The 121,896-nt window shown below is 37.6% G+C and overlaps 7 protein-coding genes across 10 annotated transcripts; 5 read left to right on the top strand and 2 right to left on the bottom strand.

The window, feature by feature from the left end:
* Window positions 1–571: 571 nt before the first annotated feature.
* Window positions 572–31,628, top strand: zfyve26 (zinc finger, FYVE domain containing 26). Of its 2 annotated transcripts, none has more exons than XM_054614624.1 (43): window positions 572–671; window positions 1,632–1,919; window positions 2,112–2,187; window positions 2,458–2,544; window positions 2,713–2,862; window positions 3,257–3,596; window positions 5,119–5,243; window positions 5,455–5,619; window positions 5,705–5,793; window positions 5,889–6,040; window positions 6,151–6,339; window positions 7,292–7,876; window positions 8,088–8,252; window positions 8,618–8,763; window positions 8,918–9,161; window positions 9,959–10,222; window positions 10,379–10,498; window positions 10,712–10,885; window positions 11,084–11,317; window positions 11,688–11,793; window positions 12,458–13,311; window positions 14,124–14,323; window positions 14,663–14,767; window positions 14,922–15,044; window positions 15,282–15,458; window positions 17,005–17,254; window positions 17,603–17,701; window positions 17,979–18,166; window positions 18,328–18,467; window positions 18,841–18,869; window positions 19,121–19,260; window positions 19,523–19,743; window positions 21,489–21,636; window positions 21,858–22,067; window positions 22,946–23,161; window positions 23,443–23,640; window positions 24,173–24,253; window positions 24,373–24,500; window positions 24,688–24,862; window positions 25,321–25,380; window positions 27,969–28,151; window positions 28,322–28,372; window positions 29,649–31,628. In XM_054614624.1, the coding sequence occupies exons 2-43, from the start codon at window positions 1,717–1,719 to the stop codon at window positions 29,859–29,861; spliced, it is 7,803 nt and encodes a 2,600-aa protein (XP_054470599.1). In that variant the 5' UTR covers window positions 572–671; window positions 1,632–1,716; the 3' UTR covers window positions 29,862–31,628. The 2 variants fall into 2 exon arrangements, with proteins under 2 accessions (XP_054470599.1, XP_054470598.1); XM_054614623.1 differs by having other exon boundaries at window positions 6,148–6,339.
* A 362-nt stretch (window positions 31,629–31,990) lies between these two features.
* On the bottom strand, window positions 31,991–39,562 carry rdh12 (retinol dehydrogenase 12). Its single transcript, XM_054614625.1, has 7 exons — window positions 39,426–39,562; window positions 38,754–38,872; window positions 37,234–37,389; window positions 37,035–37,139; window positions 36,162–36,371; window positions 34,959–35,148; window positions 31,991–32,977 (listed from the first exon to the last, which is right to left on the bottom strand). The coding sequence occupies exons 1-7, from the start codon at window positions 39,497–39,499 to the stop codon at window positions 32,863–32,865; spliced, it is 969 nt and encodes a 322-aa protein (XP_054470600.1). The 5' UTR covers window positions 39,500–39,562; the 3' UTR covers window positions 31,991–32,862.
* Window positions 39,563–40,561: 999 nt separating this feature from the next.
* On the top strand, window positions 40,562–46,080 carry vti1b (vesicle transport through interaction with t-SNAREs 1B). The gene is made up of 6 exons (XM_054614162.1): window positions 40,562–40,783; window positions 40,866–40,924; window positions 42,915–43,112; window positions 43,538–43,711; window positions 43,866–43,927; window positions 44,515–46,080. The coding sequence occupies exons 1-6, from the start codon at window positions 40,687–40,689 to the stop codon at window positions 44,606–44,608; spliced, it is 684 nt and encodes a 227-aa protein (XP_054470137.1). The 5' UTR covers window positions 40,562–40,686; the 3' UTR covers window positions 44,609–46,080.
* An 857-nt stretch (window positions 46,081–46,937) lies between these two features.
* On the bottom strand, window positions 46,938–53,860 carry arg2 (arginase 2). Its single transcript, XM_054613920.1, has 8 exons — window positions 53,575–53,860; window positions 53,369–53,441; window positions 49,626–49,800; window positions 49,263–49,422; window positions 48,519–48,613; window positions 48,304–48,408; window positions 48,022–48,158; window positions 46,938–47,902 (listed from the first exon to the last, which is right to left on the bottom strand). Exons 1-8 carry the CDS (start codon window positions 53,686–53,688, stop codon window positions 47,712–47,714), a joined length of 1,050 nt encoding a protein of 349 aa, XP_054469895.1. The 5' UTR covers window positions 53,689–53,860; the 3' UTR covers window positions 46,938–47,711.
* Window positions 53,861–60,225: 6,365 nt separating this feature from the next.
* Window positions 60,226–72,311, top strand: rbm25a (RNA binding motif protein 25a). Of its 3 annotated transcripts, none has more exons than XM_054613741.1 (18): window positions 60,226–60,387; window positions 60,684–60,807; window positions 61,708–61,757; window positions 62,036–62,203; window positions 62,603–62,660; window positions 62,951–63,111; window positions 63,214–63,408; window positions 63,512–63,595; window positions 66,914–67,188; window positions 67,695–67,806; window positions 67,949–68,038; window positions 68,176–68,249; window positions 68,336–68,486; window positions 69,188–69,596; window positions 69,682–69,986; window positions 70,203–70,301; window positions 70,545–70,592; window positions 71,844–72,311. In XM_054613741.1, the coding sequence occupies exons 2-18, from the start codon at window positions 60,702–60,704 to the stop codon at window positions 71,934–71,936; spliced, it is 2,478 nt and encodes an 825-aa protein (XP_054469716.1). In that variant the 5' UTR covers window positions 60,226–60,387; window positions 60,684–60,701; the 3' UTR covers window positions 71,937–72,311. The 3 variants fall into 3 exon arrangements, with proteins under 3 accessions (XP_054469716.1, XP_054469715.1, XP_054469714.1); XM_054613740.1 differs by having other exon boundaries at window positions 60,226–60,575; window positions 63,515–63,595; XM_054613739.1 differs by having other exon boundaries at window positions 60,226–60,575.
* Window positions 72,312–74,382: 2,071 nt separating this feature from the next.
* slc39a9 (solute carrier family 39 member 9) lies at window positions 74,383–78,974 on the top strand. The gene is made up of 7 exons (XM_054613821.1): window positions 74,383–74,901; window positions 75,096–75,204; window positions 76,550–76,759; window positions 77,159–77,233; window positions 77,552–77,637; window positions 78,021–78,155; window positions 78,443–78,974. The coding sequence occupies exons 1-7, from the start codon at window positions 74,806–74,808 to the stop codon at window positions 78,674–78,676; spliced, it is 945 nt and encodes a 314-aa protein (XP_054469796.1). The 5' UTR covers window positions 74,383–74,805; the 3' UTR covers window positions 78,677–78,974.
* A 3,439-nt stretch (window positions 78,975–82,413) lies between these two features.
* Window positions 82,414–98,534, top strand: plekhd1 (pleckstrin homology domain containing, family D (with coiled-coil domains) member 1). The gene is made up of 13 exons (XM_054614450.1): window positions 82,414–82,568; window positions 84,161–84,254; window positions 84,456–84,545; window positions 84,904–84,980; window positions 86,094–86,185; window positions 86,271–86,323; window positions 87,684–87,778; window positions 87,866–87,959; window positions 89,362–89,564; window positions 91,387–91,519; window positions 93,419–93,563; window positions 94,722–94,877; window positions 97,672–98,534. Exons 1-13 carry the CDS (start codon window positions 82,414–82,416, stop codon window positions 97,827–97,829), a joined length of 1,545 nt encoding a protein of 514 aa, XP_054470425.1. The 3' UTR covers window positions 97,830–98,534.
* Window positions 98,535–121,896: the final 23,362 nt, after the last annotated feature.

The following is a 121,896-nucleotide window of genomic DNA, read 5'->3' as shown; positions in this document are numbered from 1 at the left end:
GACTGGTACTGTATATATATATATAAAAAATAAAAGAATATTTAAAATAAAAATAAAAATAAAGAAAAACCATTGAATGAGAAGGTGTGTCCAAACTTTTGACTGGTACTGTATATATATATATATAAAATAAAAGAATATTTAAAATAAAAATAAAAATAAAGAAAAACCATTGAATGAGAAGGTGTGTCCAAACTTTTGACTGGTACTGTATATATATATATATATATATATATAAAATAAAAAAAATAAAAAAAAATATAAAAATAAAAAGAAAAATAAAGAAAAAACATTGAATGAGAAGGTATGTCCAAACTTTTGACTGGTACTGTGTATATGTATATAAAATAAAAAAATATATAAAATAAAAATATATATAAAATAAAAATAAAAATAAAGAAAAACCATTGAATGAGAAGGTGTGTCCAAACTTTTGACTGTAAACTACTGTTTTTTAATCGCGGTATTTCCGACAGCACCTGAATGCACCGGTAAAAGGGAACGCCCACCTCGTCCCAACCTTTGACCAACCAGCGTGTGAGAATCAGCTGATTTTGTCACATGACCACCGTTCACATGCAGCTAGCCTCCTCGCATAACAGGTCGAGAAACAACAGGAGCTAGGAGTGTAAATAGTCCCCAGTTTCGGGGGAAACACCACAAAGAAATGAGTAAGTCACTTTATTAAATACTTGCTAACTTGTTTTTGATTTATATGAGTGCCTGTCAGCTGCTACGGAAGTTAGCTGACTTAATGTTTCAGCTAAAGCCAGTCAGCAAGATTTGTAGCTAATGCTAATGCTAGCTAACTGGAGACATTTTTGGCAACATAGCTGTCAAATCGGTCTGTCAGAGAAAAGATGGACACTTTTTTTATTTTAAAGGCTTATTTAAAGGCTAATTTAAATCTTGCATTGTTTGTTTGAAGAGATGATTAAAGGTTATACTTGCTAAATAAGATACAAGTTGTGTAACCTTAACTGTAAAACATCTCATATTTATGATTCAGGTCTTGCATGTGAGTGGTGTGATGTGTCCTTGAAAACATATGTATTGATTAAAGACTGTTAGCAAGCAAGTTCAGTTCACTGTTTTTGGAAATAGTTCAAATTTACAAAACAAACAAACAATTGATCATGAAATTAAAAGTGTCTGAAATCAATTTTAGGGAGTGATTACATAAAAAAAATGATGCTGTAAACCATGTAGCTTTTGTCAATGCAAAGAAAAAGAAATAGCCATACTATAAATATTAAAATAAGCTTCATACACTATATTGTTCATTTATACTGCCATACATGACTTACTGTGTTGAAACAAATGCAAATCAAATTTTTAGACTTCAAAAAGAAGCTTTAAGAATTATAAACAAAGCCGCTTATCCAGAACCAACAAACCCATTGTTTAATAAATGAAACGCTCTAACACTAATCATATGTAAAGTAAACAACGAATTACCAACTGCATGTATTCAAAAGTTGTTTAAAGTGAATGTATGGTTATTTGCAGATATAATTATATTTGTTTAAACAAGTATCCAATTGTATATATTGACTTTACAATCACATAATATTTGCTTTTCTTTGTTTTGTCAAACTTTAAACTCAGACAGCGTTTGCTTTTTGTTTCAGGTGAGGAAAGCTCAAGTGTCCTCCTCGTCTATATGAAAGTTAAGTTGCTTGTCCAGTTGTGACAGCTGAGTAGAGGAGCATCACAATGAAACCGGCCATGCATCCCTTCGGTCGTGAGGCTGAGACCTCTCTTCAGGACCTGTTTGAGTACTTCAAGAGGTGCCTGCAGCACGGAGAGTGGGAGTTGGCCAATGCCTGTGTGCCACAGCTGGTTAACTCAACGGGAGGACTTTCAGAAAATCTACGAGACATAATCAAAGCTATTGTCTGCCACCCTTACAATTTAAAGTGAGTCACGCAGCTGCATGCTCACAAGACATTTTTTTTCTTCCTTGTGTGTAAAAATGTGAATTCTTACATAAATCAAATGTAAGGCAGTATTATTATTAAGTCTGCCAAAGGTTCCAAAACCGAACCCTCATAGTAGGGTTATTTTGTGCTGTGGATTTAATCACTACTCACACTCTGTTTACTTTGCAGATGGGAGTCTGTGGGCAGTCCACACAAACTGGCCTGGTTTTGGCTTCAGGTTTTGGAGAAATGGACAGAAGAGCAGGTAACACTATGAAGAATCCAGTTTTGCAGCTCGCTCTGTTGTGCTTCTTTGACTTACTCTTAAACAGCATGTTTACTCACGTCATCCTCCAGCTGTATGTTGGTATTTGAGAGCATCTCTGTTTGTGTTAACTTAAAACATATTTTTTTTTAGTCAAATCTTTAGTTGGGACCACATAGACAATTTCAAAAATGTCACTGTGCTATTTCATAAAGCAGACAACGTTGTATATGACAAGGTAACTCTACTCTTGTTTACTGTCCGCTTCAGGTGCCTCTCGATGTAAGAAGAGAACTGGAGTTCCTGCTCCTCCTGGAGGAGTTGGGCTCAGAGAGCATACCAGACACCGTTCTCAAGGTTATTATCATTTCATCTGATTTAACTTCCGTCTCCTGTTGATAATGAAGATGTAAAAACTAGATAGGAAAGTGTTCAGATTGAGAAAAAAACTTGTACTAAGATTAACTTGATGTGTTCTGTTTTACATGTTGTGACTATAGACTGAGATATATTATCTTTCAGCAGGAGTTGCACCAGGCCTTCTTGGACACACAGTCTGAGAAAAAAGCAGCAGAGCATTCAAGGACAACAGATGCTGCTGTTGAGACTTGCCTGCAAACCTTATTAGAGAAAAAGAAGCCCAGACTCGCCCAGACTTTAACACATTTCTTACAGGTAGAGTCAAACATAGTATTACTACAAAGCAGTATTATTAAAATCTCTAAAAATCACGAGACACAAATGTTAAAGTAGAATTAAAATCTCTTTTATGTACATGTGTCCATTGAATTTATAAAACTGATGGCTGATTACTGATTGTCAGAAGAGACAGAAAAATGACTAATATACTTTATTCTGTGTGTCTTGAATACAAAATGATCATCTGAAATGGTTTAAACATAGTAAGTGGGTCTGTATATAATCTATATACTATTGTTTTCTGTTTATAAAGTATGGTAAAATTATTTTTCACAGCATTTATCTTCAAACCCTCAAAGCACAGAGAGAGTTAAAATAAAGCTTTTGATTCTACGGTTAGATTTTGCTCATTTTTCTCCTTCTCCTGCAGGACAAGTCGTGCCCAGAGGACCGTACTCTGCAGCACACGTTCATCCAACACCTGATGAAGGAACTGGGAAAGCCGGAGAGAAGGCCGGAGAAGGTGGAGGAGTGGGTGGAGGAGATCTACGCCGTGTTGTCTGTGATGCCGTGGAGCTCCGGTGGAAGCGGCGTGCAGCTGGAGGCGCTGTGCGAGGCGCTGTGGGCGTCCAGAGACAAGCCGCTGAAGGAGGAGAGGATCCTGAGCTCGTTGCTTCGCCCTCGCCGCGATGCCCTCGTCTCCGTTTACTGCTCCGCCGCTTTGAGACTTCAGAGGGATCTTCTGCTGAGGAGCGCGCCCGATACACAAGGTAGTCTTGAGTGTGTTCAGCTCTGACAACGAGAAGCCCATTGAAGAAGTTTAGCTCAGTCTGATATTAACAGGTTGTGGTGCAACATAAACTTCTCACCCTCAACTCTACAATTCATCATTTAAAGTTCAGCATTATTTGATGTAAACATGGTTTTGGGATCCTCAAGATTAGTTTTTTACTTTAACTAAAAATACATTTCAGTATGAACTTGTGATGTGGCCCTTTTAAGTAATTATTTTGTTGACTAGTTTGACCAGTCTGCTTTGTGAAATAGCCTTTTATGTTCCAACTTCCTTTAATCAGTTCCTCCTCTGAGCTGTTTTAGCAGTCAGTTTTTTGTTTTTTTTATCTTCTAGTAACGGATATAACATATTTATATAAGTTTTTTCTTCTGTTCCTTCTTTTTCAAAGAGCAAACGTTAGCATTACCTCTTTTCCTCTTTTAATCACGCTTCTTCTTCTGTGGTTGCGAACACTTGGCAGATTTTACTGAGTGTCTGAAAAACCTTACACGTGACTTTCTTGCTCCTCTGCAGTTTTGTTAGCGTCTACATAGTTTTTCTTTCATTTTCTAAAGGTGTTTATAATGTGGCATTAAACCAATAGTGGAGATTGATGGGTGGTTTATGGTTTAGCTTATATGTAATGATGACATATATTCTTATTCAATTTGTATTTTACTAATGACACAAACTAAGCTTATATCAAGGAAAATGAAGATACAATGAAATGTTGAACAATGGTTTACCCTTAAATGCATCCCATAATATGTTATTTACCAAGTCTTTAGTGTTTCCACGAGCCCTACCTCCTTGTGTCTTTGATATAATTATCTGGCTATCGTGTACATTTTGGAAGCGAGCTTTAAACACAGATGTTAGCAGGATGATGGTGATGAGCTTATGGATCTGTTAGTGGCTATGTTAGATTAATAACTGTAATATGACGATGGAGAAACAAAGTAAGCTTTGTTTTGTTGAATGACCACCGTTGACTCTTGTTTTTGCCCATGCTCCTATCACTTTCCCTTTTTAGTTTTGTATGCCTCAGCGTCGGCTACAGTCACGGTCTTAGACGCTTTGTTTTGGGTTTATTTGTATGTCCATACCTCCTTACATCCCATTTTCATGAACGCGATATTTCAGGAATGCCGAGATGGAATTTCTTCAAATTTGGCACAAAGATCCACTTGGACTCAAGGATGAACTGATTAGAATTTGGTGGTCAATTGGTCAAAGGTCAAGGTCACTGTGACATTTGATGACATGGATGTAGACTGCAACTTGAACGCAAGGGGGTTATTAAAGTTTTTGTTCTGTAGTCAAATTTTCTTTATCTCTTTGCTGATCCTGCCAGAATAACTGCATAGAAATTGCAAATCTTCTTGCTGATGGTCTCGTTTGCTCATGTTGGTCATAACCAGTTGGAACCCCCTTGTAGTAACTTTAACTTTAATTAATAGCCTGTTATGGATCGTAATACTCAGATTGTTTCCACTATTCTCATATCGCCCTCTTAGTGGACCTTCCTGAAGCAGAGAAACTGGCCCTCAGTTTATGTTGCCACAAGGACCGTCCAACCATCTGGAAGACCATTTATTTTGAGTGCCTTAGTAGTGGAAAGCACTTCCTTGAGCAGGTCCTGGTAAGTAAACCACTGTAAAAAATAGTAAAAATGTTTTTATTTATATTCAAATTCCCACAGGAAGTAATAGAGTGTACACAGTCTTCTTTCAGCAGTGTCATGACTCTGTATTTTTCATAATTAGAACTGGATCCTGATAGTCAAGTGAAGCTGGTTAGCAATCACATGTGATGAAATGCAATAATGTAATAAGATTGGTTCCTTCCTGTAGGTTACTGCACTTGACCTGATTAAACACGAGGAGTTTTCTCAGCTGAAGGACTTACTGAAGTTGGAGTTCCAGCCTTTATCTCGTCTGCTGTTGCTCCTCGGATGGACTCAGTGTCGCAGTCTGAGCTCGGCTCAAACGCTGCTCAGCATCCTTCACCGAGAGCAGGTCAGACATCCGCTTAGACCTCCGCCTCTACAGTTCTTTTACAGCTATTTAATGTCATTTGCTGAAACAATCGTTTTCTTTTTAGGCACCAGCCAACGACTCTGTTCTGCAGGAGTTTTCTGATCTTCTGTCCTCTCAGCTTGGAATACTTGATTGGTGTAAAAACAACAATCCGTAAGCATTTGTTTGTTTGTTTTTCCAAAGTTTGACTGCATGTAAATCAGTATTTATTTTTAATATTTACGTCTTTTTTAATTGTGTCTTTGCAGAGGGATTTCCACGGAGGCCTTGCTGGCACAGCTGCACACTCTGGACAACCACTCTGCTCTCTATATTCTGCATTCTCTGACTCCTTTGGCTCAGTTTGAGGAGCGCAAGATTCTGGATCTGCTGCAGCAACTGCCAAATTCACCAGGAACAGGTCAGCATCTTCATTGGTCTCTCTTTTAATGTTTGTCTATCACAGTCAGACATTCATTTGTTGGGGTAAATTGCCAAAAGAATAATGTCATTTTCTTTTCCCTGCAGAAGACACTGAGGTCGTCAGTAATCTCAGGTCTGGTGCGCAGAGGAACATGGTTTTGTTCCAGGGCTTCTGTGCCATGAAGTATGCCATCTATGCTCTCTGTGTAAATGCACATAAATACTCAAATTCGATGCAGCAACACCAGCAATCTGAAGCAGAAATGGATCAAACCAAAACCCCAACGTCCTCAGAAGGTACGAACGCTGTCTTTAGTTTCTGCGTGAATTTTCAGTTTCATGACAGATGATAGAAAGGTTTCCTGTCTGATCGTTTTCGCTGATTATAATCTTGCTTACTAAAAAAGTAGACTTTGGTATCGTCATGGTTAACCCATTTATATATACAGTATTTGTAGTTAATTTTGGTATTTGCTGTGTTCAGCCTCTAAAATATGGAATTTCCTCGTTTTCTCTGTTATATTTTATGTCAAGCTGATTATCTCTGCATTTTGAACTGACAAAATAAGACTTTTAAAAACAATGCATTAGTACAAAGGCGTTGTAGGGCCATTGTGGGTAAAATAAAATAAAGAATATGGAGCTGGGTGAGGGGGGTAACATTCAGAGAAAAACTCAGAACTTCCAAGATTCCAAGTTGTGAATTTACAAGAAAAAACTCACAAATTTACAACAATATAATAACAAACATATCCTGAGATTATAAAGTCATAAATTTGCAAAACTTGGAAAAATTGTGGGATTTTTTTTGTCAACCTCATCACACCACAGATTGCACCGGCATTGAATTCCATGACCTAATAAGGGGTTGCAAAAGTATGAAACATGGTGATATCCTTTGATGCACAAAAGCAATCCGCTCATCCACATCATTCATTTGTTTTCGTCTGATCACTGCAAAGTCTGGATGCTTATGATAGCATGGTTCCAATCCAATTGCAAAGTATAATGTTATTAGTTCATACACTGCAGGAATAATACACAGCAAGCGTCACCGTCTGTATTGTGATGAAGTTGATCCAACCCTTGACAAAAAAAATACTTAAATCTTAAAGAATATCCAAGTTTTTTCCTCCTCCTGGGGGAGGGGGTAATATTCCAGCTTCAACTTCTCGATTGTGCTTTAAAACATCAAGAATAATCTTGTCGAACCCCGACGTTGTTCTTCTCTGTTTGTTGTGATCTCCAGGTTGCCATTTGCTGTTCCAGCACTACCTGTCAGAGTGTCAGCTCTATCTGGAGGCCGTTCCTGCCATGTTCCGCCTGGAGCTCCTGGAGAACATCTTCTCCCTTCTCTTCCTGTGCACCGCTGACTTTGCCCAGCAGATCCAAAAAGACACAAATTTGAGCCAGAACACAGGGAATGCCACTCAGTCAGAACTTTTATCAAACGCAAAAAACACAAACCCAGATGAGACTGAGTACAGCCCAATAAAGAACCAGAAGCTGCGTTCAAGTTCACCGTCGGCAGCCCGCCGTAGTCACCTGGAGCTGGGACACTTCATCCAGGGCTGCAGGGGGTTTCTGTCCGACGGGACGGCCATGACGGGTTTCCTGAAGCTGCTCAAAGAAGGGTTGGAGGGCATGTGTATGCTGGGCCAGGAGGGACAGGAGGCGGGGGGAGCACTTCTTCGAGAGGCCGAGGCGGCGGAGAACCTCGGCTGCTCGGTGACGGGTGAGACGTTCGGGGCTCGTCTGCAGAGGTTGACCAAACGCACTGCAGAGGCTCAGTGGAGGCTGCAGATCATCACCAGCAATCAGGGCAGCGGAAGTGGTGAGATGGACAAGATGTGTCTTCAGCTTTCAGTTTTTTGACTTACCTCTCTGCATGCAAAGACATAGCAAAGGAAACAACTCAAATTCACAAACATTTGATTGGTGTCTCATCTTAATGTGTGTGGTCATTCTTATTCTTATCTATTATGAGTTCAAATAGAATTGTTGCATTAATTCTCTCTAAATCTTGATGGTAAATTCACTTCCAGGTTCAGAAAGTCCTCTCCAGATGTCAGCGGTCAGCTCTCCCGTCACTCCTCTGGGACAAAGCAAGAGCTCGAGCCTGAGGAGAAGGAGGAGGCCAGGGAGACCCGCTGCAGAGAGACAAACCTCAGTGGAGAAACACAATAGAGAAGTTAGCCCGAGTCCCTCAGGTAACACGTAAACAACAGCCTGTCCTTTATTAGGTTGATTGATTTGGTCTGTTTCAAATCACAATGATTCAGATCAAATTTTTTGTTTTCCACCATTAAAATGTTGTTTTTCAGAATAAACCGGAGTTCATAAATCATATTATTGTGAAGTGAAAATTGCAGTTTGAGTATGTTGGGTTTGCTTTCTTCCTTGAGAAAAGATGTGTTTTTAGTCGCAGTGAATTAAGCTTTTAAATAAAGTCTTTGCTTCATTCAGATTACTTGGATCCAGGATTTTTTTCCTTCAGGGGAATTCAGAGCTTTTGTTTTTTAAGTCTTTTGCTGTTTGTGTAGATTTATGAACTGTTTATTTATCCTTTTGTCAGATGGTGGAGGAGGGACAGGTTTTGTGGAGTTGGAGGTTTGCCCCTGTGGAGGTCCACACAGCTGGCTGGTCCCCGCCATGTTGTCCCCTCCAGAGTCTCTGCTCATGTCCTGCATCCGCCGAGGAAACTTCATGGAGGCTCATCAGGTCTGTGTGGCGAGCTGGACTTGTTTTTGTGTGTATTTGCAAAACCTATAATATTACTACCAGTAATAACACTTTCCACAACTCTTATACTTACTACCAAATTATGATTCAGGTAAACTTTTATATAACAGTGTATTTCTTGGCTTTTCTGCAGGTGTCTCTGGTGTTTGATCTGGAGGCGTCTGCCTGCTGTGGTGAGCTGGTGTTCATGGAGCGCTACAAAGAGGTGCTTGTGGAGCTGGGACGGGTGGAGCAGAAGATGGAGACCCAGTCTATGTCTTCATCCTCGTCCTCCTCAGAGGGTTTGGGGACAGCGGCTGTGTCAGTGGGAGGAAGGTGTCGGCTGGGCAGCAGTGGGCTGTCAACGCTGCAGGCCATCGGAAGTGCTGCTGCTGCAGGTTTGACAACATTTTTTTCCTACTTAGGTTTTTATTTTGCTCTTAATTCAAGAAATAAAATGCATTTTGAATCACCTGCTTCAGCTCAATCCAAAGATAGCTTTCTAATATTTGTTAGAGCCTTTGTTTTATTGATTGCTGTCAAGAGAATTTAACAAATATAACCAAAAAGGTCTAGAAATATATTACCGACCCTTGCTTTAATCTGTTTTTATAGTCATTAAAGCAAAAATGTCTTTGAATATTTTTAAGAGAATAGATGTGAAGCTGCTGTAACATAGGTGGGAGAGTGAGAGCAAGTTGACCTCCTTTCATACATTTTGATTTATTATAAGAATATGTCCCTCTTTTTCAGTGTTGATGTTGAAGGTTTTACTTCTTTACTGGAAGTCTCTTAGCTGGAAATATCATATATATAGACTTTGAATACATTTAGCTACAAAATAATATATAAATAATGTATAAAATGCAATGTTTTACTTACATTCATATGTATTTTGTGCTTTAATAATAATTAAGCCTTTATTAGTCCCACAATGGGGAAATTATTTCTCTGCATTTAACCCATCCCGGAGGAGCAGTGGGCTGCAATGAAGCGCCCGGGGAGCAATGGGGTTAGGTTTCGGCATGTTGCCGGTAGAGGGGTTTGAACCACCAACCTTGTGGTTACGGGACAAGCGCTCTACCTCATGTGCCACAGCCGCATGTTTACACATGTTTACATTTTCTATGGTTTTATTGCCACTTATTATATATGCATCATGCACAGTAGATAACTCAGAATCTTTTTCCCACAGGTGTTGCTTTCTACTCCATCTCAGACATAGCAGACCGTCTCCTCAGCACCCCCGCTCACCCGATGCCCTCACTGGAGGACGGCTACTGGCTGAGCCGCTGCACCTCAGACCCCTCTGGCCTCCTTTACACGCTGCTGGAGGAGCTCAGCCCGGCGGCCATGGCTGCCTTCGACCTGGCCTGCTGCCACTGTCAGCTCTGGAAGACGTCACGACAACTGCTGGACACCGCAGAGCGCAGACTCAGCAGCAGCCTGGAGGCCCGAGGTATGCAGTTTTTGAGAGCATTAGGGTCTTTCTTGGAAGAGTTTTAAGCATTCTTGATGATTTATATAGATGATGCAGGTTGCAGAGCTGCTACAGTGTCGTGTTTATTTGCAGCTTTACACATGTAGTCATTTTAATCCCCGTCTGCCTCCACAGGAGTACGAATTGACCCTAAAATTCCCCATTCTGAGGGGATTTGTGGATTTCCTATGGTATTACAGCAGATCAACAAGATCCTGAATCATTCTGGCACTAATAAGAGCTCTGTCAAAACCGGTAAATACAAATACTCAAACATTTTCATGATGGGAATAAGAACATTGTAGTTACATGGATATTTACACGCCATTTAGCTGCTCATATAATGTGAACAAACACTCTTACAATGACTTGCAGACAAAATAACTTTCTTGACCAGAGATTAAATATAAAAAATGAAGGAAATGTTACAGAATATTTTCTTTTCTATGGGTCCTCTCTTGTTCATAGAAGCTGTTGTGGACGACCAAGTGTTCAACTGGTACCCGTTTGGTTGCTGCATCCAGGAAGCGCTCCTGTGTTGCTACCCGGCCCTGAGTGAAGAGTGCATCGCTGCTCGGCTCGCTCTATCTCAGCGTCTGGAGACCACCCTGCACATCCTGAGCACTGCTACAGATGGCACAGGTCGGCTCAGTAACCATGGACATAAAGATGCTGTTTTGGTCGTCAAATGTTGAACTGTACATGTCAAACAAATTAATATCTTACACTTGGATCTGTTGCATGTTTCCGTATGGATTTGAGAGGACTGTTTGTCACGTCTTCTGTAATTGTCAAATACAATTTAGATATCTGTATGATTTTACCCTCTCGTTTGAACAGAGGGCAGTGTGGGCAGCGCTCTGCTGGCACAGTTGGTTGAACAGGCCAGTCTGAAGCAGTCGGAGCTGGACGCCCACCCCGTGCGCTCCAGCATGAAGCAGCTGCTTCGTTCTCTGGATCAGCTTTGCCCCTTCGAGCCAGACGGAGATCTCGCCAGACCAGATTACGTGCGCAGTTTCCTCGACTACGTCAACACACTGGCATCTGTGTTAGTGCGCAGCCTTGGTTCAGAAGGTAAAGTAACTTGTCATTGAGGAAACGATATGCTTTACGTGTCTGTTTTGGAAAGATGCTGATCTTAAAACAGAATTACATATATGTAAGATTATTTTTCTGCCAAAAACAACCTCTAACAAAAGTTTAAATAGTTTACAGGCATAGTGCTCGGACCTCATTATCTCGGTCTCATAACACTCACTCATCCCAACTACATTAACCCAGTTAGTACTGGGAATAAAATAAGCAGGCGCTAAGTAATACGCTCACTTTTATACCAAACTACAGCAGTTCTAACCTAAATAGTGATACCAGGTGACAGCAGTGACTCTTCTTCTTGTTACATCAGTTTTTATTCTGGTTTTCCTCTTCTTACTGTTCCTCTTAGATCAGAGCAGTGAAGTGAAGCTCGGGAATCCCCTGCTGGTGTTGCTTCAAGCCCCGTTCCAGCTCCTCTCCCACCTGCTGTTTGACAGACAGGTGTCTCCTGACAGGTACGCACAATCAACCTGAACAAGAATACCTAAAGGTGCAGTTTGCATGCTTGTGTTATTCCTCACCTTGTTATACATTTTACCTGAACTGCAGCTAACATGTGAGCCTCACAGCTGGTGTGCTGTAGAAATGGTCTGACACGGTGCAATTATAGTTTACCTGAATTATAATGAAATCAATATAGTTTTACATTTATTTTTATGCTTTACTGTGCTAGTTGACAATAACAGTGACACTCATCTTACTTGTTCATCCTATGACATTTAACGCTGCAAATTGCTTAATACCAAAAACATCTGTTTGGTTGTTTTTAACATCTGTGTTGAATCTTTTTACTGTTTTATATTTTTATTATATATTTTATTTTAATGATATTTTATTCTTGTAAAGCACCTTGTAAACTGTTTTCTATGAAAAGTGCTTAACAAAATAAACGCAAAATTATTATAAGAATGATTGTAGAAGCTGTGACACAATAGAGGCTTTTTTTATGTTTGAGAGCTGCAAAATGAGGAAAAATTATTAAATATTCCTCTTGGATCGCTGCTAAACCATCCACTAATGATGGTGTGATAGAGAATATCTACAACAAAGGTGAAATGAGATCAAACGGAGTGATGTGAACAGCTTACCCAACTATTTCATGTCCTGTATTATCTCCAGAGTGCTGTCACTGCTGCAGCAGGAAGGTCTACGACTGAGCGTCCAGCAGGTGATCGTCCAGCGATGCTGTGAGACTCTGCCTGTGTGGATCTCCTGTCCAGGTGATGACGGAGACTCCAACCAGGCCAAGAAAGACGACGGCGTGTTCGGTGTGGCCAGTTTGTCCGTCCTGCTCCAACAGCATGCTCAGGAGCACATGTCAACCCTGGGAATCACAGAGCCTCAGTCTGATGGGAGCTCGGAGTCTGAGGACTCAGTGGACGACCACTCCCATACTCCCACCAACCTCTCCACCTCGCCGCCATCTCATTCATCCTCCTCCTCCACCTCCTCCCCCTCTTCCTCTAGCTCATTCCTCCTCACACCATCGGCCCTGTCCTTCCTCAAGTCTCGCTCTCCTTTACTGGCCACACTGGCGTGTCTGAGTGCCTGCAAAGGAGAAACCGCCCGGACACAATCCTCTGGATGGTCTGGCTATTTCCGTAGCAGCCGTAAAGAGATTGCACTAGATGGAGAGCAGATTTCTCGTGAAGCAGATAACCTCCTGAAGGAGTTCCCTATTCTCCGGGCCTACCTTCACACCATGGCTGAGCCGTTGCTGGGCGCCCTGTCAAATGAGGGCGAGGAGGGTTCTGCAGGGTTTGGGGCGGTCGTTTGTGGGAAACCCCTCGTCAGTCTCCTGCTGTCTGGGCCTCAAGATGAAGTCGCCCAGGCCGTGGCTGCTGAGGCCTTCCAGAAGGCTTTGTCCGACAGAGACCTCAGCCGGGCCCTCAGTCTGCTGGAGCTGTACGGGCAAGGCTGCAGCCAGGAGGGGGCGCTAAGAGACCGGCTGCTTGCTTGTGCTGCCTTAGAAGGTGAGAAATTATGAGATATTATGGATTTTAACAGAGGGCAGCATATTGAAGTTTATCAGATGCTTTAGTGACACTTTAAGTGCTTTTTAGTATCAGGTTCAACCTAAAAAAATACTGAGGTGACTTTATTTTTTGTAGGAAACAAGCACATTATTGTTGCCAAGCTACATGTATATGCAGCACGTACATGTAGTTGTTTTATGTTGATCAACAGTACATTTTTTAACTGACAACAATTTGTTATAAACAATAAACATAATTTATTAAGCAAAAATGACAAACGTTCACTGGTTCCATATGTTCAGATTTACTCCTTTTTCTGTGTTTTCTATCACTGTAAATAAATATATACAGTAAATTGATATTGGGTTTTGAACAAAACAAAATAATTTGAGACGTAACCTTGTGTTCTGTGAATGCATTTTTCACAATTTTGTGACATTTTATAGACTGAACAGACACTCAATCATATTAAAGATAAGATTAATTGATATTGACAATAAAGAGAATAAAAATGTGAGAAAGTTGCACTATGATTGAAACATGTTGCAGTCCAGATGCCAGTCCAAGCCCTTTTTCTGTGTTCCTCATACTATAAAATGCATGTTTATGAACTTCTTGAGCAGATTACATTTAAAAAATAAATTAACAGCACCTCTCTTCCTCGTCTTCTTGTTATCACTGATCATTTCAGAAGCTTTCTTCCAATTTTGTGTATTCCTTAATACAACATATGATGAATGCAGCAGTTCCTTAAAATTGTAATAAATGTAACTTAAATGTTTGTTGTTCTTCTTCCTGTTTATCTTCAGATGGAGATGAAGGCATCGGTCAGCTGTTCCGCGTTCAGGATGCCGACCTTCGAGCCCGTGTTGCCCTCCAGGCTCTGGAGCGTTGGCCTCTGTCTCCCTGCCTGGAGCTGCTCGAGTTCTGCCTCAATGACCCGAGCACAGACACGTCGCTGAGGACGGACTTAGAGCTCAAGAAGAAAGAACTGGACATCTATCACCAGGTAATTTATAAAGCTGAGACTGAGTTACTTAAAATCTACAGAGAAATGTATACAGCAAAGTGGTCATGCAAGGATTCAAACCAAGTAGATGAATGTAGAAGCTGTCAAAACAGCAGAAAGGAGAGTTATTGTTGATATCAAAACTGTGAAATAAACACCTGTCCTTGTAATGTGGTAACTTTTGTCTGACTTCAGTTCTCTTTTTGCACCTGGGTTGCCTTTTTATCAAAGTTTGGCATTCACTAGATATTTTTCTTGTCTGGTGTTGACATACTTTGTCACGATTAGACTGTCATGTTGAATATTTGACTTTGTTTTATTTTTTTCCTCTTGTTGCAGATGTTGAGTTTACAGCCTCCGTTCCCATGGGCTACTTGGCAGGAGCTTAGGACGGAGTCCAAGACAAACTCTGAGTCCATGTTATCTATGATGGTGGAGGCAAAAGTAAGTACAACACACCTGCAGCAGTTTACTTAGTAATTTGTCACTCATAGCTTCTGGGATGTCAAACAAAAACGTAACGCCTTAATCTCTAAAACACATGTTTGTTTTTTCTCATTATCAATTCTAAGTAATCTCTATTTCCCTTTTTTTGCAGGAGTTTGCTCTTTGTGCACAGTGGGTTGAACTGTATCCTGTATCCGCCCAGCTGATGCTGAAGCTACAGACTGAACAATTGCTTCATCTGCTGGAGAAGGGTCAGACAGATGAGGCTTTCCAGGTCAAGTCCGCTTAACGTCCCTTTATCTTTAGACTGAAATACATTTTAGGCTTTAAAATAACACAAGTAAATTTGAAATATACTTTCATCCTTTTAAATTCATTCAGCTTTATGTTGAATAGAGAAATCCTTATAAGTGTTTCTAAGGTCTTTAAGTGTTAAGATCATATTTAGTTACTGCTGTAATAATTTCTCTCTTTTTATTAATGTGCTTCGTCTCTTCCCTATTTTCTTTAGTTACTGGAGGGTCTCTCAGATTTTGTGGTCGGACTAGACGTTTGTGAGCGCGCTCTGGACCGCCGCCCCGGATTGGCTGCCTGTCACTTCCTGGCTGACTACCTCACTCTGCACTTCCAGACGCAGGTGTCTCCGGCACGTCGACGTCACATCCACGCCCTCCACCTGGGCTCTAAGGTTTGTGAGTGCTGCACCTAAAGTATTAAGTGGTGATATCTGCATCAGTGTATGTGCTGTTACATAAATGTAAACAAGGCATCTTATAAACAGCTGGTAGACTTTAGAAATATCATATTTCATGAATAGTTATCCATTAACAATTAATACACATTTTTAATCTATCTGATTTGAATTCTTTGGAAAATGTTGTTTTCTTTTGAATTTTTTACTTTATTTACTTTTAATTATAATATCCTCACAGTTCACTCAAAGAACAGAACATTTAATTCATGCTGTCCGTCGCAGACAGCAGTTTTCCTTCGAGTGGTCAAAAAAATCCTAAATTACACGCCTAATATTTGCCTATCACATTTGCTTGTCTCTGATTTTGTGCAGCTTATTGCGTCTTTTAACTTAATCAATCTGTCAACGAGCCCACTCATGTAATTCATACACTCGACCTCGTTTTCTCACTTGGCTTGACCTTAAACAATCTTAAGACAACAGATATGTGTGTTGCAATTATATTTGATGCTCCGCCAATTCCTTCTACTTCGAAGCCATCTTCTCCCTCCTGCCAAATTCTCTGAGGCTTTTTTGGCAACTCAGTGATAAATCTGTCCCGACGTGACACTGATGACTAGGCACTCATTCTAACCCACCTGTTTGGCAGTACTTGCAACTTACATGGCTCCTGTCAAAAATCTTGAGCTCTTCCGTGGTAATTGCGTGCAACGAGAATGTAGAAAAGCTGAGTGTAACTAGGAGGCAAATAAATTACGGATCCTCCATGATATCTAAAAAGATTGAATGCTCACAAATTAGAAAATGGTAAAGAATGCAAGAGATGTCTCTTTCTCAGACCATATATCAAAGAACTATGAAGATGACTATATTGCTGACCTTTTTAAATATTTATGAGCCGGAACACAGCCTTAAATCCTCTCTTTTGGTTGATCCACCTGTCAGGTTTAAGATAAAGGTAACTGCTCTTTTCTCTATTTGAGTGTCTGTAGTTTGGAAAGGACTTCCTGAGGAGATTAGGCTCGCCATATCAGTTTCATCTTTTAAATCCCTTCTAGAAACACACTTTTATAAACAGGCTTTCATGTGAATCACAATTATTTTTTTTATCTTTTTACCTTTATATATCATCTTTTATTTCTGTTTTTATTGTTGTTGCTTTTGGGTTTATTATAAAGCTCTTTGTAAATATTGGTTTTTTGAAAAGTGCTATATATAAAGGTTCTCATTATTTTTATAATTGTATGTCTTTGAACCCTGGCTTGCTGGTTGCGACTTTTCAATTCTGAAAATTGTATAATTCTGCAGAAAAGGATGAGCTCTTCTATTTCACCTGCTGGGAAATGTTTTATTATTGAGTATTATCGTTTGCAATTTTAAAATCCTGTACTCTAAAATCTTCTGGTATTCGGCAAATTACAAGATGAGTCCTAGTCAAACATCTTGGTTTTATACTATTAAACTGTGTTTTCCAACAGCTGCTGAATTACTCCATATCTTCAGCTTGTGTTAATATAAGCGGATGTGGTTTTTCCTCCAGGTGTTGCTCACTCTGCCTCCAGCGGCCAGGCAGGAGTATTTCCCCCTGCTGTCGGAGCCCCTGCTGATGCTCGAGCAGCTGTTGATGAACCTGAAGGTGGACTGGGCAGACGTGGCGGTGCGAACCCTGCGGAGCCTCCTGGTTGGTCAGGAGGCCGGCTTCGGCTCCGAGGACATCGATAAGCTTCTGGCAGACTACGCCTGCAAGGCCCTCGACTTCTCCTGCGCCCCGAGAGAGAGGTCTCGATCTGGTCAGTGCTGAGTGAGCTTTGTATGGTGACACATGCAGATACAAACAGTGGGTACAACTGGCCCAGTGTGTTGTGTGTGTAACATATACATACCTGACACATAACTGAGACAAACTCAAATAAACACACACTGACGAGGCCTTTGTTGCCCTCAGGTGCCGTTTTGGTACCTGAGAGCTTCTAGGAAAGTGATTTTTAATAAATTGTTGTCCTTGAATCAAAATTTAGAACACAAAATGTGCTTGTGCTCCAAAAAATATTATTTTTGTAAAGTTTTCAAGCTCATGTTTTAGCACAGCCAGTTACCACAGCAACTGGTGTCAACATTTTTTACTGCTTGTCTTTCAGACTCTGTAATCAGCCTCCAGGATGCGCTGATGCAATGTCCTGCTCAAGACAGCTCCTCCGTATCTTCCATTCGAATCGAATCTCCAACAACCTCTGCAAGTGAGACATTTGCATTTGTTCAAAAGTTCAAATATGATACACATATTGATCCTCCACAGAGAATTTCCCTGCATAAAGAATCACTGTTGGAGATTATATGTTCTCTCCCCAAGAAATAAATATAGATTTTGAGAAATGCAAATGAAGTTATTTGTTGGATGCAGCTTCTGTTGTGAATAATGTTAAGTGTTAAACTATTGTTTGAAGTTCCTGGTTTGCAACATGTGTTCTTCTTGATTATTTTTGAAAATGATTCCTTTCTTGTGTTTAATTTCAGGCAGCACCCCGACACACACCTCCTCCTCAAACAGCACGGACAGGGAGAAGGATCGAAGCTCTGCAGGGAGAAAGCGGCGCTCATCTGCTAAGTTTCAGCCTCCAGACCAACCCCCAGCCCGCAAAGACTGGATCCCTGACACCAAGCAGGACTCGTGCATGGTCTGCCGGCGTGAGAGGTTCACCATGGTGAGTGGGGAAAAACACTGTTAGACTCACTGATGTTGTCATATATTAAAAATAAATACTTGAGAACATGTAAAATATATACCTACCTTACGTCACATTAAATAACCTCAAGTCTGTACTTTAATATTTCACAACCAAATGATTGTTTCTTGCTTTTTCAGTTCAACAGGCGGCATCATTGTCGGAGATGTGGCCGTCTGGTTTGTCACTCGTGTTCAGAACATAAGATGGCTGTCGAGGGCGGCCCAGGAGAGGAAGAAGTCAGAGTCTGTGACCAGTGTTACGCATACTTTCACCCAGAGTAAGACTGGTGCAAAAACCTCAAATACAATCTGTTTTAGGTTCTGTACTTATGATATTCTTTACAAACCAAGGGGTTTCCTGTTTTCATGGACAGCGTTGAACATCCGAGTGGTATTATCTAGAAATAACACAAAAGTTAGGAACTTTACAGCATGATTTCCAAAGAATACATCTGGTTTTATTACACAACTTGTTGTGTACATTCACAGCGTTGTAGAGGTCCGTTACTGTCTATTGACACTTACCTACAATAAATCCAACTATATTGGAAACTGGTATGTTCACAACATTTCAGCTCAAGTGTCTGACCTGAAAAACATGTGACTTTGTTTTGAATTCATTTATGTATTTTTTCTCTTTCCCATGTTCAGTTCTGACGATGAGCTGGAGCCAGCTGAAGGTAAATTAAATAAAATCAGAAATTGCATGTGAACCATTTCCTCTTTGCTGTTTCAGAGTGAAAAAAAAATGTTTTGTCTATTAGAAAAAAGCAGGATAAAGGATTGACCTTGTATAAAATCCTGATACACGCACTCTGAAGAAGCACAGCTGCCACCTGTAATATCCAAAATGCAGCTGCTCTCAGTTCAGTGATGATTCATGATGATGATTTCAACCAGTCCCTCTCTCTGCTCTTTTTTCTTTGTGCAGTAGCCGGAGGAAGCCCCGTGGTCACAGAGGAAGCTCTCGATGGGATGCTGCATCTGCCTGAAGTGGTCCAACGACAGATCCAACTCAGCACAAACCCTGCAGAGAACCAGCTGCTGCGAAGCGAGTTCTACTACGAACAGGTCAGACATTTTCAACTCATTGCAGGCGACTTGCATTAAGTGCACCAACACTGTAACAATCTCATATTCCTTGAATTCTACTCTACTTAAAATTATGGATTATTTTATGTAGAATTTCTGATTGAGTGCAGTATAACAAGCCTAAAGTTTAGTTTATTTCTAGCATTTTACATAGTAGACAGACCACAATACTGATATTAAGTTGTCTTATAGTAGAATTCACCCACTAAGACTAATTATTGTCTTTTCCTAAAACTCCAAGGCTCCCAGTGCGTACCTCTGCGTGGCCATCTTGTCCCTGCACAATGACCAGACTGCATGTGGTCATCAGCTCATCAGCCAATGCCGCTCTCTGTCTCGTAAGCTGACCAACCCAGAGGTGGACGCCTGCCTCCTTACCGACATCATGCGGCAGCTGCTCTTCAGCGCCAAGCTGATGTTTGTTAAAGTCGGCCGCAGCCAGGATCTCGCCTTATGTGACAGGTAAGATTTAACCCTATGCTCCCCGGGCGCTTCATTGCAGCCCACTGCTCCTCCGGGATGGGTTAAATGCAGAGAAAAAATGTTTTCCCCATTGTGGGACTAATAAAGGATTGATTATTATTTTATTATTATTATTATGTCATTATGATGTAAACATGCCTTTTCTGTTGTTAATAATCACAGTGTGCAATGATTTAGATGGTGGGAAAGTGAGCGAGAGAAAGTTAAAAGGAGGTGCACTTATGATGGATATGTGATGTTATCTCTGGCTGTGGAGGAAAGGTGATGTTTAAGAGCCTGGGAGGTAAACACTTAACTATTTCCTGGCATTTTCTTAAAGGCCCTGCAGAGCCACACAGGTGTTCTCATTGACTCTGCTCTCCTCAAACTGGATCGGGCTGGAATTGTCTGCAGCTGTTCTAGGCATGTACAGCATGCGTGATTCCACTAAACCCTGAACTAATAAGTCAGGTTTAGCCGGAAAGACGGAGTGGGCTGTCAATGAAGTGCACTCTGTACGTGCACTGACAGCCTCAGAGGAGGTAACATGTCGTAAAAGGGTAACATAAGTGAAAACACCTGTGTGGTTGTACAACGAGTATATACGTCACTTTCAGGCCTTTTTCCACAGAAGGTATTTTGACATGTGACAGTAGGCAAATCACAGTTGTTAATAATGAAACTTGAAATTAGTTTGTTTCTTTATTTGAACAGGGACGATGAACAAAGAAAATTAAGCTTATGCAAAACAAGGGGAGTTGTAATGTACTGGGTTTCAACAAATTGCTATTTTCCGGTGTCCCTGGGCAGGTAGGAGAAATAATAAAATAGTTAGATTAGACATTAAATGAGCACAAAATAAAGCCCCAACTCTTAACACACACAAGATTAAAAACAAGAATTAATCTTTCTGCAATTGGGACAACATTTTGGCATCTAAAGTGTTCTTGTTTCTGTTTGTAGTCTGAATGGTTGGGGTTTAAAATTAGCTCTAGCTTCTTCTCTCAACTCCAGCTCCAGTTTCTCATCTCAAGTTTCTAACTGTAAACAATGAGCAGCACATGGAAAAGGACATTTCGGCCCAGATATCTGCTGGTTTCACGAGACCACATGAATCATAGCCCCTTTACCCCAGAGGCTAATCCTTCATCAGACTGATAGCCGATGGGTTCAGAGATTGACAAAGTTGTTAAAGCTAACACGTTAGCAAACAACTCTGTTCTTACATATCCAGCGGACACAGAGCAGCATTATCATCACATATGAATTTTTGGCCACGTGACGAAAATTGATGTTCAACTTAAAAACCTCTGGCCGTAAAAGCAAATCAATGAGCCTAAGGAGGCTTAGAAAGCTCAGTAGAGCTGCAGAGGTGGATGATCTTTCGATATGGCTTCATTGACTATGTGCCTTTGTGAAAAGAGTTCCTTGTGGCGATGATTCGTTGTCTAAGCATATTGAAAAATGAGGCTTTATTTGTTTGGTCTTAACTCACCAGATGAATCGGGTTCACCAAATTAGGACAGTTGAAGAAATGACCAGTGACTTATGCTGAAATAACTTCTTAAGACTCTAAACATAATGATACTAAAATCATTTTTGGATGTGTCACTTTTTGAATAGTGATCTCATGCGTTGTATCAGCTATGGAAGCAGGACTCTGTTTGTCTGAGTGTCTTCCTCTTCTCTATCTCACGCACAATGGATTTTTTTTTCTTATTTCATTTTGGTCTCTGTTTCCACAGTTACATCAGCAAAGTCGACGTGCTCAAGATTCTAGTGACGGCAAATTACAAATACATCCCGTCTCTGGATGACATTCTGGAGACTTCCGCTGTCACGCGTCTCCGTAACCAGCTGTTGGAAGCAGAGCACTACCAGCTAGCAGTGGAGGTGAGGCAGTTGGTGGTTTATTTGTTTAATTTTTTATTTCACAGTCATCGTCACGCTTCAATCATACACCCAACTCTCTATAGCAAAATATTGGGTTAGTTAAGCATCTTATTAACCCACAAAACCAATTTATTGATTAATTTAGATAAATGCATTACTCCCAGAAACTTTAATTCAATGGCTGGTCATACTGACACTTTTATTTTTGGCTTTAATGCCAGGTGTCTACCAAGAGTGGCCTGGACCCTGGCGGCGTGTGGCAGGCCTGGGGGATGGCATCTCTCAAGGCAGGTAACCTTGCAGGTGCGAGGGAGAAGTTTACCCGCTGCCTGAAGGCTCCGGTGGATCGAAACCAGCTCAACCTGGGTCCCTTACTGCTGCAGGAGGTCGTCCAGCACCTGGAGACTACGGTGCAACCCGGTCTGGCCACGGTAGGAAGACACGTCATGGTGGCAGTCTGTGTCTTTATTCAAGCACGACTCTGCTGCCTGCAGTGGTAGGCATGTCAGAGGTCTCCATTATAACACATACATATATACTGGGCTGTATCATGCGTGAGTGCTACACTCTAAACAAGGTAGACATTTCTAAACTTGCATCTATTTGGCAAGACACACACCATCATTCTCAAATACTAATATTTAAACAAATTAACGTATTCTTTTGCAAAGAAAGCTTTACAAATACTTCCTTCTTCAAAAATATTCCTTGTCTTGTAGTAGTGGGGCAAGAGTGGAATAGTAGGTGGGGATTTTTACAATGACACCAGGTGCTAATATAGAATCAGCAGCTCATACTAAAGTGTGTCTTACATTTTAAAACAATTTAGAATGTAACAGTGAAGCACAAATACATAACAGCAACTATAAAATGTTCAGAAATCTTTGGTAAATCTGTCTAATAAAAAGATTATGTTTGTATAAAATGAATAAATATGTACAGGGACTTATCTTTCATGCACAGCAATAGGAAATTCACATCTTTCTTAAAAAATAAATATTTTATAATTTCTCCCTTAGTGTATATTGCTCCATTATATTTTGTAATAACACAGTAGAAGTGAGGTGGAGTCACTCCTCTGTGTGCAAACTCTTGAGTCATAAAGAAAGACAAAGACAGGATTACAAAAGAGTTCCAAGTGATCAAGCCTTGTTAACAGCATATCTGTAATCTTCAAAAACTACGGTTAGTTATTAAACTAGAATGAATTACATGTGATATATATATATTTTTTTTTATTACTTGCTTATATGCACATAAGTCCTTGACCTTTTGTGTGACGTTTGTGTTGTCTGTGTGTCTCCATCAGTCTCTTGGTGAGGACATCTTGGCGTCCCTGCGGGAGCTGGAGGACGCCCTGTGCGAAGCCGGCCCTGTGGATCGACCAGAGGGTCAGACGCAGAGAGGAAACCTCCACCAGGAGTGTCTCTTCTACCTGAACACATACGGCACCCACATGGCACTCATCAGCTTCTACATGCGTCATGACTGCATGACGGAGGCTCTGACATACCTGCTCAACAAGGTGAGGCGTAGTTGTTGTTAAGAGCATTCAGGCATGCTTTGAAGTTCAGGTTACCCAAACAGTGTCCAGTTAACATGCATGCAGTAAAATGACACTTAAGTACCCTGTTTGCACCATAGTAACTAGCTGACAATACAAAGGTTGAACAATCAGCAGTTTACCAAGTGTGTCACTAGATTACAGATATTGAGTAAACTGAGCACAGAGTATGACGGCATCTTCTTTTTGTAAAAAATATAACATAAGTTTGAGGCGTGTATTCTGGCTTTCTCGTGACTCAGGAGTGCCCAGACGAGGTTTTTCTAGAGGGTGTGTTGCAGCCCAGTCTGGAGCGGGGGCGTCTGGGCATGCTGCAGGGCATACTGGAAAAACTTGACCCTGGCCTGGAAACATGGAGCCGTTACCTCATCGCCTCCTGCCAGTTCCTGCAGCGGCGACGATACTTCAACACTCTCTACCAGCTCCAGCAGTTCATGATGGTTAGAGTCTTTAATGTGTTTTTATCTCTTGAGTTTTTATACGCTTTTTAGATTTTAGAAAAGAAGAAGAAAGAGCGTTCATTTTCCTGCTGGAAAGGTCCACGCTCTGTATCTTAGCACCAGACAGGTCTTTAAATTACAGTATGAATGTCCCAAAAGGGACTGTTGGCCTAAGAATAGTTCCATATAATTATGATTATAGTTTAAACCAGCAGTTCCCAACTTTTTTTTTCTTCTTGTGATCACTTCATACCAAGCAATGTTTGAGTTCTAATGTGTTAAAACTACAATTTCTTCCAGTGACAAGTAAAGATGAGAGAAAAGTTTGATAAATATACAGTTTTGTGAGATTATTCTTGTGATCCCTCTTAACCGTCCATCTATTAAAGGTCAAAAATGCCAAAAAAAAAAGAATTTATATTTCATTTAAGTTTAGAATTGTACATTGGAAAATGATGTTGTGTTGATGTTAGATTTATTACCAATAATTAAATAATACTTTTTGTAATATGTGAAATGTTTACCTGAACAGGATCAAGTGCGGGCGGCCATGACCTGTATCAGATTCTTCACTCATGGAGCCAGTTCATACCTACAACTGGGAGAACAGCAGGTACATATATTTTTATGTCTGTTAATTTGAAGTTTGAAAAACCTTTTTAAAAGTGTCCCTGCTCCCATGAGAAAGTCGACCCTGCCCTTGACCTTAAACGTATCCTTGAACTTGTACAGCGCTGGTTGGTCAGAGCCAAAGAGCACCTGAGGACGTACCTGCAGGAGCAGCAGGGTCGGGGAGCTGGAAGGAGAAAATCTCAGGTCAACTCATTCAGGAAGATGATGTCGGCCAGTGATGTGTCCAGGTTATTCAATACATCTTTATTTCAATTTTCTTGATGCAAATATATCAACACGTTTGCCTCTTTTTTATTTTATATAAGTTTAAATTGTAATGTTATTATTACCACTTTTGATTCACACATGTTTGCTATCTGTCAAATATACTTTTTTTTAAAAGTATGGACCTCTCCTTCCTTATTTTTATGTCAGGCATATGAACACAATTGAGCTTCAGCTGGAGGTGACTCGTTTCCTCCACCGCTGTGAGACCGCGGCCTCCTCGAAGGCTCCAAAGACCAGCACACCTTCCCCCAAGTCCCCTGGATCCAGCTCACCACCTACACTGTTTGGAGGAAGCCCCATGAAAGTTGAGGTTGCCTGCAAGGTGAGGTTCCAGTTGTGATTATCCCAGAAAGTTTAAGTATGTTAAAATGGCACAATACCTTACTGCTGACTTTGTTCATGCGTTAAAACCCTGGATCAGAGATCTGGGTTATGTGAAAAGAAAAAATACATATATCAAGTCACTATTAGATATTTGTTTAAACGGTGTCAACTCCCAGTTTTGGATGATATTTAGCTCTTGTGCACAAAGTCTTTGAATAAACTTATTTTCAGTCTCTTTGAACAAAAGCATTTGCAAAATGAATGGAAGGATGGTTTATATAAACATACACATTGTTAAATATGTTTAAGTTGAACTCATTTAGAAAAAGTGTAAATAATTTCAAATATTGAAGGCCTGATTGTTTTCTGTGTTTCATGTACATTATAGATATAAGAACACTCTGTCAAGCATTCATCATAAAATCAGTAATATATCTTTCATTTGTGTCATTGCAGGTGATGCTTGGAGGAAAAAACATAGAAGAGGGTTTTGGCATTGCATATAGAGTCATACAGGTATGTTATGTGTGAGGGGATCTTTTCCAAGTATTTGCTCTCATTTAAAGTTTAAGAAAAAGCTCTGCCAACATGTCAAGTTTGTGTCATATGTCCTTTATACTGTAGTTGTACTGGTGACAAATGTTCCCACAACTGTTTGCTAAAATCATTCAGAACATTTGACCAACAAACAAAAAAACATCAAAAACGTATCCCCTTGCCCATCAGTAATGGCAGATTAAATTAATTTATTTTATAATCTTGGTTTCGGACATTAAGATAAGATAAAATAAAATAATCCTTTATTAGTCCCGCAGCGGGGAAATTTGCAGGCTTACAGCAGCATAGAGTTAAAGTGCACACAAGAGACATAGTAAAGAAAGACAAGATAAAAATAAAAAATGAAAAATAAAAAATAAAAATAAAAAAACAAGTATTATAAATAAGCAATAAAAACAGTAGAAAAACACAATAACTGAAATATAATATTTACAGACAGAAAAAAACTATTTTAACTATTATTGCACAGTGTTTTTATTGTCATGTGGTCTGCTGGGAGCAGAGCTGGTTGTGCAGCCTGACAGCAGCAGGAAGGAAGGACCTGCGGTACCTCTCCTTCACACACCGGGGTGAAGCAGCCGGTGGCTGGAGGAGCTGCACAGAGCTGCCAGGGTGTCCTGCATGGGGTGAGAGGTGTTGTTCATCAGGGATGACAGCTTGGCCATCACCCTCCTGTCTCCCACCACCTCCACCGTATCCAGTGGACACCCCAGCACACTGCTGGCCTTCCTGACAAGCTTGTTCAGTCTCTTCTTGTCGGCTGCTGAGATGCTGCTGCTCCAGCAGACCACTGCATAAAAAATGGCTGATGCCACCACAGAGTTGAAAAAGGTCCTCAGGAGTGCTCCCTGCACTCCAAAGGACCTCAGTCTCCTCAGCAGATAGAGTCTGCTCTGACCCTTTTTATACAGTGCATTTGAGTGATTAGTCCAGTCCAGTTTATTGTTCAAGTGAACACCCAGGTACTTATAAGATTGCACAATCTCAATGTCCTGTCCCTGGATGTTCACTGGTTCTGGAGGACAGTGTTTACCCCGGCGGAAGTCCACCACCAGCTCTTTGGTTTTACCAGAGTTGATCTGGAGGCGGTTCCGCCGGCACCATCCTATGAAGTCCTGGTTCAGTTCTCTGTATTCCCTCTCATCGCCGGCGGAGATGAGGCCGACGATTGCAGAGTCATCAGAGAACTTTTGCAGGTGGCAGGTAGCAGAGTTATATTTGAAGTCCGATGTGTAGATGGAGAAGAGGAATGGAGCCAGAACGGTTCCTTGTGGGGCCCCCGTGCTGCAGGACACCCGATCTGACTCACACTCCCTTAACCTCACATACTGTGGACGGTTGGTGAGGTAGTCCAGTATCCACGCAGTGAGGTGGTGGTCCACCCGGTCTGCTCCAGCTTGTCCCTCAGAAGCAAAGGCTGGATGGTGTTGAAGGCACTGGAGAAGTCGAAGAACATGACTCTCACAGTGCTTCCAGCCTTTTCCAGGTGAGAAAGGCATCTTTGTAGCAGGTAGATGACAGCGTCATCCACCCCGATGCCAGATTGGTAGGCGAACTGAAGAGGGTCCAAAGATGAGATCACCAGGGGCGGAGGTGCACAAGGACCAGCCGCTCCAGGGTCTTCATCAGGTGGGATGTTAAAGCCACCGGCCTGAAGCTGCTGAAGTCCTTGGCCCCCGGGTCTTTGGGACTGGTACCACGCAGGACGTCTTCCATAGCTGTGGTACCCTCCCCAGCTTCAAGCTCAAGTTAAAGATGTGCTCCACTATCCTGCACAGCTGGTCTGCGCAGGATCTGAGGAGCCTTGAGCTGATGCCGTCCGGACCCGTGGCTTTTCTCACCTTTATTCTCTTCAGTTCTTTTCTCACCTGGTTAATTGAGAGGGACAAGTTGGGGGAAGGGGGCTGTGTGCTGTAGGTTGTTGGAGTGGGAGTGGGGGTGGGGGTGGGGTGTTGGAGGTGTGCAGTGTTTGAGGAGTGTGGAGGGGAGCCGAGTGTTGTGGAAAAGGGGGTGGAGGAGGAGGAAGAAGAGGGGGTAATCCACAGGGGGTGCAGACGATGGGGGCTGCAGCGGCAGGGAGGTCTGGGTGGGGGGAGGGGTGGTTGGCTGATCAAATCTGTTAAAGAATGAGTTCAGATCATTCACCCACTGTTGGTCCCCCACAGGCTGTTGGTTGGGCCCCTTGTGGCCAGACATGGCCTTGAGGCTCTTCCAGACTCCGCTGATGTTGTTCTGCTGCAGCTGATCCTCCATCTTCGTCCTGTAGACATTTTTCCCTTCCCTTATCTTCCTCCTCAGCTCCCTCTGCACAGTCCTCAGCTCCTCCTTGTTTCCTGATCTAAAGACCCTCTTCTTCTCCTTGAGGAGGGTCTTTATCTCAGGATTGATCCATTAAGAGTCAGCTTTCATTAACTGATTGTCTCAGAAACTAACAAAGGAAAAAGAAAATTCGGACACAAGATTTAACATGAACATATGTTTACTGGTGAGTGATTTTCTATTTAAATGTTGTTTGAAAAGTGTTCATCCTCTCTTTCTCGCCTCAGGACTTCCAGCTGGAGGCCCAGGCGGTCTACGTGCGGGCCGGCCAACGGCTCGTCCGCCAGAGGCAGTACGGAGCCGTACGGCAGCTGCTCAAATGTGTCGGTGAATCGGGCACCGCCACCAAAAACGACTGCGACGCCCTCATCCTCAACTGTGTCTCCATCGCAGATAAGGGACCAGCTGATGTGAGTTCAGAAAAAGATGAGACACTGAGTCTACTATGATAACTAATCGTGACCGTGACTTGGCTCCATGATGTCTGCTTTGTGTGTTTATTTCCTAAGTGCTAAGTGCTTGCAGGCGTTTTCCAGCACATTGGTCATGAAGACTTTCGCTGTCATTTGTCTGATTTTAGGCCAAGGAGCTGGAAAGTCTCATTCTGGAGACTAAGAGCACAGAGACCAAGGTACTGTATAACATGTTATTACTCTCTGTTTGACACTGTCTTTGTTTTTCTTGCCTGAGCCTGTTTTTTTAAATAAATATAGAAATCACATGAGTCACTTTGGTAGTCTTGTGAAAGTCTTTCCTCCTTATTTCCCATAAACTTATTAATTCAATTCAATTCAGTTTATTTTGTATAGCCCAGAATCACAAATTACAAATTTGCCTCAGAGGGCTTTACAATCTGTGCACATGCGACATCCTCTGTCCTTCCCTCACATCGGCACAGGAAAAACTCCCCTAAAAACCCCTTTAACAGGGAGAAAAAAGGAAGAAACCTATGGGAGAACGACAGAGGAGGGATCCTTCTCCCAGGATGGACAGAATGCAATAGATGTCATGTGTACAGAATGAACAGCATAACAGAGATACAACACATTCAATGTATATGACATAAATGATTCATATAATAAGACTACTTATAATAACAGCAGCAATCATTATAGTAGAATTATAATTATGAAAATAGGGATAGTAATGTGATTAATAATAATAATCGAAGTAGCAGTGGGTGTCAGTCGGCTCACAGCAGGAGGCACGACTACGGTCCAGGTACCACAACGATTCGTGGAAACCTGCAGAGCGAGAAAGCGAAAAGGGCTTCAGGGTGGAAGTAAAGCTAAAATGCTTAATGGTACAGGTAATAGTAATAGTAATGTGACTAGTAATAATAATGGTGGTAGCAGTCGGTGTCAGCAGGGCCGTAGCAGGATGCACGACCACGGTCCAGGTACAGCCACGATTTATAGAAGCCTGCGAAGCGAGAAAGCACAAAGACTCCAGGGTACAAGCAAGTCAATAAGCGTAATAGTACAGGCAATAATAATAGTAATGTGACTAATAATGATAGTGGTAGTGGAAGTAGTAGTGGGTGTCAGCAGGGCCTCAGCAGGTGGCACGATGACAGTCCAAATATAACCCCGATTCCTGGGAACCTGCGAGGTGAGAAAGCACAAGGGGAAGAAGCAAAATCAGTAATGTGCATAAATAGGAGATTAATACATAAAGAGGGAGTGAGAGAAGAGGAGAGAGGAGCTCAGTGTATCCTAGGTAGTCCACCGGCTGTCTAGGCATATATAGGCATTAACACCCACGCACTAGAATTACCTGCCCAAGAAGGTCAAACCAGCAAAAAAGATTCTCTTCACTTCTTGAAATCCGTGTTCATAGATGTTTAGATAGTTGTATAAATGAAAAAAAAAACGTGATGGTCTAACTCTCCTCACATCTGTCTGCAGATCAAAGCCTACCTGCTATGCAGTAAACTGAGACCGGCGTACCTGCTGGCAGTGAAGCTGGAGCCCAGCCGAGCGGGCCCGTTGGTCCGGGACGTCCTCCAGGCCGCAGAGGGAGCGCAGGACTCCGTGATGCAAAACATCTGTGGCCAGTGGCTGTCTGAACACCACAGCAAGTCATCTCAGCAGCGGCAGGGCCGACCCAATGCCAGGTAACGGCATAACGAGGGAGTACACGAACAGCACTTGAAAACAAACGAGCCCCAAATAAGAGGATCCAGGGTTTCTAATGTTACACAGTTATAGAAAAGCCTGGGGAGGTGGAGTATATGTAAACTTTCAGATAGATATGACTGCAAGTGTAACAGGAGAGAAGCTGTTGCACATATTACATGTTTTGTGGTCTGCAGCTGCAGATTAATATGATTCACACACTTTACGCTCAGTGTGTGCTGAGGAGCTATTTTTTGTTATAATTACGTTTTGCAAACCTCAAGGAATTTAAATTCTCATCCTGCTGCAGTTTTGTACCGGTGAACTCCATGAACATGTGACTTAGCTTTTAGGTGTAGTAATGCATTATCAGAAGTGACACAGACAAGAAGCTTTCAATGGGGGGAAAATAGAGGAACACTTTCTATTTCAGTGGAAACATCTGGAAACCCTGGTGATCAATTTCTCTTAATGATTGGCAGCCTTCCTGTCAGTCAAACTGACAAATCACCACCGTGCTTTACTGACATTCTTGGAATATTTTGCTGTAAACTTTTCAAAAGATGGGACAATGTTACTGGAACAGAGTGACGACAACTATTGCAAACTGCAATGTTAACCGATACAGTCGTTCTTAGACAATATAAACTTCTCCACAACTCAGTATTTGTCAAGTTTGAAGATTAATCTCCTACCTCAGCCAAAAGGGAAAATATACATTACTGACTGGAGGGCCTGTGATAAATGTTTTTTTTCTTTTATTTATATGTCCTTACTGTTTAAGAGTGTGAATTTAGACAGAAATTAAATTAGATGTCCTCCGCCAAGAACGGTACATGTCTTGATAAAAACTGAAGAAATGAAGTATCTTGTTTTTGTAATCCTGATGAAGCTGTTTAGCTGTTTCACTTGATAATGCACAGCACATTTTAAGGCCAGCTTTCAGCGTATATTCCCTTTTGGTAAGGGAAATTAATATCAAACAGAATTTGATGTGTTTTAGGGCATTAAATATGATGTTGAGAAATTAACAAGAAAGTAAAAGTTTGAGGTTGGAAACAGAAAGGGAACCACTTTTAATGTTGTTTTCCAGAATATCAACTCATAAGTTTCGTCTCTGGATGTCTAGTTGTTATGTCTCATCTTGTGTCTCCTGCAGTGTGGTTTTTCTCGTGGGAGACTCTGTCTAAATTAAAGAAATCCACAATGATTAACTTACAAAGATAATCAGTCAAATAATGTTTAAAAAGGGACTTTACTTTTGCCATATTTTTCTTTTTGATGTTTAATTTAGTTTTTGCATATTTTGCTCACTAAGATACACCCTGACCAAACCAAGATAACAGTGCTAATGCATTGTCACCACAAAACATGATTTAGTTAATTTACGTGACAATCACCTGTGTTGCTGAAGCTGCCTTTTCAAGTTTGTCTTTATTTAGAGCAGAGACTGTGTTTGTCCCTTTGTCTCTGCTGCACTAGTCTGAGAACTGAGTCTGACGGATCTTCCTGTTAAGTGTTGATCAGCAAGAGATGAAAAGAAGCCAGTGTTGACATTCTTGCACTCTAATCCTCCTTAACTTGGACTGTTGTCTCATCACTGCCGCACTTTATACTTAGTGAGTTTAACAAAAATAAACCTTTTTTTGGGAAAAAAAGATTTGTAAAATATGTAAAACAGTCTCAGCTTTCAGGATGCAGGGACTAATGATTATGAAATGTAATTGATTTCTCCATCCCCTGTAAAATGAAATTAAATAATAAAAACAATGTACAATAATATTGATTATTGAGCCTATTGCTGCAAAGTTTCTTGAAATGAAAGGAAAAGTTTGACATACAGTTATTCATTTACATGGCATTAGTTTGTGAGTGTAATTTTTTGGTAATTTTTCTTAGTCTGCGCAAGATAATAAATAAGCGCATTTCCCAAAATGTCAAACTTTTCCCTCCAGAGTAAAACTGTGATATAATCTGACTCATTTGTTTAGTTCAATAATTCAACTTCATCCACATTTCACGGCTTGAGATGAACCATTTCTCTTTTTTTCGTCTACTAATCCATTTCATTCTTTACTGATGGCATTCTGTTGATCTCGAACTAGAATTTAAAAGGACTGACACAAGCACCCTTATAGTAATATCTTCGTTTATTTACATCAAATGTAAACATTCAACTCTTAACATGAATGTAAGTGTAGTAAAAGGCATGTTTCACTTGTATAAAACACAGAATGTAAACTCTTGGCAACCTTGCATGTGAATGCTGAGAAGGAAACATGACTAGGGAGATCCTTAAAAATGTAAAACTGTAGTTCCTCTAGGAATGTGCAATTTTTGGCAATGCAAATGGGAAAAATTTTGCAAGTATTGCAATGACATGATTCTAAGTCGGATTGGTTAATATAGAAAAACCTCCTATATAGACTACAATTATCACAAAATACATTTATGCAATTCAAGCAGTAATCGTGGCTCAGACTGACGCTGATATTCGATAGTTTACTAATTTTCTTTATCGACCTGGAAATACTATAAGAACCCCTGCAATGGTTTTATAAATGCTGTCACAAAAGTCAAGCAATTTAACTGCAAATTCTGGAGGAATCAAAAGAACGCGATATATTCGATAAAGATGCTGGTCATTTACCCTGGCTTGACCCTTCACAGTTTTCCTACAGCATTACAATACATCAAGTTGCTTTTTTGCCTACACTGTATTCACATTGTGTCACAAAAATATAGAGTCCAAAAAAGTTATTTGTGGTAACATGATAAAACAGTGGCGTTGATTTGGTTTGAGGAGCACCAAATACTCAAGTTATTATAATGTAATTACTGCATTATTACACAAAAAAGCAACTTCACCTTATAGTACCTCTTACAGTATTACCTGACTGCTTATTAGGTAAGAAACGCTCAAAGTACAGAACATCAAACTATAATGAAATGAATGATCAAAGAAAGACTAAGGACTCCTTTGAGAACTGAGATAGGTGGTGGTTTAAAAGTTGAATCCGTCCCACTCGATACCTAGAAGCTCACAGCTGACGTCCCACAGTCTCCGCGCCGTCTCCTCACTTCTTCCCTGTGGGGCTACGAAGGCAGGGGCGCAGTCGCTGAAATGAAAGGAGGGGGGGGTTATTATTATTATTATTATTACATAACGGCTAATGACGCTGTGAGTCATCACTCTGGGTGCAGTGATCTCAATTCTCTTTGACCTTGAGCATGATATTGTTAAGCATCAAAACTATTTTGTGTGTTGGGAAAGGGCTAAACCCAAAGTCACAAGGAACTTATCGGTCTTTTTTTTTTTTTTCTTTAGTACCATTTCCAGTAAATTAAACAAACTGAATCTTCTCTTTCATCTGTGGCGACTCACAATGAAGGCTCTTTTCATTGCAGCCATTTTAACATGTCATTGCAGGGAAATCACAGGTGTAATTAATGCTTGTATACTATAATCATGTCAAAAGGGCTTCTGTGAAAAAGGGCTTATTCAAAAGGAAATCCAACTGCAGTTACACTGGCCTCTGTAATTATGCAATGGCGGATGTTTGTCCCTTTTAAATGGAGCTGACGCAAGGAATTGTGGGACGGCATCTTCTTTCCTTTCATAATGGTTGGTCCAGTGAACCCTATGCTAAAGGAGATAAGAAAGGAAGCATTGACCTTTCCTGCCTCTCATCGTGGCTGCCACTTAGATACTTTTGGGTCATTTCACTCAGTAAAAAAAGTCTATTTTCATTGGCTCTTGTTCCATAGCGTAATCTCCCAAAGTCATTTAAGTTTACCAACCAACCATGAAAGTTTAATGGCGTTTATCTCAGGATGTGAATGTGCTTCTGTCGGTCTGTCTACCACTTTGGCCCAGGCTGAAATATTTCAACAGCTGTTGGGTGGATTGCCGTTTGGTAAAGATAAACATGCTCCTTGTGACGTTGGTGATCTTCTGACTTTCCTCAAAGTCATGTTAACATTTGTGGTTGAGATTGAAATGTCTCGCAGCAGCTATTAAATGGATTGCCATGAAATTTGCTGCAGACATGCTTTCCACCTCGGGATGAATTTGAATCACTCCGTTGATCTCTTAAAGAAGCAGTGTCTAGGATTTAGTGGCATCTTCTCAGACACACTTGCAAAGGGAGCCTCCCTTTGCAAGTGTGTCTGAGAACTACGGTGGCCCTCAGGTAATATAAAAACATTAAAAAGGTTCTCGCTGGAGCCAGAATTTGGTTTGTCCATTCTTGGCTACTGTAGAAACATAGTGGTGCAGCAATGCAGACTACGTGTAGAGGCTCTTTCTAAGCTGACGAGAACACAACAATTCTTAGATACAGGTCATTATGCGCTAATGAAAACATAGTTATTGATATTATTGTGTATTTCTGCCAATAAATCCCCCTAAATCCTACACACTGATCCAATATCATATCCTCATGCATCATCAGGTCAACATTTTACTTTGTCAAATTCTATTGGTTTATAAACAATTACCGGTACCTGTAAATCTAACATTCCCCTCAGCCTCAGCTGTCATTTGCATTTGGTGCTCACTAGCAAGTGTTAGCCAACATGCTAAACTAAGAAGGTAAACATTATACCTGCTGAATTTAGTAGAGATTGTCTTCAGACCTCTGAAATACCGCTCACATCTTACATGTCTGTCTCTATATCAATGTAAATAATACCAGCAGTGGCATTCCTTTCCCTTCCCCTCAAATTCAAGAGTAATAGTACATTAATAAATTATATAAAAGAAATTACAAACTGTCTTATAGGAAAACCATTTTGTAGGCAAGTTTTGAAGCAGGCAGCTTCCTCATAGTGACAGTAAAGCTTGTGGGTTGTGTAGAATTCTTTTAATAAGACACTGGGGAGCAAAACATTAATAAAGAAGTTGAGATAGGTTACCACATGGCTTCAACCTGCGAGTTGCACGATTTAATATCTCATGGCCCAGTTAAAAAAAAAAAAAAAAAAAGGTTAATGATTTCCTGTGAGAATAATAAATGGGCAAATTTGTTTCCTGAGCCAATTTCAGATCCCAGGGTCTTTTGAAGGGAACGTAATAAACGTAATTAACTTGTCACATACCTGAAGTGTTTCCCAGAGATTGAGTGCAGCTCGTCGGCCACAGCGCAGTAGACGCTGGTCTGCGCTCCTTCCCTTGGTGTTTTTAGGAACGTGGAGAAGACGGTGAAAAATATGGTCATGAGAGTCGAGTGTCTGGTCAGGTCTGAGTTCACCGTCCCCGGGTGGACCGAGTTCACCGTCACATCGGTACCTGGGAGGACAACAAACAAACATCACCGTGTGAGACATCTTTTCTTTTTCATTCCCACAATATATATATTTTTTAATTAAATACAGACTTTAAAATTCATACAACACAACATAAAATTGTTGTTTTGACATGGAAAAAAAAGGACACCAAAAAAAATCCAAAATAGGAATGCTCCTTCTGTTTTAATAAATGGTAATCTTTACAAAATAGAGTTTATTAATTGCAATAGATGCTTAATTTAAAAGTATTATGATGTAAAAATTCTAGAAGCTCATAAAAGGAATCAGTTGATAATTTATTAAATCTTAATCCTTAACATAGTGAATAGATTTTTGTCCATTTAGTATTGTTTGTTCTGTGAATCTTATCCATAACAGTGAAAGACATTTTTTGGGCGTAAGTTTTGAGCTTAGTTTTATAATTAAGTTTTACTATAATTATGTATAATTATATGGACATAATTCCAACAGAAATACCCACAGGGTAAGTAAGATTTGTTTTGAAATAATCCTGTATAACTCTTTACCTCTTTCCAGAATGTTTTAATCTTCCTTCATTGCCACATAAAATTAAACAATGTTCCACTAGTTTCCATACATTTTGTACATGTCTGTCCTTTCCTTTTTATCACTTTATGATAAGCGGTATCAGTCTGATAATTACAAAAACACTGCTACTTAGGCAAAATGATTTAATCTTCTATGGAATATAAAATAGTACTATCTCCTGTATCTAAAAAATACTTCTAATTACAAAATGCAGAAAGTTGAGGACACACTATCTGTGTGTGTTTAGAAAAAATGTAATACTGAGCAAATGTAATGGATTTTTTTAAATAACATTAGTGCACTATGTGGTCTTGAAACACCAACATTGCCCCAAAAAAACAGTTTAGGACGAGTTGTTTGTCTCCTTTTCTAATCACTAAGCCTCTCTCTTACTACTCTGTTTGCCAGAGCGGAGCAGCTCACCTGTCTGTTCTCCCAGGTGTTGTGTGTTTGGTGTTTGTGTACCTTTGAGTCTACGCGCCAACTCTCTGGCAAAGAGCACATTTGCCAGTTTGCTTTGGCAGTACGCTAATCCGCTGTTGTAGCTTCCCTGGCTCTGAAGGTCATGGAAACGGATCCAGCCGAAATTGTGAGCGAGAGACGAGACCACCACGATCCGGGCCGGCGCACTGCGCTTCAGCAGCCCGATCAGGAGGGACGTCAACAGGAAGTGCCCTGCCGGAAGTAAGAAATGCAAACAGTCAGTGCTGAACTCACACAGTCTGTTCTTTTATTAACCTGAACATAAAAAAACTACAGCTTTCACATTCAGATCCTGTCAAGAATTAATGGAGTTTAAACCTACTTCAACTTATTTAATCTGACACAGCTAAAATTAAATTTTACAGATGGATACAAATGTGAGTGAATACATCATGATGTTATTATTATTATTATTATTACTATTTTTATTATAATTATTATTACTAGTTTTATTATTATTATTATTATTATTATTTCTTACATAAATACTAGGTTTAGGTTAACTTGCCTTAATGATTTTAGACAATAATATAATTAAACACATTTTATTCACCACTAAAAAGACTATGTTAGGATCGAAAAGCAGATTAAGTAAAAATGAAACCCCAAATTATGCATTTGATATTTTTATCAAAAACTACAGGTGAATAACTATTATGTTCCAATCTTTTTTACAGTATGCTTTTGCATTTAAAGTAAATAAAATTTCATTTTTGGATTGTTTAGGCTGATTAAATTGTGCACAAAAAAAAAATCTGATCCAATTAATGAATCATCAATTAATCCATCACATTTTCCATCCAGTTGGAGGTTTGATTTATTAATTGATTTCAGTAAATTTCAGCGTAGTCTCACCCAAGTGATTGACTCCAATATGCATCTCAAAGCCGTCGATTGTTTTCGTGTAGGGGCACATCATCACGCCGGCGTTGTTGATGAGGATATGAAGATTGTTGACCTCTGAAGAAGAGAACATAACAACAACAACAACAACAAACCCTGTTAAACAACAACACATCCGGGCTCTGTGGGTAGAATCTGACTCTTTGCTCACCTCCTAGGAACTTCTGAGCGAAGGCTCGTATCGAGCAGGTGTCTGCCAGGTCCAGCTCTCGAACCTCCACCTCAGCTTTGGGATGCGCAGCTCGTATGCTGGCCGCGGCCTCCTCTCCTTTGTCCACATCTCGGCACGCCATGATCACCCGAGCCCCTGACATGTGAAAAAATAAACAGACGCTAAACTATGGACAAAACTGAAGCATTAATTCATAGAAGAAGAGAGGAGAGAGGGAGCTTCTGTTGGCTTTTTTGCTGCGTGAAGCCGTTAATTAAAGGAGGTCTCTGGTTTAAGATTGTTGCTCAGTGACGCAGGATAAGTTAACCCACATCTTACGTTACTCCTCAAGCCAAGCATAACCGTAATGACATGGAAAGGTCAACCAAAGATCATTAAACTACAATATTTGCATTGAGGGTTAAGATCTTTGGTTGACATTGTTGAGCTGTTCTAAATCTCCTTTAAACTTCTAATGTTATAATAATTTTTAAAAATTAAAGCTTTAAAAGACACTTCTTATTTAAAAAATGAAATGACACTTTATATTTTACAAAACATCTTCACAGGTTATTTAAACCAAAATGAAGGCAAAAATATTAAAAGGTCACCAACACCATAAGCTGATCGCCAAGCATCATCTCTAAATGACAAAGGCAATAAATGTTTAATGTGACGTAAACAAATAAAACACCTTTAGTAAGATCCATTTAAACTCTTTCACAGCAGACATTTTGACTAGTCATAGTAGGAAACTCACAGCTGTTACTAAAAACAATAATGATGTCTCTGTTCTATTCAAGTTTCCCTGTAAGTCGTGACACTGAGACAGCATGCACAATACCACGACCCTCAAACTGAAGCAGCTAAAATGGTATTCAGCCATAGTTCATTTTTTTTAACTTACAACTCTGCTTTTCCTGCTGTGTTTTGTCAAAATGCCCACAGCCGAGAGATTAGAGCTGGGCAAAAATGAAGTATCATCATTAATTGTGTTGTGAAGATGTGATAATATAATGACATCATTTTATTCTGTTGCACAAATTAGTTTTTTCTCGAGCCAATTGTGATTTAAAATGAGAGAAATGTGATGAATAAGTGGGACAAAGTTCATTGAACTGAACATCTGTTTGCCAAGTACGTTACACATACGAGGAATTTGGCCAGGTCATCTATTGATGCGTAACACGAAACAGTAGCCATCATTTAAAAATAGAAATATGAAAATGTCCAATAAAATATGGTAACAAATAAGAGTATGTTTAAACAAGTATACAATTAAAGTGTCAAAGTGTATATTAATAAAGAAAAGAAAAGGTTTGCATGTATTTCCCATATCCTAATATATATATAGTCATGTTTTAGGATATGGGATTTAAAATACTCCTGCAACATACTGATTTCTATCTTATTGCGTATCCCTACAGAGACTACTGTGTTCTCTTATTGTCAGGGGTAGATTATGGTTTTAAAGAGTCGCTGTGTGTACTGTGTGTTTGAATGTAAAACCAAAAAGTCACCTCGCACTGCCAGGTCCAGGGCGGTCTCCTTCCCGATCCCAGTGTTGGCCCCAGTGATGAGGACTGTCTTCCCATCCAGACTAACTGGGGACCTGCACACTCCTCCTGCTGCATATTTCCTGTTAACACACAATGACCACTGATGAACATTAGGGACATTTTAATCACAGCAGACACAGACACTCCATTTGCATGACTAGTAGCAGTCATTTCAATTTATGTCCTCATTAGGATTGGACATATGGACTGTTTGGCTTAATTATTAACAGAAAAAAAGGAAAAAAACTTGGAAAATGAAACAGTGAAGTCACACGACCCACGCCACTGAGCAGGGCCGCCCCATAGCCAATCACTCTGTTGGAGTAGTGCATACAGATATAACTCCTCCTACGCTCAGCCTCCTGATAGGCCCAGATGGACTCCTGCTTCATCTCTGTGTGCAAAAAAAAAAAAACCCTCCTACAGCTCCATCATTCTGTGCTCATTGATTTTCTGCTTGAAATATCAGTCAACGTCGTGTGGGAATAACACATAAAACCCTTCAAAATGACAATCAGTATTTTATACAATGTAAATGACTCCTCATCATAATGATTACATCAGTGCAATGTGATGCCCTGTCAACCAAGTGGTCCATACTGGATTTATGTGAGGATGAAATGAAGTGCTTACCTTATGTGTGGTGCAAATAAAATCACCAGCAGCGTCACCACCCCGAGCCCCGCGACAATGAGTAAAAGCACCATCACAGCACGGACGTGCGCCTTTCTGTCTCCTCCAGCAGGACGCCACTGCTCTGGAGGCAGAACAGCTGATGTCAAAGCAGAAAGGGCTGCAGAGCGTAGCAGGGGTGAAAGGTACACAGCGAAAGGAATCATGGGATTGTAGTTTTTTTTTTACAGCCCCAGGAAAAATATAACAGAATGTAATCTTCATTTTTTTAATTTTTTTTTTAATTAAGATTACAACAATATTATGACAAAGTAAATTGTCATTTGTGTTATTTAAATATGTTTATTTATATACAGTACCAGTCAAAAGTTTGGACATTTTTATTTTATATTCTCATTCAATGGTTTTTCTTTATTTTTATTTTATATATTTTTTTATTTTATATATATATACAGTACCAGTCAAAAGTTTGGACACACCTTCTCATTCAATGGTTTTTCTTTATTTTTATTTTTTTTTTATTTTATTTTATATATATATATATACAGTACCAGTCAAAAGTTTGGACACACCTTCTCATTCAATGGTTTTTCTTTATTTTTATTTTTATTTTTATTTTTTTCTACATTGTAGATTAATATTGAAGACATCCAAACTATCAAGGAACACATATGGAATTATGTGATAAACAAACAAATGCTCAACAAACCAGTTTTATATTTTATATTATTCAAGTAGTTGAATGAGAAGGTGTATAAAAAAAAAGGTAAATAAAATAGATCAATACAATTACAAAAAGTTATTACATTAAAGGCTTTTAAAAATTAAATTATAATAAAAAAATTTATATAAATTAATTGTATTTTACAAGTAGTAGCGTCTTAGAACTCCATTTCCCAGAAGGCTCAGTGAAAGCTGTCTGCGTAGTGCCTGAGTAAAAATGCTGTCTGGCTGATTTAAAAAAAATAATTGTACCAATATCTAGCATAATTTTCACATATTATATTTTTATTTGCATAACAACTTTAAGCTTCTTATTTGTTGTTAAAAAACAAAACAAAAACATGGTTGTGTTTTAGTTTTTTAATCAGGCGTTTTAGGCGCTGGGTCACGAGGTCCATCATGCGGAAGTCCTGGGAATCTGATTAACATGAAAGCAAAACAGCAGACCAACGCAAAGTTAATGTGACTGTCATTACTGTGCTATTCAACAACTAAATAACAGTAGAGGCAGTAGAAAGGGGCAGCTGAAGGCTTCAACATGTCGTCGGAGGAATACGAGAAATTGCACGAAATCTATAAATCACTGTTTGAGGAAATCAAGCTGATGCCAGAGAGAGCTCTGAGATGCCACGGAGGTGAACATATGTTGTTGTTTTGGCAGCTAATGCTAGCTAACTGCTTTACACATGTATCAGAGTGTATGTTCTGTTTCTACAGAGGAGAGGAAGAGGCTGGTGAGGACCTTTGATGAGAGACATGGGGAGGCTGATGAAGTGGTGAGAAGAGCTGCTGTGTGTGTGTGTGTGTGTGTGTGTGTGGAAGTGATGTGTGCTATCTAACATTACATTACATTACAGTCATTTAGCAGACTTACCATTCACTCATTCACCCACTGATGACAGGCTACCATGCAAGGTGCCACCATCAGACTCTAACTAACATTCATGCAACATCCAGTCCACACCGATGGCAAGCCTTCGGGAGCAACTTGGGGTTAAGTGTCTTGCCCAAGGACACATCGACTGCCGAAGCCGGGTATCGAACCACCAACCCTCTGATTGGAGAACTACCTTGCTCTCCACTACGCCACAGCCGCCCCCAATACACACAATACACACTTTAATATAAAGCTTTATGCAACATTATTCTTTACTATTATCAAAGTACACAGCCATGGGAGGACATTGGCCTGCTTTTAGTTACTTAAAGTACCAGTCAAAAGTTTGGACACACCTTCTCATTCAATGGTTTTTCTTTATTTTTATTTTATAATCATTAGCATGTCTGAAAAATGATGCAGGTACATGAAAGAACTAATGGCCAATGTTTCGACTGCTATAAACTGTTATAAGTATTGCTGGCATCATGGTTACTTAACTGATTACACTTTTTATTACATAAAATATAATATAATTGACATGCAGTTAAACAACCATAGTATTTTTACTGTTAGTAACAGTATAAAAGTTGTACTTTATTTGTTATGTTTTTTTAAGGGGACGTGAAAGCAATACTTCAGATAAAAGCAAAAGAAGATTCACATACAGTACCAGTCAAAAGTTTGGACACACCTTCTCATTCAATGGTTTTTCTTTCTTTATTATTTTTTTTCTACATTGTAGATTAATATTGAAGACATCCAAACTATGAAGGAACACATATGGAATTATGTGGTAAACAAACAAATGCTCAACAAACCAGAATATGTTTTATATTTTAGATTCTTCAAAGTAGTTGAATGAGAAGGTGTGTCCAAACTTTTAAATGGTACTGTATTTAAACCTCAAGTAGAACTTAAACCGTTTAAGATGATGATAAATAATCACACAGTTACAGGATCAGTTTACAGGAAGACATAAATAGAAATGTAGCTAAAAACAGGGACAACAAACTAAAATCTTTACACTTAAAAGTCAGATGGCTGAGAAGAATGCTCTATATGTGTGAATTGTCTTTCATGCTTTTAGGTTGCAGAAAGTCCTCTTTACAAATAGGTTTGCAAAAATAAGTAATGTTTTGTATGTGTGGGGAACAAAACACTGTAGAATGGTTCAACCAGACAATTAAACAGGCAGAAAGAGACAATGACCCCTTTGAGAATAGAAGAAATCCCCAGGCACTGGTAAAAGAAACATCAAGCTTGGCATCAACATGTGTGCAGATTTAAATGGTATCAGTTTACGGTTTCCGTGTCAAGTGCACAATAATGATTCTAACAAGCTGGAATATGAACAGCAAAAGATATTTTTCAAACAGCACAATAGAAATAGAAGATTAGTTGGAGGTTACTACTATTGTAACTGGTTTGGAAAATTAGATGAACATACTATGGACTGACAAATCCCAGTTTAAACCTAGTAAATATAATAGAAAAATGGGTTCCCAAAATATTTCGAGCCCAATTGCGGCATTTATTTTCAATAATGATCGAAGGTCAATTAAGCTTTTCTGGACTGGAATACAAATCCAGAACCAAAGTTCCAACAGTATTCTCCCCTGTCATACAACACTGTGGGTACATAGACTAAATATAAATTTGAATTAGGCTATTTACTTCTTCTCCCTTGGGGCCAGAACCATTTCCACTGGTATTAGAACTGTTAAGTTACTGGTCCATTTTGCCTTTTGTATCCGAAGAATTAAAAAGAGCGTTAACCTAATCCAGTAGTTGTTCCTTCAGTGTATTGTGCATTGTTCCAGTTATTGTCTTCACTTCTTGAGAAAGATCTTTCTCTAGATTTACACTATTATCTTATCTGTGTCCAGTTACAAGGAATGGAAGAAGAGCTGCGTGCTGCACCTTCCACCTACAGAAACGCCATGAGCACCAAGCTGCGCATGCACCGGCGGGATCTGGGCAAACTGCAGAGGGACATGAAAACCTCTGCCACTGGCTTCGGTTCGTCTTCACAGACAGTGGAGGGAAGTAATCATGGCATCTATTCATCACAAAACCAACAAAGTGTGAGTGTGTGGCTGTCGATTTTTTTTTTTTTACATTTTATAAATGCTGTTTTGAGCACGGTCTCATCTCATTATAAGGGTTATGAAAATTAAAAAGAGGAGGTATTTCAGCTATCCAAAATATCAGTAGAAAATGTATGTTTTCTGTCTTGCAGAGTGAAAGCAAAAAGCGACATCTCGTTTCTGCTTTTTGTAAAAAACTAAATTCTGTGAGTGCAGGAAATCAATAAATTGATTTTTTTAGAAGTTTGAAGAAAGGTTGGCACACTAACATGGACATTTTACTGCCAAATAACTCCTGATGTATTCAACAAAATGGTTCTTTAAGGGGGTGAAAGTATCTGAAAATGGATTTTCTTCTTGCTTCATGTCACAATAAGTGTTATTTACTCTGGTTGTTTTGTCATTTTTGCCCACCTATGCAGACACACCTGCAGTCCCAGAGAGCTTTGCTTCTCCAGGGCACCGACTCTCTGAACAATGCCACCCAGAGTATTGAACGGAGTCAGCGCATCGCCGCGGAGACGGATCAGATCGGCACAGATATCATCGAGGAGCTGGGAGAGCAGAGGGAACAGCTGGACCGCACCAGAAACCGAGTGAGCTGAGAATTGTTACTATGCTACTGTTTACGGGATGAGATTGTGATGCTTCATTAGTTTTAATCCGTTGAGGGTACGTTACATGTTTGCTTTGTGGTTTTTTGAGGCCATGATTTTGTTAAATCTAATCTGTCTTTTGTTTATTTTGAAGTTGGCGGATACTGGAGAGAACCTCAGTCGAAGTAGAAAAATTCTTCGTGCCATGTCACGGCGGTAAGTTCTACCCTAAAAAGGTTATACATTTAAGTTATCTTGTTTTTTTTTTTATAGATGCACTAAATGATTAAATACTAAATATCAGTTTCTTGAGTTTGATTTATTCTCTGTTCTTTTGTATGCGTTTCACTGGGTGTCCAGTCTTTCTGTCTTTTTAGCTAGCTTGTATAATATTATACTGTATGAACTAGCCAAAATGGTGCACATTGATTAAACTGAAACATGAAAAAAACGAATTCAGATTGGCTGATTAATGCATTTTCGGAATAACATACATTATTTTCTCAATTAACCAAATAATTGTTTAATCCATAAAAATGTCAGAGTATAATCCTAAATGCTTTAAAATTAGTCTTCGAACAGTCTTAGTCTAAAGGTATTCAATTTATGACCATGAATGACAAAGAAAATCATGAAATCCTCAAATATGAGAATCTGGATCCAGCAAATGTTTGGCATTTTTGTTTGAAACGTTTCTGTCGATCAACTACTCGATTAATCATTAAGTTGAAATTTTATGACTTCTGTTTATGGAACAATGACCCTCTGTTTATTGTGGACTTTCGTCTTTCTTTGTCTTCTAGGCTGGTGACGAACAAGTTGCTGTTGGCTGTCATCATTTTAATGGAGTTGGCCATTCTGGGAGCTGTGATTTATCTGAAGTTCTTCCGACGATGATCAAGCTAAACCGTCTAAAAAACATTCTAAGCTCTGGTTACAGGGCAAACCCAGACTCTCTTCATCTGTCTCCACTGACTATCCAGTAGCAATAATTTTCCTCTGCTGTATTCAGCCAACTGTTTCTGTGAGTAAAAATGACACTGAAGTCATAAAGTGAACCTTTTAATAAGAGGGGATTCTGTCCGTGGGCAGGTGAAGTTCATTTGACAAGAATCACTAATTGTTGAACCTATTTGAATGGACCAAACCTACAGAAACTCCACACACAAACTGTGACCTGATATTTGCACTGTTTAATCAGACTGTTAGTACCATCGATGCCCTGAAGGAGAATGTTGTGGACTTGTGTGCTGCCTGCTACAGACCTCAGTATGGATTCTCTGTCAGGACTTATTCGAACTTAAGTACGATCAACCTTCTTCCACATGTGAAGATTCTCCGTTGACTGTCCTGAAATGTTGCTGATAGACATTACCTCAGCAGTTCTGGGAGTTCTTAGATTGGGATACTTTATTATTAGTTCTCAAAACAATTGTATCTTTTTTTGTTTTGTCCTCATGCCCAGTATCTAAATGGTTGTATTTAGCTAATTTTTACAACTCTTAGTACTGAGACCTGAGGCCAAATCAGTCAGAGATATTATAAAAAAAATGGTTGGAAGCTCTTAATAAATGCAATGTTCTTAACAGTTAATAATGATGTCTAATTGTTGTATAATACAAAAATCACTGTTAGAAAAGCTTCAGTATTCCCTATTTGATTGTTTCTCCACATCATTAAAAGCTAATCTTACAACTCGGTTTGCATTGTATCTGATATATTTCCAGGGACGGCAGTCAAACAAAGTTAGAAAAACTTCCGCTGTGTAGCTGACGTCACCAGAATGTGTTACAGGCTGAAGCCCCAGACCAGGTCAGTGCTGGGTAAACAGCACCTGTTACTATGGAATTAATCATCAAATAATGATGATAAGATTATTCTTTGTGCCGTGATCTTGAACATCTGCCACAATGTTTTTCTTAGATATCATGCCTTCCTAGAGTGTTGCCAAGTACGAAAACATGTTTGGTGACGTGCTTGTGTGGATCATGTGGGGGTGTGGTGGAAAGAAATATGTGAATCTTCTTTTGCTTTTATCTGAAGTATTGCTTTCACGTCCCCTTAAAAAAACATAACAAATAAAGTACAACTTTTATACTGTTACTAACAGTAAAAATACTATGGTTGTTTAGCTGCATGTCAATTATATTATATTTTATGTAATAAAAAAGTGTAATCAGTTATGTAACCATGATGCCAGCAATACTTATAACAGTTTATAGCAGTCGAAACATTGGCCATTAGTTCTTTCATGTACCTGCATCATTTTTCAGACATGCTAATGATTATACGAATAGCAGTGATGTTAGTTCGATCTCTTTGGTCCACGCTGAAATATCTCAATAAATATTGAATGGATTGCCATGAAATTTTGTAAAGACATTCATTGTTCGCTGAGGATGAATCCTACTGACTTAGGTGATACTTTTACTTTAATGCCAGCACAACTCTGAGGTTCATATTTGTGTTTTTTAGTGAAATATCTCAACAACTATCGGATCAGAGTTCAGAGCTCAACGCTAACTTTTAATAGTGGTTGCCAACTTTGTTTGCCAAAAATGAAAATATGGTTGGGTTGGGAATTCTTATCACCTTTATAATATGAGTAATTAAGATATTATGCAGGGTCAAGTAAGCTTAATAATGTGACATGTAAGCCAATGTGAATGTTGTAAATGCTTTGCAGTATAACATTCATCCAGTTTAAAGATGCCAGGAATACTTTATATCCCAAGACTTCAAAAATGTCCTTTTTGTTTTTCGTTCAGGTTCATGTGGTTCTTTTGCGATATTGACGGGTTTGTCAAACTTTAGTGATGCCTGTGCGCATGCAAGTAAACACACCAATGCCCCTGCAGCGTTGTCTGATACACGTTCTTTGTGCCGCAGGTATGTTTGGCTGTTTGCTGCCCCTATTTGTTTATGTTAACGAGTAATTGCCACTAATGGAAACCAAAGGTTCAAGATAGTTGTGAATGGCAACCAGGCAACCCTTTCCATCGAGCCCTAAATTTGCAATAACGTTGGCGATAGTCCAGTTTTTCATCTAACTCCTCCGTCAGGTCAAAGTATTTTGTCTAACTCTGGTTTATGACCATATACTTGCTGATCGAATGGCATTAATATCAGCCTCAGTTTACTTTGTTCTTAGTTATAGCCCTTCAAAGTAAAATAAAACAAACTACAGAGGAAATAAGACACATTGACACGAACGAAAAATGCCATCACATTTATGGAAGACCAAAATACTGTATAAACTCTTTGTTGCAAGGACATTGGTCATTTAGTGGCCACATCAAGCCAAACATCAGATCAGGTCAAACTTAAATGCAAACTATAGTTTTTTTCCAGCATTCGATTCATAGCTGGATTTTAACAGTTTTCAAACCAATTAATACTGATGTAGTCAGTATATATCTATACACCCTATTTTCGAATACATGTACTGCTAGGTTCATAGTGAAAATACAAAAGTAAACTCTAAAGAAATTACAGTAACCACAGCTGGTCCAAAGTGCAAACACATCATTTCTAGTTTTTAGTAACTGACACAGCCGCAGAACAGTTGTGAGAGTCCACGTTAGACTGTGGGCTTCAAACTAAGTCAAACTTGGCTTATCATACCTCTGAGGCAGGTTCATTCTCTTTTAAACCAAACGCATAATAAATATGTGGCAGCTGTGTCCTCTAACACTTAACTTATTACATACAGGAGCACAATAAGTTAGCATTGCTGTTTAAATTAACAGTATTTCCATCAATTATTTTGACTGAGCATTGTCAATGTGAAATTTATACCTCAAATCTGTAAAGCCCTTTTTATAGATTAATAAATTCATACACAGGTTAGTTTTCTTCATTAAAACATAACTCTAAACAGCAAAGAGATGAGAACAGGACCTTTAGCTACTATTAGATTCAGTCGTTACAGTCTGGTATTCAATATTGTGGAATGCTCTGGGGTGGTGTTGTTAAAAGTTCAAAGCTTTGCTCCGTGCTCTCAGAGGCGAAGCTGCTCCGTGTCGTCCTTCACAGAGGGAATCTCGTCGATGGATGCGTGAGCGCCTTCCCTCGTGTGTCCCAGAGACGACACGATGACGTCCACCGCTAGAGAGGCGGTGGCCTCCACGGCTTCACGGCTGGCACCCAGCATTGGATTGACCTCCACCAGGTCCATGACTGACAGCAGACCTGAACACGTTCACAAGTTAGATACTGAAACCTGACGACACAAGAGCTTTAAAGACAATATACGGTTATATGAAGCTCTCTGTATAGGACGTTGCGACCATGTTAGTAGTAATCTGTACCTGTGTTATGGATTTCCTCTGTGACGTAGATCCCCTCCCTGTAGGTCAAACCGCCGTTCACTGGTGTTCCTGTTGCCGGAGCCAGAGACGGGTCGAATGCATCGACGTCAAAGCTCAAGTGGATCGGTCGCTGTTTTCTGTTCAAGGTGAGACAATTAAAGTGTGAATCTTAAGGTTTACTTTGACTCAGACATGAGCAATAATATGGTTTTAACATATATAGAAAAGTAGACGTTACAATCACGATCAAATGTTTAACAGTATGGGAATATAATCCGTTACCTTGACAAAAGATGGTCAAGAGTGACTTCCATGACCCTTTGGATGCCGAGTCTGTCGATGTCCCTCATGGTGAAGTACTGGATACCCAGGGCCTTCAGGATGTGGCTGTAATTTAAACATAATCAAAAACGTTAAGGACTATTTCCGCAGTGCTTTTCAGGGAGATTTAAGTTCACATCAGCCACATGTGGTGAGGGTTGATAGTGCGTACTTACTGCTCTCCGGGGTCGACGTCACGCAGTCCGATGTACACCAGGTCCCTCGAGGAGAGGAACGGCTTCATCCAGGAGAACCCTGGGATATCTGGCATCTGTGGTGGACAGATTGACATAATGTAATATTGAATATATAAATATGTATGTAGGGACAGAAGAAAAAAAAAAACGATTTCAGAATTTTCATGATTAATCTAATTCATTTTTAAAACTTATTGCATCTCTTTCAGCCTGGTTTTTCATGCTACTATGTAGTAGGGTTGGGCTGCCTTTACACGTCTCTGCCCATCCATGTTTGCATAAGAGGAATTTGCGTCAGCGTCAGCGTTGCAATTTCTGCCTCAGCAATGGCTCACCAACAGACCGGGATATGTTATGACTATATCACAGCTAAGGGGCGTTTATTGGCCCATGGCAAAGAAATTGATGCGGGTCTCTAGTTTTACATCACACTGTATGTTAGATATGCTGCATATTCATCAAAACTAGTCAAATTAAAGCACTTAAAATAGTCCTTTTCAGGTCTGCTTTGAAGAATTTTACTTGACTGTCGTAATTGCGTTATTGTCTATTTCTGTGAAGTATATTTTTAAATATTTCTCTCTATTTTATCCCCTATGTGAAGTGTCTTATTTTCTTGAAAAGCTCTTTCTAAATATTTTTTAATTATTATTAAATGAAAGGCTTTTGGTGATACAGTTCACATTCAAATGTTTGCTAATGCTTATACTAACTAGTGTTCACCTTGTCTTGCAGCTCTTTGAGCATGAATGCCACCGGCTGGCCGTGAAGGTTTCCCGTTGGAGAAGTCATCGGCGTGTTTATGTCAGCATGAGCATCGACCCAGATGAGACACAGGTCAGGACACTGCTGGGCATGGCCTGCCACCGAGCCGATGGCAAGGCTTTGAAAAGAGAAGGACAGTCTTATAAATATCTGGTGTTTATATCAGTTAAATTCAGAGGACAATAGCATATTTGCAAGGAAGTCTAACCTGAAACACACATGGTAAAATGACATACAGTAATCTTTTGGACACCTAAATACTGTACTAGTTCTATTATGCATGATACAGGTTCTGCAGATACTTTCGTTATTATCACATACCTGTGATCACCTCCGAGCATGACAAGGGTGTGTCCGGCTCTGACAGCTCTGCTCACTGCGCCGGCCACCGTCTTATTTGCTGCACCAACAGTGCGAGGGAACTTGACATCCATGTAGGGTTCATCGTTCTCAAGGTGGTGGAATTTGAGGTCGCCGAAGTCGTGGACGGAGTAGTCTAAACACAACGACAAGAAGCGGCCATCAATTAAAAAAAAACACTTGACCACCATTGAAATACAGTTAAAAGCTCAATCTATTTGATTTAGATAGTTTCGTAGACGGAGATGCACACTGAATGAGTTCATAATGGGTCATTCTTTTGGTGAAGTTTACAGGCAGACAGAAAGGTTTCAGAGTTTTTTCCACCAGAACATGTGACTGTTGATGGAAACACTGGCTGTTGCATTGAACCTGCAATCTATTGGTTTTGGACAATCTGTCAATTTTTTAGGACACTGTCCTGTTTTCTGTTTTGCAGAAGCATTAGTGCTTTAAAAACCTGCAGGTTTCAGTTAAATCTGTAGCTTCTGTCTCTTGACTTCAACACACGTCTGTCTACCTTGCAGTCTGAGGAGGCTGATTCATTCAACGCCAGTGGAACATTAGTGACTGGGCACTCTCCACTTGTCCCATTTTCCCACGTCGGCTCAGGTTTCAGCAGCTCAGTCGCCCTGCGCTAAGCGACCGCAGCAGTAAAGACCGAGAAAATTTCCACTTGGTTTGGGACTCGGACTGCGAAGTAAACAAGTGATGTGATCTACCATATTGGGGAGCTCATCTGGCAACGTGATCCTTTATGGCAGTGTAGTGTTACTCTGCTGATCTAAGGGGAACCAATGTGGTTCATTACCATTCCTAGACCGGACAGGAATAGCCCTTGTCTTAGTGCAACAGGGAGCATCTATTGCATGACAATTCAAAAAGTCTCATACAGCAGCAACAGGCTGCTTCTGTTGACTGTAAATGCAGGATTGCTGCTTTGCTCCCAGTTCTGTGGTTAAACCGTACTGGTTTTAATTATATGTTGGATTTTTTTTCACTGAGAAAAGTTTGGACGAACATACTTACATAACTCTGAGCGAGAGTGAAGCGTTTAGATCAGTTAGGGGTTCGGTTTTCTACTTTGAGCTCGTCTAGTGACACGGCAGCTGTATATCTTTTCAGGGTTGCCAGGTTGACATCACACTACCACGGAGATGATTCCTCGCCAACTCATTGCTTTCAACTTCAGCAGATCGAAGGACATTTCTCAAACCTTTGATTTTAAACTTTTTTGTTTTTTTAAATACGAACATTTTATATGAAACCCTAAAATGTAGGCTGCAGTAATGTTACAAATATTTCTTGTAACTTAATATTTTTTTTATAATTTGGCTCCACGTGTTGCCTCACTACATTAACATATGTGCCATATACTATAACTGTTGCATCATGTATACATGTATTGTATATTAGATACTACAGAGCAGGCTAAAATGATCCCTAACTGATATTTAAGTAATTTCCTATCATGAAAGAAAAAAACCCCAATTTAAAATCAAGGAGCCAAGCAACAAGAGTGATAATATAATGTATTACAGTACCAATAATACAAATAATGATCATAGTCCTTCACCATGCTTAACAAATGCATTTTACACAAATCTTAGTGTCTGAATAATTGAATAATAGTAAAAGAGTTGCTTTCAACTTGCTTTACTTGCTTCCATCATCAATGATTAATGGGATTTTAATCACTGGAAACACATTCTCAATCTGTGTTCTGTTTACTGTATTCTGCACTAAGTTTAACACATGGGACAGGACTGTAAATACATGTTTAATATATTAGGTGCTGTTATCTTTATGAAGACTACTTTATTCTAATTGACTGCCGTTACACTGCAGGAAAATATATACATTCCTTTTAAATCAATGCATAAGTTACTGTGTGGCATCTGCCAGAAGAATAAAAGTATGTCAGTTATGTAAAATAAGACGTTGTCCCAGCTGTAGAGGTATTCTGTGTGAGGATGGGGAGGGAGGGCTGCCACTGTTGCTCAACGTCTGATGTTTCCAGCTGATAACTGGGACCAGACATGCTTAAACAAATGCTGTAACGCTCACAGCCTGCTTATTTGGCTGCAACACAGAAACCGGTCCTGCTGTCACACACCTACATGATCTACTGTAAGAAGAGCCGCACAACGCTGCTATTATTACTGACGCTCTCTATTTCTATTATGTCTTATGGAAGGTGTCAGCAGCGAGTTTAAAAGTGACCTTGTGTTCCTGTCAACTGTAAATATATGTATACTTAGACTTTGGTACACTGTATAGTGAGTGTATTTATAGTACCCTTATCTTACGTATGGTAGCCTACTCTGAGTCCTCTGTGGAGTCAACTTGAGGATCCTCCAGTACAAAGTGACCTCCCCATAGCTCATGGTATTTTTCCTTTTCGTGTAGTATAATGATACTACGTTGTAGGAGCATCACGCCTTCTAGTAGTAATAACTAGGTGCATGATGACTAAGCTTTAATGGTGCTTTATTAACAGGGAATGTTAAGACGATACTTTGGGCTCACCTATAATTGGCATTTGTCATCATGATAATCAGATGTATAAAAAAAAAGATGTATTGTTAACAATTACCATAAATCATAATATGAATAACCAGTTAAAGACCTCATTACTTTATTGTACACAACACCTATTTTGTATTTTGTATTATATTAATCTCCATTGTGTCCTTGCTTTTCAAAAGAGACATATCTGTGTGTGTGTGTGGACTACAAATAGACTTTTAGTATCCTAGGCTGGCTGACTTTATAGTCACTTTTCTTTTTTTTTTTCTTTACAGTATTCATGCCATGACTCGTCCCCAGTCTCTTAAATCTCATTCCTTTTGTGTGTGTGTGTGTGTGTGCGTGTTGGTAGGCGTGACATTCCCATCACAATGTAACCTCAGTGACCCGCAGAGCTCAATGAATAACGGATTCTTTCCGACTGAGGTGTCCTCTTTCCCCCTCCTCTCTCTCTCTACTGCCACGTGAGACTGTCTGCATGACTGTGGGAAACGAAAGGTTATGAAATAATAAGATCAATGAGTTGATGTTGGGCTAAATGTTTGTGTGGTAATGAGGGGGAAGTCTGTAATGACGACAGAGTGGAAACACATCCGCAGCCTGTCCTCTTCCTCTCCCTGCGCCCTCCACACCATGTGCCGGAGACAAGAAGCACTAAACCATGCGTAAAGCAGACTGTATCATAATAATAATACTAAATGTAATGTACAAAGTGTCCTCCCATGTGTTGGGATTGACTGTATGCTATATTTGTCCCTCTCACAGGCCATGGATCTAATAGATTCACGCGGGGACTTGAATGAGCTCTTGTAGTCGCCATTACTTCATTGTTAAAGGGGATTTACATCATTATGACTTGCTCCTCTGCTATGAAACTTCATGCAAAAAAGAAAGAAAGAGAGATTTACTACTTCTTACACAAAACGAAAGCAAAGCAGGGAGCACTTTACTACATGTCGGATGTTTATATCTACAGCCTCCCGGGTGATGTAACACATTGGCAGAGAGGAGGAGGAGGGGAAGAAAAGCTTAAATCCAGTAAATCTGTCTGCACAAGAGAAGCTGCAGGTCACACCCACCCACTGTTACATAACATATATATTACATAACATATATATATATATATATATATATATATATATATATATATACCCCACCCCTTGTTCCTCACCTACCTAACCCGGAGAGCCTCTCGATGAGCCCCGCATCTCTGATGACTTTAGGGCCGTGCTCCACACCTCCTCGTTTCTGAAAAGGAAACAGAGAGGAGTTCATCCAGTGCTGAAGATAATAATAATAATAATAATAATAATAATAATAATAATAATAATAATCATAATGATGATGTAAAATATCAACAGGACATAAAGGCTTTTCTTACCTGTCCTCTTGAGAAAGGAGCTCCCAGCACAGCCACGGATTGGGCTCTGCTTTGTTGGCAAGCGTGGCCCAGTTGAGATCTCAGAAGACGGGATAAAGGTCCTCTCAAAGCCATTTTTTAAAATATATTTATTTGTTACCAGAAATCCCGAATCGTCTCAGTCCAAATCAGTTCGATCCCTGCTTCCAACCAAGAAGAAAAGTCTGATAAAAGCGCAGTGGATGTCGCACCGGTGGATGCTGAATGTGACCGCGTTGCTGCAGCAGGCTGCTCTTATTGCTCCTACACCTACTTAATATTCATGAGCTGCTGGATAGGAGGACTTAAGAGAATAGTATCAGTTGTCACACCTTTTTTTTTTTTTTTTTTTTCTTTTTCTTAGAAACGTGGAGGTGTTGAGAATTATGAATGACGCCAAAGTGTTTATGGTGAGTTATAAACTCGCATGGCTGGCAGGGTGTCTTGTTTCATTTACAGCCAGTGACGTCAGTAGGAGTGACACACCTTCGGAGTAGCCAATGGGAGACGGAGAAATATGTGGGTTCGCTCTGTGGGCGTGGCCTGCGACCTGGTTGCTGGTCAGGTGTTTTTTTATTTCCCCCCCTGACAGGTTTGTTGTGAAGCCCTGAACACTGCGGCCTCTTCTGGTGGAACATTCCAGAGAGGAAGCCAAGTGGAAGAAATGGGCTTGTTTACATTCGAGCATTTGACCTGGTTGTTGGTCAACACGTGTCCCAGCCAGCATATCTTTACATCTTTATATTAAGATAACCTTTATTAGTCCTGCAGGGGGGACATTTACAGGAGTACAGCAGCATAGAGGATTGTGCAAACATTACATTACATTACATTACAGTCATTTAGCAGACGCTTTTATCCAAAGCGACTTACAATCAGTAGTATATTACATATCATTCACACACTGATGACAGGCTACCATGAGACATAGTAAAAAAAAAAGATCAAAAATAAGTATTATAAATAAGCAAATGAGCAATAAAAAAAAAAAAACAGTAAAGAATCCACAGTAACTGAAATATATATGTCTGTGTGTGTATATATATATATATATATATATATATATATATATATATATATATACACAGACATATATATTTCAGTGTATATATATATACACACAGACATATATATTTCAGTGTATATATATATACACACAGACATAAACTATTATAACTATTGTGTTACACAGTGTATTTGTATTGCAGAAGTTTTTAGTGTCATGTGGTCTACTGGGAGCATTTGACCTGGTTGTTGGTCAACACGTGTCCCAGCCAGCATATCTTTACATCTTTACATTAAGATAATCCTTTATTAGTCCTGCAGCGGGGACATTTACAGGATTACAGCAGCATAGAGGATAGTGCAAACAAGAGACATAGTAAAAAAACAAGATAAAAAATAACTAAATATTTACCTTCTCATTCAACTACTTTGAAGAATCTAAAATATAAAACATATTCTGGTTTGTTGAGCATTTGTTTGTTTACCACATAATTCCATATGTGTTCCTTCATAGTTTGGATGTCTTCAATATTAATCTACAATGTAGAAAAAATAAATAAAGAAAGAAAAACCATTGAATGAGAAGGTGTGTCCAAACTTTTGACTGGTACTGTATGTGAATCTTCTTTTGCTTTTATCTGAAGTATTGCTTTTATCTGAAGTATTGCTATATATATATATACACACACGTGGACAAAATTGTTGGTACCCTTCCGTTAAAGAAAGAAAAACCCACAATGGTCACTGAAATAACTTGAAACTGACTAAAGTAATAATAAATAAAAAAAGATTGAAAATTAACTAATAAAAATCAGACATTGCTTTTGAATTGTGGTTCAACAGAATCATTTTAAAAAACAAACTAATGAAAATGGCCTGGACAAAAATGATGGTACCCCTAGAAAAGATTGAAAATAATTAGACCATAAGGACATGTTAAACTAAGGTGTGTCCTCTAATTAGCATCACAGGTGTCTTCAAACTTGTAATCAGTCAGTCTGCCTGTTTAAAGGGTGAAAAGTAGTCACTGTGCTGTTTGGTATCATGGTTTGTACCACACAGAACATGGACCACAGAAAGCTAAGGAGAGAGTTGTCTCAGGAGATTAGAAAGAAAATTATAGACAAGCATGTTAAAGGTAAAGGCTGTAAGACCATCTCCAAGCAGCTTGATGTTCCTGTGACTACAGTTTCACATATTATTCAGAAGTTTAAGGTCCACGGGACTGTAGCCAACCTCCCTGGACGTGGCCGCAAGAGGAAAATTGATGTCAAAATGAAGAGACGGATAATACGAATGGTAACCAAAGAGCCCAGAACAACTTCCAAAGAGATTAGAGGTGAACTCCAAGGTCAAGGTCCATCAGTGTCAGATCGCACCATCCGTCGCTGTTTGAGCCAAAGTGGACTTCATGGAAGACGACCGAGGAGGACACCACTGTTGAAAGCAAATCATAAAAAAGCGAGACTGGAATTTGACAAAATGCATATTGACAAGCCACAAAGCTTCTGGGAGAATGTCCTTTGGACAGATGAGACAAAACTGGAGCTTTTTGGCAAGTCACATCAGCTTTATGTTCACAGATGCAAAAATGAAGCATACAAAGAAAATAACACTGTACCTACTGTGAAACATGGAGGAGGTTCGGTTATGTTCTGGGGCTGCTTTGCTACATCTGGCACAGGGTGTCTTGAATTTGTGCAGGGTACAATGAAATCTCAAGACTATCAAGGCATTCTGGAGCAAAATGTGCTGCCCAGTGTCAGAAAGCTTGGTCTCAGTCGCAGGTCATGGGTCCTCCAACAGGATAATGACCCAAAACACACAGCTAAAAACACCCAAGAATGGCTAAGAGCAAAACATTGGACTATTCTGAAGTGGCCTTCTATGAGCCCTGATCTAAATCCTATTGAACATCTGTGGAAGGAGCTGAAACATGCATTCTGGAGAAGGCACCCTTCAAACCTGAGACAGCTGGAGCAGTTTGCTCACGAGGAGTGGGCCAAAATACCTGTTGGCAGGTGCAGAAGTCTCATTGAGAGTTGCAGAAATCGCTTGATTGCAGTGATTGCCTCAAAAGCTTGTGCAACAAAATATTAAGTTAAGGGTACCATCATTTTTGTCCAGGCCATTTTCATTAGTTTGTTTTTTAAAATGATTCTGTTGAACCACAATTCAAAAGCAATGTCTGATTTTCATTAGTTAATTTTCAGTAAATTTTTATTTATTATTACTTTTGTCAGTTTCAAGTTATTTCAGTGACCATTGTGGGTTTTTCTTTCTTTAACGGAAGGGTTCCAACAATTTTGTCCACGTGTGTGTATATATATATATATATATATATATATATATATATATATATATATATATATATATATATATACACACACACACACACACACAGACAGAAGCTATTATAACTATTGTATTGCACTGTGTATTTGTATTGCAGAGGTTTTTAGTGTCATGTGGTCTACTGGGAGCAGAGCTGGTTATGCAACCTGACAGCATTGAGCCTTATGTAGGGTATAACATGTGTCTTTTCTATCATTTATGAAAGAAGAACGCCTATTCAAACCTTTTTACATAAGTTGTAGCTATAACACACTATAAAAACTCCATTAATTCCATCAATTAAAGGTATTAACAGCAAAACGTAGGCTACTTGGGGAGGCAAAAGTAAAACTAGGCTTCTCTAAATGCAGAGTAACGTGTTGTATTTTTATATTATAAACGTAGTAACTTGCCTCTGCACTATACTTTTGCTCTGGTTTATGCTTTAAGATGCTTGTTTAAGAAAGGAGATGCACTTATGACTTCTGGTGACTAGTAGTTCTCTTGAATACCTATGTTGAATACACTTATTGTAAGTCGCTTTGGATAAAAGTGTCTGCTAAATGACTGTAATGTAATGTAATGTATATGGAAATTATTTATTAGGAATAACCCCTTAAAATGTACCATTTCGTATTATTATTTTACAATACAAGCACAATAAGACAAACATTTAACAAAAATAATAATAATAATAAAAATTAAATATTAAATATGAATTAATAAGATATACAAAATCATGAGGTCATACTTAAAATTAATCATTCTTTCATTAAAGCATTAATGTGCTGTTTTTATACATTATTGTTACTGATGCACTAATGTGTAAGTAGGGTTTAATATGCAAAAGTGACATTAAATAAGATTGATTTTTAACAATCTTTAAGAAAAGAAAAGCAGACACATGTGTACTATAACTATCTCTTATCAGTGTAGTTCCAGGTCATAAACTGAACTTTGTGGTTGCTGAGCAACAGCGAACCCATGTATGTCTCCTGACGTAATCAGCCGACATTGGGCGTGACGAATCAAAAGGCCAGAAAGCTGTGACATAATAGGCATACTATTTTTTATGTTTTATTTTTAATTTTTTAAATCAGTTAACAAAATAATAATACCCATAACCGGCATTATTATGTAATATCTCATACATAAAAAAATTAAATTAAATTAAATTAAAAAAAAGTGTGTTAAGTATTACTATGCACACACAAGGTACAGCCTTAAATAAAGAACTGCATTTGGCGCCACCATGCGTTGGAAATGGAGAATGGCCAGAATTGAATAAAGGGGAGCAGGATTTCCTTGCCCTGAGTGTGGCCTGTCAGGCAAAACTTTCCCCAAGATGTACAAATCTTCCCTCCAATTTAGTCCAACCTAGGTCCTACACATTATAATTTGATTTCCAAGTATATCAGGGGTTGCAGTCTGGGTTTATGGGATTAAGCATTTGGACCTTTTTTCCTCTGAATTAAACCTCACAAATTGTGTGCTAATCTGCAACAACATCCACTCATTCAAATACTCTGGTTATAGATGGATTAAAGACCACTGCCATTGTTTGGTGTTTTGCACATTTAGTTCACTTATTTCAGATCCCTTTTACTTGCACTAATTCCCATTTCCATGGCTTTTTTTGTATGTTTAATACCTTCTAGTCAGCCCATCATTTCAAATTTGTTACACTATGATATACCTTGAAAAATTTGAAACTTTGATTGGGCAAATTTTGATTCGGAATGTGGTAAGCAGTTATAATATAATAAGTGGCTCATAGTATAAAACATGCAAAGACACTGGACTGTTGTTGGCTATGGGCCAGCCAAACGATACAATTTGTTTTAAGGCAAATTAGGGAAATATAATCAGCTATCTTTTGTCTTTAGACCATTTGTTTTGACTCAAATGAATCATTAACACTTTAATGCAAGTATTTTTCAGTAGAATATTTCACTCTGTTAATATGTTTGGTCAGACTTTACAAGTCCCTCAGGAAATCTTCCTGGGGGACGCCCGCTAAGTCCTAGACACTGTTTTTCCTTCCCTTTGACATGGAACTATACAAAAATGTATATAATTATTCATATGTACACCATTATTCCTGAGCCTTCCGCTTAGCACTTATTGTATTTGTATTAGTTTGTTGCACTTATTGTATTCGTATTAGTTTGTTTCTGTACTTTTGCTCTGGTTTATGCTCTTAGATGTTTGTTTAAGAAAGGAGATGCACTTATGACTTCTGGTGACTAGTAGTTCTCTTGAATACCTATGTTGAATACACTTATTGTAAGTCGCTTTGGATAAAAGCGTCTGCTAAATGACTGTAATGTAATGTAATGTTGGCTATGGGCCAGCCAGACTATACAATTTGTTTTAAGTCAAATTAGGGAAATATAATCAGCTATCTTTTGTCTTTAGACCATTTGGTTTGACTCAAATGAATCATAACACTTAATGCAAGTATTTTTCAGTAGAATATTTCACTCTGTTAATATGTTTGGTCAGACTTTACAAGTCCCTCAGAAAATCCTCCTGGGGGACGCTTCCTTTCCTTTGACATGGAACTATACAAAAATGTACAGTACCAGTCAAAAGTTTGGACACACCTTCTCATTCAACTACTTTGAAGAATCTAAAATATAAAACATATTCTGGTTTGTTGAGCATTTGTTTGTTTACCACATAATTCCATATGTTAGTTTGGATGTCTTCAATATTAATCTACATAGAAAATTCTTGCTTTTGTTCTGTAATTTGGCAATACCCATGCTGTCTGATTCATTGTTTCATATATTACATTATGTCTTCAATATTAATCTACAATGTATATAAAAAAATAATAAAGAAATAAAATATATATATATTGAATGAGAAGGTGTATCCAAACTATTTGGACACATCTGGTATATATATATATATATATATATATATATATATATATATATATATATATATATATATATATATATATATATATATATATATATATATATATATACACACACACACAGACATTACAGTCATTTTTTTCAGAAATATAGACACACAGACAGAACCTATTATAACTATTGTATTGCACAGTATATTGCAGATTGTCTTCAATATTAATCTACAATGTAGAAAATTCTTACTTTTGTTCTGTAATTTGGCAATACCCATGCTGTCTGATTCATTGTTTGGCTATGAGAAAGTTCCATACACTATCATAGAATAAAGGCGCCTGAGAGACTGAACTCAGGGCAACAACACCGCCTGACGGCTGAGGTTTCCCATGATGCACTGCGAGCAGAACAGGTCCCACTTATTTGTATCCATAGGTGTTCTTGCTGCGCGCCGGTGGCATTTATAACGCTAATCTTTAGCATAACGTTATTCCCCTAACTTATTTAATGGGCTTTTACTCGGATAAATCATAGTATTATCAGACGCTGGGCTGTATTTTACACTCGGTAACAGGTGAGTAAATGCTCACATGACCGCTGCAGCTAACGTGAGCTAGCAAGGCCACACAGTGTGTGCTAGCTAGCTAGCTAAAAGCTAATTTAGCTAGTTAACGTCAAAACGTGGAGGAAGCACACTTTACGAGCAAACAAGTGTCACACCTAGGTAGTAGGTATTGTAGCTCGGCCGCTGCGCTATCCATGGTAAAAATGTGATGTTATGATGAACTTGACATTACCAAGTATAACCCTGAAATGACGCCAGCAGTGTGTCCCAGTGGTCTCCAGCTGAACCTGCCTTCTTCATTACAGGTTCCTGTGTATTTCAGGATGTCTTACCCTCCGCCGCTCAACAGACAGCAGATTGGACTCCCGCAGTTACCTCCCAGGATCCCTCCTCCTCAGTATGCGGGGTTTGCCCCCGGTGTCCCGCCAGGTAACTGTGGTCTGTTAGTCTCTACCTCACATTGGTTGAAACAGCTGTGTGTTAATACACCAGTGATTTAAAGTTTAAACACTGTTAGGACCTGTTTGTTGTCTTGCACCTCAACAAATCAGGTTATCTCTGTGAGAGGGATATTGTGTCTATAACAAAGTTGTGGATACTCTGATGTCACACCAGTTCACAAACATTTACATTACAGTCATTTAGCAGACGCTTTTATCCAAAGCGACTTACAATAAGTGTATTCAACATAGGTATTCAAGAGAACTACTAGTCACCAGAAGTCATAAGTGCATCTCCTTTCTTAAACAAGCATCTCAAAGCATAAACCAGAGCAAAAGTACAGAAACAAACTACTATACGAATACACAAGTGCAACAAACTAATACGAATACAATAAGTGCAACAAACTAATACGAATACAATAAGTGCAACAAACTAATACGAATACAATAAGTGCAGAAACAAACTTATACGAATACAATAAGTGCAACAAACTAATACGAATACAATAAGTGCAGAAACAAACTTATACGAATACAATAAGTGCAGAAACAAACTAATACGAATACAATAAGTGGAAGGCTCGGGGTAGTATACAATATCTTAAAATCCTCCAAGACACTGTGGTTGAATCAAAACACAAAATGGACCAATAAGCTCATAAAGGCTCGTGAGCTGTACCTGAACATGGTAAGGGAACATTGTAGAGAAATACCTATGAGTAACATAGTTACTATAAACAGCACATAAAAAAAAGCAAGAAAGCTGCCAGCGTTTGTTTGGTGACCCTAGTTGGTTATTATCTTGGGTAATCACACACGGAACAATTTTCTGTACTTGTATGCTTCAATACATGGTTTGCTTATTGTATTTTGTTTCTATTTTCAGGTACTCCCATGATCCCGGTTCATATGGGTGTCGTGGCCCCTACACCCACAGTGAGTCGGAAACAGGACTTCCTACTGCATGCCAATTAAACCATCAGCTGTTATGCATGACTTGCTAATAAACACATAATCCGTACACATTATCAGTTTAGCTCAGTTCATGCAGTTTGTTTTGGGCAAGTTCAGCCGAGGCAGTTTAACTGACCCGTACAATTATAATCAGATTCTTGTAATGTTTGCATTTTTTCTTTGGTTACTTTTATTGACACTCTTACCCAGAGCAACAATAAAAAACACTTCAATACCTAAAATGTTATTTTTTGTTGCAGGTTCTTGTCCCAACCACAGTTTCTGTAGCGCATAAGCCGATGCTTCCAAAGAAGGAGCCTAACGTCAGAGCAAAGGACACAGATGACAGCGGCGGCCCCACCACCACTGTATTTGTGGGGAACATTTCTGAAAAAGCATCGGACATGTTGGTCAGACAGCTTCTAGCGGTGAGTTGAAAGTGTTTACCCACTCTGCCGGTTGTTATTAAGAAAATGATCAAATGAAATTCAAGGGATAGATATTGAGAGAGTGTAATGGTAGAATAATAGGCAGCAACTGTTAGTAGAAAACTTAAACCTCCAACACATCATCAAGATACACAGCATGTGTATTATAAAAATCTTCTATTGTGACAGCCGTATTTCTCACACACATTTCCTTCATAACAGGTTTCGAAAATAGCCGCTCATGACTCATCTCACATATACACAGACTAACCCCTGTGAACTTATGCACCAGAGATAAACAAATACTGTTGTACCAACTTCCTTATCAGTGAATATCATTAATTACACATTAGCATTTGTATTGTGACATCAAATGACTCCTGTTTTCTTTCGATACAGAAATGTGGTATTGTTCTAAGCTGGAAAAGGGTCCAAGGTGCCTCTGGAAAACTTCAAGGTAAAGAGGGCACAACACATTTCAACCTTCTTGTCTTGATGTGAATGCATGTCACTATACCAGATACTACATTAAAGAGTCACTGTAATCCCATTTAAGAGTATTTACCCCACCACTTTTTAAACCTTTGAAAGTTTTTTGGGCATTAATTTAAAGTAAAAGACATTAAATTGACTGCAAAATCAAATTATTTTCCAAAATCGATATTTTTTTCACTGTAAATAAAGTTATCTATTTATTTTTTCATCATCTGTCGAACTAACTTTCTGTCTGCTCTTCTCTCCTGGAAGCTTTTGGGTTCTGTGAGTATAAGGAGCCTGAATCCACACTGCGAGCCCTCAGACTTCTGCACGAGTTGCTCTTGGGGGATAAGAAGCTGTTGGTGAAGGTGGATGCCAAGACCAAGGCCCAGCTAGATGAGTGGAAGGCCAAGAAGCGGAGTGCCAATGGGGTACGCTGTTCACCTGATGAGTGAAAGATAAACATTTATGTTATCTTGATAGTTTTCTTAGATTGGGTTTATAAGCCTAATTGTTCTGGCTGTAACGTATAGGGAGCCAGTGGTGGATCTAAGAACGGGGACGACGATGATGAGGAGGTTCTTGATGAAGAAACTGTGCGTCGGGACCAGGTTGTGAAGGGGGCGATAGAAGTCCTCATCCGAGAGTATGCAAGTGAGCTCAACGCTCCCTCCCAGGACCCCGACAGTCAACCTCGCAACAAGAAGCGGAAAGAGAAGAAAGAGGAGGTATTGTTGTCCTAATGAAGACGTTGTGTGATTTGTGGCTTTTCATAGTAACTTTTGAGTACTTAGTGTGTGTTTTTTCTTGTTTTTCTTTCCTTCGTGTAAGGAGGATATCAATGCCATGGAGATGGAGGACGACAAGAGAGACTTGATTTCCAGAGAGATCAGTAAATTCCGGGACACGCACAAGGTAATGTATCCACCTGCTGTTATTACTCTGTAACTTAGGTTTTTGGAGAAGAAGTCCTCCACATTTTTATTTAGAAATTCCTCATCAGCAAATGGAGCTGCAATTTATATCATTTCTGGAGGTAATTCCTCCATAAGGCTGTTCTGTTACTGTCAACTATAGTAAGGAGGTAGAGTGTTTATATATAGATTAGTTAGTACAATTCAAACATTAAAGGAATAGAGAGTAGTAGATGTTGTTTCAAATATTTTATCTATTAACATCTTAAAGTGTTCAAATACTACATCAACCCATCATAGATGGCTTTATAGTATCTGTCAGTGTTTCCAAATTGTACAAGAGTTATTATTATTAATAATACTAATTTGAGACAAAAGGTTTAAGCTCTGCACAAGCTAAAGTCATCACACAGAGTGCATGGACACAATGTTAAATTCCATCCAAAGCTAATCTATTGATTAAACCCCACCAATGTGGTAGAGTTCATTTGGTGACTAGAGCAAGATGAATCTCAGAATCTCAGCTTTGGAAAAAGTTGCGAGGATAGGATGTAAGTATGATCTTTCATTTCTTCTTTACTCATGTTGGGCGCTCCCTTCTCGGGGGTTTGCAGAGGGGCAACTGGCTCTCAGTTCACTTGCATTATTTCATATTTACATGAGCACTCAAGGAAACAAAGTGGCACTTTTATTTGAACTGGAATTGGAATGCATAAATGTCTAGTGACGTCCGAATGTAGCAAGTTACAATTGCCCTCAGTCAGGTCATAGAAGACGGGGCAGCTCTGTGAACCTCTGCAGGTCCTCGTATGGTAAACGATGTGTTTGAAGAACACACAGACTGAATGAGCCTAACCACTGCAGTATTTTGAACTGCAGCCTGTAGTATTACTAAAGTAGGGAGCGCCCCTTCACAGCACTCTGTGGTCTGAAGACATACAAGGTAAGTGCTTGTATTTAATTATCTTATTTTGTTTTCATTTATTTACTTTTTTTTTTCTTTTCTGTGTCCAAGTCCTCAAAACAGGCCAAAACAAAGTTACCAAAACAAAGGTCCCCAGAAATAAATAAGAAATCGTTTAATATATCCATGATTTGGATATCTTAAAGGTGCAGTATGGTAGTCAGTTTATTAGTTTGCAGGTGAGTTAATATAGTCCGACTCTGTGATGGTGTTTGAAATTTTGATTTAGTCGGTCTCAAGTTGTTTTCAAACAAGTCTCAAAATTCAGCATTTTTCCATACATGGAATTTTAGAACAAGAGGTAAGTTTTAGGATGGAAATAAGACAGGAAAAAAGACAAAACAATGAGAACCAAATATGCTAAATACTAAACTTCTCCAAATTCTAAATTACAACGTAGAACATGAAGCTTGCATACGACAGGCAGTTCAGATCTCCCTTTCTTTTTATTTTTGTTTATTACTAAACAGCTGTCAGACCCACATTTCCAACAGCATGAAACGATAACTGCTCTTAAGTATTCGTTAAATCAGACTGTTTCAATTGTGGGCCTGACTCTGTTGAGGTTTTTTATATTACTTATTGGGTTGGAGAGGCGAAATAGACACTAGAAGACAACCTACAGGTAAGACTGTTTCACTAATTTCCTTTTGTGGCATAATGGAATACAGTATCTGCCTTGTTTCAGACGTGACTTTAAGGTTGTTATTGATGTTATTTTTGTGGATGAACTGTAATTAGATGAACTTCACAGGTATCGTTTGGACGTTTTTTTTTTTCTTTCTGATTATTTTGACTTTACACTTGACCTGCTCTTCCTCCCACACGTAGCCTGTAGGATGTGTATTGGCAGAGAAGTCCTGAAATCGTAGTTCATCACCTGTGAGTTGCACACCAATAGCTCCGAAACGGTCTGTAGAAAATGCCATGATTTTTTTTGTCAACTGGTTAGAAAGCAGACAAATGGTCAACGGGGGTATTCGAAGTTACGGTACAACTTTATTGTCAGATCAAACTGAAATTAATTCGGCATCTTAAGGCAGTTATAATCAAAAAAATGTACATACAGTAACACATAGGACGTACAAATGTACAATGTACAAAACCCATTAAAACATATCTAGATTTAGATCTTATTTAGCAAGAAAAAAACAAACTAAAACCATGCACTCCCAGTTCCCGTCTGGGTACTCCTACCTTGCATCTCATATGACCATGTAATAAACACATGGGAGCCGATTATGTAATCCACTTAGTTTTGGCCATTTGCCATGTTAAGCATGGGCTTGTTTTAATCCACTTGGCACCCATAGGTAACACCAAACTGGGGCTTTATAGATTGGTGATCTTAAGTGTATAGTTAGAACTTGTTGACCTAATGGTTCAAAGCTGACTCGGCACTTGGTGTTACTTTTGTCTTAAGTGTAGTATGAGTAACTTTAAATTAAACCTGTATACCAAAGGAATCATGTAAAGCTGACTGGATAAAGCATCACCTTAACATGTACCACTTGCACCGTATTTACACGCTGATGCTGTGGTACAACTAAACTTCTACATGTAAAACATTATGCATTCAAACCCAAAGTATCTCTTGCATAAGGTCAAATCTATTACCTTTCAGTATTTGACATTGATTTTTTAAAGAGGGCGGATATTGGTTTCACCAGTTTGTATTCGCCTACAGCCGAGTTTCTATTGGAATGGCCTCTTATTACATCAGAGCATAATCGCAGATCACCATAGAGCGCCACATTAGCTGCAGAGGTCAAGTTGACCTGTTACATATGTGAAAATCAAATCATTCAATATGAGGGAATGTAATAAAGGGGATGGCTGGACACTAAAGCCAGGACAGGAAATGATCTATGCACAACACTTTGATGCAACGAAAATACAATAGTGTAAATGTATAGAGCTAAAAAGAAAAAAGTGCAGATAAGACACCAGAAAAGTTCTACTGGTAGATGGTTTTAACTTCTATTTTTAGTGCAACTCCTTCCTTAAGCACAGATAACCTTAAGTTTTTAGGTGTTTTTTAAAGATTGACCTGTAATTTATGGTTTTAAGTGAGTGTGTCCTGAATTGAGCAGTATCTGTATGAAACCTGCTCAAACAGCGGACCACTCTTCCTGAAGGAAACACCAAGGCAAAGAGGACTTCCTCACTTGCAGCAGCCAGCCTCTCCAAGGCAATGAGTCATGGCAGTATGTGAGCATGTCTGGCCAAGGGAGTCAAAAATCATTTTCAGTATCGTGCTGACACGTGTACTCATGTATTTAAGTATGATCTTTTCGGTATTGATGCTCTATTAACATACTTTTTTCCTTTTCTTCCTGTTGGGCTCATTTTTAGAAACTTGAGGAGGAAAAAGGAAAGAAAGAAAAGGAGCGTCTGGAGGTCGAGAGGGAAAGGAGAGAGAGGGACAAAGAGCGGGAGCGCGAGAGGGAGCGCCGTGACCGCGAGAAAGAGAAGGAAAGGGAGAGAGAGAGGGACAAGGAGCGGGAAAGAGACCGAGATCGCGACCGCGAACGGGAGAGGGATCGCGAGCGGGAGAGGACGAAGGAGCGAGAGAGGGAGCGGGAGAGGGAGAGGAGTCGAGACGTCAGTGAAGGTCGAAGCAGATCAAGGTCAGTGGGAGGCCTGTGATGTCAGACTGGTACGCTGAAGAAACGTCCTCTAAAACAGCTCAATGTATTTGTGCTGCGATAGAGTCTGCATCAAAAGGAATCTAATAATGAACTAATCCATGTGATAATAAACAGATAATTATCCTCTTTACCAGCACACATATAGCGTGTATCTGCACTAAGAAAAACAGAAAGAAAAGGTTTTAGTGCTGAGTTCTGGAAATTCTTGATTTAGGTACCTTGAAAGTGCTTGAAAAGTGCTTAAATTTTACTCTTACCATTTCACTCTTACAGGTGTACGAACCCCTGAAGAAAACAAGTGGTCTGGCTCGTTGAAATATAAAATAAATAAACCACTGTAGTAAAAATGCAGCTCTGGCTAAGGCCAGATTAGTAAGACTGTCTACAAGTAAAATAAGTGCTTGACCTTTTTTATTATATTATTTAAATGTTTCTTCTAATTTCCACTGGTTCTTGGTGTTAACTCATTTAATTGTCTTTTGCAGAGAGAGGACTAGAGAAGATAAAAAACGAGACCGTGAAGAAGATGAGGAGGACGTTTATGAACGGAGGAGACTCGAGAGGAGGCTTAGAGACAAGGAGGCGGCCTACCAAGAAGTATACATAACATCTCTCCTGTCATTTCTATTTTGATTGATTAAACAAAAGTTAAAATAATTGCACATCAAGAAATTGATTTAATGACTATCATTTGTTTATGTCTGACTGAGTGATGGTTGAAATATTTTTCTTTTAAAAGCGCCTGAAAAACTGGGAGATCCGGGAGAGGAAGAAGGCTCGTGACTACAGCAAAGAAACGGAGAGGGACGATGAGAGGCGTCGTGAAATGGTATACATGATGCATCACATCGAATTGCTTGCAAATAATTATTCCTATTGGTTTCACACGATTTGTAATGCCAGACATGTGAGGATAGGTTTCTGGATTTATGCAGATACGCTAATTGCTACTGTGTTTCAATTCAGATGAAAGAAGCCAAAAGGCTGAAAGAATTCCTTGAAGATTATGACGACGACAGAGACGACCCAAAATACTACAGGTGATTATCTTCATGAACATTTAGAAGTGTGAGGTACACACTTGTTTTGCATTTGTCGTTACTTGACTTCTCCTTTTCATCCTCAGGGGCAGCGCTTTGCAGAAACGACTCCGTGACCGAGAAAAGGAGACAGAATTGGACGAGCGGGACCGGAAGAGGGAGAAGGAGGAGCTAGAGGAGATCAGACAGAGGCTTCTGGCTGAAGGTCACCCTGACCCCGATGCTGAGCTGCAGAGGGTGAGTCAGTCATTCTGTTTACATACACTTTAGTAACCAGGTTATACTCGGCCTTCTGCAGCAAGTTAACTGTCATGTAAACCAGAAACAAGTATGCATCTGCAGACTCAAACCAAACATGGGAAGTAAAGGAGCAGCTGGATGAAAATAGAGATCATACACTGAGCGATTTGTCCTTGTATTTAAAATAACGTAATCCAAAGTCTGACCAAAACTGAAACAAACACAAAGTAGCCTCTACAAGTCTAAATAAGTCGGTTTTCACCACTAAACATTTTGACTATTTGTTAAATTCAGACCCTTGTGATGTGAGAAAAGTCCACTCGTTACTCTGATACCCAACCAAAGAAAAGTCACAGATCAGCGTCTTCTGTCACTAAAACAGTTAAAAGTCTAGAAAAAAAGAACTCAGTTGAAGTCATTTGTTGAATTCAGACACATTTGCGCTCTGAGAGAAAGCTCTGCTCCGTCTGTGTGTCTGGAACTGTAGCACAGAGGATTTTCTTTATTTTTGTTTTGTAGAAAAAAGGCTGATCCAGTTTTAGTGTTCCCTGTTTTCTGGGTCATTTTTGTGTCCAGTCTGTAATGATATAAAAGCATCTGTTATTAAAATTCACCCAGTAACCAAATATTGATTTGTGACACGATTTAAAAAAGTGCAGCAGAATGTCATCGTTAATGTATCGTTTATATTTGTGTAGATGGAGGAGGAGGCAGAGCGCAGACGGCAGCCTCCTCTGAAACTTGAGCCCGAGGAGGACGTGCACCAGGAGAAGGCTCACAAGGATCGGGATCGGGAGAAGAGAGGGTCAGGGAGGCCCGCAGAGCCCATACCCAGAGTCCCCCAGCAGCATTCGGAGGATGATGAAGAGGAAGGGGAGGAGGATGACTACCGCGATGCCGAGGACTCTCAGGAGGCCAAGCCGCAACTTAAACCCATCATGCGACCAATCACCACTGCTCCCTCAGTGTCCTCTGCCAGTGGGAACGCGACTCCGAACACACCCGGCAACGACTCTCCCAGCGGCATCATTATTCCCGGCGAAAACTCCCCTGAGATCCAACCTCCGGAGGAACACCGGCCCAAGATCGGTGTCAGTCTCAAACTGGGCGAGTACAGTAGCATTAAGGACGCAGAGGGATCTACTTCTTTAGCTGCTTTGTCGGAGATATAACTTGTGTTTCCCTTCTCCAGGTGCCACCAACAGTCCCAGCCAGCTCAACGTTGTGAAGAGAAAGAAGCTGGCGACTGTAGAAAGTGTTTTCAACAAGTTTGATGAAGAGGAGGCCGACGAGCAGCCTCGCAAAAGGAAGCTGGTTCCGCTGGACTACGGCGATGACGACAAGAGTCTGGGGCTGGATGGGGCAGAACTTTCAGGGGCCAAAGGCAGCGTCAACACGGAGGAGAAACGCAAGCACATCAAGAGCCTTATTGAGAAGATCCCCACAGCCAGGCCGGAGCTCTTCACCTACCCTCTGGACTGGACCATGGTGGACTCGGTAGGAAGCCTCTGGCACTTCAGTTTGCTACTATTTCATTCATTTTAAAATGTAAAGATGTTCAAAAGGTCAAAGAAAGTGCAGTTAATTAATATTCTGCCCTGTTGCAGTGCCGTTGAGGTCCTCAGCTACATTAATTGATTTTTCTTTTGCTGTCTTAACCTGATCAATAATAGAAAATGAGGCCACGAGTTGTTCTGATTTCTCTTTCTTTAGACTCTGATGGATCGTCGCATTAAACCATGGATCAATAAGAAGATCATTGAATACATCGGCGAGGAGGAAGCCACGCTGGTTGATTTTGTCTGTTCAAAGGTTTGTGATTATCTCATTTAAAATGTTGGTTCCCGTTGAAAATATTAAACCTACTGAAGATGTGTAATGTGTGTGTGTGTGTGTGTGTGTGTGTGTGTGTGTGTGTGTGTGTGTGTGTGTGTGTGTGTGTGTGTGTGTGTGTGTGTGTGTGTGTGTGTGTGTGTGTGTGTGTGTGTGTGTGACTTTAAATCTGTTGGGTTGCAGAGCTGCTCATTTTAAGAGTGTTATTTCTTCTCTTCCCAGGTGATGGCTCACAGCACCCCTCAGGGTATTCTTGATGATGTTGCAATGGTAAGTTGAGTCACAAAGCCGAAGTGCGTTTGAAGGGATTTCTAATAGTTACTGGTTATTTGAACCTGAATATCTGTCAGTTTATTTATACAAAAAATATATTAAAACACATCAAATGTGTACCAATAAATGCGTTTCTGTTATTTTACCCTCTTGACTTTGGGGAGTATAAAGATGCCAAGTGCATAAACTCAAGCAGCTTTTAGTGGTATGTCAAGAACCATCATAGTAGAAGAAGTATAGCGTGCTTGGTTGGCCGGTTTGCAAAAGTGCAAACTGTCCTTCAACCCGGGGCTAATGAGCTCAATGTCTTATTTTAAGAATGAAAGGTTTTGGCTCTGATCAGTTTTCAAAGTCTTCATTGACATGTTCTTCATGGCTGAGACTTCACATCATACAGTATGTTTTTAATTAGTTCCCCTGCTGTTTTACGCAAAACAGCTCAAGCACTCTAGGTATTATAATGTTGTCCGTTGTGCAGTGACATTCATGGTGCCCTGAGGATGTATCCCTTTTGACTACGGTAGTCTCCTGACATTACATCTTGTGCCACCATGAGGTTCACATTTTAGTTTTTTGAGTGAATTGTTTTAACAGCTTTACATCAGTTCAATTCAGTTATTAGTGGAATACTTTGTTTAAAGACCAAATACCTGCGAAAATAATGTCATTGTGAGCATGTTAGCATTTAGTTCAAAGCAGGCTGCAACTGTCAGTTCTGAAAAGTGAAGCCAAGTGTCTTAAACGTGCATTCTCTCTACTGGCCAGCAGGGGGCGACTCCTCTGGTCGCAAAAAGAAGTCTGATTGTATAGCAGTCTATAAAATAATGACCCTACTTCTCTCTTGATTTATTACCTCAGTAAACATAAGTTTATGTTCTCAATCGCTAGTTTCAAGTCTTCTTCAAAACAGCATGATGTCCATTTATTAAATGATGGTTCATTTAGAGTAAAAACAGACAGGTGGGTCACTCCTCTGAAGTCTAAACATGGTCAGCCCCGCTCGCTGTTTGCAAAAAAAACCAAGTTGACGACAGACAAAATCCAAGATGGCGACGGACAAATTGCCAAAGTCGAGACTTCAAAACCGCAGTTATTAGTTATTAATTAAGCAATGTATTTTAGCTACATTGCTACACAGTTGGTTTTAAAGTAATCCAGGTAACTTTCATTTAACAAGTCAGATTAATTGCACATATTAATCAAGGTGTTTTGATATAAAGTTTGTCTAACCAACCTGTTTGTGTTTAGGTTCTTGATGAGGAAGCAGAAGTCTTCATAGTAAAAATGTGGAGGCTGTTGATATACGAAACAGAAGCAAAGAAGATCGGTCTGGTGAAATAAAGAACACGTGTCTCTCTGTCTGACTTCCTAAAATCACAGTTCTGCTAGCGACAGTTTTCTTGTCCAGCGGACTGTAAACAACGTGCCCATACACCCCTCCATTCCATCAGCAAGGAGCTGCTGCCTTGAATGTTTCTGTGTGTTTGGAAGGGAAAGTCTGAGCTGTGAACAGAAAGGGTTTGCACAAACATATTGCATGATAAAAAAAACTTCGGTTGTATTTTTTTCCTTTGTTGACGCTGTTGAGGCAAAAGACAGTTGCAATTCACCCACCTGTTCTCCAAAATGTTGGACTCAGTCTGCTTTGATTTACTGTTGTCATGTTGAGGCACTGCTCCATTGTGTGAACTAATAAATATGCTTTTTTTAATAAAATATTGTTTGTCTTTCTTAATGTTTTTCTAACCATTTTATTTATCTTCATTTGGTGGATTTTAAATGAAAATATGGTTTTGGTTCGTTATATTCCTCCTCACTTTCTTTGTATTTATTCTCCAAAATAGATGGTATATGTTTTTCAAAACAGTAACTACTATCCAGTTACTTCTCAAGTTATAAAACTTCCATAGATAAATGGAATTAGATTGATCTCTCATTTATCTTCTTGCAACTTAGTTGGAACAACAGAAAATGTATGTTTTTTTTTTTAATTAGTCACTAAACTTCTAAACTTTGATGGTGTTTCTTTATATACAAAATTCCTTCATGAATTCATACATGTTAATTAAAAGCAAAATAAAAGCATGTTTTTATTGTATTAAAAATGATTTAATACATTACAGATATTCTATCATGACCTCATAAATATACTGAAACATTAATTCATTTTCTTGCTTTAATATTTCTTAAAAGCTATGTTCATGTACTCAACCGATCAAAAAGTGCATTTTACTCCAGTTCAATAACTTTATTGAAGTTGGGGAATAAATAGTAGTTATACATTTAAAAATAGTTATTCTTCAGATTTTAACCGTAATGTTAAAAATCCACCAAATAATTATATATATATACATAAATGATTTTAAAATAAAATGTATAAATGATCCGGGGTTGGACCATAGACTGATTCAAATAGGGTTGAACTAAAAACTAACAACGGCCATGCTTGTGTCTTGTTTATTTTGTTGTTTGCTCTAGTCTAGTTTATTATTTTTTAAGGAAAAAAAACCCAACAACAATATTCTTATATTATTCTTATAATGTATTATTATTATTGTTTGTATAATTTAATATATTACATTATATTATATTCTGTTATGTTATGCTATACTATATATTATTATAATGTATTATTATTGTTTGTATAATATAATGTTATGTTATGTTATACTATATATTATTATTATTATTATATATGTATTATTATTATTGTTTGTATAATGTAATATAATATTATATAATATAATATGTTATATTATATATTATTATAATGTATTATTATTGTTTGTATAATATAATATATAGTATATTATATCATGTTATGTTATGTAATACTTTATATTATTATTATAATGTATTATTATTATTGTTTGTATCATTTAATATATTACATTATATTATATTCTGTTATGTTATGCTATACTATATATTATTATTATAATGTATTATTATTGTTTGTATAATATAATATTATGTTATGTTATGTTATACTATATATTATTATTATTATTATTATAATGTATTATTATTAGTTTTGTATAATGTAATATAATATTATGTTATATTATGTTATATATTATTATTATAATGTATTATTATTGTTTGTAGAATATAATATTATAGTATAGTATATGATATGATATTATATTATATTATGTTATGTTATGTTATACTTTATATTATTATTATAATGTATTATTATTATTGTTTGTATAATAAAATATATTATATTATAGTATGTTATGTTATGTTATACTATATATCATTATTATTATAATGTATTATTATTATTGTTTGTATAATATAATATTATATTATGTTATATTCGGTTATGTTATACTATATATTATTATTACAATTATTATTATTATTATTATTATTGTTTGTATAATAAAATATATTATATTATGTTATGTTATGTTATACTATATATTATTATTATTATTACAATTATCATTATTATTATAATGTATTATTATTATTGTTTGTATAATATAATATTATATTATGTTATATTCGGTTATGTTATGTTATACTATATATTATTATTATTACAATTATTATTACTACAATTATTATTACTACAATTATTATTATTATTATTATTATTATTATTATTATTATTATTATTATTATTATTATTATTATTATTATCCTTCTTCCTCTTGTCTTCCTCACTCCATCAGGTCCGCAGATACGTGGCAGTGTAAAGTAGAGAATGTGAGTTGCGACCCGGAAGCACTTTCCGGTAACACCAAACAACAGGATGTAGCGTTAGCCAGTTTGTTAGTTAGCCGCAAAACAAGTCCGTTCCCAGTCGCGTTATTATTATTATCATCAATATTATCAATAATAATAACAACACACGATTGACTCTGCATCAACACGATGCAGGGTGACGGCTGTTTGCAATTTGAACTTTAACATATTAAGATTCCTAATTTGTGAAGTTTGAGCTCCAAGCTAGTTAGCTTAGCTTTGCTAACGTTGTCGAGGCCAGAGACAGGGACCAGTTTAGTGGGTTAACGTGGAGCTGAACTGGTACCAGACACAGGGACGTGTATTCATCCAACTACCCTTAAACAGCTACAGGTTGGGGGAGGGCCATGCCATTAAACGTGACGAGCACATAAAGGAAAGAGGTGACAGAAGTACAGCTGCAGGCTGGTTTGGATGGTTTAGAGGATTTACAGGAGATAGTAGTGCAGTCATGGACGACTTCAGCTCCATCGGCCTGCTGTCTCTGGCGATGTTAGTGGGATGTTATATTGCAGGGTCCATACCTTTAACAGTCAACTTTTCAGAGGTAAGTTTAAGACATGCAAAGCTTTGAAAATCTGCTTTTTAGTTTGACTAACTTTGACCACATTTTTGCATTTTTGCAGAGAGGTAAAAGTTTATCTCTGTCAGTGTCTGTTAATCTGAAGAAGCTGTGATTGCATCATGAGCCGGTGCATATGCGTAGTAATGATGATTTACCTGTGGTTGTGTTTCTTGCAGGAAAAGCTGAAGCTGACCACGGTGCTGGGAGCAGGGCTGCTGTGTGGGACTGCTCTGGCTGTTATCATCCCTGAAGGGGTCCACGCACTTTATGAAGAAATACTTGAAGGTAGACTTCACCGAAACAGTCATTCCCAACTGTATTTCCTTTAGGATCACAGAGAAATTGTTTCCCACACCTCCCCCGGATGAAGGCATTGTTGCATTTCATTGTGTTCGAGTCAGTAACTCGGCTATAGACAGCTTTGAGTAAATAAGGCTGCATTTTAATTAATGTTATAGTCAATAAATTGTTGGAAAACGGTGAATAATGTCTGGCACGATTTCACAAAGTCCAAGAGACCTTCCTAAAACTGCAAATAGGGACATAGCAAAGAGGAAAAGCAGCAAATTCTCACGTTATAGAATCTGAAACTTTTGGCATTCTTGCTTGATAAATAACTTAACAATGATAAACAAATATTTGGCAGACAAATTTCCGAAGTCGAGTAATTGATTTGTGGACAAATCTTTTCAGCTGTCAATTAAATCTCAATCAACTTTTTTCCCCAAGGATAATTCACTCAGCATCAGTGCTGCTTTCCAGTTATTCCAGTTCACATGTATTTAAAATTAAACAGTAAAATAATGAGGTAACTAAAATATTTTAGTGGTATTAGCAGTCTGCACTTCTCAGATTTAAGTTTGAAAGCCTGAAGACTAGTTTGTCCCCTTGTATATCTTCTCTACTTGGTCCAGATCGTGTCACAGTAATAGTGAATACTTCTCTTAAAAACAGCTCTCAGTCTGTTCAGTTATTCCATAAGTGACAAACAATACTATGACACGTTTGCTGGTTTTGGCATCAGTTTGTGGTTCTTGTCCCTTAAAGCTCTATGCTTAAAACGTAATGTACAGCACCTTGGGACTCGTCTTTCAAAAGACGTTTTATAGATAACGTTAACTTACTTATTCAAATAATCTGAGGCTTGGCGTCCTGGTGGCTTCGGGGTTAAACGCTGAACATGTGATTGAGACTGTCTTCCTCTTCCTCTTTCCTGTCAGTTCTTTACAGTGTACTGTCGTAAAAAGCAACATTATTTTATGACTTTACCTCTTTGTCAGCGCTTTTGAGGCTTTCAGAAGAGAGCAGGAGGCAATAAAGACACCATAAATAGATCATATATAATATGTAGACATTTGCCTGAGTAGACTGTAACTGTTTGAATCTTTTTCAAACAGAACAAAGTTCACCACGCTGTAAAGAACAACCAGTTGACGTGTGTTCTTGCACAACAGGTTTTGTCAAACATAGTTTGCTTTGTGATTACAAATCTGTATTGACGCATTCCTCTGTGTCTCAAAATAATGCTACATGGATTTGTGACGGTTTCTGACCTTATTTAGCAGAGTAATCAGATGGGTTAAGGTGGGTTTTTTTTTTTAACAGTCCATGTGCCTTCTTTTCTCTGCAGGTGCACAACACAGCCACGGCCAGGCTGGAGCCGTGGAAGTGTCCGAGCCGAAGGGTGAAGCGGACGCGGCCCTGGCCCTGAGTGGCAGCGTGAAACACGAGCACAGTCACGAGCAGCTCCACGCCTGCATCGGAGTGTCTCTGGTTCTGGGCTTCGTCTTTATGCTGCTGGTCGACCAGATAGGCAGTTCCCATGTGCACAGCACGGAAGGTCAGTGTTACCATGGGGACAGCAAGCACAAATATTAGATCATTCAAAGCCCTCGTTTATGTGGAGAATTGGTTTGTGAAAATGGGTCTTGGTGACAGCAGTTTTGTCATTAGCCTCATTAGTGGCTAATGTTCTCCTGAGGGGAAATCATTTTGTTGAATTACACCAAAACACCTCCAGAGGGCTAAACGGCAAATTCTGTTCTCCAAGATGCACCAACGCCTCGTACAAAACAATATTAAAGCTTTTTGTTTGAGCAGCTGATGCTCTGGTTAAGAAAGTCTGCCAACATGTGACGCTACACATTTCTCACTCAGTGTGGAGAAGCTGTTCTTTCATTGTTACTTGGTTTTACTTTTATATATTTACTAAACATATATACTTTTTTTATTTTTTAAGGTTTAGATCCAGAGGCAGCAAGAGTCGCCTCCTCAAAAATCACAACCACTCTGGGTCTTGTGGTCCACGCTGCAGGTAGGTTGGATATGGAATATTTATTGTCTCATAAAGATCAATATACTGTAAATGTGATCAGACAAATCTTGTGTTTAATATTTTCATACATTAACACAACAGTTTTTTTTTTTTTTACTACACCTACTTGTTGAGAATCTTTAGAATAATTGCTATATAGAAAATACAAAAAAAAACCAAAGGGGAGTGTTTGAACAGTAACAGTTGCTCTTTTATTCTTTTCTGTTTTCACAATAATAGAATCAGACTTTGTTAATGTTGTGCTGATAGTCAGATTTGAAAGGTATCTCAACCAACAACTGTGACTCTTGCCTCCAGCTGATGGAGTGGCTCTGGGAGCTGCTGCCTCCACCTCTCAGACCAGCGTTCAGCTCATTGTGTTTGTAGCTATCATGCTGCATAAGGTAATAATGGTTCATATATTGTACAGTAAATCAAAGCTTTTCAAATATGTAGTTTATTGGATACGCATATGTAAAATGAAACGATTGACGATTAATCATTTGTCTTTTTCATCTCCATCTTCATTTGTGAGAATTTGCTGTTTTTCTTTTATCTTATTTGATAGTAAACAAAATGTTATGTTTATAGATTTTCTGCCCAAAAAGCCTTTTGATAATATAAGGGAATTGTGATTGTCACTTTAAACAATTTTCTTTACTTTGTTTAGACCAAATGATGAATTGAGAATTTACTTTGCAGATCAAAGGATAATAGAACATAATTGTTAGTTGCATCTCCAAGCACATGTGAACCTGTGTGAACTCTACTGCTCTGTGGTCTTCAGGCCCCGGCAGCGTTTGGTCTGGTATCGTTCCTGATGCATGCTGGTCTCGAGAGGAACCGGATCCGCAAACATCTCCTGGTCTTCGCCCTGGCAGCGCCCGTCCTCGCCATGCTCACCTTTTTAGGCCTCAGTCAGGTAAAAAAATAAAAAAATAAAAATAAAGTACATTTCCTGCCTCAGGAGAGGCAACCCTCTCCTGAGGCAGGAAATTAAAAACCAGTAGTATAACAGGTAAGACTTCAGGACTCTACAAGAGACAATAACCCGCCATGTTTTAGATAAGATAGAAGGTTGATTAGCTTTGAAAATGAATGTAATCAACAGTCAAGACATCGGAGGGAAAACACTTCTTGGTGGAACACATTTTTAATATTTCTTTGACATTTTGCCTCACACTGTTTCTGTGCGTTTCCCCTCCTCAGAGCAGCAAGGAGGCCCTGTCAGACTTCAACGCCACTGGCGTCGCCATGCTCTTCTCCGCTGGCACCTTCCTCTACGTGGCCACCGTCCACGTCCTCCCCGAGGTCGGCGGTGGCAGCCACAGCCACGCCACCACGGGAGGGAACGGAGGGAAAGGACTGACCAAAGTGGAGGTGGGAGCTCTGGTGCTGGGCTGCCTCATTCCTCTGGTGCTCTCTGTCGGTCACCACCATTAGACCCAGACTGCAGGACGGATTTAGAAGTTGTACAGGGGGGGGGGACAAACGGAGACAGAGACTTCAAACGTTGTGGATCTAAATGTCTTGTTGCTTGTTGTCGGCTGATGGACCTCGTGGACCAGACTGGTGCTCGTTTCCGCCGACGTCTCATGACTCAAACTTGAAACGGGGAATGAATGATGGTAGGGAAATCAGAGTTGCCGCAGAGACAACGGAGGAACTCGACAATGACAGCAAATTACAGCTACTGTATGTGTCCATTCATTCTACCAGAAATCCCTTTTTTTTTTTTTTTTTTTTTTTTTTTTTTTTTTTAAGCGGCACCATTAGTGGACCCTTCAGCTCTGTTTATTTTGATCATCGTGGAGTTTCCAGTGTTGCATTATCGCGCTTGTTCAAAGTCAAAGAACCAACCCTGATTCTCCACAGTGACGTTTGGCTAGCAGTTGCACAGTGAGATTTAGATTTCGAATAAGCCGGTTATATCAAGAAAGAAAACTCTTTTCTTTTTTTTAAAAAATTTGTACAGAGTGGAAATCTCTTTGCATCAATCCAGATAGACGTGAGCTGATTTTCAAGTGCCATATTAGCAAGATGAAAGTGATACCTGATATCATAGAAATAGAATAGGAACGATACACATAAAATCCCCCCCCGGAACTTCCTACTACGTTGATTCGATTGGGAATGTCCCTTCTGCTCCTTCTATTTCTATCAACTTTACTGTTAGTCGTCAATGTTCCTGTCTTATTTTAACGGAGACCTTTTTCTCGCAGCTAGCTATGAAGAAGGATGAGAGATCAGCTTGAAAAACCACCCAGATGCTCGTAACGAACGTTTCTTTGGATCGTGCGTTTGCCTTTTGTTTCTTGGCCTGACGGGAAGCTTATCTAATAACGGATACTGATGCTTTTGTTTCTCCCGCGGACAAGTCTGTTCAAACCCGAGTCCTGCGTGAGGAGAACGCACAACCAGCGTTGATGTATCGGGAAACAAACTGTCACTTTTACTTTTTCTGTTTTAGCTTCTGGTTGGCTTATTTTTGTTCGGTTTACTTTTGAGAGTAATTATAAATAGAAGTTGGAGGAACGGAAAAAAAGAAATCTGTAAAGAATTGTCTTAAGTGATTGTATAGATTGTTATTAAGATTATTTAGAGGTGGAGGGATATTTCAGCAGCTCTGAATGAATGATTCGCCCTAACAGAGGCATTAACTGGATGAAACCGTTTAGGGACCATTGGCTTAGACTCATTTTTTTTTTTTTTGGTTGGTTTACTCCTCGTTAGTTAATCATACCTGAGCAATAATCATACGCAAGAAATCCAGGCAGTGTCGCTTCTTTTTCAGGAGTGCAGCAGAGTCCGAAGTGGCTTCATATGGTTTAGCCTTCATCTTCAAAGCTCTGGTGTTGTGATTCTGATAGAGACTCTCAAACGCAGCCCGGTCCTGACCCCCCCCCATCTCTGCCTCAGAACAACTAGAACAGTAATGGTTGATGCATTAAAACGTAAGTAGGGACAGTTCAGGTGGATGTTGTGAGTGTTACTGTATCACTGTGCCAGCTCATGTATATGTATGTATGTAAGTATGTATGTATATATGTGTGTGTGTGTGTGTGTGCGCTGTACAGAGAAATGGTTTCCTTCTACAATCATCATGATCTCTTGTATGAGATGGAACTGCTTATTTACAAATACATCTTTTTTTTTTATTTTTTTTTTTTTGGACATTGATGAACTGCTCTGACACGAGGCTTCAAACTGTCAGAGGAGTCTCTGTTTTCTGTATAAATTTAACGGATTTACAAACGCAACTCGTCAATTATTTCCAAGATAGAAGAGGAGAAGAAGAAAACTGCCGTGATGTTTTTAGAGAGGACGGGATGGGTCGCATGCAGACCTGCAGCTGCATGACTGTTTTATTTGTTTTTGTGGGACGCTGTATGTGGGTAGAAAAGGGAAAACGCTCCACTGTGCTGCTTTACACACACGGAGCCCCATTATGTGCAATTTCATCTGGCTAAACAATGTTGCATCAGGATCCCTGCTGAGATTTGTCATTTACATCTTTCCCACCCTTAGTCCACGAGTATGTGTGTTAAGCAACTAATGTTTTTTTTTAAATTATCTATCAATTGGCTGACTATTTTCACGTTTAAAAATATATAAGTAAATTGTGGAAAGAACGCCCGTAACAAGTTCTAAGAGTCTCTTAATGTCTTGCTTTGTTAAAACTCCAAATATATCCAGTTTACTATCGTGGAGGATGAAGAAATCCAGAAGCTGAAACCCTTTGATATTTGCTTGTTATAAAAGATCCTTTGAATAATATAGTAAGCTTACCAATGGAAAATACTGGACCAACACATTTTGATAGTGCCGTTACTTAAAATCTTTGATAAAACATGCAAATAAATGGAGAAAATCAAACTGTAGAAACTTGTAAAACTGCCAGATATCTGCAGGTGGAGTTTGATGCATCCTCTCCCACGCACACAGGAAGAGATGAAGGTACATTCTGGGGCTGAGTGGAGGTTTTGGATGAATAGAATTTCAGGATCAAGTCAATATGTGTAATAGTCTCAGTCGGGGGTAGGAGTAGCTTTATTCCTTTTCATTTTTTTCAGTCATTCCAGAATGAGTCTGCCTTATTTCCATACTTTTGATTGTGAAAATCTGTTGTAAAGCAATGTGTTTTATGACGACTAAATTAAAGTTTTTTAACTGGTGAATATTCTGTCTTATATTTTGATCACTTGAGCAAGTTGTTAAAAAAATGTTGCAGGTGAGTAACATGTTAGCTTCTCTGTTGTTTGGTGGAATTCATCACTTAAGCTGCTTTTTTTTTAATGCATTTGATGCCTGTTTATAGAAAGCAGTTTCCCATGTGTGAAGTTGACATCAAGGTAAGAATTTATGGATTTCTACGGCTCCGTTTGGTCATATTTTTCACAAATTGTAAGATTTTCCTCAAATTAAGTGTTAAAAAAACAACCCTGTTGTGTCAGAGGCCTTTCTACCCTGATGGGATTTTGTTCATGCAGGCTCATGCACGTCTCTGTTGAGGCTGAGCTGTCGATATCTTTATAATCTGCTGTCCATCCACTCTGACACATGTTGTGTAAATTAATCTGATACTCAGTGACGCTGAGCTGCACGGTAACCGCTCTAACTCTCCATCCTCTTAACCAGGAAGTCGCGCTGCCACGCCTCTGCCCCAGATGTTCTACTAATTCACCACTGGAGCGACGGATGGAGTGGGTGATGGAGTGATGGAGTGATGGATAAATAGAAGATGAGTTCATACCTGCCAAAGAACTGGAGACCGCGGCGACGACGACAGTAATCTGAATAACAGCTTTTACTGGCTGGGATGTATCGACCGGCTTCAGATTTAGCAACTCATTCCTAAAGCTCCCCCCATCACCTCCCAGTATCCCTCCCTCCCTCTCCTCCTCTCTCTCTCCCTCCCTGTCATCCCTGTTTTCATCTCTGCATCGCTTTGCAGTCAGTCTGCTTCCAGTGTGATGAGCGTATCGGCAGCCGCATCATTCCACCCGGCTGAGTTATTGGGATTTGTTTGCCACTTTTCCGGCTTTGTATTGAAGCAGTCCCTGCAGCGGTCCATGCATTGATTGACTCTTTTATTTTTATTTTTTTATCCTATTGATTTGATTTGATTTGATTTGATTTTTTTTCGCCCCACCTCCCAGGGGTTTGGATAGCCAGAGAGGATGTTCTCGTCCTCGTCCAGAAACTCTCTGCTATCGCCCAGGTTGTCCATGGAGCAGTCGGACTCTGAAGCGTTGGACATCAGCACTAAGGTGCAGCTGCACGGGGTTCTGTGGAAGAGGCCCTTCGGACGGCCGTCGGCCAAGTGGTCCCGCAGGTGAGGGAGAGGTGTGAGTCACCTGGTGGTCTTTACCTTTTGTGCCTCCGACAGAGCACTTTAGGGAGAAAATTTGCGTCTCTGCTGCTTGTTAAACCTCTTCAAAACCCGTATGAACTTTAAAAACTAGAGGTTAAGCTTAAAGGAAATGTGTTTTTTCTTGAGTTTTGAAAATGTTGACATTTATGGTGGAGAAAGTATTCTTCCTTTCCAGACAAAGGTCATATTTTCCTTCCAAGGAGTGTCAGACGTTACTAAGAAGTTTATCTTTTCTGTGATATATTTGGAAAATAATACTTAAATTGACTATTTCTTGACACCACATATATTTTTTATACTTTTCTGAGAGCAAACACTAATTTATTTGCTTTACAGCTGCAGTTAAAAACATCTGTAGTGACTTTTCCTTTTTGTAAAATATCACAAATTATAGATTTTTTCTGACAGAAGTTTAATTTCCTGATTTAATTGATAAAACTTGCAAACTTGATTGACTTATTTCTGATGTTGACTGATGAACTTATTTTCATCCTTAATGAACATTTAGGATTTTGTGTTGTGTGATAGAGGATTGCTTTATATAACAACAGGATATACTCATCCACAGTCCTATAAACATCCCAGTGTCAGTGTATCCTGATATGAGAGTATCTTTGGATGTTAAAATGCCTGGATTGGTACCTTGTGTCACGATAATGCTCTTAGTTTACATAACAGTTAAAACGACAATGCACGGTGGATCCAGAGAGTCCATTTGCCGCTCACTCTTTGTAACCTTTCCCGTTGGCTTGTGTCATAAAGGTCAAAAGAATTTGGTTCTGTTCGGTAAATGCTTGATGGTTTCCTGCCAAACGAGAGAGATTACAGGGTATTTGTTTATCGTCACCAGCTTTAAATAAAAAAAAGGAAGTTGCTTGAAACAAATCTGCCGATCAGTGCGATTACATTTAGATGTGCATGACTGACCCTCAGAAAGAAGAGTTGAATATTTAACAGCTTTCCCTGTGGGGAAGTTAAAGGGCCACTAAACTGATTTCACACATTAAGGTCAGTTTACTCGTTGTGAAAAGTAAAACTCAGCCCGTGAAAATAGTTATTGAATAGTTTTTTTTTTTTTATCTCAATCTGTTATTCGTGGGTCTCGTCAATTATTTGGGTAATAAATAAGAACAGACAGGATGCTGCAACCAAAAAATGGTAATCTCTTTTTTTCTCTTATGAAGTTCATCATGCGTCTGAAAACAATTCAAATCAAACATTTCCGAAATGGAAAAAGTCTCTCTTCATAACTAGATATGCAGCCAAAGATGATGTGTGGAAAGTGCTGCTGTGTTTATATGAGTTACAAGAAGTAAAGGCTGGGAACCACTGATCTAAAGTATAAAATAAAACGGTAGCAGCAAAAAGCAGCTCCTTCACAGGAAGAACTTTAAAGGTCACATGTTATCATTGTACACAGAGCCAAAAGCATCAACTAAAGCGCATCAGAACATGTTACCAAACAGGTCACCTGCTTTTGTGGAGAACCCCGGTTCCTTTCAGCCCCACGGGATTGACTCACTGCTGCTTTCATTGTCTTCCTCGGTACAAAGATTCTTCATCATCAAAGACAGCTTCTTGCTCTACTATGCGGAGAGCGAGAGGAGAAGCTTTGAGAGCAACAGGTACTTCAACATCCACCCCAAGGTGAGTCGCTGCATCCGCTCTGAACACCTGCGAGATGGTTGAAGATCCATGAATGTTGTTATTTTATTGGATGGCTACGTGCACATAAATAATGAGTAGGATTTAGATTAATAACTGAGTGTTTATGTCACTTAAGTAGAGGGCTTTTAACTGTATTATCCAGAAAAACATTATAAATAATGTGATGTATTTGTGTTGCAGGGAGTCATTCCTTTGGGAGGATGTGTGGTGTCGTCTAATGAAAACATGGGCATGCCCTTTGCCATCGTGGTCAACCTGGAGGACTTCACTGTGAGATCCTGATCATCCTGTCACACATTTATTATTCCATTCATTTATCTGCCTAACAGAAGTTTAAAGTATCATTTTTAAGATAGGCCAAGGCATAACACCGCAGACAGATGACACATTTCTGCAAACAAAGCAGCACACAGCGTGCAGAGCCAAGAGGAAAATGCTCTTTCTGAACTGTAATGATGTGAGACAGCAGCTTAATCCTGCAACAAATGGGACACATAATGGAGGGAACACAACAGTGTTACATAAACTTTTACTCAGTCAGCAGCCCAAATATATTTTTTACAGCTTAAGCCCTTTATTGACAATCTGCTGATGTATGATGGTGTTTATTTGTGTATTCGTCCTCCAGGGCACCATCGTCCTGGCTGCTGAGTCTGGGGAGGAGCAGGTCCAGTGGATGGAGATGCTGCAGGAGTCAGGGAAAGTGTGAGTATTTGACTGAAGAAAATTTTCTCCTTCTGAAGGAATTACACAAACAGGACATGACTCTTTAAAGCCTCTTTGTTTGAATTTTCACTGGATTATAGAATTATTTTCATGGCAGAAGCTTTTGTTTGTAGAAAAACCAGACGATCCAAAAGATGCCAGAATTTTTTTAGCTCGCACTCGAGACTTTAAGCTGTAAATGTTGGAGATAAAAGACTGATTCAACCACGTCACTATAATGTGTAACAGGATCTGATCCGTAACAACAAAACAATGTTCAAAAATGTCTTATGAATTTACGTTTCACTTTGTCTGCTGTAGCTTTTAACACTACTAAGAGTTAAGGATGTGAACTGAAAGCTAACAGCATTATATGAACTAAACAGTTAACTCTCTTAGTTTTGCGTGTTAGCATGCTAACATTTGCTAATTAGCACTAAACACAAAGTACATAGTCATAGTAGTTTTGCAGGTAATTGGTCATAAATCAAATTATTGGACAGATTGAAACTTGATGATGGGACTTGAAGAAAAGCCTGAGGATCAAAGTGTTTAAGATCGATAACATTCAAAATTATAATTCACTCTCTGGGGAACATAATGTGTATCGGAATTCACGAGAATCCGACCGATATTAAAGATGTTATTGAATGAAAACCAAAAACGTCAGATGACCAACAAAATCTTTAGGATTCATCCTCCATGAACCATGAATAGCTGTAAAAATGTTCATGGCAATACATCCGGTAATTCTTGATACTGGTGGAGCGAAAGAAAAAGTCAGAGGATTGCTAAAGTCATTAAAATGTATCCTGTTGGGAACATGAATGTTGGATGATATTTCTCTCTGAACCACAAATGTCAACCTCACAGGAAAAGTCTGAGGATCACTAACATCAGTGGGATTGATCTTCTTGGGAACATGAAAGTTTCTCAGCAATCCATCCAGTAATTGTCGAGATATTTAAGTCTGGAGGAGAGTAGTCGACTGTCATCCCCAGAGTTTCACTGCTAGCATGATTAAAAATGATGGAAAGCATCTATATACGTGCTCACTGTGTTTAAATTTATAAATCTCTTAGTTTGGTTTAAATCTCTGCGTTCATCCAACAGGACGTGGAGGAACGCTCAGCTGGGTGAAGCCATGATCGAGAGTCTGGAGGCTCAGGGGCTGCAGCTGGCCAAGGAGAAGCAGGAGTACCTGGGTAAAGATGAGGGGAAAGTCACCTGAGATGTTTAAAAGGTTTAACAAGCTGAGAACGTTTACATGAAGTTGTTTTCTTTCTCCAGATAAACTGATGGAAGAGACTGAGGAGCTCAGTCATCAGAGGGCTGAAAGAGAGGTGAGACCTTGATTAATTTGCTAAACAGATGTCATCTCATAATGGCAACAGTATTTTAAGTGTTTGTTTTTTAGAGATTTACAAATTTAGAAGATTATGAGGAAATAACTTGAATATTCTCTGAAATTAAAGTCAAATTTATGAGAAAAACTATGTTAAATTACATAATAAAATTACACTTTGCAATCCGATTAAGCAATAAGGAAATGCTCATACGTTAAACCAAGAATCATCAAATTATCATAAGCATTCAGACTTTGAAGAGAATTTGCCATGAAGTTTGCCTATTTATAAGAAAACAACATACTGATCAGAGTTTTTTTTTTCCTCAAAAATGTATAACTTTATACTCAGAAATTTGAGTTTCTCTGAGTATTAACACCCCTGAATATTAAGATTAATCAATTATTCGTTAGTGAAAAAAATGCCAGTCATTGTTCCCCAGATTTCCAAGATTACTTTTTCAAAAGTCTTGTTTTGTCCATCAAGCAACCCACCAAAATCCAAAGATGTTTATGTTGTTGACAGAATCCTTTTCTGTCAACAACTACTTAATATGAATCGATTATTTGGTTCAGTTCTACATGTACGTTGTTGCTGAATCTTTTAGTTTTTAAAGATTTGTAACACTTGTGGTGGAAATTTCCAATACAATTTACTATACTAATACACAATTTGTACTAGTACTATCTATGTCCCGAGATGAGTCTCAATGAGCGTTGAAATAATGATCAAATAACAAATGAAATGTCCTTGCGGTATTTTATTTCTTTGCATGAAAGAGCCAGAAGTTTACAGAGTCACCGGGAGCCTGCAAAGTACTGAACTCAAGAGCAAGGCTGCTCACCTCTGGTATATATGGGAAAATCACAGAGAAGGGGTGACCAGGTTTACAATTCAGTGTCTGCCGGCTCGGTTCTGAGTTTGCATCTCCTGACAATGAATGTGTATTGGAGGGGGGGGTATGAAGACCAAAAGGGGTGCATGAATGTCTAGGAGAAGGAAGAAAGACAAAGGAGAGGAAGAAGACCAAAAGGTGGGTATGAAGATCAGGTGAGGAGGAAGGACAGAGGTGGGAGAAGGCCAAGGGGTGGGGGTATGAATGACAAAGAGGTGAAGGGGCATGAGGAGCAGGGAGGGGGGGATAACACCTTCCCACAGTGTAATACTATCATACAGAGAGACAAGGTTCTCCACCTTTAGAGAAAAATCTTCACTTCATAGTACATTTCATTCAAAACCTTTACACTGTATACTTCCAACATACACTAATATCATTTTCCATGACACACTGCTCTTTTCATTTAGTTCATAATTAAACTCAATTGCTGAAGCTGTAACCTCCACACGCTGTTTGCAGGAGCTGGAGCGTCTGAACCAGGTCCTGGAGGAGGAGAAGATGAAGTTTGAGGAGGTGGTGGTGGAGCTGAAGGCGGAGCAGGAGCATATCAAATTGTAAATATATTCCAGTTAATGTTAACTGATACTGATCATATACTGCTCATGTCTGTGATTTATTTTCTGCCGTGTATCTGATTGCAGAGACCTGGACGGCACGGCTCAGTCCCTGAAAGGTGTTGAGACTGAAAATGAAGAGCTGAGCAATTTAACCGTCCTGCTGCAGAAATCCATCGAGGTATGAAAAAAAAGTGTGTGTGTGTGCAAGGTCAGTGTAATAAGAATAACTTATTAATGAAGTGAAGAGTACTCCGGCGCTCCATTCTGATCATGTGACGTTACAACTGCTGATGATGTAATAAGTTGTTTAACAAACATTTCAGCTTGTCCATTTATCTTACTAACGTTATACATTTTACATTGGAGTAACTTTCTGTGGAGGAGGATAAGAGCCATGTGGGAATGAGTTTATGATAGCAACAACAGCCAAGAATTAAAGGGGTAGAAAATAGGCATATTCACTTTCTTCTTGGGAGTGATATGTAAAGTTTATTACCACTCTCATGTCCAACTGTTAAATATGAAGCAGCTAAAATAAACCAGCCGCCAGCAGCTGGTTTATTTTAGCTTAGCACAAAAACTGGAAACAGGTGTAAAGGGCTTTCTTAAAAAAATTGCACATAAAAAAACAAAAATGTTATTTTTATACTATAGTTATTTTTTTACAGATTAATCAAAACACGATGTTAAATAGCGAGGTTTATTGGCAGTTTTCGTTATGTCTGGACAGAGTCAGTCCAACTGTTTTGTGCTCAGCTAAGCTGCCGCTGGTTGTAGCTTCATATTTAACAGACGGATATGAGAGTTGGATCATCTCACTCTTGGCAAGAAAGCAAAGACGCATGTTTACCAAAATGTCAAACTATTCCCTTAACATAATGAAGTCAGAATATTCAAAATGAATTGCATTGTAGTGGTAATTATTTTTAGAGTGGCTTTTCAAGGCCAGACAACCTTTATAACTGTTCTCCCCGTGTCAGTGGCTTTTCTCGCTTCCTCCCGTTTAGGTTAATTGAAACTCTCTACTGTGAATGGTTGTCTGTCTACAGCCCTAGAAAGCTTTGTTAACTGGATAATTCTTGATGGATGGATGGATGGATGAGTTATTTTTATTATTTTATTATTATAACTCTCACTGTAACCTAGAAACTTTGTCTTTCTTTCGAGAAATCTTAGGCTTTCATGAATGTGATAACTGATCTTTAAATCTGTGTGCATATAAAGTATAACTATAATATATAGTACAGTGTAACTATGCCACTCGTTCAGATATTTAGGCTGAGTGACTGCATGGAAAAAGTATTTGAAGAAATAATTCATGATCAGCGTAAACAACTCAAACCTTCCTGTTCATTTGACAAAAAATAAAAGCTTTTCCAGAGCACTTCATGAATGAGACTCAAGATTGTTTTTGTAAATAGGCAGGAAGGTTATTAAATATTATGATTATTATTATTATTATTATTATTATTGGACATTTTGCCATTGTAAGGAATGAATGCTCAACTTCCTGTACAATTTTTCTTTTCCTTAGACTGAGTAGATTTGTTGGGATCTGAATCTGTTGTTTTGTCCTTCAGGAGCTCTCTCAGGAAAAACAGAGAACTCTGGAGCTGCTGGGGGTGAAGGAGCAGAAGGAGACGGAGACGGCGGAGGAGAGCTCCGCCTGCAGGGAGTCTAAGGACGACGAGGAACCCGCAGACCTGGACCTGCTGCAGGACCTGAAACACATCGAGGAGCAGATGAAGATCCTGCTGAGGGAGAAGGAGCAGGCTGACGACAAGTGAGTGACGATTTAGAGACAGGATCCAGCACCAGACTGGGGTTACTGGTTTTGGTGCAGCAAATGCAGACCCACACCAGTTATTTCCATCATACTTTTATATTTACTATTTTCTTAAAATCTTCAGAAGTCTTTTGTGGTGGTTTTAACTTCAGTTAAAGGCTTAAAACTCTCTGAGTCGTTCCGTTTTTCAGCCTCCAAAGAAGTGTTTCTCTCACAAAAATGACAATATTATTTAACCATCAGGGTCACATTAGAAACACTGATTACTACGTCAATACTGAAAACAATTCAACGTAATAAAAGCTGACCATAGGACTGCGATTACGTTTTGGCATCCAACTGGTCAAACACTCGGCCTTTCCAGAAAACCTCTATGCTAATGGCTCTGAGGATGTAACTTCTCGTGGAAATGTGTATTGATCCCTAAACAACCAGCCCCATTGATCAGCACCAGTAAGTGGGGAAATTACAGGCAGCTGCTATTGACTGTGAAGCACTAATGTTGTGTTAGGAACACTGAAGTATACGAGGCATAACGTTGTTTCCATGAGCTCGGCCTTCACTCTCCTCCTCTTCTCGGTCGTCCTCTGACCGACACATACGGCTGCAGCTGCAGGAACAATGAACTAAATAAAACCATATTCGTACAGGATAGTTTACATACCAAATGCAAAATCAAATGGATGCTCATTTGCTTTGCAAAACAACAGTCCTGCAACAAATACTGGTTAAAATCTAAGTTTGTGTTGAGACTATGACTTTAGTTATTTGCATTTTGGCTCAAATCTATGGGATGTTTATATTTTGTCCAGTTATTTCCATTATTGAGCAGCAAAAGTAGCAGAAACACCAGAAACTGTAGTCTTAAAAATGATGGTAGAATTGAATCAACACCATTCTGACCCAATGGTAGAATTTATTAAAGGACTTTTTTATTGCTTTATTTTCTTTTTATTCATAATCTTTTTTTTACCTTTTTGTATGACATCTCAATTTGTTATGAATTTTAATATTTTAATAGTTTTTTTCAATCATATCATCAATATAGTATATCAAAATAAAGATTTGAATGAAAATTTTTTTTGTCTGTATGTATAACAAAAAAGCATAAAGACAGGAACTGACGGAGACATTCAACTGGTAATTTCTACAGATATTCAACCAAAAAAAAGCAATAATTCGACAGTTTGAAGAGAAGATCAAAACCACTCTCATATCTGTCTGTTAAATATGAAGCTACAGCAAGCAGCTTGTTAGCATAGCTTAGCATAAAGACTGGATACAGGGGGAAACGGCTAGCCTGGCTGTTTTAAGGTTAGAAAATCTGCCCAGCAGCACATCTAAAGCTCACTAACTAACACGTGATATCTTGTTTGCTAAATTTGATCAAAATACACCGTCTAAAAGGATTTCACAGGAAGCAAATAAGTTTTCCAACTATGTGTAAAACTATACCTTTAAGTTCTGTGGTTCCTGTTTTAACCTTGAAATCAAATGTCAGGTGTGTGCTTGTGTGCATTCATCCTGTAGAGTTCAGTGAGCACAGCATGGAACCAAGCCATGCAGTCCTGACACTGAAGGGCACCAGAAGCTATTTACAGCTTTTTTTTCCTGCAACTTAACAGCTTTACAGCTTAATATTGAGCTTTAAAAAGGGTTTAAATAATGCTAAAATCATAAAAAAAAATTGCCAAAATCTGAGATATGAACATTTTCCCATTGGGATAAATCCATGACATTTCTCTATGTTGTATATGATGATGATGTTGTTGTTGTGTGTAGTCTTTTCCCTGTCTGACTGTGTGCTTTTATCATCCAGGCTCAGGGAGAACGACCAGCGGGCTCAAGTCCTGCAGCAGGAGAGGGAGTACTACTCTACTCAGGCTCAGACGCTGCAGCAGTCGCTCTCTCAGCTCACTGTGGACAAACAGCAGACCGAGGTTGAGCTCAAGGTAACGGAGCATGACTCAGCTGCTCTCAGATTGCATTACTCAGCAACAAAACACGGCTCAAAGTCAGTTTAAAGGTGACCTATTAGTCAGCTGCCAGGTTTATTTCTTCAAATATTGTTCTACACAGATGATTAGCATTGTTTGTGGTTGGTTGGACTTCTTGTCCTCTCTGAATCAACATGAGCAGTTCATTATTTGATAAACTGGATAAACATTTATTTTAATGGCAGCTGAAAATGGGTGATTTTTTTTACACGTATTTCAGGCCTTTTAAAGCTTTTGTAAGATTAGTAAACAATACAATAAAACATAGTTCAACCTGTGGTTCAATAAATGCAAAAAGGGTCCGTTTCCATTTCCCAGTAACACTTTTGTTTCAAGATTGTCACAGCAGACATTTTGCCTTTCCTCAGCAACAGGAACATCACAGGTGGAACTAATGACAGTAACGATGGTTAGGCAAACACGGATTGTGTTAAACTGCTCTCGTGCTTCAGAGTTATAGTCTGGATTTATTTAAATACTGAAGTGATAAATTTAAGCTTCCCACAACCCTGAAAAAAGTTGACCTCACAATACACTCAAGGTTTTGAAATGTTTTTAATCATGTATTTATTTAATTTATGCAGTTTTCTGGTCAATTATACAATCTGTAAGGTGTTCTTCCCAACATTAAGGTGTAAATATTGTTTCAAAGCCCTTGTTACCTCCAAAACAAGTCACTTTTTGCAAGCTTAAGAAAATCAACCCTTTTTTCACATCTGTCTTAAAGATAATAATTTAGTTAATCCAATATGTTTTTAAATGGATTATTTATTTTAAGAAGTAGGAGAATTTTCCAAACACAAAAAGAAACATTTAATCCATCAATTTGTCTGAATTTTTTAAAAATAGTTTCAGCCTTTAAGATACCTTCTTACACAAGGTGTCAGTTTTAATAAAATAAATACAGAGAAGATGATCTCAGTATTTTTAGCAACCACCCTGCTTGTACAAATAACAATTAAGGTGAGTTTTTTTTTATACAAACCAGAAAGGTGTTTGATATTCAGGGTGGTTCATCCTGTCATAATTTTCTACTGACTGGCAGTCTCATCTCGCATTACATTTACTGGAACAGAAATAGCTCATTGTCCTCTCCTCTTGCCTGGTTTCTCTGTATGAAATTACCTTTGTTTCCTCTTTACATCAACTCGTGTTTCTCTGTCTTTCTTCCAGACAACAGTCCATATTTATTCTGTGTATTTAGAGTCAACAGTTTTATATTGAAATTTCATCTTTTACATAAAGGTGGACAAACAAGTAGTGCTGCTTTCAGTTCATCCTGAAAAATCATATTCCTTTTGCAGTGCTGTCTCCTTAAAACATCATGAGACGGCTTGAATTTTACTAAACTGTGAGCTCTTCAGTTTAGAAAAATCCTTCCTCCATCACATCAGCTCAGTTTAACATTAAAAATATTTCCCTTACATTTCGGCGCAGGCTGAAAACTCACCTCTTCAAGAAGTACTACCCTGAGCCTTCCTCGTAGCACTTATTGCATTCGTATTAGTTCGTTGCACTTATTGAATTCATATTTGTTTACTGCACTTATCCTATTCGTAGTAGTTTGTAGCACTTATTGTATTCGTATTAGTCTGTTGCAATTATTGTTTTCGTAGTAATTTGCCTCTGCACTATACTTTTGCTCTGGTTTATGCTTTAAGATGCTTGTTTAAGAAAGGAGATGCACTTATGACTTCTGGTGACTAGTAGTTCTCTTGAATACCTATGTTGAATACACTTCCTGTAAGTCGCTTTGGATAAAAGCGTCTGCTAAATGACTGTAATGTAATGTAAATGTAATTTCCCACACACTCGGTTAAATCAACATCCCGTGTGTCTCCCTGTGTGCATTAGGCGGAGATAGAGTCTCGGGTGGAGCTGGAGCAGAGACTGAAGCAGGCTGAACAGGCTCTGCAGGACCTGGAGAAAGGCCTGGACTCACTGGAGCGGACCAAAGAGACCGACGAGAAGATGAAGGGCGGCGTGAGTCACCTGAGGAGTGAGTTCATTCTCTGGTACCTTCATTCCCAGTGTCACATATGTGCTGCAAGATGGGGTTTAGCTCACATGAGGATGACAGGCAGAATGTAATCTATATGTCCCAGTAAAATAGGTAAATTAATTTGCATTTAATCAGATTTACGCATATAATTCTCTGTAACAGGTTAAGATTAAGCTTTAAATGTTCTTTAAAGTCCATAATCTGATATGACTGCCCTCCTCTGGAGAGAGTTAGTATCACATGTTGATCATATTGTCAGTCAAGGATAATGAAACGTTTTAATAATGTTTAATGTTTTTAAGTCCACAGAAAGTTTAAACATTTATTTTGTGTAATGTATTAACTGGAAATGATCATGCCTTAAATGATCCAGGCTACTAATAATTATTTTCTCAATTAAGTCTATGAAATGTCACTAAAAACTTATAGTTTCTTGAGGTGATCTATTCATATAGATTTCTTTTATTTGAACAAATGTCCAAATATGACATTTTAGTTATTTAATTTTTTACAAAAGTTCAAATGGTTATCAAAAAAGTTGCTGTTTAATTTTATTAAAGGGGCTGAGTAATAATTCAATAATCCCTACTTTTATGTCTCCATATAATCTTATGGTAAAGTTTTAAAATTGATCTAATGGTTCATAGTTCTAATGTTAAAATAGTCAAATTTTTAAAAATCTCCCACAGACAATATTTAGGAATTTATTGGAGCAAAGGCTACAATAAATTTCAATCAATAGGATAAACACAAAGTTAACAGTTTTCCCATTATTTTTTAGTACTTTAGTAACATATTTATTTCAAGATAATGTTGTAGTTAGCAGAACTTTAGAGCATGAAGATATGTTCTTGATCTTTGAGACAAATATCTTTACTAATAGATCCACTTACATTACTCATCTTTTCCCATATTTAAGTCACACTGACACAGAAGTACACCAAAAGTAAGCGGACTTTGCCTTTAAATTATTTTTACATTTTATATTATATTAGTTTTGTCCATCTCAAAGTTACACATTTAAGTTTGACCACTAATATTCCACTCATAATAAGCAAAATAAATGCATCTCAATGACAAAGTGTAATGAGTTGCTGTGTGTGTGTGTGTGTGTGTGTGTGTGTGTCTGTGTTTCTGATGTATGTGTCCGACCAGGATTCTTTGAGGAGTGTATCTGTGCAGCGGAGATCGAGGCGAAGCTTCCGTCGATAATGAAGAACGCCGTGTATCTGCACAAAGCTGCTGCACGCAGGATCAAGAGCTGCCGGATCCAGAGGAGAGCCTCCAGACGCCACTGGTGTAAGTCTGAGCGTCACAGAGGAATCATCACAACATGAATAGTTTCAGATTTCATCTGCTTTCCCAGTAGACATGACGCATGAGGCAAATGTTTATGTAGGTTGTTTACCAAATCAGTGATTATTTTTTCGGTTTTAAAAAACATGTTTTTTAACTATTTATGAGAGATTGATGACTTTTATTATGCAGTGACTTTATATAATACTTTGACTTTTTTTGACGTTTTTTCAACGTGCTCTACAATCACTTTTTACAACATTGTATTTTGTCTTTTTTCAACATGCTATACTATGACTATTTTCGTCAGGCTATGCTATGACTTTTTTTTTTTCATACTATACTATGACTTTTTTTTTTTCGACAGGCTATACTATGACTTTTTTATACATTTGTTTGACATGCTATACTATGACTTTTTTCGAAAGGCTATACTTTGACTTTTTTTTATCGACATGCTATACTATGACTTTTTTCAACATACTTTTTTTGATACTATGACTTTTTTTGCATTTTTTTGATGACTTTTTTTTTTCGATGCTATACTATGACTTTTTTATGCATTTTTTTGACATGCTATACTATGACTTTTTTATACTATGACTTTTTTTCGACAGGCTATACTATGACTTTTTTCGACAGGCTATACTATGACTTTTTTATGCATTTTTTCGACATGCTATACTATGACTTTTTTATGCATTTTTTCGACATTTTGACTTTTTTCGACATGATACTATGACTTTTTTTTTTGGACATGCTATACTATGACTTTTTTATGCATTTTTTTGGACATGCTTTTTATGACTTTTTTCGACATGCTATACTATGACTTTTTTCGACAGGCTATACTATGACTTTTTTATGCATTTTTTTGGACATGCTATACTATGACTTTTTTTTGCATTTTTTCGACATGCTGTACTATGACTTTTTAATGCATTTTTTCGACATGCTATACTATGACTTTTTTCGACATGCTATACTATGACTTTTTTATGCATTTTTTCGACATGCTATACTATGACTTTTTTCGACATGCTATACTATGACTTTTTTCGACAGGCTATACTATGACTTTTTTATGCATTTTTTTGACATGCTATACTATGACTTTTTTCGACAGGCTATACTATGACTTTTTTCGACATGCTATACTATGACTTTTTTTTTTTTGACAGGCTATACTATGACGACATGCTATACTATGACTTTTTTCGACATGCTATACTATGACTTTTTTCGACATGCTATACTATGACTTTTTAATGCATTTTTTCGACATGCTATACTATGACTTTTTTCGACAGGCTATACTATGACTTTTTTCGACAGGCTATACTATGACTTTTTTCGACAGGCTATACTATGACTTTTTTATGCATTTTTTTGGACATGCTATACTATGACTTTTTTTTGCATTTTTTCGACATGCTGTACTATGACTTTTTTATGCATTTTTTCGACATGCTATACTATGACTTTTTTTTTCGACATGCTATACTATGACTTTTTTCGACAGGCTATACTATGACTTTTTTCGACAGGCTATACTATGACTTTTTTCGACAGGCTATACTATGACTTTTTTATGCATTTTTTTGGACATGCTATACTATGACTTTTTTCGACATGCTATACTATGACTTTTTAATGCATTTTTTCGACAGGCTATACTATGACTTTTTTCGAGACTATGACTTTTTTATGCATTTTTTTGACATGCTATACTATGACTTTTTTCGACAGGCTATACTATGACTTTTTTCGACATGCTATACTATGACTTTTTTCAACATACTATACTATGACTTTTTTATGCATTTTTTTGACATGCTATACTATGACTTTTTTCGACAGGCTATACTATGACTTTTTAATGCATTTTTTCGACAGGCTATACTATGACTTTTTTCGACAGGCTATACTATGACTTTTTTATGCATTTTTTCGACAGGCTATACTATGACTTTTTTCGACAGGCTATACTATGACTTTTTTATGCATTTTTTTTTTTTTTTGGACATGCTATACTATGACTTTTTTCGACATGCTATACTATGACTTTTTTATTCATTTTTTTTTGACATGCTATACTATGACTTTTTTCGACATGCTATACTATGACTTTTTCGACAGGCTATACTATGACTTTTTTCGACAGGCTATACTATGACTTTTTTCGACAGGCTATACTATGACTTTTTTCGACATGCTATACTATGACTTTTTTCGACAGGCTATACTATGACTTTTTTATGCATTTTTTCGACATGCTATACTATGACTTTTTTCGACAGGCTATACTATGACTTTTTTATGCATTTTTTCGACATGCTATACTATGACTTTTTTATGCATTTTTTCGACAGGCTATACTATGACTTTTTTCGACAGGCTATACTATGACTTTTTTATGGCTATACTTTTTTTGCTATACTATTTTTTTTCGACATGCTATACTATGACTTTTTTATGCATTTTTTTGGACATGCTATACTATGACTTTTTTATGCATTTTTTCGACAGGCTATACTATGACTTTTTTCGACAGGCTATACTATGACTTTTTTATGCATTTTTTCGACATGCTATACTATGACTTTTTTATGCATTTTTTTGGACATGCTATACTATGACTTTTTATACTATGACTTTTTTTCGACAGGTATACTTTTTTATAACTTTTTATTACAGGCTATACTCATGACTTTTCACTTCTTCCATTGTTATTTAATGAGCCATATATTAAGAGACTTAAGTATCTTATTGATTGTTTTCATAATCTCTGCTGTTATTGCTGTTGCAGTAAAACAATCCAAGTCTTTTGCTGTATCCAGTGCCGATGGCGGAAGCATGGAGGAGCTTCGGGAGACGGCCCGACGACTTACCTCTGACAGTAGCTTCAGAGAGAGCGTGTACAAGATCATTACACGTAAGGACGCTACGAACAAAACAGAGGACTGAAAGGAGAGTTGCCGATGTTAAGGTGGAGAAATGGTCCTTAGCTTTATTACAGTCCACACAGTGAGTGATTTAGAGATCCTGATCTGAAACCCACTATTACAATACTGTCGATGAATGTACACAGAAATCTGTTAAATGTCATCTATTGTGGTGGTTCCTTACAGCCCTTTTCCATCAAACCGTTCCAGGAACTATGGAGCCAAAATAACTAAATTTAGGAACTGAACGTTTCTGTTTGTTTCTATTGAACCTGAAAAAACCTGAATAGTTATTATTATAAGTGTAAACTACATTAATGTTAGGAACAGCTGTTCTCTTATTGAACATTGCACTACAGTTGTGGGACTCTAGGCTCCACCTGATAAGATGAGTTGTGATGTTACTATTCCTATGCAACAGTTGGCACACACAATGCAAATCCATCTTGTAAAATCGTTTTTATTGTCCTGAAATGATTGTTTGCACAGATTGTGTCCTTTACATCAACAGAGGCTTTATGAAAACTCACAGATTTTTGTTAAATTGACCTTCACCATTTCATTATTGCTACAAATTAAAATCTGTCCATGACGAAGCAACTCAAGTAGTAATTCACTGACGAAAGCCTTTTAGGATATTGTACAAATTATAACTTAACACCTGAAATTATACAGAAAAGAAGCCCACATGTTGGGGCAAGGAAAGAGGGTTTATATGGACTGAACAACATGCCTTGATTCTAATAAAGCTGTGTTTGAACCTTGTACATGTCTTGTCATTTATGAATCAAAATGGAAAGCACTGTTACTAGTTTCAAATGAAAAAACAAAACTCTTGATATGGATGTATTTCGATGAAGAAAGGTCTGGTGTTTTCCTCTTGATGAAGTTCAGTGTGGGAAGAAAAGGAGGACGGTAGGTTACATCACCAGCTCTTGTTCATCAGCAGGACCTGAAGATAATAAAATAGGTTAAAAACAACACAGTATGTCGAAAAAAATCACAGTATAACATGTCGAAAAAAATCACAGTATAGCCTGTCGAAAAAAGTCACATAATAGCCTGTCGAAAAAAGTCACATAATAGCTTGTCGAAAAAAGTCATAGTATAGCCTGTCGAAAAAAATCACAGTATAACATGTCGTAAAAAGTCATAGTATAGCCTGTCGAAAAAAGTCATAGTATAGCATGTCGAAAAAAGTCATAGTATAGCATGTCGAAAAAAAAATAGCATGTCACATAATAGCATGTCGAAAAAAGTCATAGTATAGCCTGTCGAAAAAAGTCATAGTATAGCCTGTCGAAAAAAATCACATAATAACATGTCGAAAAAAATCACAGTATAACATGTCGTAAAAAGTCACAGTATAGCCTGTCGAAAAAAGTCATAGTATAGCCTGTCGAAAAAACTCATAGATAGCATGTCGAAAAAAATCACATAATAGCATGTCGAAAAAAGTCATAGTATAGCCTGTCGAAAAAATCACATAATAGCATGTCGAAAAAAATCATAGTATAACATGTCGTAAAAACTCATAGTATAGCCTGTCGAAAAAAAAATAGTATAGCCTGTCGAAAAAAGTCATAGTATAGCATGTCGAAAAAAAAAGTCATAGTATAGCCTGTCGAAAAAAGTCATAGTATAGCCTGTCGAAAAAAATCACATAATAGCATGTCGAAAAAAGTCACAGTATAACATGTCGAAAAAAGTCATAGTATAGCCTGTCGAAAAAAGTCATAGTATAGCCTGTCGAAAAAAATCACATAATAGCATGTCGAAAAAAATCACAGTATAGCATGTCGAAAAAAGTCATAGTATAGCCTGTCGAAAAAAGTCATAGTATAGCCTGTCGAAAAAAATAGTATAGCATGTCGAAAAAAAAGTCATAGTATAGCATGTCGAAAAAAGTCATAGTATAGCCTGTCGAAAAAACATCATAGTATAGCCTGTCGAAAAAAATCACAGTATAGCATGTCGAAAAAAATCATAGTCGAAAAAAGTCATAGTATAGCCTGTCGAAAAAAATCACAGTATAGCATGTCGAAAAAAGTCATACGATAGCATGTCGAAAAAAGTCATAGTATAGCATGTCGAAAAAAGTCATAGTATAGCCTGTCGAAAAAAATCACATAATAGCATGTCGAAAAAAATCACAGTATAACATGTCGTAAAAAGTCATAGTATAGCCTGTCGAAAAAGTCATAGTATAGCCTGTCGAAAAAGTCATAGTATAGCATGTCGAAAAAATCACATAATAGCATGTCGAAAAAAAGTCACAGTATAACATGTCGTAAAAAGTCATAGTATAGCCTGTCGAAAAAGTCATAGTATAGCCTGTCGAAAAAAGTCATAGTATAGCATGTCGAAAAAAATCACATAATAGCATGTCGAAAAAAGTCATATAGCCTGTCGAAAAAAGTCATAGTATAGCCTGTCGAAAAAAGTCATAGTATAGCCTGTCGAAAAAAGTCATAGTATAGCCTGTCGAAAAAAATCACATAATAGCATGTCGAAAAAAGTCATAGTATAGCCTGTCGAAAAAAGTCATAGTATAGCCTGTCGAAAAAAAATTCATAGTATAGCCTGTCGAAAAAAATCACATAATAGCATGTCGAAAAAAGTCATAGTATAGCCTGTCGAAAAAAATCACATAATAGCATGTCGAAAAAAATCACAGTATAACATGTCGTAAAAAGTCATAGTATAGCCTGTCGAAAAAAGTCATAGTATAGCCTGTCGAAAAAAGTCATAGTATAGCATGTCGAAAAAAATCACATAATAGCATGTCGAAAAAAGTCATAGTATAGCCTGTCAAAAAAGTCATAGTATAGCCTGTCGAAAAAAATCATAGTATAGCCTGTCGAAAAAAGTCATAGTATAGCATGTCGAAAAAAGTCATAGTATAGCATGTCGAAAAAATAGTCAAAAAGTCATATAGCCTGTCGAAAAAAGTCATAGTATAGCCTGTCGAAAAAAATCACATAATAGCATGTCGAAAAAAATCACAGTATAACATGTCGTAAAAAGTCACAGTATAGCCTGTCGAAAAAAGTCATAGTATAGCCTGTCGAAAAAAGTCATAGTATAGCATGTCGAAAAAAATCACATAATAGCATGTCGAAAAAAGTCATAGTATAGCCTGTCGAAAAAAGTCATAGTATAGCCTGTCGAAAAAAATCACATAATAACATGTCGAAAAAAATCACAGTATAACATGTCGTAAAAAGTCACAGTATAGCCTGTCGAAAAAAGTCACAGTATAGCCTGTCGAAAAAAGTCATACGATAGCATGTCGAAAAATCAAAATAGCATAATAGCATGAAAAAAAGTCATAGTATAGCCTGTCGAAAAAAAATCACATAATAGCATGTCGAAAAAATCACAGTATAACATGTCGTAAAAAGTCATAGTATAGCCTGTCGTAAAAAGTCATAGTATAGCCTGTCGAAAAAAGTCATAGTATAGCATGTCGAAAAAAATCACATAATAGCATGTCGAAAAAAGTCATAGTATAGCCTGTCAAAAAAGTCATAGTATAGCCTGTCGAAAAAAAGTCATAGTATAGCCTGTCGAAAAAAATCACATAATAGCATGTCGAAAAAAGTCATAGTATAGCATGTCGAAAAAAGTCATAGTATAGCCTGTCGAAAAAAGTCATAGTATAGCCTGTCGAAAAAAGTCATAGTATAGCCTGTCGAAAAAAATCACATAATAGCATGTCGAAAAAAGTCATAGTATAGCATGTCGAAAAAAGTCATAGTATAGCCTGTCGAAAAAAGTCATAGTATAGCCTGTCGAAAAAAATCACATAATAGCATGTCGAAAAAATCACAGTATAGCCTGTCGAAAAAAGTCATAGTATAGCCTGTCGGAAAAAGTCATAGTATAGCCTGTCGAAAAAATCACATAATAACATGTCGAAAAAAATCACAGTATAACATGTCGTAAAAAGTCACAGTATAGCCTGTCGAAAAAAGTCACAGTATAGCCTGTCGAAAAAAGTCATACGATAGCATGTCGAAAAAAATCACATAATAGCATGTCGAAAAATAGTCAAAGTCATAGCCTAGTCATGTCGAAAAAAATCACATAATAGCATGTCGAAAAAAATCACAGTATAACATGTCGTAAAAAGTCATAGTATAGCCTGTCGAAAAAAGTCATAGTATAGCCTGTCGAAAAAAGTCATAGTATAGCATGTCGAAAAAAATCATAGTATACATAAAAAATAGCATGTCGAAAAAAGTCATAGTATAGCCTGTCAAAAAAAGTCATAGTATAGCCTGTCGAAAAAAATCATAGTATAGCCTGTCGAAAAAAATCACATAATAGCATGTCGAAAAAAGTCACAGTATAACATGTCGTAAAAAGTCATAGTATAGCCTGTCGAAAAAAGTCATAGTATAGCCTGTCGAAAAAAGTCATAGTATAGCATGTCGAAAAAATCACATAATAGCATGTCGAAAAAAGTCATAGTATAGCCTGTCGAAAAAAGTCATAGTATAGCCTGTCGAAAAAATCACATAATAGCATGTCGAAAAAAATCACAGTATAACATGTCGTAAAAAGTCACAGTATAGCCTGTCGAAAAAAGTCACAGTATAGCCTGTCGAAAAAAGTCATACGATAGCATGTCGAAAAAAATCACATAATAGCATGTCGAAAAAAGTCATAGTATAGCCTGTCGAAAAAAATCACATAATAGCATGTCGAAAAAAATCACAGTATAACATGTCGTAAAAAACTCATAGTATAGCCTGTCGTAAAAAGTCATAGTATAGCCTGTCGAAAAAAGTCATAGTATAGCATGTCGAAAAAAATCACATAATAGCATGTCGAAAAAAGTCATAGTATAGCCTGTCAAAAAAAGTCATAGTATAGCCTGTCGAAAAAATCATAGTATAGCCTGTCGAAAAAATCACATAATAGCATGTCGAAAAAAGTCATAGTATAGCATGTCGAAAAAAGTCATAGTATAGCCTGTCGAAAAAAGTCATAGTATAGCCTGTCGAAAAAAGTCATAGTATAGCCTGTCGAAAAAAATCACATAATAGCATGTCGAAAAAAGTCATAATATAGCATGTCGAAAAAAGTCATAGTATAGCCTGTCGGAAAAAGTCATAGTATAGCCTGTCGAAAAAAATCACATAATAGCATGTCGAAAAAATCACAGTATAGCCTGTCGAAAAAAGTCATAGTATAGCCTGTCGGAAAAAGTCATAGTATAGCCTGTCGAAAAAAATCACATAATAACATGTCGAAAAAAATCACAGTATAACATGTCGTAAAAAGTCATAGTATAGCCTGTCGAAAAAAGTCACAGTATAGCCTGTCGAAAAAAGTCATAGTATAGCATGTCGAAAAAAATCACATAATAGCATGTCGAAAAAAGTCATAGTATAGCCTGTCGAAAAAAGTCATAGTATAGCATGTCGAAAAAAATCACATAATAGCATGTCGAAAAAAGTCATAGTATAGCCTGTCAAAAAAAGTTATAGTATAGCCTGTCGAAAAAAGTCATAGTATAGCCTGTCGAAAAAAGTCATAGTATAGCATGTCGAAAAAAATCACATATAGCATGTCGAAAAAAATCACAGTAAACATCATAGTATAGCCCTGTCGAAAAAAGTCATAGTATAGCCTGTCGAAAAAAGTCATAGTATAGCCTGTCGAAAAAATCACATAATAGCATGTCGAAAAAAGTCATAGTATAGCCTGTCAAAAAAAGTCATAGTATAGCCTGTCGAAAAAAGTCATAGTATAGCCTGTCGAAAAAAATCACATAATAGCATGTCGAAAAAAGTCACAGTATAACATGTCGTAAAAAGTCATAGTATAGCCTGTCGAAAAAAGTCATAGTATAGCCTGTCGAAAAAAGTCATAGTATAGCATGTCGAAAAAAATCACATAATAGCATGTCGAAAAAAGTCATAGTATAGCCTGTCGAAAAAAGTCATAGTATAGCCTGTCGAAAAAAATCACATAATAGCATGTCGAAAAAAGTCACAGTATAACATGTCGAAAAAAGTCATAGTATAGCCTGTCGAAAAAAGTCATAGTATAGCCTGTCGAAAAAAATCACATAATAGCATGTCGAAAAAAATCACAGTATAACATGTCGAAAAAAGTCATAGTATAGCTTGTCGAAAAAAGTCATAGTATAGCCTGTCGAAAAAAGTATCAAAAAATCATAATAGCATGTCGAAAAAATCACAGTATAACATGTCGTAAAAAGTCATAGTATAGCCTGTCGAAAAAAAGTCATAGTATAGCCTGTCGAAAAAAATCACATAATAGCCTGTCGAAAAAAGTCATAGTATAGCATGTCGAAAAAAATCACATAATAGCATGTCGAAAAAAGTCATAGTATAGCATGTCGAAAAAAGTCATAGTATAGCCTGTCGAAAAAAGTCATAGTATAGCCTGTCGAAAAAAGTCATAGTATAGCAAAAAAGTCATAGCCTGTCGAAAAAAAATCATATAATAGCATGTCGAAAAAAAGTCATAGTATAGCCTGTCGAAAAAAGTCATAGTATAGCCTGTCGAAAAAAATCATAGTATAGCATGTCGAAAAAAATCACATAATATAGCCATGTCGAAAAAAATCATAGTATAGCCTGTCGAAAAAAAGTCATAGTATAGCCTGTCGAAAAAAGTCATAGTATAGCCTGTCGAAAAAAATCACATAATAACATGTCGAAAAAAATCACAGTATAACATGTCGTAAAAAGTCACAGTATAGCCTGTCGAAAAAAGTCATAGTATAGCCTGTCGAAAAAAGTCATAGTATAGCATGTCGAAAAAAATCACATAATAGCATGTCGAAAAAAATCACAGTATAACATGTCGTAAAAACTCATAGTATAGCCTGTCGTAAAAAGTCATAGTATAGCCTGTCGAAAAAAAATCATAGTATAGCATGTCGAAAAAAATCACATAATAGCATGTCGAAAAAAGTCATAGTATAGCCTGTCAAAAAAGTCATAGTATAGCCTGTCGAAAAAAGTCATAGTATAGCCTGTCGAAAAAAATCACATAATAGCATGTCGAAAAAAGTCACAGTATAACATGTCGAAAAAAGTCACAGTATAGCCTGTCGAAAAAAGTATAGTCATAGTATAGCCTGTCGAAAAAAGTCATAGTATAGCATGTCGAAAAAAATCACATAATAGCATGTCGAAAAAAGTCATAGTATAGCCTGTCGAAAAAAGTCATAGTATAGCCTGTCGAAAAAAATCACATAATAGCATGTCGAAAAAAATCACAGTATAACATGTCGTAAAAAGTCACAGTATAGCCTGTCGAAAAAAGTCACAGTATAGCCTGTCGAAAAAAGTCATAGTATAGCATGTCGAAAAAAATCACATAATAGCATGTCGAAAAAAGTCATAGTATAGCCTGTCGAAAAAAATCACATAATAGCATGTCGAAAAAAATCACAGTATAACATGTCGTAAAAAAATCATAGTATAGCCTGTCGTAAAAAGTCATAGTATAGCCTGTCGAAAAAAGTCATAGTATAGCATGTCGAAAAAAATCACATAATAGCATGTCGAAAAAAGTCATAGTATAGCCTGTCAAAAAAAGTCATAGTATAGCCTGTCGAAAAAAGTCATAGTATAGCCTGTCGAAAAAAATCACATAATAGCATGTCGAAAAAAGTCATAGTATAGCATGTCGAAAAAAATCATAGTATAGCCTGTCGAAAAAAGTCATAGTATAGCCTGTCGAAAAAAATCATAGTATAGCCTGTCGAAAAAAATCACATAATAGCATGTCGAAAAAAATCATAGTATAGCATGTCGAAAAAAGTCATAGTCATAGTATAGCCTGTCGAAAAAAGTCATAGTATAGCCTGTCGAAAAAATCACATAATAGCATGTCGAAAAAAAATCACAGTATAGCATGTCGAAAAAAGTCATAGTATAGCCTGTCGAAAAAAGTCATAGTATAGCCTGTCGAAAAAAGTCATCATAGCATAATAACATGTCGAAAAAAATCACAGTATAACATGTCGTAAAAAGTCACAGTATAGCCTGTCGAAAAAAGTCATAGTATAGCCTGTCGAAAAAAGTCATAGTATAGCATGTCGAAAAAAATCACATAATAGCATGTCGAAAAAAGTCATAGTATAGCCTGTCGAAAAAAGTCATAGTATAGCCTGTCGAAAAAAAAATCACATAATAGCATGTCGAAAAAAGTCATAGTATAGCCTGTCAAAAAAAGTCATAGTATAGCCTGTCGAAAAAAGTCATAGTATAGCCTGTCGAAAAAAGTCATAGTATAGCATGTCGAAAAAAATCACATAATAGCATGTCGAAAAAAGTCATAGTATAGCCTGTCGAAAAAGTCATAGTATAGCCTGTCGAAAAAAGTCATAGTATAGCCTGTCGAAAAAAATCACATAATAGCATGTCGAAAAAAGTCATAGTATAGCCTGTCAAAAAAAGTCATAGTATAGCCTGTCGAAAAAAGTCATAGTATAGCCTGTCGAAAAAAATCACATAATAGCATGTCGAAAAAAGTCACAGTATAACATGTCGAAAAAAGTCATAGTATAGCCTGTCGAAAAAGTCATAGTATAGCCTGTCGAAAAAAGTCATAGTATAGCATGTCGAAAAAAATCACATAATAGCATGTCGAAAAAAAGTCATAGTATAGCCTGTCGAAAAAAGTCATAGTATAGCCTGTCGAAAAAAATCACATAACATGTCGAAAAAAATCACAGTATAACATGTCGAAAAAAGTCACAGTATAGCCTGTCGAAAAAAGTCATAGTATAGCCTGTCGAAAAAAATCACATAATAGCATGTCGAAAAAAATCACAGTATAACATGTCGAAAAAAGTCATAGTATAGCCTGTCGAAAAAAGTCATAGTATAGCATGTCGAAAAAATCACATAATAGCATGTCGAAAAAAATCACAGTATAACATGTCGTAAAAGTCATAGTATAGCCTGTCGAAAAAAGTCATAGTATAGCCTGTCGAAAAAAGTCATAGTATAGCATGTCGAAAAAAATCACAGTATAACATGTCGTAAAAAGTCATAGTATAGCCTGTCGAAAAAAATCACAGTATAGCATGTCGAAAAAAGTCATAGTATAGCCTGTCGAAAAAAAGTCATAATATAGCATGTCGAAAAAAGTCATAGTATAGCCTGTCGAAAAAAGTCATAGTATAGCCTGTCGAAAAAAATCACATAATAGCATGTCGAAAAAAATCACAGTATAACATGTCGTAAAAAGTCACAGTATAGCCTGTCGAAAAAAGTCATAGTATAGCCTGTCGAAAAAAGTCATAGTATAGCATGTCGAAAAAATCACATAATAGCATGTCGAAAAAAGTCATAGTATAGCCTGTCGGAAAAAAGTCATAGTATAGCCTGTCGAAAAAAATCACATAACATGTCGAAAAAAATCACAGTATAACATGTCGTAAAAAGTCACAGTATAGCCTGTCGAAAAAAGTCACAGTATAGCCTGTCGAAAAAAATCATACGATAGCATGTCGAAAAAATCACATAATAGCATGTCGAAAAAAGTCATAGTATAGCCTGTCGAAAAAAATCACATAATAGCATGTCGAAAAAAATCACAGTATAACATGTCGTAAAAACTCATAGTATAGCCTGTCGTAAAAAGTCATAGTATAGCCTGTCGAAAAAAGTCATAGTATAGCATGTCGAAAAAAATCACATAATAGCATGTCGAAAAAAGTCATAGTATAGCCTGTCAAAAAAAGTCATAGTATAGCCTGTCGAAAAAAGTCATAGTATAGCCTGTCGAAAAAATCACATAATAGCATGTCGAAAAAGTCATAGTATAGCATGTCGAAAAAAGTCATAGTATAGCCTGTCGAAAAAAGTCATAGTATAGCCTGTCGAAAAAAGTCATAGTATATATAGCCTGTCGAAAAAAATCACATAATAGCATGTCGAAAAAAGTCATAATATAGCATGTCGAAAAAAGTCATAGTATAGCCTGTCGAAAAAAGTCATAGTATAGCCTGTCGAAAAAAATCACATAATAGCATGTCGAAAATAATCACAGTATAGCCTGTCGAAAAAAGTCATAGTATAGCCTGTCGGAAAAGTCATAGTATAGCCTGTCGAAAAAAATCACATAATAACATGTCGAAAAAAATCACAGTATAACATGTCGTAAAAAGTCACAGTATAGCCTGTCGAAAAAAGTCACAGTATAGCCTGTCGAAAAAAGTCATACGATAGCATGTCAAAAAAAAAAATGTCACATAATAGCATGTCGAAAAAAGTCATAGTATAGCCTGTCGAAAAAAATCACATAATAGCCTGTCGAAAAAAATCACATAATAACATGTCGAAAAAAATCACAGTATAACATGTCGTAAAAAGTCACAGTATAGCCTGTCGAAAAAAGTCACAGTATAGCCTGTCGAAAAAAGTCATACGATAGCATGTCGAAAAAAATCACATAATAGCATGTCGAAAAAAGTCATAGTATAGCCTGTCGAAAAAAGTCATAGTATAGCATGTCGAAAAAAATCACATAATAGCATGTCGAAAAAAGTCATAGTATAGCCTGTCAAAAAAAGTCATAGTATAGCCTGTCGAAAAAAGTCATAGTATAGCCTGTCGAAAAAAGTCATAGTATAGCATGTCGAAAAAAATCACATAATAGCATGTCGAAAAAAGTCATAGTATAGCCTGTCGAAAAAAGTCATAGTATAGCCTGTCGAAAAAAGTCATAGTATAGCCTGTCGAAAAAAATCACATAATAGCATGTCGAAAAAAGTCATAGTATAGCCTGTCGAAAAAAGTCATAGTATAGCCTGTCGAAAAAAGTCATAGTATAGCCTGTCGAAAAAAATCACATAATAGCATGTCGAAAAAAGTCACAGTATAACATGTCGTAAAAAGTCACAGTATAGCCTGTCGAAAAAAGTCATAGTATAGCCTGTCGAAAAAAGTCATAGTATAGCATGTCGAAAAAAATCACATAATAGCATAATAGAAAAAAGTCATAGTATAGCCTGTCGAAAAAAGTCATAGTATAGCCTGTCGAAAAAAATCACATAATAACATGTCGAAAAAAATCACAGTATAACATGTCGTAAAAAGTCACAGTATAGCCTGTCGAAAAAAATCACATAATAGCATGTCGAAAAAAATCACATATAGCATGTCGAAAAAAATCACAGTATAGCATGTCGAAAAAGTCATAGTATAGCCTGTCGAAAAAAGTCATAGTATAGCCTGTCGAAAAAAATCACATATAGCATGTCGAAAAAAATCACAGTATAACATGTCGTAAAAAGTCATAGTATAGCCTGTCGAAAAAAGTCATAGTATAGCCTGTCGAAAAAAGTCATAGTATAGCATGTCGAAAAAAATCACAGTATAACATGTCGTAAAAAGTCATAGTATAGCCTGTCGAAAAAAATCACAGTATAACATGTCGTAAAAAGTCATAGTATAGCCTGTCGAAAAAAGTCATAATATAGCATGTCGAAAAAAGTCATAGTATAGCCTGTCGAAAAAAGTCATAGTATAGCCTGTCGAAAAAAATCACATAATAGCATGTCGAAAAAAATCACAGTATAACATGTCGTAAAAAGTCACAGTATAGCCTGTCGAAAAAAGTCATAGTATAGCCTGTCGAAAAAAGTCATAGTATAGCATGTCGAAAAAAATCACATAATAGCATGTCGAAAAAAGTCATAGTATAGCCTGTCGGAAAAAGTCATAGTATAGCCTGTCGAAAAAAATCACATAATAACATGTCGAAAAAAATCACAGTATAACATGTCGTAAAAAGTCACAGTATAGCCTGTCGAAAAAAAGTCACAGTATAGCCTGTCGAAAAAAGTCATACGATAGCATGTCGAAAAAAATCACATAATAGCATGTCGGAAAAAGTCATAGTATAGCCTGTCGAAAAAAATCACATAATAGCATGTCGAAAAAAATCACAGTATAACATGTCGTAAAAACTCATAGTATAGCCTGTCGTAAAAAGTCATAGTATAGCCTGTCGAAAAAAGTCATAGTATAGCATGTCGAAAAAATCACATAATAGCATGTCGAAAAAAGTCATAGTATAGCCTGTCAAAAAAAGTCATAGTATAGCCTGTCGAAAAAAGTCATAGTATAGCCTGTCGAAAAAAATCACATAATAGCATGTCGAAAAAAGTCATAGTATAGCATGTCGAAAAAAGTCATAGTATAGCCTGTCGAAAAAAGTCATAGTATAGCCTGTCGAAAAAAGTCATAGTATAGCCTGTCGAAAAAAATCACATAATAGCATGTCGAAAAAAGTCATAATATAGCATGTCGAAAAAAGTCATAGTATAGCCTGTCGAAAAAAGTCATAGTATAGCCTGTCGAAAAAAATCACATAATAGCATGTCGAAAATAATCACAGTATAGCCTGTCGAAAAAAGTCATAGTATAGCCTGTCGGAAAAAGTCATAGTATAGCCTGTCGAAAAAAATCACATAATAACATGTCGAAAAAAATCACAGTATAACATGTCGTAAAAAGTCACAGTATAGCCTGTCGAAAAAAGTCACAGTATAGCCTGTCGAAAAAAGTCATACGATAGCATGTCGAAAAAAATCACATAATAGCATGTCGAAAAAAGTCATAGTATAGCCTGTCGAAAAAAATCACATAATAGCATGTCGAAAAAAATCACAGTATAACATGTCGTAAAAACTCATAGTATAGCCTGTCGTAAAAAGTCATAGTATAGCCTGTCGAAAAAAGTCATAGTATAGCATGTCGAAAAAAATCACATAATAGCATGTCGAAAAAAGTCATAGTATAGCCTGTCAAAAAAAGTCATAGTATAGCCTGTCGAAAAAAGTCATAGTATAGCCTGTCGAAAAAAATCACATAATAGCATGTCGAAAAAAATCACAGTATAACATGTCGTAAAAAGTCACAGTATAGCCTGTCGAAAAAAGTCATAGTATAGCCTGTCGAAAAAAGTCATAGTATAGCATGTCGAAAAAAAATCACATAATAGCATGTCGAAAAAAAGTCATAGTATAGCCTGTCGAAAAAAGTCATAGTATAGCCTGTCGAAAAAAATCACATAATAACATGTCGAAAAAAATCACAGTATAACATGTCGTAAAAAGTCACAGTATAGCCTGTCGAAAAAAGTCACAGTATAGCCTGTCGAAAAAAGTCATACGATAGCATGTCGAAAAAAATCACATAATAGCATGTCGAAAAAAGTCATAGTATAGCCTGTCAAAAAAAGTCATAGGATAGCATGTCGAAAAAAATCACATAATAGCATGTCGAAAAAAAATCATAGTATAGCCTGTCAAAAAAAGTCATAGTATAGCCTGTCGAAAAAAAGTCATAGTATAGCCTGTCGAAAAAAATCACATAATAGCATGTCGAAAAAAGTCATAGTATAGCATGTCGAAAAAAGTCATAGTATAGCCTGTCGAAAAAAGTCATAGTATAGCCTGTCGAAAAAAGTCATAGTATAGCCTGTCGAAAAAAATCACATAATAGCATGTCGAAAAAAGTCATAGTATAGCATGTCGAAAAAAGTCATAGTATAGCCTGTCGAAAAAAGTCATAGTATAGCCTGTCGAAAAAAATCACATAATAGCATGTCGAAAATAATCACAGTATAGCCTGTCGAAAAAAGTCATAGTATAGCCTGTCGGAAAAAGTCATAGTATAGCCTGTCGAAAAAAATCACATAATAACATGTCGAAAAAAATCACAGTATAACATGTCGTAAAAAGTCACAGTATAGCCTGTCGAAAAAAGTCACAGTATAGCCTGTCGAAAAAAGTCATACGATAGCATGTCGAAAAAAATCACATAATAGCATGTCGAAAAAAGTCATAGTATAGCCTGTCGAAAAAAAATCACATAATAGCATGTCGAAAAAAATCACAGTATAACATGTCGTAAAAACTCATAGTATAGCCTGTCGTAAAAAGTCATAGTATAGCCTGTCGAAAAAAGTCATAGTATAGCATGTCGAAAAAAATCACATAATAGCATGTCGAAAAAAGTCATAGTATAGCCTGTCAAAAAAAGTTATAGTATAGCCTGTCGAAAAAAGTCATAGTATAGCCTGTCGAAAAAAATCACATAATAGCATGTCGAAAAAAGTCACAGTATAACATGTCGAAAAAAGTCATAGTATAGCCTGTCGAAAAAAGTCATAGTATAGCCTGTCGAAAAAAATCACATAATAGCATGTCGAAAAAAATCACAGTATAACATGTCGTAAAAAGTCATAGTATAGCCTGTCGAAAAAAGTCATAGTATAGCCTGTCGAAAAAAGTCATAGTATAGCATGTCGAAAAAAGTCATAGTATAGCCTGTCGAAAAAAGTCATAGTATATATAGCCTGTCGAAAAAAATCACATAATAGCATGTCGAAAAAAGTCATAGTATAACATGTCGAAAAAAGTCATAGTATAGCCTGTCGAAAAAAATCACATAATAGCATGTCGAAAAAAGTCATAGTATAGCATGTCGAAAAAAGTCATAGTATAGCCTGTCGAAAAAAGTCATAGTATAGCCTGTCGAAAAAAGTCATAGTATAGCCTGTCGAAAAAAATCACATAATAGCATGTCGAAAAAAGTCATAATATAGCATGTCGAAAAAAGTCATAGTATAGCCTGTCGAAAAAAGTCATAGTATAGCCTGTCGAAAAAAATCACATAATAGCATGTCGAAAAAAATCACAGTATAACATGTCGTAAAAAGTCACAGTATAGCCTGTCGAAAAAAGTCATAGTATAGCCTGTCGAAAAAAGTCATAGTATAGCCTGTCGAAAAAAATCACAGTATAGCCTGTCGAAAAAAGTCATACGATAGCATGTCGAAAAAAATCACATAATAGCATGTCGGAAAAAGTCATAGTATAGCCTGTCGAAAAAAATCACATAATAGCATGTCGAAAAAAATCACAGTATAACATGTCGTAAAAACTCATAGTATAGCCTGTCGTAAAAAGTCATAGTATAGCCTGTCGAAAAAAGTCATAGTATAGCATGTCGAAAAAAATCACATAATAGCATGTCGAAAAAAGTCATAGTATAGCCTGTCAAAAAAAGTCATAGTATAGCCTGTCGAAAAAAGTCATAGTATAGCCTGTCGAAAAAAATCACATAATAGCATGTCGAAAAAAGTCACAGTATAACATGTCGAAAAAAGTCATAGTATAGCCTGTCGAAAAAAGTCATAGTATAGCCTGTCGAAAAAAATCACATAATAGCATGTCGAAAAAAATCACAGTATAACATGTCGTAAAAAGTCATAGTATAGCCTGTCGAAAAAAGTCATAGTATAGCCTGTCGAAAAAAGTCATAGTATAGCATGTCGAAAAAAGTCATAGTATAGCCTGTCGAAAAAAGTCATAGTATAGCCTGTCGAAAAAAATCACATAATAGCATGTCGAAAAAAGTCATAGTATAACATGTCGAAAAAAGTCATAGTATAGCCTGTCGAAAAAAGTCATAGTATAGCCTGTCGAAAAAAATCACATAATAGCATGTCGAAAAAAATCACAGTATAACATGTCGTAATAAGTTATAGTATAGCCTGTCGAAAAAAGTCACAGTATAGCCTGTCGAAAAAAGTCATACGATAGCATGTCGAAAAAAATCACATAATAGCATGTCGAAAAAAGTCATAGTATAGCCTGTCGAAAAAAATCACATAATAGCATGTCGAAAAAAATCACAGTATAACATGTCGTAAAAAGTCATATTATAGCCTGTCGTAAAAAGTCAGAGTATAGCCTGTCGAAAAAAGTCATAGTATAGCATGTCGAAAAAAATCACATAATAGCATGTCGAAAAAAGTCACAGTATAACATGTCGTAAAAAGTCATAGTATAGCCTGTCGTAAAAAGTCATAGTATAGCCTGTCGAAAAAAGTCATAGTATAGCCTGTCGAAAAAAATCACATAATAGCATGTCGAAAAAAGTCATAGTATAGCATGTCGAAAAAAATCACATAATAGCATGTCGAAAAAAGTCATAGTATAGCCTGTCGAAAAAAATCACATAATAGCATGTCGAAAAAAATCACAGTATAACATGTCGTAAAAAGTCATATTATAGCCTGTCGTAAAAAGTCAGAGTATAGCCTGTCGAAAAAAGTCATAGTATAGCATGTCGAAAAAAATCACATAATAGCATGTCGAAAAAAGTCACAGTATAACATGTCGTAAAAACTCATAGTATAGCCTGTCGTAAAAAGTCATAGTATAGCCTGTCGAAAAAAGTCATAGTATAGCATGTCGAAAAAAATCACATAATAGCATGTCGAAAAAAGTCATAGTATAGCCTGTCAAAAAAAGTCATAGTATAGCCTGTCGAAAAAAGTCATAGTATAGCCTGTCGAAAAAAATCACATAATAGCATGTCGAAAAAAGTCATAGTATAGCATGTCGAAAAAAGTCATAGTATAGCCTGTCGAAAAAAGTCATAGTATAGCCTGTCGAAAAAAGTCATAGTATAGCATGTCGAAAAAAATCACATAATAGCATGTCGAAAAAAGTCATAGTATAGCCTGTCGAAAAAAATCACAGTATAACATGTCGTAATAAGTTATAGTATAGCCTGTCGAAAAAAGTCACAGTATAGCCTGTCGAAAAAAGTCATACGATAGCATGTCGAAAAAAATCACATAATAGCATGTCGAAAAAAGTCATAGTATAGCCTGTCGAAAAAAATCACATAATAGCATGTCGAAAAAAATCACAGTATAACATGTCGTAAAAAGTCATATTATAGCCTGTCGTAAAAAGTCATAGTATAGCCTGTCGAAAAAAGTCATAGTATAGCATGTCGAAAAAAATCACATAATAGCATGTCGAAAAAAGTCACAGTATAACATGTCGTAAAAACTCATAGTATAGCCTGTCGTAAAAAGTCATAGTATAGCCTGTCGAAAAAAGTCATAGTATAGCATGTCGAAAAAAATCACATAATAGCATGTCGAAAAAAGTCATAGTATAGCCTGTCAAAAAAAGTCATAGTATAGCCTGTCGAAAAAAGTCATAGTATAGCCTGTCGAAAAAAATCACATAATAGCATGTCGAAAAAAGTCACAGTATAACATGTCGAAAAAAGTCATAGTATAGCCTGTCGAAAAAAGTCATAGTATAGCCTGTCGAAAAAAGTCATAGTATAGCCTGTCGAAAAAAGTCATAGTATAGCATGTCGAAAAAAATCACATAATAGCATGTCGAAAAAAGTCATAGTATAGCCTGTCGAAAAAAGTCATAGTATAGCATGTCGAAAAAAGTCATAGTATAGCCTGTCGAAAAAAATCACATAATAGCATGTCGAAAAAAGTCATAGTATAGCCTGTCGAAAAAAGTCATAGTATAGCCTGTCGAAAAAAGTCATAGTATAGCCTGTCGAAAAAAATCACATAATAGCATGTCGAAAAAAGTCATAATATAGCATGTCGAAAAAAGTCATAGTATAGCCTGTTGAAAAAAGTCATAGTATAGCCTGTCGAAAAAAATCACATAATAGCATGTCGAAAAAAGTCATAGTATAGCCTGTCGAAAAAAGTCATAGTATAGCCTGTCGAAAAAAGTCATAGTATAGCATGTCGAACAAAGTCATAGTATAGCATGTCGAACAAAGTCATAGTATAGCCTGTCGAAAAAAATCACATAAAAACATGTCGAAAAAAATCACAGTATAACATGTCGTAAAAAGTCATAGTATAGCCTGTCGAAAAAAGTCATAGTATAGCATGTCGAAAAAAATCACATAATAGCATGTCGAAAAAAGTCATAGTATAGCCTGTCAAAAAAAGTCATAGTATAGCCTTTCGGAAAAAGTCATAGTATAGCCTGTCGAAAAAAATCACAGTATAACATGTCGTAAAAAGTCATAGTATAGCCTGTCGAAAAAAGTCATAGTATAGCCTGTCGAAAAAAGTCATAGTATAGCCTGTCGAAAAAAATCACATAAAAACATGTCGAAAAAAATCACAGTATAACATGTCGTAAAAAGTCATAGTATAGCCTGTCGAAAAAAGTCATAGTATAGCATGTCGAAAAAGTCATAGTATAGCCTGTCGAAAAAAATCACATAATAGCATGTCGAAAAAAATCACAGTATAACATGTCGTAAAAAGTCATAGTATAGCCTGTCGAAAAAAGTCATAGTATAGCATGTCGAAAAAAATCACATAATAGCATGTCGAAAAAAGTCGTAGTATAGCCTGTCGAAAAAAGTCATAGTATAGCCTGTCGAAAAAAGTCATAGTATAGCCTGTCGAAAAAAGTCATAGTATAGCCTGTCGAAAAAAATCACAGTATAACATGTCGTAAAAAGTCATAGTATAGCCTGTTGAAAAAAGTCATAGTATAGCATGTCGAAAAAAATCATAGTATAGCCTGTCGAAAAAAGTCATAGTATAGCCTGTCGAAAAAAATCACATAATAGCATGTCGAAAAAAGTCATAGTATAGCCTGTCGAAAAAAATCACATAATAGCATGTCGAAAAAAATCACAGTATAACATGTCGAAAAAAGTCATAGTATAGCCTGTCGAAAAAAGTCATAGTATAGCATGTCGAAAAAAGTAATAGTATAGCATGTCGAAAAAAGTCATAGTATAGCCTGTCGAAAAAAATCATGATAGCATGTCGAAAAAAAAAATCACAGTATAACATGTCGTAAAAAGTCATAGTATAGCCTGTCGAAAAAAGTCACATAATAGCATGTCGAAAAAAGTCATAGTATAGCCTGTCGAAAAAAGTCATAGTATAGCCTGTCGAAAAAAATCACATAATAGCATGTCGAAAAAAATCACAGTATAACATGTCGTAAAAAGTCATAGTATAGCCTGTCGAAAAAAGTCATAGTATAGCCTGTCGAAAAAAGTCATAGTATAGCCTGTCGAAAAAAGTCATAGTATAGCATGTCGAAAAAAATCACATAATAGCATGTCGAAAAAAGTCATAGTATAGCCTGTCGAAAAAAGTCATAGTATAGCCTGTCGAAAAAAGTCATAGTATAGCATGTCGAACAAAGTCATAGTATAGCCTGTCGAAAAAAATCACATAAAAACATGTCGAAAAAAATCACAGTATAACATGTCGTAAAAAGTCATAGTATAGCCTGTAGAAAAAAGTCATAGTATAGCCTGTCGAAAAAAGTCATAGTATAGCCTGTCGAAAAAAGTCATAGTATAGCATGTCGAAAAAAATCACATAATAGCATGTCGAAAAAAGTCATAGTATAGCCTGTCGAAAAAAGTCATAGTATAGCCTGTCGAAAAAAGTCATAGTATAGCATGTCGAACAAAGTCATAGTATAGCCTGTCGAAAAAAATCACATAAAAACATGTCGAAAAAAATCACAGTATAACATGTCGTAAAAAGTCATAGTATAGCCTGTCGTAAAAAGTCATAGTATAGCCTGTCGAAAAAAAAAATCATAGTATAGCATGTCGAAAAAAATCACATAATAGCATGTCGAAAAAAGTCATAGTATAGCCTGTCAAAAAAAGTCATAGTATAGCCTGTCGAAAAAAGTCATAGTATAGCCTGTCGAAAAAATCACAGTATAACATGTCGAAAAAAGTCATAGTATAGCCTGTCGAAAAAAGTCATAGTATAGCCTGTCGAAAAAAGTCATAGTATAGCCTGTCGAAAAAAGTCATAGTATAGCCTGTCGAAAAAAGTCATAGTATAGCCTGTCGAAAAAAATCATAGTATAGCATGTCGAAAAAAATCACATAATAGCATGTCGAAAAAAGTCATAGTATAGCCTGTCGAAAAAAGTCATAGTATAGCCTGTCGAGAAAAATCACATAATAGCCTGTCGAAAAAAGTCATAGTATAGCCTGTCGAAAAAAATCACATAATAGCATGTCGAAAAAAATCACAGTATAACATGTCGAAAAAGTCATAGTATAGCCTGTCGAAAAAAGTCATAGTATAGCCTGTCGAAAAAAAGTCATAGTATAGCCTGTCGAAAAAAGTCATAGTATAGCATGTCGAAAAAAATCACATAATAGCATGTCGAAAAAAGTCATAGTATAGCCTGTCGAAAAAAGTCATAGTATAGCATGTCGAAAAAAGTCATAGTATAGCCTGTCGAAAAAAATCACATAATAGCATGTCGAAAAAAGTCATAGTATAGCCTGTCGAAAAAAGTCATAGTATAGCCTGTCGAAAAAAGTCATAGTATAGCCTGTCGAAAAAAATCACATAATAGCATGTCGAAAAAAAGTCATAATATAGCATGTCGAAAAAAGTCATAGTATAGCCTGTTGAAAAAAGTCATAGTATAGCCTGTCGAAAAAAATCACATAATAGCATGTCGAAAAAAAGTCATAGTATAGCCTGTCGAAAAAAGTCATAGTATAGCCTGTCGAAAAAAGTCATAGTATAGCATGTCGAACAAAGTCATAGTATAGCATGTCGAACAAAGTCATAGTATAGCCTGTCGAAAAAAATCACATAAAAACATGTCGAAAAAAATCACAGTATAACATGTCGTAAAAAGTCATAGTATAGCCTGTCGAAAAAAGTCATAGTATAGCATGTCGAAAAAAATCACATAATAGCATGTCGAAAAAAGTCATAGTATAGCCTGTCAAAAAAAGTCATAGTATAGCCTGTCGAAAAAAGTCATAGTATAGCTGTCGAAAAAAATCACAGTATAACATGTCGTAAAAAGTCATAGTATAGCCTGTCGAAAAAAGTCATAGTATAGCCTGTCGAAAAAAGTCATAGTATAGCCTGTCGAAAAAGTCATAGTAAAAAAAAATCACATAAAAACATGTCGAAAAAAATCACAGTATAACATGTCGTAAAAAGTCATAGTATAGCCTGTCGAAAAAAGTCATAGTATAGCATGTCGAAAAAAGTCATAGTATAGCCTGTCGAAAAAGATCACATAATAGCATGTCGAAAAAAATCACAGTATAACATGTCGTAAAAAGTCATAGTATAGCCTGTCGAAAAAAGTCATAGTATAGCATGTCGAAAAAAATCACATAATAGCATGTCGAAAAAAGTCGTAGTATAGCCTGTCGAAAAAAGTCATAGTATAGCCTGTCGAAAAAAGTCATAGTATAGCCTGTCGAAAAAAGTCATAGTATAGCCTGTCGAAAAAAATCACAGTATAACATGTCGTAAAAAGTCATAGTATAGCCTGTTGAAAAAAGTCATAGTATAGCATGTCGAAAAAAATCATAGTATAGCCTGTCGAAAAAAGTCATAGTATAGCCTGTCGAGAAAAATCACATAATAGCCTGTCGAAAAAAGTCATAGTATAGCCTGTCGAAAAAAATCACATAATAGCATGTCGAAAAAAATCACAGTATAACATGTCGAAAAAAAGTCATAGTATAGCCTGTCGAAAAAAGTCATAGTATAGCATGTCGAAAAAAGTAATAGTATAGCATGTCGAAAAAAGTCATAGTATAGCCTGTCGAAAAAGAAAACATGATAGCATGTCGAAAAAAATCACAGTATAACATGTCGTAAAAAGTCATAGTATAGCCTGTCGAAAAAAGTCACATAATAGCATGTCGAAAAAAGTCATAGTATAGCCTGTCGAAAAAAGTCATAGTATAGCCTGTCGAAAAAAATCACATAATAGCATGTCGAAAAAAATCACAGTATAACATGTCGTAAAAAGTCATAGTATAGCCTGTCGAAAAAAGTCATAGTATAGCCTGTCGAAAAAAGTCATAGTATAGCCTGTCGAAAAAAGTCATAGTATAGCATGTCGAAAAAAATCACATAATAGCATGTCGAAAAAAGTCATAGTATAGCCTGTCGAAAAAAGTCATAGTATAGCCTGTCGAAAAAAGTCATAGTATAGCATGTCGAACAAAGTCATAGTATAGCCTGTCGAAAAAAATCACATAAAAACATGTCGAAAAAAATCACAGTATAACATGTCGTAAAAAGTCATAGTATAGCCTGTCGAAAAAAGTCATAGTATAGCCTGTCGAAAAAAGTCATAGTATAGCCTGTCGAAAAAATAGTATAGCATGTCGAAAAAATCACATAATAGCATGTCGAAAAAAGTCATAGTATAGCCTGTCGAAAAAAGTCATAGTATAGCCTGTCGAAAAAAATCATAGTATAGCAGTCGAATAGTATATGTCGAAAAAAGTCATAGTATAGCCTGTCGAAAAAAATCACATAAAAAGCATGTCGAAAAAAATCACAGTATAACATGTCGTAAAAAGTCATAGTATAGCCTGTCGTAAAAAGTCATAGTATAGCCTGTCGAAAAAAGTCATAGTATAGCATGTCGAAAAAAATCACATAATAGCATGTCGAAAAAAGTCATAGTATAGCCTGTCAAAAAAAGTCATAGTATAGCCTGTCGAAAAAAGTCATAGTATAGCCTGTCGAAAAAAATCACAGTATAACATGTCGTAAAAAGTCATAGTATAGCCTGTCGAAAAAAGTCATAGTATAGCCTGTCGAAAAAAGTCATAGTATAGCCTGTCGAAAAAAATCATAGTATAGCCTGTCGAAAAAAGTCATAGTATAGCCTGTCGAAAAAAATCATAGTATAGCATGTCGAAAAAAATCACATAATAGCATGTCGAAAAAAGTCATAGTATAGCCTGTCGAAAAAAGTCATAGTATAGCCTGTCGAGAAAAATCACATAATAGCCTGTCGAAAAAAGTCATAGTATAGCCTGTCGAAAAAAATCACATAATAGCATGTCGAAAAAAATCACAGTATAACATGTCGAAAAAAGTCATAGTATAGCCTGTCGAAAAAAGTCATAGTATAGCATGTCGAAAAAAATCACATAATAGCATATCGAAAAAAGTCATAGTATAGCCTGTCGAAAAAAAGTCATAGTATAGCCTGTCGAAAAAAGTCATAGTATAGCATGTCGAAAAAAATCACATAATAGCATGTCGAAAAAAGTCATAGTATAGCATGTCGAAAAAAGTCATAGTATAGCCTGTCGTAAAAAGTCATAGTATAGCCTGTTGAAAAAAGTCATAGTATAGCATGTCGAAAAAAGTCATAGTATAGCCTGTCGTAAAAAGTCATAGTATAGCCTGTCGAAAAAAGTCATAGTATAGCATGTCGAAAAAAATCACAGTATAACATGTCGTAAAAAGTCATAGTATAGCCTGTCGTAAAAAGTCATAGTATAGCCTGTCGAAAAAAGTCATAGTATAGCATGTCGAAAAAAATCACATAATAGCATGTCGAAAAAAGTCATAGTATAGCATGTCGAAAAAAGTCATAGTATAGCATGTCGAAAAAAGTCATAGTATAGCCTGTCGAAAAAAGTCATAGTATAGCCTGTCGAAAAAAGTCATAGTATAGCCTGTCGAAAAAAATCACATAATAGCATGTCGAAAAAAGTCATAGTATAGCATGTCGAAAAAAGTCATAGTATAGCCTGTCGAAAAAAGTCATAGTAAAAAAATCATAGTATATGTCGTAAAAAGTCATAGTATAGCCTGTCGAAAAAAGTCATAGTATAGCCTGTCGAAAAAAATCATAGTATAACATGTCGTAAAAAGTCATAGTATAGCCTGTCGAAAAAAGTCATAGTATAGCCTGTCGAAAAAAGTCATAGTATAGCCTGTCGAAAAAAATCATAGTATAGCCTGTCGAAAAAAATCATAGTATAGCCTGTCGAAAAAAGTCATAGTATAGCCTGTCGAAAAAAATCATAGTATAGCATGTCGAAAAAAATCACATAATAGCATGTCGAAAAAAATCATAGTATAGCCTGTCGAAAAAAGTCATAGTATAGCCTGTCGAGAAAAATCACATAATAGCCTGTCGAAAAAAGTCATAGTATAGCCTGTCGAAAAAAATCACATAATAGCATGTCGAAAAAAATCACAGTATAACATGTCGAAAAAAGTCATAGTATAGCCTGTCGAAAAAAGTCATAGTATAGCATGTATAGCATGTCGAAAAAAATCACATAATAGCATGTCGAAAAAAAGTCATAGTATAGCCTGTCGAAAAAAAGTCATAGTATAGCCTGTCGAAAAAAGTCACATAATAGCATGTCGAAAAAAGTCATAGTATAGCATGTCGAAAAAAGTCATAGTATAGCCTGTCGTAAAAAGTCATAGTA

Source organism: Anoplopoma fimbria, chromosome 15 (genome assembly GCF_027596085.1).
Source record: "Anoplopoma fimbria isolate UVic2021 breed Golden Eagle Sablefish chromosome 15, Afim_UVic_2022, whole genome shotgun sequence".
Classification (NCBI taxonomy): domain Eukaryota; kingdom Metazoa; phylum Chordata; class Actinopteri; order Perciformes; family Anoplopomatidae; genus Anoplopoma; species Anoplopoma fimbria.
The sequence above is the reverse complement of the archived record's forward strand: the minus strand, read 5'-3'. Positions and strand labels throughout refer to the sequence as shown.

Bases quoted from the DNA above. Each gene is read 5' to 3' on its own strand.
- vti1b (XM_054614162.1), top strand. From the start codon at position 40,687: ATGTCGTCGGAGGAATACGAGAAATTGCACGAAATCTATAAATCACTG. The intron at 43,113-43,537 runs GTGAGTGTGTGG...CCACCTATGCAG, and splicing joins CATCACAAAACCAACAAAGT to ACACACCTGCAGTCCCAGAG. The intron at 43,712-43,865 runs GTGAGCTGAGAA...TTTATTTTGAAG, and splicing joins TGGACCGCACCAGAAACCGA to TTGGCGGATACTGGAGAGAA.
- arg2 (XM_054613920.1), bottom strand. From the start codon at position 53,688: ATGGCTTTGAGAGGACCTTTATCCCGTCTTCTGAGATCTCAACTGGGC. The intron at 48,614-49,262 runs GTGAACACTAGT...TGTCCACCACAG, and splicing joins TCAAAGAGCTGCAAGACAAG to ATGCCAGATATCCCAGGGTT. The intron at 48,159-48,303 runs GTAACGGATTAT...CACCTTGAACAG, and splicing joins CTTGACCATCTTTTGTCAAG to AAAACAGCGACCGATCCACT.
- rdh12 (XM_054614625.1), bottom strand. From the start codon at position 39,499: ATGGTGCTTTTACTCATTGTCGCGGGGCTCGGGGTGGTGACGCTGCTG. The intron at 36,372-37,034 runs GTGAGACTACGC...TACTTCCGGCAG, and splicing joins TATTGGAGTCAATCACTTGG to GGCACTTCCTGTTGACGTCC. The intron at 32,978-34,958 runs GTATGTGACAAG...CTTTCATTTCAG, and splicing joins ATCTCTGGGAAACACTTCAG to CGACTGCGCCCCTGCCTTCG.
- rbm25a (XM_054613739.1), top strand. The intron at 68,250-68,335 runs GTGATTATCTTC...TTTCATCCTCAG, and splicing joins GACGACCCAAAATACTACAG to GGGCAGCGCTTTGCAGAAAC. The intron at 69,597-69,681 runs GCGAGTACAGTA...TCCCTTCTCCAG, and splicing joins CGGTGTCAGTCTCAAACTGG to GTGCCACCAACAGTCCCAGC.
- plekhd1 (XM_054614450.1), top strand. From the start codon at position 82,414: ATGTTCTCGTCCTCGTCCAGAAACTCTCTGCTATCGCCCAGGTTGTCC. The intron at 84,255-84,455 runs GTGAGTCGCTGC...TTTGTGTTGCAG, and splicing joins ACTTCAACATCCACCCCAAG to GGAGTCATTCCTTTGGGAGG. The intron at 87,960-89,361 runs GTATGAAAAAAA...TTTGTCCTTCAG, and splicing joins TGCTGCAGAAATCCATCGAG to GAGCTCTCTCAGGAAAAACA.
- slc39a9 (XM_054613821.1), top strand. From the start codon at position 74,806: ATGGACGACTTCAGCTCCATCGGCCTGCTGTCTCTGGCGATGTTAGTG. The intron at 74,902-75,095 runs GTAAGTTTAAGA...TGTTTCTTGCAG, and splicing joins TAACAGTCAACTTTTCAGAG to GAAAAGCTGAAGCTGACCAC. The intron at 77,234-77,551 runs GTAGGTTGGATA...TCTTGCCTCCAG, and splicing joins TCTTGTGGTCCACGCTGCAG to CTGATGGAGTGGCTCTGGGA.
- zfyve26 (XM_054614623.1), top strand. From the start codon at position 1,717: ATGAAACCGGCCATGCATCCCTTCGGTCGTGAGGCTGAGACCTCTCTT. The intron at 11,318-11,687 runs GTAAAGTAACTT...TGTTCCTCTTAG, and splicing joins GCGCAGCCTTGGTTCAGAAG to ATCAGAGCAGTGAAGTGAAG. The intron at 24,501-24,687 runs GTTATTCAATAC...TTTTTATGTCAG, and splicing joins TCGGCCAGTGATGTGTCCAG to GCATATGAACACAATTGAGC.